We start from the raw sequence: 139,172 nt of genomic DNA on the forward strand, positions 1-139,172 counted from the left end.
GGGGAAGGTTCTGTACCATTGGAGGGACTGTGGAAAGTGAAGCAGCAGCTCCCAAAGCCTTGGCAGGAGAGCAGGAGAGCAGCTGCCTGCACACCACGCTGCTGGCTCCACTGGGGTGTCCTGGTGCCTCCAGTGAGCTCCAGGATTTCCCCAAGAAATGTCAAGGGACAGCTCAGAAAACGATGCTTTTCAATAACAAGGAAATATTCCATGAATGAAACCAGATCTGTTTATTTTGAGTTCACTGTTGCAGATCATTGCAAAGAGAACCCAGTCCTACAGAGTAGGTCCAGCATGGATGTGAACCACATGAGGTGCAGGTTTGATCCAGCACAGAAACTTTTTGAATTTGCTTTTTTTAAATCTAATTTCTTATTGAAACAATGTGGTTTGCATTAAGGTTTTGATGTTTTGTTTTAAAACCACACATCTAATTTTAAATGTTTAAGACTTATAAATAATACAGTAATTTTGATGCAGCCAAGGAAGATCTCATGCGAGAAACAGATAAATCAGTAAATCAGTACCTCATTTACATGTTTAACATGTGCCACATTTCATTCCCCATCCTCCTTGGATGAGACTCAAAGGGACTTTTCAAAGAATTTGCCCCCACATCCCTGCTTCATCCTGAGACAGAAACAAATTCCAGTTTGGGAAAAAAAAAAACAGCTTTTATCACAGATGTCAGCAATTAAATTGTCCATTAAATAAAACATTCACTCACCTTATTTTTCCCTTTTCTCATTTGCTAAGATGAGAACTATTTCCCTCTGTTGCTGCAATCCTCTGGGAAGGGTTTCCAGCACATCCATGGGGCAGCTCCTTAGGAGTTGAGCTGTCCTGAGGAGCCAGAGCTGCTCCATGGGGCCAGCCTGGGGGTCAATACCTCCTCCAGAGCCACCTTTGCCCACCCAGCTGCTCCTAGGACATCAGGCATGGCACACAGAAAGCTTTCAATGAGGTAAAGAACAAGCTGAGGTTGCTCAGAGTGCCCCATATCCCCAGCAGGGCCACCCACAGCAGGTTTGTTATCACCTAGGCCTGCGCCTGTCCTCAGCCAGGTGATAATCACACCAAACCCAGCTCATTTCCTCCTGCTTCCCCTCACCACAGAGCTTCTGCCTCCTGCAGAAGGATTAATTCCAGTAATTAATTCAGCCACTCTAGGCACGAAGAGAAAATGCCCCAATTACTGTCTCTCCTCCTGTGGTGTCACAGTGAAATCTCATTAGCACTTGTGTGCAGCCAGAGCTGCTCTGACGGGGTGTTGGATGTGTTAATGGAAAACACTTTCCATTTATCCTTTGGCAAATCCAGCTGTTTCCACCAAATCAGGGTGGAATTTGATCTGGCAGAGCCTGCACGGCCTGGCTTTGGGGTGGTGAAGTGTTAAAGGCAGCAGAGCTCTGTCAGTGCCCTGAGCTCACTCAGAGGTCACCCCAGCACCTCTGTGCTTCTCACCTGTGCTCTCAGATTTGTTCAAGATGCAAGGACCTGAATCTTGAGCCATTTTATCAGCTGATGTGCAGCAATGTGTGGCTCTCAGAGTTTCTGAGCAGCTGAAAGGGCTGGCTGGACCTGCAGGGCCATGGGACAGGGCTCCCAGCAGTGCCAGTGCCCTGTCCTTGGTCTGTCACAGTGCTGGAGAGCCCAGGCAGTCTCCTCCTGCCCATCCTGCTCTTGGCCATGCCTCCACCAGGCCTGCTGGAAAGGTTAAAAGCATTCTTGATCTGATCACAGAGCAGGTCTGAATTAGAAAGAAATGAAAAAGAAAGAGGACAAAACTATCATTTGATTTTTATTAAAGTTTCAGGAGGGATACAGGCCAATAATTCCTTTTTATTGATAAACCTACCATCAAACAATGCATTCCCCCATCCCTTTCCACTTTTGGCTGCAAGGTGTCTGGCACTGACAGGCTGAGGAATGTGCTGTCCTCTGGGAGCAGAGACATTTTGGGCCAGGGTGCCCCACATCTGCTGTTAAAATAGGTTAGAAACTGTTGTAAAATAGTTGATAATTGTTAAGCATGTACTGTTTGGTTGGTTGTTATATTGTAAAAAGGGTTTAAAGGGGAGTTATAAGAAATTACACCTCAGTAGAGTGCACCAGGAGCCAGCCTGGACAGAACTGTAATGGCCAATCAAGGCCTTAAACCTTCATGCAAATGGAGGATAGAAACAGAAACCAATCCAGAGGGACAAAAAACAGGATAAAAAGGGGGAGCTGACCCAGGGAAGGCATCGGGGACATCACTGCTCAAGGAGCTCAGTGCAAACTGCAGCATCCTCGATGGGAACGCTCCTGCTTGACCCAGGCCCCTGCTTTGGGCCTTTATTTTATTATAATAAATACTGAAATCACTTTAGTACTGGGAGTCTGATCCTGTTTTTAACATGTACTGTTAGTTTGGTTATGGTAAAAGGAATTAAAAGGGCAGTTATAAGAAATTACACCTCAGTAAAGTGCAGCACCCCCGAAGTGAAATGAGCCATCCTGGACAGAATTGTAATGGGCCAATCAAGGCCTTAAACCTTAATGCAAATGAAAGATCCAAACAGAAACCAATCCAAAGGGGCAAAGAACAGGATGAAAAGGGGCATCTGACTCAGGGAAGGCATCAGGACCATCACTGCTCAAGGACACTCAGTGCCAACTGCAGTATCCTTGACAGGAATGCTCCTGCTAGGCCCGGGCCCCTGCTTTAGGCCTTTATTTAATTATAATAAATGCTGAAATCACTTTAGCACTGGGAGTCTGGTCCTGTTTTTTATATGTACTGTTAGTTTGGTTACTGTAAAACGGGTTAAAAGGGGAGTTATAAGAAATTACACTTAAGTAAAGCACATCACTTCCCAGGCAAAATGGCGGGCTTGGACAGAGCTGTAATGGGCCAATCAAGCCCCTTCAACCTTCATGCAAATGAAAGATCTAAAAAGAAACCAATCCAGAGGGACAAAAGCCAGGATGAAAAGGGACATCTGACCCATGCTTTTCTTTTATTATAATAAATACTGAAATTGCTTTAGCACCAGGAGCCTGCTCTCGTTTTTAACACCTGCCAAGAGCTGCTGTCCATGGCTCTGGGGTCATTGGCAGAGCAGGAAATCCCAGTGCCCCTTGCCACTGGTTTCACAGGGGTGCTGCAGCCCTGACCAAGACGATCCTGTTTGTTTTGTTTGGCAGGAGAAGTGCTTCCCTTGTGCTGTTTATTGACACATGAATCAGCGCTGGCACAGCAGCCGGGGCTCGGCACTTGTGTACAAGCACGAGAGAGCGCGTGTCAGGCAGCGCAGTGAAAGCTGCACTAATGAGCCCATTCATCTTGTCACTCGCAGGCAGGGACAGCCCACAGGCCCTGGTGCGTGGGACACTTGCCACTGGCTGGGTGAGGAGAGCCCAACACACGGCCAGCATCACTGCCTGTGAGCTCCTGGCCAGCTCCAGACAACCAGATCTGAGTTCATCCCCATCTCTCACTTCCAGACACCCAGTTCACGCCCATCACCCACTTCCAGACACACAGATGTGAGTTCATGGCCATCACTCACTTCCAGACACCCAGATATGAGTTCATGCCCATCCCTCACTTCCAGACACCGTGTTGTAAGTTCATCCCCATCAGTCCCCAGTGCGTAGGACACTCACCACTCACACACAGCCACCATCACTGCCCACAGGCTCCTGGCCAGCTCCAGACACCCAGATGTCAGTTCATCCCCATCTTTCACTTCTAGACACCCAGCTGTGAGCTCATCCCCATCAGTCCCCAGTGCATGGGACACTTGCCACTGGCCCTGTGAGAGGAGCCCGTCCCATGGCCACCATCACTGCCCACAGGCTCCCAGACACTTCCAGACACTCAGATCTGAGTTCATGCCCACCACACACTTCCAGACACTGTGTTGTGAGTTCATCCCCATCAGTCCCTGGTGCGTTGGAGACTTGCCACTGGCTGGGCAAGAGGAGCCCAACACACAGCCACCGTCACTGCCCGTGGGCTCCTGGCCAGCTCCAGACGCCCAGATGTGACTGACTTCATCCCCATCTCTCACTTCCAGACACCCAGATGTGACATCATGCCCATCTCTCCTTTCCAGACACCCAGATGTGAGTTCGTCCCCATCAGTCCCTGGTGTGTGGGACACTCGCCATTGCCTCGGCGAGGAGAGCCCATCCCATGGCCACCATCACTGCCCACAGGCTCCCAGCCAGCTTCAGACCCCTAGATGTGGCTTCATCCCCATCATCCACTTCCAGACACGCAGATCTGAGTTCATCCCCATCTCTCACTTCCAGACACCCAGCTGTCAGTTCCTGCCCATCCTTGCCCTGCCGCAGCCATGGAGGTCCCAACATCCGCCCCAGCCTGGCGTGGGAGCTGCCTCAGCCCCAGCTCAGTGTGCTGCATCCTGCAGTGCTCCTCTGACCGTCCCCGAGGGTGCCCCTGATCTCCCTGGTGGGAATGGCAGCATCCTGGTGTCCCTCCATGCCCAGCTCCACCTCACCCAGCTCACTTTGTCCCCATGCACAGCTCTGCCCGTGCCAGTGGCCCTTTCTGCTTCCACATGCCCACAGCACACGTGCTCCTTTCTCTGCCTCCACCCCTGTTCTGCCTCTGCAGAGCTAGCAGGACAGCTAGTAAAAAAACCCAGCAATTTTTATTCAGCATTAATAGACACTTTTAGTCGTTATTTTTCACAACTTGAGAGGATTCATTTTGTTTGATCCTGGGATATAAAGTCTTCCCCTTCAGGGAAATTTCCACTGAAAGTACTAACCTAAATAAGAAGTTTTCTTGTAAAATCTCAGAAGGAGCTTTCTTTTGAAAATGATGACACTTCAGAGAGAGTTTGCAATGAGTTTTACTTTGAGTGCAACACAGCTTGACCTCAATTATGGAGCTGTCCCTGCTGCTTCGTTAAACAGATAAATAACAATAAGAGGCAGATTTGCTTAATGTCACTGCAGAGTTTGTGGGCCAAGTTCAGAATGTTAAGTGCTACACCAGGGTCTGTGCTGACACTTCAAGCAGAATAAATAACAACAGACATGACATGTGGGGGACATGGTGCTGGTGGAGCTTCCTCAAATCAGCAGCACCGGAAAGCCCAGCTCCTTGTGACACAGAGAAATCTCTTTTTGTGTCTGCCCTGTGCCAGCAGCAAGACTGACCTCTCCTCTGGGCAGCAGCTGCTCTGGTATCAATAAACTGCTGGAGGAGGTTGGTGAAATCAGGACAGCACCAGATCGTGAGCACTGCCCTGGTCACCCATCAGCAGCCTCTTGGCACAGGGAGCAGCCAGCCCAGCGTGGGCTCCATTTGTGAGAGCAGAGCCTTGGCAGGGCTGCCCTGATGTGCTCGGGGTGGATGCACTGAGCTCCTGCTCTGCTGAGCTCCAGGACAGGGCTGTGCTGAGTGCTGGCTCAGGGCTCAGCCCCACACAACCCCAGATCCTGTCCCTGTCTGCCTGCACCTGCTGGGGCTCCTGGAGCTCCTGTCCCTGCCTGCCTGCAGAGGGAGGGATGATGTGCACCAAGGATTGGATTCTGCAATGCTGCAGGTTCCCAGCAGTGCTAGGGTGTCACAATCTCTGCTGCTCACAGTGACTCTGAGATATGTACAAACTTCTTTTTCCCAGCCCAGCAGTCAAATATAGTCAGGATTCTTCTGTTCTCATTCTCAAGGTTATTTATTATTTCTTATCTCTAACATTCTTTCTCTGACCTGCTGATGTCTGTCTGGCAGGTCAGACAGAGGCACACTGGTGTTATCTTTTATACTAAAAACTATGTGTTCTTTATTTACAATACCTTTCCAATATCTATCACCTATGTTAGACTGTGAGCTTCTACCTTAAACCAATCTTTTTATACTAAAATCTACATGTACATTTTTTTACAATTACTTCCCAATACCTATCACCTATGTTAGACAGTGACCTTAAACCAATCTGTAAGTGCCAACATCACGGCAGAAGATGGAGGCCAAGAAGAAAAAGGAGAAAGACTGGACATGCCCAGATTCCTCCATCTTGCTCCCTGAACCCCCATTCTAAAAAACCCAAAAATCTATTTTTCACCCTGTGATAAATTCACTATCATTCTGCTTAATTTTTTATGGCTTGCAGGTCCTCATATAAAGTTGGTAATTTTTGGTTGGTCAAAATCTAAGTCACAGGGGTCTGGGGCTCTGTGCCAGGGTCTCTGAGCCCCCTGGGCAGGGGTTTGAGCCCTCCAGGGCAGCCAGAGGAATTTCCTCGGTTCTGACACTGGGGAGGGAGGATGTGCACCAAGGGTTGGCATCTGCAGCTCTGCAGGTTCCCAGCACCTGCCCTGCCATAGCCACAGCCAGTGCCAAGAGACAAACAGACAAATTCTGTCACTGCTGTTTGTGCTGTAGATATTCTGATTAAAGCAATGAATCTGATTAATGCAAACCAGAAATGCAATTCAGAGTGAAGAAGGGGAGGATAAAACCCATCACCCCAACCCTGCTTGGGGGATTCTGGGGAGCTGTCTGCAATAACCTGCTCCTGCTAGGCAGCCCTGAGTGCCAGGTGTGACATCCATGAGGGCAGTGCTGGTGCTGGGGGAGCTTTGAGCACAGACCATGCACAGCTTTGTGTGTTTGGTTTTACTGCAGCATGTGCTTCCATGAGGTCTGTGCTCTGAGGGAGTGCAGAATGCAGCAGAGATGCAGCCAAGAGCATGAAGTGAAGGAGATGTGAGGCAGGGAAAACCCACCCGTTCCTGATCTCACTCTCTTGGACTCAGTGCAAAATCTCTCCAATCTTAGCATGCGAATTAACTGGTAAATTAAACATGAATTTTAAGTTGATGACATCCCTTTAAATAAACAACAACACTGGTATCTTGCTTGCAATCAGCTCCTGATCAATTATCTGTGTTTTCACCAACGTGCTGTTGCACAGTGCCTGCAGTTCCTTCGTGCACTGCAGCATCCTGAATCAAAGGAACCTCTCACACGAACATCATGGGCTGGAAACAATGGAACTGAGCAGCACTTCTTCAATTTAAATTGCTAACAGACGACAAATAGATTTTTTTTTTCCATCAGAGCGCTCTCGGCAGCAGAGTCAATCATGGGGCACACAGAGTGCTCAGGAGGTGAATCTTCTCATGAAACTCCTGCTCAAGCTTTGGAGGGCTGCAGAAAATGAACCCCAGAGCTGCTGTGTGTCCTTCTGGGTCAGATGGACAGATGGATGGATGGACAGAGGCCATGGGGAGGTGGTGGGCTGAGGTGAAGTGTGGAACATCACCAGAAGCCCCAGGGGACCCTGCAGTGCTGGCAGCATCCACAGCTGGCCCAGCACTGGGTGTGGCTGGGTCCTGAGGACTGGGGGCTCTTCTCTTAATCTTTGGTCCTAAATCTCAAAATAAAAAAGAAGTTGAGCTAAAATTTATCCTTCCCCTCTGAATTACTTTTTTGGCAGAAGTATGAGCTGTGTGACAGCTGCTACTTCAGAGACTAAAAATGCTCATTCATCACAGAAAATACAAGCCCTCGTTGCTGTTCAGCTGAGAGCCCATGTAATCACCATGTAACTGAATTAGAAATGGGTGACTTTGCTCAGCTTCAGTTTCACACGATCCAGACAAGACCTGCTCGGCTGACTCCTCTGGGAACAGCACTTTATTACAGCTTCAAAAATTCAATAATGCCCAGAAAAAAAGCTAACTTTTATGACCTCAGCCAGTGCCCACCATGCCACATAACATTCATATTCTGAATTTCCAACATCAGCACGAGGCTCTTAGAGCTCAGGCTTTGCTGGTGTTCTCATTGCTGGGATTGGCTTTGCTGCTCTAATTGGAGGTGCAATGTCCAGGATCTGGGGTGCAACACCCAATATGTACCTAGGACCTGGTGTACAATCCCTGGGAGCTGTAAGAGCAGTGCCCAAGAGCAGGGGGCACAATGCCCAGGATCTGGGGTGCAACCTCCAGGATGGGGGTGCATCACCCAGGACCTGGTGTACGATGCTGTAAGAGTGGTGGCAGAGAACTGTGGGGACAATGCCCAGGATCCAGGGGTGTGTTTACAAGGATCTGGGGTGCAGCAGCAGCCATGGGGGGCTGCAGTTCCTGGGACCAAGGGGCTGAACTGATGGCCATGGGGCCATGAGGGGCTGCAGTGCCCAGGATTCAGGGCTGTACTGATGGCCCTGCAGTGCCCGAGATGCAGAACCATGGGGGGCTGCAGTGCCCAGGATTCAGAGCCTGAACTGATGGCCATGGGGGGCTGCAGTGCTTGGGATTCAGGGGCTGAAGTGATGGATGGTCATGGGGGGCCATGGGGGACTTCAGTTCCTGGGATCAAGAGGGTGAACCAATGGCCCTGGGAAGTTGCAGTGCCCAGCATACAGGGTTGAAGCAATGGCCATGGGGGCTGCAGTGCCCGGGATTCAGGGCTGGGGGGGCTGCAGTGCCTGGGATTGAGGGACTGAAGTGATGGATGGCCATAGGGCCCTGGGGGCTGCAGTGCCTGGGATTCAGGCCCATGGGGGGCTGCAGTGCCCAGGATTCAAGGCTGAACCAATGGCCATGGGGCCATGGGGGACTGCGGTTCCTGGGATTCAGGGTTGAAGCAATGGCCCTGGGAGCTGCAGTGCCTGTGATTCAGGGCCTGAACTGATGGCCATAGGGGGGTCTTCAGTTCCTGGGATCAAGAGGCTGAAATGATGGCCATGGAGGGGCCGCAGTGCCCAGGATTCAGAGCCTGAACTGATGGCCATGGGGCCATGGGGGGCTGCAGTGCCCGGGATGCAGGGCTGGGGGGGCTGCAGTGCCCAGGATTCAGAACCTGAACCAATGGCCATAGGGCCATGGGGAGCTGCGATTCCTGGGATTCAGGGCCTGAACTGATGGCCATGGGGCCATGGGGGGCTGCAGTGCCCGGAGTCAGGGTCATGGGGGGCTGCAGTGCCCAGGCTCAGGGAAGGACAGACTACCAGCAGCTGCAGTGCCCAGATCAGGGCCGGACAGACAGACTGCCAGCAGCTGCAGTGCCCGGATCAGGGCTGTACTGATGGCCTGCAGTGCCCGGCTCAGGGCCGGACAGACAGACAGACAGACTGCCAGCAGCTGCAGCGGCCCCAGCCCCGTGCCCGCCGTGGCTCCGCGCCCCGCAGGGAGCTTTGCGCAAGGCGAGCTGCTGCTGTCAGGATTTGCACATAAGTCACAGGGTTTAACCGAAATCCAATTTGCCGGAGAGAAGTGTTGGTTTAGATTATGGAAGAACAATTCTCTTGTGGGTGTGCTGGGAGGGGAGCGGGGAGGGCAGGGGATGGGGGGGCCGTTCCCTCCCTTCCCTGCCATCGCCAGGTTTGGTGGAGACTCGCTGAGCCTGAATGAAAACAAATGTAAAACTGATAGGTACATTTGTAACCCATTACCAGGCTGACTTCATGAAACTCTAAACTTGCTGGCAAGTGGAGGGAGGTGGCGGCTTCCAAAATGTTTTTTTTCCCCTAAATGAGAAAGTCGCTTCAGATTGCGCTGGTTCTCCTGGCTGAGGCCGAGCCCCCACACCTGGAGCCCGGCTGCACCTCACTCTAATCACCTGAGACAGCACTTCCAAGGCCTGCTGCACGTGTGGGTGTCACGCCCGAGTCCCCCAGCCTCTGATCCCCACCATAAGGAGGAACTGATCCACTGCATGGGTGGGAATTAGCCAGGGAATTTTGAGGCAGGCAAGCTGGAGGCTGTGGATCCCTGCCCAGGATTCCTTCACAGGAGGAGTACCACAGCCTTTTGGGGTGGCACGAGCATCAGTGTCCCATTGGGGACATCTGTGATAGCCCCAGAGCTCCTTCATGGGAGGAGAACCATGGCCTTGTGGGGTGGGAGGAGCATCATTGTCCCATTGGGGACGTCTGAGACTGCCTCAGAGCTCCTCATGGGAGGAGCACCATGGCCTTGAGGGGTGGCAGGAGCATCAGTGTCCTGTGAGGGACATCTGTGATATCCCCAGAGCTCCTTCACAGGAGGGGGACCACAACCTTGACATGGCAGGACCATCAGTGTCCCATTGGGGACATCTGTGATAGTCCAAGAGCTCCTTCATGGGAGGGGCACCACGGCCTTTTTGGGTGGCAGGAACATCAGTGTCCCATTGGGGACATCTGTGACAGCCTCAGAGCTCCTTCATGGGAGGAGCACCACGGCAGGAGCATCGTTGTCCCATTGGGGACATCTGTGACACCCCCAGAGCTCCCCAGGCCCCACCAGCCACCAGCTCAGCTGGGGAATGGAGAAATCAAAGGTGTCTCCTTTGTTTGTGAGTCATGTTCTGGTGACTCACTGTGCTCCAAGTACTTGTAGGGTTTCTGTAGCCATTCCTATAATGGATTTGTGCAAACAGCACCCAGCTGTTACATAACACAGCTCCCTGCTCTCCCAGGGACAGGGATGGTGTCACTGCAAGGGCACCACAGCCCAGAGCTCTCTCCATGGTGAGGGGTTAGCAGGGGTCAGTGAGTGTCCAATAAATCCCCATAGGATCATTTCCACCTTTTCCCATCAGGGTGATGGTGGCATGCTTGAAGGCTCTGGCAGCTCCATCCTGACCAGGGGATGGAGTGTGGGTTCCTGAGCACAGCCAGAGACCCAGCTGTGGTCCCACAGTTCTGTTTCCATATTTACAGCTCTCAGTGATGATCCTGGGATCCATATTAAACACTTGAGTGATTTTTGCCCCTTACACCTGTCTTTTCCTTGGTGGGGAGTCAGGAGGGGATTTCCCCTGGAGCACCAGGCCTCCTGCAAGGTTGCATCTCCCCACACTTGGCAGCACCAGCAGAGGGTCTCCTGTCAGGTTCCCATGTATAAAGGGAGTTATGGGCCCAGGCAGGAGCTGTTGTGGATGTGCTCACCCCTGAAAATCTGACCCTCAAATCCTGTGCAACCCACGTGAATTTTGAAGGAAGAAATACTGGGCTTCATTTCTTAAAGGAAAATAAGCGATTTCAGAATAAATCAATAGAACCCAACTTTGCTCAGTGGAACAAACCAAGTGGAGACACGGGAAAATAAACTCTTCCTGACAACTCCTGCTGAAAGATCCTCATCTCTGCAGGTCATGGGATCAGCTCTGGAATGGCAGCACTTGAACTCTGGCAGGCAGCCCGCAGGCTCTGGCAGACATTCCTGGCACTGAGGCACGAGGATGCTTTGCTGATTGCTCCTGGGCTGGGCAGGGCTGGCTCCTGGGCAGCCTCAGAGCCCCAGGTGCCACTCTGGGGTCAGCCTGAGCCTCCCCCTGCATCCCTCCTGCTGTGGAGCTGCTGGGCTGGGGCAGCACTGGTGGCCCTAGGGGCAATACAGGGGTCAGGGGTAGTGCTTGAAGAGATGGGGCCTCACCAGCAGCTTCTGGAGATGCTGAACCATCAGGAGAGGCACCAGGGATGCCTCTGCATCTGTCTGTCCTGCCCAATGTCCTGTGAGATGGCAGCTGCCCACCCTGTGCAGCAGCACCTGGCTCCTGCCCATGCAGCCAGGGCCGAGTTTGGGTGCCCTTTGGGGTCCCCACACCCTCTGGGGTGGCCCCACTTCTCCATCCTCCTGCACTCATGGGAGGTGACACTATGAGACCATGGAAGGGCAATTTGAGGAGGCTGGCAGGACAGAGCCCCACTGCCAGCTCAGGAGGTGATACCTGGAGTCCCAGCAAAGTCACTAAAATGGGGAGAAATTCTCATTTAATTTGGTTCATTTGTTATAATGATTCTTCACCACGGTCCATATTAAACACTTCAGTGATTTTTGCCTCTAAAACCCTCTTGCAGGGACCGTGATGAAAGGTATATTTATTGTACTTCGGCTTGGAAAGTTGTTTCAGATGTTTCCAATTCATCAACCAGTTCAGACATCTGTTCCTAGTTGGGGCAGAAAAGCTTAACTCACACACTCACACACACACACACACACACACACACAAACTGCTCATTTTGGAGGGTTTGATGATGAGCTTTCTAATCCTGACAAGTTGTCAGATAGTGCTAATAGCCACATCAGCCATGGCCCCAGCACCCCCAGCCCCAGGTAGGAGCCTGTGGTGACCTCGGGGAGCTCAGAGATGTCCCCAAGCCAGGGTTGCCCCTGGTGAGACCCCCAGTCCTGCCCCAGCCCCAGCAGGACGTGCCCAGCACTGCACAGACACACTCAGACTCTGCTCAGGATTGCAAAATCTGGCTCTAAGCTGGAACAAAATGATAATATTTAGAAATACTCTGGTACAGCAAATCAAACCCTCAAAGAAGGTTTTGGGGGGAGGAGGTTGAGATGTTTCAGTGAGGCAAAAATCAATGACTTTGTTTGGTTACAACTTGTCAATAAACACAATCCATTGCTGTACCAAAAACAGGCAGCGAGGTCATTCCAAACAAGAAAAAAAAAAAAAATTCAAAGTGATTCATTCAGAAAATGTCAAAACAGGATGTTTTGATACTGTCGGAGTCTATTTCCAGATTTCTTTCGAAAGATATTTGGGTTGAATGGAGCAGGTTGCAGGAAGTGCTGGGATTTTGGAAGAAGAACCACATGCTGTGACAGGACAGGGCAGACACATCACCCTCCCTGTGGCTGCTCCAGAATTCCCTGCCAGCCCTCGCTGATCCAGGCAGGCTGGGCTGGCCACAGTCACACAGTGCTGGCCCAGGGGCCAAGGGGACAGCACAGAAATGAACCCCTCCAGTCTGACAAGGTGTGCACACCTGGTACATGTGCACACGCACACCTCATGTGTGCACACACATGGACACAGGTACATGCCACATATACACAGAGATATACACACGGACACAGATACACACAGACACACACACAGATACAAACCACAGATACACAGAGATATACACACAGACACACACACAGATACACACACACAGACATACATACAGATGCACCCACATGGACACAGGTACATGCCACATATACACAGAGATATACACACGGACACAGATACACACAGATACACACACAGATACAAACCACAGATAGAGATATACACACAGACACACACAGAGATACAAACCACAGATACACAGAGATATACACACGGACACAGATACACACAGACACACACACAGATACAAACCACAGATACACAGAGATGTACACACGGACACAGATACACACAGATACACACACAGATACAAACCACAGATACACAGAGATATACACACAGACACACACACAGATACACACACAGATACAAACCACAGATACACAGAGATATACACACAGACACACACACAGATACACACACACAGACATACATACAGATGCACCCACATGGACACAGGTACATGCCACATATACACAGAGATATACACACGGACACAGATACACACAGATACACACACAGATACAAACCACAGATAGAGATATACACACAGACACACACAGAGATACAAACCACAGATAGAGATATACACACAGACACACACACAGATACACACACACAGACATACATACAGATGCACCCACATGGACACAGGTACACACACACAGATGCACACACAGATGCACAGAGATAGACAGATACACACCCTAGATACACAGAGATAGAGATACACAGATACACACCATAGATACACACCATAGATACACACCATAGATACACACGCCACAGATACACTCACAGATGCACAGAGATAGACAGAGATACACAGACACACACCATAGATACACATCCCAGATACACATCACAGATACACACAGATACACATGCCACAGATATGCATGCAGATACACACCAAAGATACACACACAGACATAGATACACACCATAGATACACACAGATACACACACCAGAGATACACATGCAGATACACACAAAAGATACACACAGGCATGGATACACACCACAGATACAGACTGATACAACAGATACACAGAGATGGACATGCAGATACACGCACAGACGTAGATGCACACAAATACAGACATACATACAGATACACACATATGGACACAGATACATGCACAGACACACCACAGACACACACAGACACACCTACACGGACGCACAGACACACACATGGACACAGATACAAACAGAGATACAGACAGACACTCACAGATATTCATAGATAAACACACATGGACACAGACACACACGTGGATGCAGATACATACCACAGATACAGAAACACACAGGTACACACCACAGATAGACACAGATACACACACAGACACACAGATACACACAGATGGACACAGATACACATAGATACACACACACAGATTCACACCACAGATACACATGGATGGACACACAGATACACATACAGATACACGCTACAGATACACACACAGACATAGATACACAGAGATACAGACACAGGTACACCCAAATGGACACATAGACACACACACAGACACACACAGACACACACACATACACTGAAAGACAGACACACACGCAGACACAGACAAACACATACGCACACACAGACAGACAGACACACACACACACACACACACAGTTTCTCCAGCCATGACAAGGGGTTTGCTGGTGGATGTGACTTTCCAGCACAACAACAGAGAGTGAGGAGTGAGATGTCACCCTCTGCTCCCTGCCCTGGGAGCTGGGGACACTCTGGGTCCCCTTCTGGCTGCACTGGCAGCTCTGGAAACTAGTGCCTTCCAGCACCAGGATGCTTTCCCAGGAAAGGCTGCAGCTTTCCTGGGAATGTCAGCTCCTTAATTAACCCTGAGCCTTGTTGCCTTCCTGGGGTGTGAACCCCCAGACACACTCTGCATCTGCCCCAGAGGGAGAGTGAGAAAAGTTAATGAACCACGTTCTTCAGCTCCACACAGAAGTTCCCCTGCTTCCCTGTGCCAGGCAACCTGAGGGATTCCCACAGCCTAATCTCTGCAGAGAGACAGGCTGTCTGTGACTCTGCAATGCCACAGATCCCAGGGGTGAATCTGCCCTCGGGTGCCACGCAGAGATTCTTTCATTAGAGCCAAGGTTGCCATGGTGGGGTCCAGAGAGCTCGTGACAGGCTCAGGCTGGGGAACAACAGCCAGCACACAATCTCATTAGCACCTGCAGCTCCAGCTCGTTATTGCATTGGGCTGCTGTGACCATGTTCACAGGGTTCTGAGGATGAGGGAAGAGACGAGGATCTGACTCCATGTTTCAGAAGGCTGATTTATTATTTTATGATATATATTACATTAAAACTATACTAAAAGAATAGAAGAAAAGGTTTCATCAGAAGGCTGGCTAAGAATAGAATAGCAAAGAATGATAACAAAAGTTTGTAGCCCAAGCTCTGTGTCCAAGCCAGCTGACTGTGATTGGCCATTAATTAGAAACAACCACATGAGACCAATCACAGATGCACCTGTTGCATTCCACAGCAGCAGATAACCATTGTTTACATTTTGTTCCTGAGGCCTCTCAGATTCTCAGGAGGAAAAATCCTAAAAAAAATTGTTTTCAATAAAAGATGTCTGTGACAGGCTGCTTTGAATTTTCATTGTGTGGCCTCCTGGTTCTCACCCCTCTGGGGGCATGGGGAGCAGGTTTGGGGCACATTGCAATCAGCCCTGCTCAGCCTGGCACAGGCACATCCCAGCCTGCCAGGAGCCTCTCTGTGGGTGTTGAAGGAGCAGCAGATTCTGCTCAAGCCTTGGGAATAAGGCAGGTTCTGGTGAGCTTTGCCAGGCAGGGATATCTGTTATCACAGCAGCTCTGTGGGGGGAGGAAGGAGCAGATTCTGCCCTCAGCCCAGGGGAGAGCTGCTGGCAGACAGCAGAGCATCTTACTCACCTCTGCAATGGGAGGGGACAGTTCTCTCACAGCTCCCAGGCCGTGCCTGCCCTCCAGGTGACCATCCCACCTGGCACCAGGCACACCTGGGGAGCTGCAGCAGGTCACACTGGTGCTGCAGGCCAGTGCATGCTGCAAGCAAAGAGACAGGATGGAGAGGTGCCACTCATGGCATTCCATCCCATCCCATCCCATCCCATCCCATCCCATCCCATCCCATCCCATCCCATCCCATCCCATCCCATCCCATCCCATCCCATCCCATCCCATCCCATCCCATCCCATCCCATCCCATCCCATGACATTCATGCTGGGGTTTTCCCTCTCCACCAGCACACAGCCCATCTGCTGAAGCACCCATGACATTTCTGGGTCTGCCCCTTCACCAAATTCCTGGCAGAATTCATCTTTCTGCAGTAATTCCCATATTTTCCAGCTTTATTTCTGAACTGAAAGAAAACCAGACTGCTCCAACCTCCAAGCCAAGCCAGGATGCCAGGAGCTCAGCCTGAACTCCAGCACCCACCGAAGGGCAGAGATTTGCTGTCCCACATCCTGCACCCTGCCATGGCCAGAGCAGTTTCCAGGGTGGGTGTGCTGAGCCTCAGAGGCACCCTGAGGACCAGGGCAGCACTTGCTGTGGCTGCTGTTGTGCTTCCAATTATCCCACATCTGCTGCTGCTCTCTGAGCGCCCACCCCACCTCGAGCGCCTGCAAGTGATTTGGTGCAGCAATAACAGAAATCACGAAACCTGAAATGAATCTAAACAAAAGAAATCTTTCCAATCACCCTTAACCCGTTGAAGGCCAGGCCCTTGTGTGCAACCAAAGGTTTTGATGTGCTCCATGACACAGAACAAAGTTCTTCACCCTGTTCTGGGTGTTCCATGGCAGCCCCCAAAGGCACAGCTGGGCCAGGCTCCCCAGAATGGTTTTTTTTAAATGTTGGATGTGTCTGACACAGATGTGGGGCAGTTCCCAAAAGCATCCAGCCCCTGCTGAGCACAGGAGAGTCCCACAGTGAACCCTGATTGCAGGTTCTAGAGTTTTCCATCAAAGGAAAGGAAGGAAGGAAGTGTCGGAAGGAAGTGTCGGAAGGAAGTGTCGGAAGGAAGTGTCGGAAGGAAGTGTCGGAAGGAAGGAAGGAAGGAAGGAAGGAAGGAAGGAAGGAAGGAAGGAAGGAAGGAAGGAAGGAAGGAAGGAAGGAAGGAAGGAAGGAAGGAAGGAAGGAAGGAAGGAAGGAAGGAAGGAAGGAAGTGTCAGAAGGAAGGAAGTGTCGGAAGGAAGGAAGGAAGGAAGGAAGGAAGGAAGGAAGGAAGGAAGGAAGGAAGGAAGGAAGGAAGGAAGGAAGGAAGGAAGGAAGGAAGGAAGGAAGGAAGGAAGGAAGGAAGGAAGGAAGGAAGGAAGGAAGTGTCGGAAGGAAGTGTCGGAAGGAAGGAAGGAAGGAAGGAAGGAAGGAAGGAAGGAAGGAAGGAAGGAAGGAAGGAAGGAAGGAAGTGTCGGAAGGAAGGAAGTGTCGGAAGGAAGTGTCGGAAGGAAGTGTCGGAAGGAAGTGTCGGAAGGAAGGAAGGAAGGAAGGAAGGAAGGAAGGAAGGAAGGAAGGAAGGAAGGAAGGAAGGAAGGAAGGAAGGAAGGAAGGAAGGAAGGAAGGAAGGAAGGAAAGAAGGAAGGAAGGAAGGAAGGAAGGAAGGAAGGAAGGAAGGAAGGAAGGAAGGAAGGAAGGAAGGAAGGAAGGAAGGAAGGAAGGAAGGAAGGAAGGAAGGAAGGAAGGAAGGAAGGAAGGAAGGAAGGAAGGAAGGAAGGAAGGAAGGAAGGAAGGAAGGAAGGAAGGAAGGAAGGAAGGAAGGAAGGAAGGAATAGATTTGCACTGGGAAATTGCTGTGCTATCCTGCTCTGCCCTTCCATCCATGCTATGTGATGCAAGATTTAATACTTTAGTTTACATGTGCTGCTCCAGGCTCCACCTTTCAGGTCAGGCTCCTCCTGGGATGGTGAGATAATTTCCGCACTGGATTCTGTGGTCCCCAGAGGATCATCTGGATGCACACAAGTGCTGAGATTGAGCAGCACAGAGCAGCAGCCGTGACCTCAGCCCATTAATGGAGCTGTCCCACTCCACAGCCACTCTGGGGTTCCTGCCCTGGAAGCTCCAGATGTCCACAGCAGTTTTATTACTCTACACCAGAATTCTCAAAGGCCCAAATACATAAATAATAAAGCTTTTTTTTTTTTTTTTTAATTATGTCAGGAACGCACCAGCTTCTTTCAATACAGCCCAGTTCCGAGGCATTTCTGTGGGTTGTTGCAAATGACCTCCAAGCAGGAGGTTAATGCTGGTGGTTGTGGTTAGCAGTCACCCACGAGCTGGAGGCTCCTGACACTGCTAACAAGGCACATGTGTGGGAGCAGGGGATGAGGCAGGCGTGTGGCAGCACCAGCGTTTCCTGTGCTTGGGGAGGGCTGGAGCTCTCTGGCAGCACCACATGCCAGGGCTCAGGTTTCCCTGAGCTGCTGCAGCACGATCCAGGCATGTGGCAACACCGGATGGAGCTGCCACACCTGCCCAGTGCTGCTCTTGTTGAGGTGGTTATGATATAAAGTAGAGATTATAAGTAGTTTTAGTTGGTAACTTTTTATTATTGAACGTGGCTGACTTTTATACACTTTCTAATTGCCTATGCTTCTTCTACTTTAACTATTAGCCACAATAAATCAATGTAACACTATTAGTGAAAAGGTATAGTGACTTCAACTAACTTTCTAAAACTACATCGTCCAGCTACAAAATTCTCTTATCTTTCTTCTCTCAATCTCCTTAGTCACAGCCTTAAAAAAAACTCCTTATCAACTTCTTACTTCTCAACTTCTTCTCACACTTTTAGCTAGCAAACCCACTATTAGCCCCTTCCACACAGTGCCAGTGCTGGATGGAGGAGCCTCCTGAGCCAAAACCTCTGGAAGGGTGGGCAGCACCTTTCTCCCTCTTCCCTCCATGTGCTCTCCTTTTCTGATGGTCTCCATCACTGAGGGTCACAGGGCTCAGATTTGGGCTGAAGATTCACCTTCAGCTAAGGCTGGTTGTGCTGTAATTTTGGTTATTCCATTGCACAACCCCATGTCCAGGGCCCTGCCTGGGTGAGCATCTCCTCACCCTGCCCCTGCAGCCTTTCTGTTCCAGCAGCAGAGAGGGCACAGTGACCCACCCTCTCTGTTCCCTGCTCATTCCCAGGCTCCTAAATCCCCAAATAAACTCAACCCCAACATGTGCTCTCCTTTTCTGATGGTCTCCATCACTGAGGGTCAGAGGGTTCAGATTTGGGCTGAAGATTCACGTTCAGCTAAGGCTGGTTGTGCTGTAATTTTGGTTATTCCATTGCACAACCCCATGTCCAGGGCCCTGCCTGGGTGAGCATCTCCTCACCCTGCCCCTGCAGCCTTTCTGTTCCAGCAGCAGAGAGGACACAGTGACCCACCCTCTCTGTTCCCTGCTCATTCCCAAATCCCCAAATAAACTCAGCCCCAACCTGTGTGGCCAACTGGGGGCACAACTGCAGAGCAGAGAACCAAGCATGGATTCCTCACGTGGGGAATGCCAGCAGTCCCACAACTCATATTTCTGCATCCCCCCCTATGAGTGTGGATGCCATAATATAATTTGAGGGGTAAAAGGAGCATTAAAGATGATTTATGCAATAAATTAATGCCCACCTTTCCAGAGAGGCATCAATGAGGAAAGGTTGGGGAAGGATGAGGGGCAGGAAGAAGGTGAGCTCCCCCACAGAAAGGTGCCTTGTCACCTCTAATCTGCATATTTATGAAGCCCATTCTCATCTGTCTCAGTCAGATCAATCACTCCAAGCCCAGAATTTGCAGGAATTCTCCTGGGCCCTGTTTTGACAAACTGCACTGCCAAAGCAAAGCCATTTTTACAGCAGCAGTGTCATTTTGCTATCACGCTGTAACAGCTACTTTTGCAGAGGGGAATCTGCATTCCTTTTCCTCTGCAGTCACAGTAAATGTGTTTTTCACTTTCTTACCATGCTTAAAAATAGCATTAAGTTTTTGCTGATCACATGATTCAAAAAAAAAAAAAAGAAAAAAAAAGACAAACTGAATGATGCAGGGAGTAAAACCATGTGGCACAGTAAAAACAAATTAGGCTCACATATGTTTTGTGTAACCCTCAAGACTTGTCTGTATTAGATATCGGTAATGAAAAGAATATTAAACTCTAACAGCACAGAATGCCATATGCTGAGGAATTCAAAGAGGAACAATGCATTTGCACAGGATGCTTCTGAATGGAAAATGCCCACAAATGAGCATTTTTGCCTTAGTTGTGGAAAAAAAAAAATCCCAAACTATCACTCTCTTACTTTTCCATGGATTTTTAGCAAGCTTTTAGGCAGTGCTGTCACGTCACTGGAAGGGCCCTGTGCAGTCATCCCATGATGCAGGAGGCTGGGACACAGGTTGGGAATGGCCACGTGCACAGCAGTGGGATCAGCGTGGCCCAGGGGCTCTCCTCTGACCCCCAGCTCAGTGATGGCCACAGGGAACAGCCTGGGGTTTGCCCTGCACACCAGGGAGAGGCATGGTCCCCATTCCCATTGCTAAACCCATCCCCATCCCCGTGTCTCCATCCCTATCCCTATCCCTATCCCTATCCCTATCCCTATCCCTATCCCCATCCCCATCTCCGTGTCTCCAGCCCCATTCCCATTGCTATCCCCATTCTCATCCCCACGTGTCCATCCCCATCCTCATTCCCATTCACCTCCACATCCCCATGTCCCCATCCCCATTCCCATGTCTCCATCCCCATGTCTTCATTTATATCCCTATCATGTCCCCGTCCCCTCCCCACCATCCTCAGCCCCATCCCTGTGTCTCCTTCCCCATTCCCATCATGTCTCCATCCCCACCTCCATCCCATCCCCATTCGCTCCTCATTCCCATGTCTCTATCTCCATCCCCATCATGTCTCCATCCCATCCCTATTTCTCCTTCTCCATCCCCATCATGTCTCCATTCCCATCCCATTCTCATCCCCATCCTCATGTCTCCATCCCCATCCCCATCCCCATGTCTCTGTCTTTATTCCCATTCCCTCCCCACCGTCTCCATCCCCATGCCCATCCCATTCCCATCCCCATCATGCCTACATTCCTGTTCCCGTCCCCATGTCTCCATCCCCATTCCCAACCCCATTCCTATCCCATCCCTTCCCATCCCCATTCTGTCCCCATCCCTATCCTCATGTCTCTATCTCCACCTCCATCATGCCTCCATCCCCATCCCCTCCCCACCATGCCCATCCCATGTCTCCTTCCCCATTCCCATCATGTCCCCATTCCCATTCCCATCCCCATCCCCATGTCCCCATCCCCACCATCCCCATCCCCATGTCTCCATACCTATTCCTATGCCCTCCGCATCCCCATTCATGTTCCCATTCCCATGCCCATCTCCATGTCCCCATCCCCACTCCCCTTCCCATCCCATCCCCACCATCCCCATGTCTCCTTCCCCATTCCCACCATGTCTCCATGCCCATCCCATTCCCATGTCTCCATCCCCATCCCCATGTCCCACTCCCCTCCATCCCCTTCCACATGTTTCTTTCCCCATTCCCATCATGTCCCCATTCCTACTCCCATCCCCATCCCCATGTCCCCACCATCCCCTCCTCGATGCCCACCCTGCTATGACCCCCATCCCATCCCATCCCATCCCATCCCATCCCATCCCAGCCCGGGCAGGAGCTCTCCTCTCATGTTTCCCCCGCTGTTTACGAGCTGTGAGTGGGGATCCTCCCGTGACTCACCGCCCGCAGCCACGGCTCAACCACAACTGAAACTTTCCAGTTCGCCTCAGAAATGGGGGGGAGGGTGGCCTGGAGGGGGAAGAGCTGGAAAATGTTAGGAAAAGGCAGCAAAGTCTCTAAAGAGGCCAGAGGCAGCTGAGAAAAACAACAAATGGCCTTAGTAGGATACTAACATTTTAACAAGAATTCCTTTAATTTAATCACAATAAGATTCACCAAGAGGAGGAAGAAGCAGAAGGCTTCATCTGAGCATTTAATGAAAAAATCTTCACAGTAAGGGCCAGTGCTGCTGCAATTAATTCCCTTGGTGGAGTTTCCATGTGCACCTCAGGAGTCAGAGCTTTCACGCCTTGGCATTTGCAGAGCAGCCAAAGGCTTGGCCCAGATTAATTTACTTTAATCTTCTGTGTCTCCCTCTGATGTTGGTGGCACTGCAGCCGTGCCACAGCCACACTCTGGATGTCCCAAACAGAAACACAGGAGGTGCAGGAGGATCTCTTGGTGAGAGCAGCATCCACAAGGGCTCTGTGTCCTGAGACCCCCAGTGTCCCCACATTTCACAGAGAAAAGCAAGGCACAATTCTTCCCAAGGATATTTCTGGGTTCCACATTCTCAGAACCTCAGAGAAAGAAAAAACAATTTTTATCTCATTTACTGCTCCTGTGTTGTTCACAAGGGGAATGCATCGTGGAAGGAAGATTGTTTACCTGAAGGGAATTGATAATTGGATTCTGGTGTGAGTGTTTTTATTCACTGACCAATTAAATCCAGGTCTGTGTGTGTTGGGACAGTCACGAGAGAAGTGCAGTGGGGTGCTTGGCAGATTCAGTTTAGATGCAATGTAATGTAGTGTAATATAATATAATATAATATAATATAATATAATATAATATAATATAATATAATATAATATAATATAATATAATATAATATAATATAATATAATATAATATAATATAATATAATATAATATAATATAATATAGTATTATTCTATATTAATATAGGAATTAATTACTATATTATTAATAATTACTAAAATAGAAGTAATTAATTACTACAATAGTAGTAATGGCAGATGCAGTTTAGATGTAATGTAACATAGTGTAATATAATATAGAATAATATAGTATTATTCTATAATAATATAGTAATTAATTACTATATTATTATTAATTACTATAATAGTAGTAATTAATTAGTAATTAATTACTAATACTATTAATTACTATATTATTATTAATTACTATAATAATGGACAGTTAATATAATTATATATAATTAATAGTTAATATATTAATTTATAATTAATATATTAATTACTATAATAAATCATTAATATAATATTAATTAATTAGCCTTCTGATAAGTGGAGTCCTCCTCATCATTCCTCTCCTTTGTCAGGGGCAAAAATATCTGATGGGGTCTCTTGCTCCCCCTGCTCAGGGAGCAGGGCACCTCTCCCCATCACACTGCAGGTGACAAGGTGCCCTGTTTTCAGGCTTGCTGCTTTGGGAACTATCTTATCCAAAACTTTACATTTAACCATTTTCCTTGAGGGGAAAAAAAAAAGCAGGACACAGGGATGCTGAGGGGCCAGGGAGGGCTGTCCTGAATCTCTTGTCCAGGACGAGCTGGAGCAGCCGCACCTTGCCCTGCTCTGAGCCTGGCTGTCCCCTCATCATGCCACACCCAGCTCCCCAGGCAGCTCCTGACCCCCCCAGCACAAAATCCAGCGCTGCCCTTTCCCAGACGTCCTTCCCAGGCTGATTTCACCAGCTAATCCCAGGCAACTGCTGAACCATTGTCTGCCCAGCGCTGAGCTAGGATATTATGGCTGGGAAAACTTCCTTCCGATCTGCAAGCTGTGTGAACAGAACTTGTTTAAAATAGCTGCTTTGACAAACAAACAGAGCCAGCTCCGTTTTCATCAGCATCTCCCCTCCTCAAACATCAACATTTGCGTTTGGGTAACGGGAGGTGGCCTTTGGAGCAGCCACAGCCGGGGCCATGCAGATCCTGGCCAGCACTGCTGGGCAAGGCAGGACTGAGGAGATGCTGAAGGGTGAATTTGGGCAGGGACATCTCTGGTGTCCCAGCAAGGCCCTGCCAGCAGCTATTGCCTGCCCAGATCATGGTGAGGGTGCCCAAGTGGTGAGAGGCACCTCAGTTTTGGGGAAGATGAAACAGGAAAGCTTTATAAATATGATTGCCTGGCAAAAGATTTTGAGAATATGGAAACTATAAGCAAGATTGAAATGAAAGCAAGCGTTGAGATCCCTCAGTTACTGAACAACTGGAAAACAATGGCATGGCCAGCTGAAGGTGATCCCCTTTGGATCAAACAATCCCCTCTGCTTGCAGACAGGCCCAAGGCTCAGAGCAGACCCTGCCAGCTTGGCAGAAGGGCCCAAAGAGGAGTTTTTAGGGTTTAAAATGTAACCCAGTGTGGGAATGTAATGATTCTTATAGGCTGTATGGAAATGCTGTAGGATTTGTATCTTGTACTGGATTGGTTAGTGAGAATGAGAATATTCAGTACAGAAGAAGATTTATGGTATTGTAACAGGGACCTCGGTCTCTTACTCCCTTACCCTCTCATCCTCTCTCACTCTCTCATCTTCTTTACCTCTTTGTGCCCTGCTCTGAGCTGTGGCTGGCAGCTCCCAGCAGGGCCCTGCACCCAGGCCCTTTGCAATAAACCACAAATTCCAGCCCTGACTCCAGAGATCTCTGGTCTCTGTCCATCCCAACCCTCCTACCCCCATCACTCCTACACCTCAGGAAGGGGCTGGTGCTGCTGGGTGCCTTCCTTGGGATGGAAAGGAGCACTGCAGGCAGAAATGAAAGCCTGTGAACCACAAAGCACCACAAAGGACAAACTTTGAAGCTCACGTTGTTTTCATTTGGATGTTGTTATTAAAAGCGTCACTTGCGTGTTTTCTGGTAAAACAGTTTTGCTGCAATGTTTGCTCTTCTCCTGCTCTGAGAGGAACCTGATGGGAGCACCCATGGGGATGGAGACATGATGGGAATGGGGATGGAGACATGGGGATGGGATGGGATGGGATGGGATGGGATGGGATGGGATGGGATGGGATGGGATGGGATGGGATGGGATGGGATGGGGGTAGCTGTCTCATCAAACACCTCTGCAAATGACCAGGGTGGAGATGGGGACAGCACCCTGGGCACCCTGATCTTGTCAGGCCTAGCTGATGCTGGGTGCCCTCCCTGCCATCTCCCAGAGCTGGGGCTGAAGCTGATAAAGGGCAGGAGCTCTCTGGGTGTAGCCTTGCTGCAGGCAGTGCAGAGGCAAAAGGAAGAAGTTCTGTGGAAGAAGAAGGCCAAGTGGGTGGATTGGTCTGCAGCCACTGCCACCGCTCAGCGCCAGCACACCCTGCACAGCTGGCACAGCTGTGCCCATGGAGAGCTGTGTGCCATGGTGCTGCAGAGAACCAGGCTGTGCCCAGAGGTGTCTGATAAAGCCAGACAGTCAGGCTTGTCCAAAAACAAAGCAGCATGGCATTGGGGCAGGCAGGAGTGCTGCTGCTGCCTCTCCAAGCCAGCTCTTGAGAGGAAAGGGTGTCCCGTGCTTTGGAAATCACTTTCACTGACTTTTAAACCCAGAGAATCCCTGCTTAGCTGGAAACTACCCTTCCAACAGAGACAATTAATTATGTCCCAGAGAAGCAGCGAGGAGGCCAGCTGGAAGCAGCCTGAGCCCTCTCTCACCCAGGGCCAAGTTCCATTGCACATGAATGACATCAGTGGGTGCTTGGGCTGCCGTGCCAGAGGAGCAAAGGTCTGTCCCGGGTGCAGACAGCTGCATTACAGGCAGGAGAAAACCCAGGCCCCTGATGGAGCTCCCAGTGCAAAGGGATCCCTCCCTGCTGCTCCTTTGTGGGGATTTGGAGGGCACTGCCTGTCGCAGACATCTTTTATGGAAAATCCTTTCCTTAGGATTGTTCCTTCTGAGAAGCTGAGAAGCCTCAGGAACAAAATGTAGACAATAGTTATCTGCTGCTGTGGAATGCAACAGGTGCATCTGTGATTGGTCTCATGTGGTTGTTTGTAATTAATGGCCAATCACAGTCAGCTGGCTCAGACCCTCTGTCTGAGACACAAACCTTTGTTATCATTCTTTGCTATTCTATTCTTAGCCAGCCTTCTGATAAAATCCTTTCTTCTATTCTTTTAGTATAGTTTTAATATAATATATATCATAAAATAATAAATCAGCCTTCTGAAACATGGAGTCAGATCCTCATCTCTTTCCTCATCCAAGAACCCCTGTGAACACGGTCACAACTGTCCCCAGCCACAGAGCAGTTGGGCTGTCCCCAAGCTGTGCGGGGATTTGGAGGGCACTGCCCCCAGCCACACACTGTGTGGGTGACACTTTGTGGGTGACACTGTGAGTGGGTGACACTGACACTGTGTGTGGGTGACACTGTGTGTGCAGCCCGTGTGGCACACAGCAGCCCAGGGGCGATGTGCACAGCCTGAGGTGGCAGCACCGTCCCTGCAGAGGCTGTGAAGGAGGTGAAGTGACTGAGCAGAGTGAAGGGAGGCCTGGGGACAACCTGGGGACACCTCCAGCCTCACCTGCAGCTGTGTGACACAGCAGAGTGAAGGGACACCTGGGGACAGCCTGGGGGACACCATAAGGGGAAAGAGCGACTGAGCCACGAAATCATGGAAGATGGACCTCAGGCTGGTGATGGGGAAACAAGCCCCAGCTTGCCAGGCTGGGAACACTGGACAAATGACTGTGACTGCTCCCTTCCCTCTCCTTTTGTCTCCTTTTTCCACTCTTGGGCAATGGGTGCTGGGCTATCTCCAGTTTGAAGTGCACATGTGGGGTTTGAGCGCACACCATGAACCTCCCCAGCTGGAAGGAAGATGTGCTGTCTCATTTGTCCCCTTCCCTGTCACCTGTGGGAATCACTGGCCCCAGAGTCCCATCTCCCCATGCCAATCTGGCAGGTTTCTGAGTCAGGAGGTGCAGGACAAGGCTGGAGGGACGAGGGAGCAGCAGTGCTGAGAGCATCAGCCACCAGCAGTAAAACCAGGAGTGCAGGACACATCACCAGCTGTGTGACACAGCAGAGTGAAGAGAGGCCTGGGGACAGCCTGGGGGACACCTCCAGCCCCATCTGCAGTGTGTGCCATGGCTGGTCCCTGCCCAGCTCTGTATCTCAGCTCCCTGTACCCTCCCCATGTCAGCACCAGCCCTTCCAGCCCCTCTCCATGAGGGCCATTCCTCTCCAAGAGGGGCTGAGCAGGGCAGAATGGGTCACAGGCAGAGGTTCAGCTCAGCTCCTGTGTGTCCCTCCTGTGTGTGTGTCCCTCCTGTGTGTCCCTTCTGTGTGTCCCTCCTGTGTGTGTGTCCCTCCTGTGTGTCCCCTCTCCCTGCCCAGCTCCAGGCTCCAGCCCAGCCTCACACCCTGCACTGATTCCCCCGCCAGCAGCGCTCAGGTTTACACTTGACAGAGCAAAGTGGCAGCAAAAATGAGTTTAATTTATTTACTTTTTAAATGCAATGGTGGGAAACAAAACATGTTGCAAAAGTTGTTTGTGTCGGAGCAGCTCTGCACAGAGCCGCTGCAGGAGGAGTGGCTGCTGGCAGCTCAGCTCCTCAGAGACCGGCCATGGCTGGGCTCACAGCCCGTGCCAGGGACCAGACGCCTGCTGGAGACACTTCCCTCCCTCCCTGGGGGCACAGAGCAGCCCAGAGCCCTGGCCAGGGTGCCCATGGCCACGTGGGACCACTGGGTAAAGCCAGTGCCAGGCTGAGCTGAGCAAATGCCAAAGCAGAGGTGCTGTCGGGGTGGGATGAGCTCCTGCCCACCATCCTGCAGTGCCCCGAGCTGCTCTGCCCCAAGCCTGCTGCCTCCAGAGCAGGCAGAGACAGCAGGGAGGGAGCCTGTCCTGCACATACCAGCACCCAGCAGTGGGGCTGGCAGCTCCCCAGGTGGGACAGGGCATGGGGATGAGGTGGGAGCCACGGGCAGGGGTCATCCATCCCACCAGGAATGCAGCCCCAGGTGGGACAGGATCCAGGGATGAGGTGGGAGCCATGGACAGGGATGCAGCTGGCAGCTGCCCAGGTGGGACAGGACATGGTGGGAGACACTGGCAGGGCTCATCCATCCCAGCAGCAGTGGGGCTGGCAGTTCCCCAGGTGGGACAGGATCCAGGGATGAGGTGGGATCCATGGGCAGGGTTCATCCATCCCACCACCAATGCAGCTGGCAGCTCCCCAGGTGGGACAGGACATGGGGACAAGGTGGGAGCCATGGGCAGGAATGCAGCTGGCACCTCCCCAGGTAGGACAGGACAACGTGGGAGCCATGGGCAGGTCTCAGCCATCCCACCAGGAATGCAGCTGGCAGCTCCCCAGGTGGGACAGAACATGGGGACAAGGTTGGAGCCATGGGCAGGACTCAGTAACCCCAGCAGCAATGGGGCTGGCAGCTCCCCAGGTGGGACAGGGCATGAGGACAAGGTGGGGGCCATGGGCAGGGCTCAGTAACCCCAGCAGGAATGGGGCTGAAAGCTCCCCAGGTGGGACAGGGCATGAGGATGAGGTGGCAGCCATGGGCAGGGCTCAGTAACCCCAGCAGGAATGGGGCTGAAAGCTCCCCAGGTGGGACAGGACAGGGCTGGCAGCTCTCCAGGTGGGACAGAACACAGGGACGAGGTGGGATCCATGGGCAAGGCTCATCCATCCCAGCAGGAATGGAGCTGAAAGCTCCCCAGGTGGGACAGGACACAGGGACAAGGTGGGGGCCACGGGCAGGGCTCAGTAACCCCAGCAGCAATGGGGCTGGCAGCTCTGGCAGGGGCTCAGCAGGGCTGGAGTGTCCAGAGAGCCCGGCCCCGTGATGCACCCCCAGGCACCACCTCCCCTTGGCCCCAACTCTCCCATGGCACCGTCAGCGCTCCAAATTTATGAGGGACCACCAAGCCTGGGCATTGTCAGGCACCTAATTGAAAACACTGTGGAGGCAACACGGCAACGCAGCCCGTGCTGGTGGCCACCCAGGTGCCCCGTGGGGGCCCAACAGGGCACAGCTGGCATGCAGGGGCACTGCCAGGCCAGGATCCCTCCTGGTGGGCACTGCTTGGCCCCGGGTCCGCCCCAGCCAGGGGATGAAAGGGGAGAGGTCCCAGGGAAAGGGGAGAGGCCCCAGGGAAACCTCCCACAGATGTGCTGCCTCCCACGCAGGAGGGTGCTCCTTCCCAGAACTTTGGTTAGGAGATACTCATGAGTTAATTAATCCTTGAGTTTTTAAGCAGAGACATATTTATGAGCCCTGCAAGAGGCTGGGGCCCAGAGAGACATTTCTTTATTCTTCCTCCAGCTCAGCTGAAGGAAACCATAAGGGGAAAGAGCGACTGAGCCACGAAATCATGGAAGATGGACCTCAGGCTGGTGATGGGGAAACAAGCCCCAGCTTGCCAGGCTGGGAACGCTGGACAAATGACTGTGACTGCTCCCTTCCCTCTCCTTTTGTCTCCTTTTTCCACTCTTGGGCAATGGGTGCTGGGCTATCTCCAGTTTGAAGTGCACATGTGGGGTTTGAGCGCACACCATGAACCTCCCCAGCTGGAAGGAAGATGTGCTGTCTCATTTGTCCCCTTCCCTGTCACCTGTGGGAATCACTGGCCCCAGAGTTCCATCTCCCCATGCCAAGGGGATCTGTCAGGTTTCTGTGTCACGAGGTGCAGGACAAGGCTGGAGGGATGTGGGAGCAGCAGTGCTGAGAGCATCAGCCAAGGCACCCATGTGAAACCAGGAGTGCAGGACACATCACTGCGCTGTCGTTGGGCTCTGTTTCATCCCAAACAGCCCAGAAAATGTGTCATGGGGACAACCAGCTGCCTTCCTGGGCAGGGCACATTTTTCCAGGCTGAGAGCTTGGACCAGAGGCTCTTTGGCTTCACCCATTTCCTCAGAGCGAGCTGCTCGTGGCATTCCCTGTCTCCCTGCAATCGCCAGTTTATCTCTGCACCTCAGATGATGCTTCCTCAGCTTTACTGCTCATCTTGGCCAATAGCAATGGAGAAATGTGGCCACCACATGTTGGCAGCAATTGAATCCTGGGCACATTTTTTCTCCGCGCAGCCTTTAAGCTGTGGGAACCATTTCAAAGGAAACCATTCCCCCTATAACATGCTTGTGATCTGAAGATGTCTATTTAGATGGCAGCCCGGCATTAATTTAGCAATTCACTACAGAGTTTGGCGTGATGTTTAAAGCACTAAAATAAATTGTGGCGAAGCCGTTTCCCTCAAACCAGATTGTGTGGTTTACATTATTTGTCAACCTTAAGTACAACTGGCATGTTTGTATCACTCATGCAAAGCCCCATTGTGCCTCTCTCGGAGGGGGAAGGATCCGCACAGAAATGCATCCAAGTTCCTGCCCCGGCAGTTGGGTGTCCCTGGGAGATCTGCCCCGGAGGCACGCAGCCCGAGCGGCTGGAACAGAGCCTGGGCTTTCCTCACCATGATGGGTGTTAAGTGCAGGCTCATATAGGTTGTATTACAAAGGGCCGGTTTAATCAGAGGCAGATTTGAGCTCGCAGCCCGCAGAGCCGCGATGGCTCCGGCACGGCCGCAGAGCGCGCACAGGCTCGGTGTGCCCCGAAAATGGGGCTGGGGGCACCTGGGGGGCACCGGGGAGGGGATCGGGGCTCGGCCCCACCTGCTGCGGGCACAGCGTGCCCTCCTGCCCTGCCCGGTGTGCCCGGGGGGCGGCAGGAACGGAGGGAGGGAAGGGACAGGTGAGGGACAGGTGAGGGAATGAAGGGACAGGTGAGGGAAAGGACAGGTGAGGGAAGGGATGGGTGAGGGAAGGAAGGAGCAGGTGAGGGAGGGAAAGGACAGTGAGGGTGGGAAGGGACAGGTGAGGGGAAGGACAGGTGAGGGAAGGGATGGGGGAGGGAGGGAGAGAGGGAAAGAGCAGGTGAGGGAGGGAAGGGACAGTGAGGGAGGGAAGGGACAGGTGAGGGCAGGGACAGTGAGGGAGGGAAGGGACAGGTGAGGGAAGGCAGGAGAAGGTGAGAGAGGGAAGGAGCAGGTGAGGAAAGGCAGCCCTAAGCTGCCCACGGCGATCTGGCTCTGCCTTTGGAAGCCCCCCTCTCTCTGAAGTGTTGGTTTGGTGACATCCCAGGTGTGGCCAGGAACAGGAGGGAGGGAAGGAACCGGTGAGGGAGGGCAGGGACAGCTGAGAAAGGGCAGGGACAGGTGAGTGAGGGCAGGGACAGCTGAGGAAAGGCTGCCCCGAGCTGCCCACAGGGATCTGGCTCTGCCTCTGGCATCTCCCCTCTCCCCCAGGGGTTTCTTTGGTGACATCCCAAGCAAGGACAGCCAGGACTCTCACACAGGGACACCTGGCGATGTGTCCCGGCTCAGGGGCTGCCCCAGGTCTCTGCGGGGTCCCTGCTGTCCCCGCTGCCCTGCGCTGCGGCGCTCGGCGGGGTCAGGCGGGGACAGCACGGCGACACTTTCGCCAGCGCCGCCGGCAGCAGGTTGGCGGGGCTGCTGCGCTGCCTCTGGGCGAGCAGGCGGGATCTCGGCTGTGATCTCAGCGCTTCATCCCTTCCTTCCCTCGCCCCGGCCGCCGCTGCAGCCGGAGGAATCCCGGCATGGCTGTCACAGCTCTGTGCGCGCCGGCAGCGCCGAGCGTGGCTCATTCCTGCACATCCCCGGGGCCAGAAGGAGCGGCCGAGGCTCTGCTGACACAATGGCACTCGCACAGCTCTCCCAGGCTCCGAGCCGAGGGCTCTGCCCACCCCCGGCACAGAGGGGCAGGTCTGGTCAGCTCTGCAGGACAGCGGCTCCCTGCCCTGCTCCGGGTGGTGCCATCACCAACCCTTGGGATCACTGTCCAAATCCACCGTTCCCTCTTCCCCAGCCCCTCCAAGCCCCTCTGCTCTCCCTCCTGGATGGTGCCATTACCAAACCTTGGGATCACTGTCCAAAATTCCACCGTTCCCTCTTCCCCAGCCCCTCCAAGACCCCCATCTCTCCCTCCTGGATGGTGCCATCACCAACCCTGTCCAATCACCAATATTCTGCTGTTCCCTTTCCCCCAGCCCCTCCAAGCCCCTCTGCTCTCCCTCCTGGATGGTGCCATTACCAAACCTTGGGATCACTGTCCCCAGTGACCAAAATTCTGCTGTTCCCTCTCCCCCAGCCTCTCCAAGCCCCCCATCTCCCCCTCCTGCCCCTCCTCTGGGCCCTGCTCGGAGCATGGCAGGCGTGTGCCCTCTCCACGTTCTCCTTCCCCAGCCGCATTTCTCCTGCAGCGTTTCTGAATTGTAAGAGACACCCGATTTTCTGGGAATTAAAGCTGAGACAACAAAAAGCTCTGTTGCTCCCCAGAGCCGCCTGTGCCGTGACCATGGACGCGTTTGTGCTTTCACTGGGCGGTGGCAGAAAATCCCTGGCTCGAATGGGAATTCCAAGGGACAATTCCAAGGGAATTCCAGGCACGGCAGCACAGGCTGATGTCCCCTCTTGTCGCAGGTACCCGGGCAAGCAGCGCCTGTCCATGGGACACTGCCCAGAAGGGCTGCACAAAAGCTCCCAGCCGCGGCATGAAGTAATTGTCACATTTTTCTTCGGTAAGGATTAACGTTCCTGCTAACCTTGCAAACGTCCATTGAGCCATTGTCACCCCCCGAGAGGCGGCACAATCGCGGGGGATTATGGTGTCTGCGGAGCAGCCTGTGCCCCTATTGTGCGCTCCCGGCGGGGGCAGGAAATCCGGCGACATCAGCCGATGTCCCAAATTCACTGCCGGCAGGGCACACGGCAGCCCCGGGGCCCGACAGCCTGCGGTGACACCTGGCACTGTCCCTGCACCTGGCACTGCAGTGGCACTTGGCACTGTCCCTGCAGTGGGACCTGGCACTGTCCCTGCAGTAGCACCTGGTACTGTCCCTGCGGTGGCACCTGTGAGCTGTCCCTGAAGTGACACCTGGCACTGTCCCCGAGGTGGCACCTGTCATTGTCTCTTCGGTGGCACCTGGCACTGTCCCTGACCCTGGCACTATCACCGTGGTGGCACCTGGCACTGTCCCCATGGGGATGGGTGGCCGGGAACCTGGCCGGGCTGATGGCACTCCAGCCCTGTCCCCTCCTGTAGGAAAGCCATTCTGTGCTGTTCTTGTGAGCCAGCAAAGCTTCCTGATGATAAGGAAAGCCCCTTATCTCTGCTGAGGAAGACACCGAGGTTGTCACCATGGGGACGTGATGAAGGAGAGAAAGTTGAGAGATACAGACTCCAGAAAGGCTCACAAAATGACTCCTTGATCACCTACAGGCTCCTTGATCACCCACTGAGAACTTTGTTCCTTTCCTATAACCACTGTGTATGTGAAGGGAATGGAAATATCTTGAAAATGCATAAAAGTAAAATGCTGCTGTAATAAATCTCTCTTGCACCCTTCTGATGGAGTCGTGGTACTTTGTGCTGTGTCGTGCTCTATAATGACACTCTCCTGGTGCCCCGTCCCCTCCTGGTGCCCTGTCCCCACCTGGCAGCAGGTTATGCCAGCTCTTGGGTGCTGGGGAAATCCCATAAAAATGTAGCAGGAAACACAGAGCCATAAAGGGAATTTCCCGGCGTTTTTGTCGGCTGTGCCCGCTGTGTGTGCTGTGCTCAGGCACCTGGCAGCTCCAGCAGGAAGGAGCATTAGCAGCTCGCTCCCAAGCCTCTCCCTTTGGAGCAGGAGCAGATGAGCATGGCAGAAGCACAGAGCACAGACCTTCTGGGGAACAGGGCTCCAAATCCTGCAAAAGGCTCGGGCTTGCAGACGGGCAGGACAGGCAGAAGCTGTGTTGCAAGGATGCAAGAGGAAAAAAGGAATGCTCAAGCAAACCCATGATTTATGTACGTGGGTCCCAGGAGGGTCCTACAGAGCTTATAAATGACAATACATATTGTGGTTCAACCCCCATGCTCAGTAGCAAAGGAAAAGGAGTGGGAAGTGTCTCCAGAGCTGGGGCCATTGCACAACAGCAGAGAATGGAAAACAAACTCATCTGCTTCTCCCCAGCATCAGCATCCCCACTCCCAGGGAGCTTTCCCAGGGGACAGAGCCGTCCCTTCCAGAGAGCCACGGGGACAGGAGAGCCCTGAGTGTGGTGCCCAGGGAGCAGAGCCTGGCATCCTTCTGTTGTGCCCACTTTGGACTGCTCAGCCAGAAAAAACCAAACTCCGTGCAGATAAGGACCGTTCTACCCAAGACAGAGTGAAATCCCCATGATGGATGTCTCTGAGTGCTGCAGGTGTTTATTTCTGGAAAAGAATTGGCTTCTGGGGAGTCTGGGGCTGGTCTCCTGCAGATCTGCACCAAGAGGAGCTGTGGTGGCAGATGTGGCATCTGGATGCCTCCTCCCAGCAGGATCTGCATTTGCCAGCCCTTTGGCAGGGCACTCAGTGTTTAGGAGCCAGGATTGTTCCTGCTGTGCACTGGGATTTCATGGCAGTTTTTCACAAGCTTTGCACGTGTTTGATAGTACAAATAGGAACTGAAGCTCCCCACAAGTGACAGCAGCCTGGCTGCCTGGGGCCTGCTGGGGCTTGAGAGGAAAGATGTCCATTCACAGTCAGAAACTCTCTGTATTCACTGAGCACATGGCACAATTTGGCTTCTCTGCTCTGGCATCATGGCAGGGGAAGGGCTTCCCACTCTGCCTTGAGGATGTACAGGTGGCTGTGCACAGAAAAAGAGCCAGACAGCAACCTGGTGCTCCTGTGCTAAATCCTGCACTGGGAGATTTCCCTGGACACATCTGCTGAAGGAAAAAATGGGTTTTGCATTTTGAGCTCTTTTGTCATCTGGAGTAACGTTGAGAAACAAGTCCTGCAGTCAGGCTGGCTCTCCTTGGTCACATCTCCCGAGGCTGAAATGAGCCCCCATGGACAAGGAAGGCACTCAGACTCTCCCTGTGCTTCTGTGGGACTTCTTCTCATTGGATCCTCCTCAGGCCACACCTTCTGTTCCATCAGGGTGCCCATTTCCAAAAGGCAGGTGGTGACTGTGGTGACCAGGATCCATCTCAAGACATTTGGAGGGAGGCTGATCTTCAGAAAGCAGCAGCAGATGGGCTTGGTGCCTGTTGAAAATTAAGATTTGACTGTATATAATGTCCTCAAAGCACAAGCAGCTGCAAAATCCCTGGTCTTCCAAAGGTAGGAGGTGGTGATGCCTCCACTCTGCTGGCCTGGCTGGTTCTGCCAGGCACGCACAGCAGCTGTAGAGAAACCAGGAATGTTTAAATTATTTAATTTTTCACCAGAAAAGGTCAGGAGGTCCAGGATGGGTGTCCCACCCTGGGAGCAAATTTGGCTGATGCCAGGGCAGCCACCATGGTGGCAGATGGAGCTCCCCTGGCTCAGTGTGACCCATGGCTATTGGCTATTCCGGAGATGGTTTCCATGAGAACTTTTTTATTTTTTTTTTTTTTTTTGTAAAAATGTTGAACAATTCTGGTTTCATCCCCATGTGGAGCGGGAAAAATTTTGAAATCTCGAACATTTTTGAGGGCTTAAAAACAATTTCCCACCCAGTTATAGCCACCAGTCTCATCAGGATGTGTTTGAAAAGCCTCCAGCAGGAGCTGAGCAGAGCTGGTCTCAGCTGGATATCACTCTCAACGAGAAATGCCGTGGCAAAGGGTCATGTTTCTTCAGAAAAAAAAGTATCTTCAATAGCTCAGGAAGTTATTAGTGTCTGCTAACAATAAGAGCTTTGGATTGATTCAATAGATGCTCATTTTAATTGTAAAATGCCAGTAATGAGAAATGTGCCATCCAATGACTCATTTTTCCCTTGTAAAAATTATTGGACATTTTTATTAGTTTTACAAATGACAGGACCTCGTATTTCTGAGAACACTTTATACAAGCCTTGCACAAGCCCACTCTCATAAAAGCGTGTCTGTGGTGACATCCAGAGCCACAAGAAGGGGAGCGGTAGAAAGGCCCAAAGTGGTGAGGACAGCCCACAAGTGGAACTGGCAGGAGCGAACCCCAAGAGGGTGGGAAGGGGTGGATACAGCACCGGAGACATGAGCCCCGGCACTCCTTCCCAGCAGTGCCTTTCTGGAGAGGCACGGGGCAGGCAGGGGGATGGCAGCCCGCCGGCGCCCGCAGCTCTGCCCGCCACGGAGCCCCGGCGGCTCGGGGCGCTGAGCGGAGCCCGGGCGGGCCATGAGCGGGGCGCAGGGAGGGCAGGAGGCAGCCCCGGCCGAGCGGAGCTGAGCCAGGTAAGCGCCGTGCCACGGCACCGGGCAGGGCGGCAGCGCCGAACCCGCCCCGGGCTGCCGCGGAGCCGCTCGCCCCGCGCCCACGGGCCGGTGATAGCGGCGTTATCGGTGCCGATCCGTGCCGGGATTATCTGCGCTCCCGGTGCGGTCATCCCGGTGTTATCGGTGCTACCGGTGCGATCATCCCGGGGTTATCTGTGCCGATCCGTGCCGGGATTATCTGCGCTCCCGGTGCGGTCATCCCGGTGTTATCGGTGCTCCCGGTGCGATCATCCCGGTGTTATCGGTGCCGATCCATGCCGGGATTATCTGCGCTCCCGGTGCGGTCATTCCGGTGTTATCTGTGCTCCCGGTGCGATGATCCCGGTGTTATCGGTGCTCCCGGTGCGGTCATCCCGGTGTTATCGGTGCTCCCGGTGCGATCATCCCGGGGTTATCTGTGCCGATCCATGCCGGGATTATCTGCGCTCCCGGTGCGATGATCCCGGTGTTATCTGCGCTCCCGGTGCGGTCATCCCGGGGTTATCTGTGCTCCCGGTGCGATGATCCCGGTGTTATCGGTGCTCCCGGTGCGGTCATCCCGGTGTTATCGGTGCTCCCGGTGCGATCATCCCGGGGTTATCTGTGCTCTCCGGTGCGATGATCCCGGTGTTATCGGTGCTCCCGGTGCGGTCATTCCCGGGATATCTGTGCCGATCCACCTCGGTATTATCTGTGTCCCCGGTGCGATCTATGCCGGGGTTATCGGTGCCGATCCATGCTGGTGTTATCTATCCCCGGTGAGATATATCCCGGCTTTATCGGTGCTCCCGGTGGGATCTATGCCGGTGTTATCTGCGCTCCCCGGTACGATCTATGCCGGGGTTATCGGTGCTCCCGGTGTTATCGGTGCTCCCGGTGCGATCTATCCCGGCGTTATCGGTGCTCCCAGTGAGATCTATCCCTGCCCCCCGGTGCGATCTATGCCAGGGTTATCGGTGCTCCCGGTGTGATCTATCCCGGTGTTATCTGCACTCCCGGTGGCATCATCCCGGCGTTATCGGTGCTCCCCGGTACGATCTATCCCGGCGTTATCTGTGCCACCGGTGCGATCTATTCGCTGTGCTCCCGGTGCGTTCATCCCGGGGTTATCTGTGCCCCCGGCGTTATCTGCGCTCCCGGTGCCATCTATCCCGGCGTTTTCTGTCCCCGGTGAGATCCATCCCGGGGCTATCGGTGCTCGGACAGCCGGGCCCCGAGCAGCGCCGGGCTCTCCTGCCCTGGGTTTGCGAGGAACACGATAAAGGGTCCAGCACGGCCCGGGAGCCGGGGGCAGGGACATCCCGGAGCAGCCCGGCTGAAGGAACCGCGGGACTGCGGCTGGACGGGCTGGAGGGGAGCGCCGGCACCGCGTTCCTCCTGCTCCGGAGAGCAGCGGAGCTGCTTTGGCCAGACTGTGCTCTTTTAAAAAAAAAAAAAAAATCCAAGCGATTTCCCACGGAGAATTAATTTGTACAAGGGGAGGAAAAGTAGTTTTAGAGAATTTGTCATTTCAGTGTTTCATTTTTCCTCCCTTGCTGACATTATTTGTATTTTTGTTTACGTCTCCTCGTGAGAAGTCATCTGTGACTCTGCACAGTTTACTGCAAGCTGGCATGATATGACATAATGCAAGAGCTGAGATAGCCCAACACTTCTATTTTAGTTCGGAGGATATTTTAAACTTTATGTTATCCAGGAAATTTCTGAAATATTTGTCCTCATTCCAAGCCAGAATGAAAACAAAATTTTTGAGATGTCGGAAGTTCCCGTGGAACGAGTAGCGAGAGCTCCCAGCTCTGCCACCGTGCGTGGCAGGGCAGCCAGAGGGGAGGCCCCAGCCCTTGGCATGGGCACTGCAGAGCAGGGAATGGCTTTGTGTGTCCCAGCACATCCCAGGAGGGAGCTCTGGTGGCTACAAACCTTCTCTGGTTTGTGGGGATCCAGCCTGGAGAGGGAGAGGCTCTGCAGGGCTGCACGCAGGAGCAGCCTCAAAGCTGAGCTTGGCAAGGCTGGGCCCATTGGGCTGCAGGCAGGAGCCACCGGCCCCAAAGCTGAGCTTGCTAAGGCTGGGCTCTGCAGGGCTGCAGGCAAGAGTAGCCCCAAAGCTGAGCTTGGCAAGGCCAAGCTGCTGTGGGATAAACTGGGCTCTGCAGGAGCCACAGCCCCAAAGCTGAGCTTGCTACGGCCGAGCTGCTGTGTGTTAGGCTGGGCTCTGCAGGGCTGCAGGCAGGAGCAGCCCCAAATCTGGGCTTGCTAAGGCTGGGCTGCTGTGGGATAAACTGGGCTCTGCAGGGCTGCAGGCAGGAGCAGCCCCAAAGCTGAGCTTGGCAAGGCTGAGCTGCTGTGGGATAAACTGGGCTCTGTGGGGCTGCAGGCAGGAGTCACCAGCCCCAAAGCTCATCTTGCCAAGGCTGGGCTCTGCTGGGCTGCTGTGGGATAAACTGAGCTTGGTGGGGCTGCAGGCAGGAGTAGCCCCAAAGCTGAGCTTGCTAAGGCTGGGATGCTGTGGGATGGGCTGGGCTCTGCAGGGCTGCAGGCAGGAGCCACCAGCCCCAAAGCTGAGCTTGCCAAGGCTGTGCTCTGCAGGGCTGCAGGAGGCCGGGTCCACACTCTCCATGTCTGGCTGGAAAGCGCTAGCCGGTTCCCAAAATCTCTGCCTCAGTGCTGAGACACTCAGTGCTCAGCACTTTATTTTGTGTACTCTGGGAGCTGACAATTTGTAAAGACACGCTGCTGGGCTAATCCCCCATCAGCTCCTGGAGCGGGGAGCAGCTGCAGCTGGCAGCTCTCTCCCTTCTCCCACCCCAGCCTGCTGCAGCAGGGAGAGCCTGCAGCCGGCAGCTCGCAGGTTTGGACTTAAACACAAAACAGAGCCAGGACCACACAGGCACCTTGTGCTCGGCCAGCCGGGCACCGCCAGGTGGCCACAGGTCCTGGCAGGGGTGCCAGCCCTGGTGCTGAGCTCAGCCTGGCTCCCCTGAGTGCCACACGGGTCTAGAGGGGATGCCGGCCCCAGAGCTGAGCTGTTGTTGATGTGCTGAGTGAGCTAATGGGTCAGGGAAGTGATAAAATTGAGATTCTGAAAAAGAATGCTCTTTGTATGCAGGAGATATCACAAACAGGCAAAGGGCCAAGGGTCCCTTGCCCATCACTCCATGCACAGAGCACCCCAGAACACAGTGGGGTTCTGTGTTTGAGGACTTGAGTGTGCATCAGACATCTCTGGACATGCCCATCATAAAGAGGCAAAGGGCCAAGGTGTTGGGGAAGATGAACCAGGAAAGCTTTATAAATATGATTGCCTGGCAAAAGATTTTGAGAATATGGAAACTATAAGCAAGATTGAAATGAAAGCAAGCGTTGAGATCCCTCACTTACTGAACAACAGGAAAACAATGGCATGGCCAGCTGAAGGTGATCCCCTTTGGATCAAACAATCCCCTCTGCTTGCAGACAGGCCCAAGGCTCAGAGCAGACCCTGCCAGCTTGGCAGAAGGGGCCCAAAGAGGAGTTTTTAGGGTTTAAAATGTAACCCAGTGTGGGAATGTAATGATTCTTATAGGCTGTATGGAAATGCTGTAGGATTTGTATCTTGTACTGGATTGGTTAGTGAGAATGAGAATATTCAGCACAGAAGGAGATTTATGGTATTGTAATGGGAACCTCACACTCTTACCCTTTTACTCTCTCCCCCTCTCTTCTCTCAGCCTGCTCTGAGCTGTGGCAGCTCCCAGCAGGGCCCTGCACCCAGGCCCTTTGCAATAAACCCCAAATTCCTGACCTGGCTGCAGAGATCTCTGATTTCTGTCCATCCCCACCATCCCACCCCTGTCTCCTACACCAAGGGTCCCTCATCACCCATGCTCAGAGCTCACCCACAGCCCAGTGGGGTTTTCTGAGTTTTGGGGGCCCTGGGACACTCTGGGAGCTGAGTGTCCATCAGGGAAGGCACCAGAGCCATTGCTTGGCATGTGCAAGACCTCACATCTCACCAAAACTCATTTTTAAGCTACTCGGGATCTGTCAGAGCAAATGAGCCGCAGTTTCAGCAGCATTTGATCCTGGTTTAACCCTGGGAAAGCAACTGTGTTTACAAATATTTATCTGATGAGGTAAAGCATCAATATCCTTGAATCTTACATTAAAAAATACTGGACCAGAGCATCTTGTGGGTTTTGCTTTTTTCCCCTGCTGATTTGTTTCACGATATGCCAGAAGCATGGCTTGAGTTAGGGCTTTGGCAGGGGCTTTTATCATGATTGATATAGTGGAGGATAGAAAAGAAATTTGGTTATCAGAGGATGCCAGGACTCAACTTCCTAGCACATACATTCAATAATGCAAAAATTCTCCTTTAAAGGTCTCCTTAGAACAAATCCCAGTCATCACAAAACCCACGGAGATAAATTAAATTACATTTTAATAGTGGAGAATTCATTCCTGGGCCAGGCGCAGCGGTGAAAGTATGTTCTCTCTTAGGCAAAAGCAGCCTCATCTCCCATCAAAACTCTGAATGTTACCAGATGAAAAACTTAATTGGAAATGAAAGCCAGGGCAGAGGCACCATGAGAGACTGCCCCACAGCTGCCCTGGCTCTGGTCTTGCTTGTCCTGCCCTGTTCTGGGATTGCTGAGCCTCCTGAAAAAGCCAGGCTTGACCTGTCTCTCCTTCATGTTGTTGTCTTGTAGGTATTTAAAATACATTTCTCCTTCATGTTGTCCTGTAAGTATTTCAAATACATCTCTCCCTTGTCCTGTAGATATTGAAAATACATCTCTCCCTCATGCTGTCGTCCTGTAGGTATTTAAAATACATTTCTCCTTCATGTCCTGTAGATATTTAAAATACATCTCTCCCTCGTGCTGTTGTCCTGTAGATATTTAAAATACATCTCTCCTTCATGTTGTTGTCCTGTAGGTATTTAAAATACATAATAGTTGTCCTGTAGGTATTTAAAATACATCTCTCCCTCATGTTGTCGTCCTGTAGATATTTAAAATACATTTGTCCCTCATGGTGGTGTCCTGTAGGAATTTACAATACATCTCTCCTTCATGCTGTTGTCCTGTAGGTATTTAAAATCCCTGCAGATGCAGGCAGGGGTGGCTGAAGTGTGTGCTGTGTGCCCCTGGTGCCTGGTGTGGGGATTTTGGGGAGGGTTGGTGGCACAGGGGGATTGGGGTGGAGGGGATTCAGGGGCTCCTGGGGGGGAAATGGATTTGTAGAAAGTTCTTGGGGTCTGGCAGAAGGCCCACACAGTAGCTGTGTGCAAACTTTGGCATGAGAAAAGGGCATTGTCTGGCACTGCTGTGGGGGGCAGCCTCACCTCCAGGTCCCACATAATGATTGCATCCAAAACTGGAAGGGGAAAAAGGCAGAAAGAGACAGGGCAGAGCTGTGCCATGGTCCCCTCCACCAAGGGAGCCTTTCCCTCCTCATCCTCTGGGAGCCTGAGCCTTGCTCCTGCCCAGCCTCCTCCACCCCAGCCTCATCCTGCAGTGCCTTTCCCTCCTCATCCTCCACATCCCGGCCTCCCCTTGGCCAGCTGTGGCTCTCAGCAGCAGCCTGGGATGAGGATGGGGACAATCCTCATGGAGAGGACAGGGATGAGGATGGGGACAATCCCATGGAGAGGACAGGGATGAGGATGGGGACAATCCTCGTGGAAAATACAGGAATGAGGATGGGGACAATCCCTGATGGAGAGGACAGGGATGAGGATGGGGACAATCTCCATGGAGATGCTCCCACACAAGGGATGAGGATGAGGATGAGGATGAGGATGAGGATGAGGATGGGGACAATCCCCATGGAGAGGACAGGGATCAGGATGGGGACAATCCCTGATGGAGAGGACAGGGATGAGGATGGGGACAATCCCCATGGAGAGGACAGGGATGAGGATGGGGTCAATCCCCGTGGAAAATACAGGGATGAGGATGGGGACAATCCCAATGGAGAGGACAGGGATGAGGATGAGGATGGGGACAATCTCCATCCTGGCCTCTCCTCTGGCAGCCTGAGCCTTGCTGCCTGCCCAGCCTCCTCCACCCCAGCCCCATCCTGCAGTGCCTCTCTCCCCTCCATGTCTGCACAATGACAAAACCCCCAGGCAGAATCAGCTCCTTGCTCAGTGCTGCATCCAATTAATTCTATGGTTTAAGACACAACATGTGGACATTTCCCATCCACACCAGCAAAGCTCTGCTGGGCAGTTCTGCAGGACTGCTGCATGGCAGAAGGTGGCTGGGCACGGCAGATGTGCATCTTTGGGAGAGTGCCAAGCTGTAATTAGAATAATTACATGTAATTAACAGGTTCTGGAAGTGGCTCAGATACAGCAGAGTGAGCACATCACTAACAGCTTGTGCTGCACAGGTACCCCTCCAGGTGTTTTCTGCACAGGGTTCCCCTGCAGGTGTTTGCTGCTGGTCTGTTCAGCTGCTCGCAGCACAGTGATGCCCCTGGGCCAGCCTGGAGGGGTCCCTGCCCAGGGAACACACGTCCACAGCTGGTGAGGACACACAGACAGGCATTTCCACCCATTGCTGCTGTGTCAGGACAACCCAGAGCACCAACACCTATTCTGTGGGTGAGCAGCAACCTCCAGCTCATGCCTGGGGCATTCCCAAAGTGCCCCAGCATCCCAAAATCACCCCAGGGTCCCAAAACTGCCTCAGGGCCCTTCTGTTGCATCCTGCTCTCTGTGGGCACAGCTGGGCCAGCAAGGAGGTCTGTGCCAGTGTCACTGCCAGTCCAGGATGTGTTGGGGTCTCTGCTGCTCAGAGTGACCCCAAGATATTTTAAAAAGTCTCTTTTCCCAGCCTGGTGGTCGAAGAAGGAGTCAGAGATCTTCAGTTCTTGGTCTCAAGGTTGTTTATTGTATTTTATCTATGAAATTCTTTCTCCTGTCCTGCCAAGATCTGCTCAACAGGACAGACAGAGGCACACTGGTGTTATCTTTTTATACTAAAAAGTACATGTACAATATTTACAATTACATCCCAATACCCATCACCTATGTTAGACACTGAGCTCCTACTCTAAACCAATCTGTAAGTGCCACCATCACAGCAGAAGATGGAGGCCAAGAAGAAGAAGGAGAAAGGCTGGACACGCCCAGATTCCTCCATCTTGCCCCCTGAACCCCCATTCTAAAAACCCCAAAATTCTACATTTTTCACCCCATGATAAATTCACTATCATTCTACTTAATTTGTCGTGGCTTGTAATTCTTCATATAAGGCTGGTAATTTGCTCCAGGGGTCATAATCAAACCCACAGACATTTTGGGCTCGGTGCCAGGGTCTCTGAGCCCCCTGGCAGGGGTCCTGGCAATCCAGGACAGCCAGAGGGATGTCCTGGGTTCTGACAAGGATTCAGAGCTCTGCCCTGGCTGTGCAGGTGACCCCCAGGACTCCCCAGGTTGTCCCCACACGGTGAAGGGAGCCCCCAACAATCCCAGGCTTCCTGCATGTCCTGCCCGTGGGGTTTTGTCCCTCATGATGTGCCACATCTGGGACTCACCAGTTGGACATGGCAGTGCTATTTCCATGTTGAACTGTAACTTTTTTACCCCCAGCCGTTCCAGGGCTTACAACTATTGTGTGGGGTTTTTAATGTTGCAAGAATTTATATTGGGAAAAAAGTGCCTTTTTTTTTTTTTTTTTTTTTTCTTTGCTTTATTTTTTCTCTATGCCTTGGGAAATGTCATCCAGCAGGAATGTTCCCAAGAGCTGCTGATGGCTGAGAGAAGGATGGGCTCGAGGCAGGGGCTGCATGCCCAGCTTTGCTCCCAGGCCTGTCCCAGTGTCCCAGGAGTGGCTGTGGCTCTCTTGGGTGCCCCATTTGTGCTCCTCAGGCTCTGTCCCCGCTCCTCAGGGACATCTGCAGCAGGGAGCAGATGCCTGCAGAGGGACAGGCTGCTCACAGAGCCACTCCTGCTGCAGATCCTCTTGGTTCCATGCCCTCCTGGCTGTGCCAGTGGCCTCTTCCCCTTCCAGCTCTGCGTGGAGTTTACAAGAAATGCTGCAAGTCCCATCCCTGTGATGTGTCATCATTCAAATTTCTCTTTAATAGGACCCCAAAGTGATTTATTTTTCCCCAAACATCAAAGCCCCCTGAGCAATGCTGGTAGAGGCAGGGCTTCCCCCCAAGCCTGTGATGGTGTTCACAGGGGTTCTTGGATGAGGGAAGAGAGGAGGATCTGACTCCATGTTTCAGAAGGCTGATTTATTATTTTATGATATATATTACATTAAATCTATACTAAAAGAATAGAAGCAAAGGTTTCATCAGAAGGCTAGCTAAGAATAGAAAGGAATGATAATAAAAGCTTCTGTCTCAGACAGAGAGTTAAAGCCAGCTGACTGTGATTGGCCATTAATTACAAACATCCAACATGAACCAATCACAGATGCACCTGTTGCATTCCACAGCAGCAGATAACCATTGTTTACATTTTGTTCCTGAGGCCTCTCAGCTTCTCAGGAGGAAAAGTCTTAAGGAAAGGACTTTTCATGAAAAGATGTCTGTGACACAAGCCCTCTGCCCTGCCTGGGGGCTGGACACCCTCCCTGGGACTGAGGTGGCTTCAGGTGGGGCCAGGGGAGGCAGAGCTGGGACAGGATGAGAGTGCAGATCTTCCCCTGCAAATACAAGTGAGGTGGGTGTGGATTGCCCGGCTGCGAGGGCACTGAGACCTTTTTCCAGGCTCAGCATCACTTTCAGGAGCAGGTACCAAAGCCTTGGGTTGCTGTTGTTAATTGCTGCCCCAAGATGTGCAGGATGTCTCTGTTTCAGCCCAGGCAACTGAAGAATGAGTCTGGACTCTTCACTTTTCACTCTTGAGGTTGTTTATTAATTCTTATCTATAAAATTTTCTTTCTGCCCAGCCGAGATCTGCTCAGCAGGGCAGCCACAGGCACTCTGTGTTGTCCTTTTATACTACAAACTACGTATAACATATTTACACTTAATTCCCAATCACCTATGTTAGACAGTGCACTTCTACTCTAAACCAATCCCAAAGTGCCAACATCACTGCAGGAAATGGAGAACAAGAAGAAGAAGGAGAAAGGCTGGACACGCCCAAGTTCCTCCATCTTGTCCCCAAAACCCCACACCAAAAATCCTAGAATCTACATTTTCACCCTGTGATAATTTTATTATTATACTATTCAAACTTCATTGATTTTCAGGTCCTCATACAAAGCTGGTAACTTGCTCCAGGGGTCACAATCAAATCCCCAGGTGCTCTGGGCTGTGTGCCAGGCTCTCTGAGCCCTCCAACTCTGGACACCCAGAGGGATGCACTGAGTTCTGACACCAAAGAATAATAATGAGAAAGAAACAGCAAGGAGATGTGAGTCTGCATCTCCCTCACTTCTGCCAGGATTCAGAGCCACTCTTCACCCCCTGGCATGGGGATGCAGGCACAGCATCTCCTCACTGCTCAGGGGATCCCCAGTGCTGCTCTCCTCCCCAGCTTTGCAGAGGGAATTTAACAGGAAACTGCAGCAGCTCCTGCCTCTCCTGTCGGGATCTTTAGCTGTCGCTGTCTCGGCTGTTTTAATGACCTGGAAAGGCTCGGGATGGCCTTGGGCAGCCCGCACTCCAAAGGACAAAAAGAGGCTTCAGGTGTTTTCTCGGTCTTCAGTGTTTATTAGTTTTTTATCTAAAAGATTTTCTCTCGGCCCGACAGAGGTCTGCACAGCAGCCAGCCATGAGCACACTGAGAGCCCCCGGGGCGGTCACTTATCTTTATACCCAAAACTACGTATACAATATTTACCTATTTTCCCCCAATACCTTTCACCCTTATTGACCAGTGCACTTTTAGTAATAACCAATCCCAAAGTGCCACCACCACCACAGAAGATGGAGGCTAAGAAGAAGAAGAAGAAGGACAGGACACGCCCCAATTCCTCCATCTTACTTCTCTAGACCCCCCTGTACAGAAATTCCAAACCCTGTGTTTCACACTCTAATTAACTTATCCCTTCACCATTCACCCAGTGAAATCCTCCCATCCTCATACAGGTGTCGTCTCCCGTGCAGGATCAAAGTCCAGCCACCAGACACTTCTGGCAACATTCCAGGACCTCCGAGCCCCCCAAGGGTGGTCTTGGTCACTCGGCACATCAGTCCTGAGGTGCTGAGATCCCACATTTAGCTGCTCAGAGTGACTCTGAGGAAAGTTCTAAACTCTCTTAGCTCAGCGTTTGAAGGAGTTAGGGCTATTTATTTTTTGTTTTTAAGGTTGTTTATTTTATCTTATCTATAAAAAATTTTCTTTTGCCTTGCTGAGGCCAGTTCAGCAAGACAGTTTAAGGCGTTTTTCACAATAGAAGATTTCTATCTACATCGTATTTGGAATAATTGTGCTGGTTTAATAATTGCATTTGGAATAATTGCACTGGAATAATTGCATTGGAATAATTGCATTTGGAATTGATTTGCACTGGTTTCTTCTTTTTTCTGTATCTTGGGCAAAACCCTGGTGCTTTCTCACTTTACACTGATTTTGCACAGCTTTTTTACATGTCTATCTTTTGCATCTGAAGCTTGATCATCAGGTAAATGCTGTTTCTGTCACTTTTGAGGGACTGGACTGTTGAGGAGCTCAGTGAGCTGCCACAAACCCAGAGTGCTGCTGTCCCTGCCAGCCCTCAGTGCTGCTCTGCCCCAAGGAATCTGTGACAATATTGGGATTAAATTAGCTTCCCTGAGCTGCAGAGGGGTCACTGTGCCAGGCCCCTGGTTAATCCAGCAGGGCAGAGGGAACAGAAGCCTCTCTGCACTGGGAAAGGAAAACAAGGGGCTCTGTTTGCAATTCCTGCAGCTAATTCAAACAGCATTCCTCACCCAATGGGGGAAAGGGCCCTGGGAGCAGATGGGGAAGGAGCATTTCCCAACATGCACAGAATGCTGCTCCTTGGGGACAGGGAAATGTCCAGGCTGCAGGGATGGGGTGCCAGGAGATGTGCCAGGGTCTGGAGAGGGGTCTGAACAGTGAGATGGGCACACAGGGGCTGCTCTGGGCACACAGGAGATACCCTGGGCACAGAGGAGCTGCCCTGGGCACACAGGAGATGCTCTGGGCACAGAGGAGCTGCCCTGGGCGCACAGGAGATACCCTGGGCGCACAGGAGATACCCTGGGCACAGAGGAGCTGCCGTGCTGATGTTCAGGTGTTGTTACAAACTGCCTGGGTTGTCACTCACCCTGCAGCAGAGAAACCTCAGAGCAGCAGAACCATCAGAGAACCCTCAGAACCCTCAGAACACTCAGAACCCTCAGAGAACCCTCAGAGAACTATCAGAGAACCCTCAGAACCCTCAGAAAACCCTCAGATAGCCCTCAGAACCCTCAGAGAACCCTTAGAACCCTCAGAACCCTCGGAGGAGACTCAGAGAACCCTCAGAACCCTCAGAATACTCAGAGAACTATCAGAGAACCCTCAGAACCCTCGGAGAACCCTCAGAATCCTCAGAGAACCCTCAGAAAACCATCAGAACCCTCAGAGAACGCTCAGAGCAGCAGCCAGAAAAGAGCTCATGTCCAGTCTAGGAGTGTCACAGTACTCACTTTCCTTCTGCTTTCTCTGTGAGTGCCTTTTCTGCTTTTTTGCTTGTGCTGAGATATGATCAGAGGCTGCTGAGGCACCAGGGTGAGTAAAGCACCTTCTGTGCCAGCTGGGAGTTTGTGGGCACTTTGGTGGGGTCAATGTGGGTCTGAAAGGAGCTGTGGGGCAGAGCTGGGTACAGCCACAGCCCCCCTGTCCTCAGCTGCATCAGGGCAGGGACAGGGCTCCTGCAGCCCCTGGGCAGGGCCACCTTCCATGGAGACACCTTCCAGAGAGGCAGAGGGGTTTGCAAAGCAGGAACTGTAAAGGGATGAAATTAGACCAAAATATTGCAGGTTTTTAATGTCCTGACACCCAGAACATCCCTCTGGCTGTCCTGGATTGCCCAAACCCCTGCCAGGGGGCTCAGAGACCCAAAATGCCTCTGTGGTTTTGATTATGACCCATGGAGAAAATTACCAACCTTACATGAGGATCTGCAAGCCACGACAAATGAAGCTGAATGACAGTGAATTTATCACAGGGTGAAAAACAGATTTTTAGGGTTTTTAGAATGGGGGTTCAGGGGGCAAGATGGAGGAATCTGGGCATATCCAGGCTTTCTCCTTCTTCTTCTTCCTGGCCTCCATCTTCTGCTGTGATGTTGGCACTGATAGATTGGTTTAGAGTAGAAGCTCAGGGTCTAACATAGGTGATGGATATTGGGAAGTTATTGTAAATATTGTACAGGTAGTTTTTAGTGTAAAAGATAACACCAGAGTGCCTGGAACTGTCCTGCTGAATGGACCTCAGCTGGACAGGTGAAAGAATTTGCTGGATAAGAAACAATAAACAACCTTGAGAATGAGAAATGAAGAGCTCTGACTTCTTCTTCAAGCACCAGGCTGGGAAAAGAGACTTTTTAAAATATCTGGGGGTCACTGTGAGCAGCAGAGACCCCAACAGTAGAGGAGAAGCATGTCCTTTAAGGTGGGCTGGGGGATGTGGGGGCATTGGCACTCCCTGTGCAGAAGCAGAGTGGGGCTGTCCCCTCAGAGCCACTGTGCCACGTCCCAGCCAGAGGAGCCTGGAGAATCTGCTGTGAGTGTCAAGGAACCCTCTGCTTTCCATCTGGAGCAGTTTGGCATCTTATCCGGCTAAAACAGGGGATTTCATGTCCTTTTGTACTGGAGAGAAACAACCTGTTTGGGATTAATTTAGGATCAGCCTCAAGAGCCATTAGCTAAATAAAACCAAAGCTGCAAATGAGCTCCTGTCAGAGGGGGAGGAAATGCAGGACTTGGTGCTGGGTTTATTGAGCAGGTTTTGGTGTGATTTACACTAAAATTGCAGATTTGTCTGCAATGACACCTCTGGAGCTGTGAGTGTGTCCCTTTGCCTCCAGCCAGCCCCACTGCTGTGCTCTAGCCCTGCTGCTGCATCTGGGGCTGTCAGCACTGCCAGGTTTATTTTATTTTTATATCATAAAATTTGGGTTTATTTCTCACTTGGAAACTTGATCTACAGCTGTCAGCTAAGCCTGCACCACTCCAGTATCAGAAAGGAGGTTTGGCTGCTCAATGTGCATGAAATACACATTGGGTTCATCAGATTTTTTACTCATCATACAGATTTTGGGTTCTGTACTCATCATACAGATTTTGGGTTCTGTACTCATCATACAGATTTTGGGTTCATCAAATTTTTTTTAATACAAAATACAGATTTTGGGTTCATCAGATTTTTCACTCATCCAGTCAATGGAGTGACGTTGTCCCTGACAACATTTGATGGCACTTGAGAATTTCCTACAATAGAAAGTTTAAAAAAAAAGTTCTAAATATAAATAAAAAAAGGTCTTGGATGTGGAGACTTGCAGCAGTGACTGCTCAGCAGCTGCCAACAAGCAGCGCAAATTCACCACTCTCCTGTGGGACAGCAGAGGTCTCAGGGACATAATTTACAAATAAAAAACCATTTAATGAAGTGCCAAGGAGAGTTCAGGATGAATAAAACATCTCTGTGCATGAGCACTAACACGCACAGGACAAAGAGAAAGCTGCAGGAAGGGTGAGTGTCCCCTCCTGCCTGAGTTTGGGTTGTTTTGGACCTTTGTGCTCACAAAGCTCTGTGTGAGGAATTGATGAGGATCTCTGGGTCTTGGTGCCCTGTTCTGTGCCCACACCTCTGCCCTCCTCTGCCTCAGGGCTGCCAGGTCCATCCTGAGGCACTGAGCACTCCAGGGCTGATGCCAGCAGCTCTCAGGGACCTCCTGCAGTGGGGGCTCCTGGCCAGCAGAGCATTGAAGGGGAACTGCCCTGGCCAAGCAGGGCACCCAGGAGGGCTCCAGGAGCCTCCCCAGGGCTCCTCACACCCTTTGGAAGAGCCTGTGCCCTGTGGCTGCCAGCTCAGAGCCCTGCCAGCTTGGGGAGCCTCCCCAGGACACTGCCAGGGTCCCAGGGGCTGCTGGGCAGCTGGGCACACAGCCCTGGCACGGCTCTGCAGGGCACCAGGGCTCTGAGCAGCACAGAACCAGGGATGAGGGTCACCCATGGCCCTCGGGGGGCTGGTGGCCCCCAGCTCCTCTGTGTGGCTTGTACAGGAGCACTGGGGCTTGTACAGGAGCACTGGCCAGGGCTCCTGGGGACACCTGAGCCCCTGAGCAGGATCTGCTCACCCCAGCAGGTGTGGTGGGGCTCAGGGAAGGTTCCTGAGCCTCTGAGCAGGATCTGCTCACCCCAGCAGCCATGGTGGAGCTCAGGGAAGGCACCTGAGAATGTCCCTGAGAAGGATCTGTCACCCCAGCAGCTATGGTGGGGCTCAAGGAACACCTGAGCAGGATCTGCCCACCCCAGCAGGTGTGGTGGGGCTCAGGGAAGGTTCCTGAGTTCCTGTGCTGATCTGCTCACCCCAGCAGCCATGGTGGGGCTCAGGTGCCGGATCTGCTCACCCCATCAGGCATGATGGGGCTCAGGGAAGGTTCCTGAGTCCCTGTGCTGATCTGCTCACCCCAGCAGCCATGGTGAAGCTCAAGGAAGGTGCCTGAGAACCCTGAGCAGGATCTGCTCACCCCAGCAGGCATGGTGGGGCTCAGACACCTTCCTTGAGCCCCTGTGCAGGATCTGCTAACCCCAACAGCCATGGTGGGGCTCAGGGAAGGTGCCTGAACCCCTGAGCAGGATCTGCTTACCCCAGTAGGCACAGTGGGGTTCCAGGGAACATCTGAGCAGGATCTGCTCACCCCAGCAGGCACAGTGGGGCTCAGACACCTTCCCTGAGCTCCTAAGCAGGATCTGCTCACCCCAGCAGCCATGGTGGGGCTCAGGTGCAGGATCTACTCACCCCAGCAGGCACAGTGGGGCTCAGACACCTTCCCTGAGCGCCTGTGCAGGATCTGCCCATCCCAGCAGGCATGGTGGGGCTCAGGGAAGGTCTCTGAGCCCCTGTGCAGGATCTGCTCACCTCTGTGCTGATCTGCTCACCCCAGCAGCCATGGTGGGGCTCAGGTGTTCCCTGTGCAGGATCTGCTCACCCCAGTAGGTATGGTGGGGCTCAGGGAAGGTGCCTGAGCTCCTGAGCAGGATCTGCTCACCCCAGCAGGGATGATGGGGCTCAGACACCTTCTCTGAGCCCCTGTGCAGGATTTGCTCACCCCAGCAGCCATGGTGGGGCTCAGGGAAAGTGCCCGAGCACTGACATCCCTGTCCCCTGGCCAGAGCAGGCTCTGCCTTGTGCTCACCCTGCTGGAGGAGGCACAGGGAGCTGAGAGCACTGGAGCAGAGCTCCCAGGCTGCTCAGGGGTGTTGAGGGCAGATATCCCAGGCAGTCCCATGCTGCTCCCCTGAGCAGGAGTGTTTCCTCAGCAGTGGAAAGACAACCAAGCTCTGAGCTCTTTGCCTTCATGCCTTCCCCCCCTCCAGAGGATAATAAGCTGCTTTTAATATCTGACATGTTTATTAACAGATGCAGTTGTGACAGCTGATGACTTCATACACCACTTACCACTGAAATGTTAGTAATAACTCGGAATTAGCTGTCATAAATAAAAAAAAAAAAAAAAAAAGACTACAAAGACAACTGGATGGTGTGTCACTCTGCAGTAATTCACTGAGACCCTGCTGGCTCTGGAAGCTCCTTTGTGGAGCTCCAGTCCGGGTTTTGCAACAGCCACACAATATTTTGGCTGGATATTGTCTGAGGAGGTGGTACCAGTGGGGTGGAATTCCCTCATGCAGGAGTTTGCACTGGATGCCTTTACAAAGCTGCATACTCTGGTAATAGTAATAATAATAAGAATAGTAATAATAATAATAATAAAAAAGCCTCCTGGCTGGTGGATGGGATGGAGTCTGCGGATTGAGAGCAGCATTTTTGGACGTGCAAATTGCTCTGAGGTGATCACGAACTTTCTGCTTTGCAGCGTGGGCTGAGGGAGCAGGAGGCAGCCCGAGCTGGGATCCCGCACATCGCAGGAGGGTTTTGTTCCTCTGTGCCAAACCCGGGACCCCCTCAGGAACCTGCCTCAAAAACCGAGCCACCAAAACTTCCACACGCACCCGGCTTCTCCATGGACTCGCCATGAATCTATTTTTCGTTTATTTTTGACAGAAACGTGCGCGTAACTTTCTCTGGAGGAACTGAGGAATTTTGTAGTTGTTCTTGTAGCGTTTTAAAGCTGAGAACGCAGTAGAGTCTTTCCCGCAGGGATGAGGGAGTGACAAGCTGAAGGTAAGGGCTTCAAGCATGCATGTTTGTGCGGATGGAGCTTTTGCAACGCGGGGCTGCTAATGAAGAGCCCGAGAGCCGTGTCAGCATCTGCCCGCGGGCTCGCCTTGTGCAACGTGGATAATGAGCGCAGACAATGAGAGCGGAGCGGGATCACAGCACCATCTGTGGGATCCCCTTCCTCCCTCCCTCCCTCCCTCCCTCCTTCCCTCCTCTCCCTTCCCCCGAGCGGCTGCGGCTTGCAGGGGAGCTGGGCTGAGCTCTGTGTGTGCCCTGGCACCGTCCGGGCTGGGGACAGAGGGACACAGGGACACAGGGACAGAGGGACAGAGCTGGGCTGAGCTCTGTGTGTGCCCTGGCACCGTCCGGGCTGGGGACAGAGGGACACAGGGACACAGGGACAGAGCTGGGCTGAGCTCTGTGTGTGCCCTGGTACCCTCTGGGCTGGAGACAGGGACAGAGGGACAGAGCTGGCTGATCTCTGTGTGCCCTGGTACTGTGTTAGCATCTGGGCTGGGGACAGGGACACAGGAACAGAGGGACAGAGCTGTGCTGCTCTCTGTGTCCCCTAGCACTGAGGACAGGGTCAGGGGGACAGAGCTGGGCTGCTCTCTGTGTCCCCTAGCACTGAGGACAGGGTCAGGGGGACAGAGCTGGGCTGCTCTCTGTGTCCCCTAGCTGCTCTCTGTGTCCCCTGGCACTGTATTACCATCCCAAACTGGGGACAGGGACAGAGCTGGGGTGTTGATCAGCTGCCTGGAGCTCCAGGCTGGTTCTGTTCCAGCTGTGGGTCCAGCTGTGCCCTCTGCCCTCCCCCTGGTGCCAGGCACGGGGGCAATGGGAGGATGAGCAGGAATTTGCTGCTGGCTCAGCCCTAAGGCAAGGCTGCTGCCAGGCACCCATGGGGGCATGGGGTAAGTACAGCTCTGTGCAGCTGGAATGGGGGATCCAGGGGGAGATAATTAATAATGGGGATGATGGCAGTAATTAGAGTGGTGTGAGCTGGTGCTGACGTGCAGGGAAGTGCTGCTGGATTCAGTGAGGGTTCCTGCAGCCTGGCTGGGACTCAGCTCCCCAAGGGTCAGGGTGGCTTCAGCCTCGGTGCTGATGGAGCCAGGAGCTGTGAGATGTGGCTGGGGGTCACTGGATTGGAGTATTTTACAGTCTCAGGCATGTGTGGTCCCCTGAACGGTGGGGTTTGGGTTTAATGAGGCACTTACAGTGAAAGGCATTAAAATAGGGTAATACAGGAAATAATCCAGGCAGACAAAGGGGATGACATGACTCTGGAAACATAAATTATCTTCTTCTGAGCTCCCTTGTCACTCTGATGTCTGCCAAAATCCCCCAGATTTCATTTGACTTCCTTTTTCCAGTTTTTCTAGTCTTTCTTTCCTAGTCCATGTGTGCATGAGTGGAGCCTCCACTCTGCTGCGCAGGGGTCAGCAATACCCACACAAAAAAATCCACCACCTGAAGGTCTGTGAGCTTGGGACAGTGCTGACAGTGCTGGGGTGGCCAGGGCTGTGCTGAGATCTGCCAGGGAGTGAATGCAGTGAAACCTCTGCCTCGAGGGTTCTCTATTTGGAGTGATTTTGCCTCTTTCTGGAGGATTCTCCATGCACAGTGATTTTTGTCTGAGCTCTGTTGGTGACCCCAGAGTGGGTGAACCCCTCCTGACTCCATCCCTCACCCCGCTGTGGGGCCAGGGCTGTGCAGAATGGGTGGGAGGATGGCAGCAATGCCAGTGCTGCAACACGCCTGGAAACCACCCTGGAATAAAGGATCGAGCTGGATCAGCTCCCCCGGCCCTGCGCGGCTGCTGCGAGAGCAGCAGCACCACCCTGAGGGACGCGGCAGGGAGGAGCCGGGACCCGCTCGGGAATGCAGGGCAGGGATGCCATGAGCACGGCCAAGACCTCTGGAAAAGCAGGGCAGTAATGCCAAAAGCTCTGGAAATGCAGGGCAGGGATGCCCTGAGCACAGCCTAAAGCTCTGCAGATTCAGGGATACCCTGGACACTGCCAAAAGCTCTGCAGATGCAGGGCAGTGATGCCAAAAGCTCTGGAAATGCAGGGCAATGATGCTCTGAGCACAACCAAAAACTCTGCAGATGCCCTGAGCATGGCCAAAAGCATGGCCAAAAGCTTTGGAAATGCAGGGCAGGGATGCCCTGAGCACTGCCAAAAGCTCTGCAGATTCAGGGATACCCTAGACACTGCCAAAAGCTCTGGAAATGCAGGGCAGGAATGCCCTGAGCACAGCCAAGAGCTCTGGGAATACAGGGATGCCCTGGGCATAGCAAAAGCTGTGGAGATGCAGGGCAGGGATGCCCTGAGCACAGCCAAAAACTCTGCAGATGCCCTGAGCATGGCCAAGAGCTCTGCAAATTCAGGGACACCCTGGACACTGCCAAAAGCTCTGGAAATGCAGGGCAGGGATGCCCTGAGCTCAGCCAAGAGCTCTGCAGATGCAGGGATGCCCTGAGCACAGCCAAAAGCTCTGGAAATGCAGGGCAGTGATCCAAAGGCTCTGGAAATGCAGGGCAGTGATGCCAAGAACTCTGCAGATGCAGGGCAGGGATGCCCTGAGCACTGCCAAGCCCAGCTGGCTGTGCCACCGTGTGCAGGCTTGCTGCTCCCACAGCTGCAGCCAGACCCCAAACACAGAGCTGTGCCTGCTGGACCCAACACACACAAGTTTGCTGATCCTATCACTGCAATCAGACCCCAAACACAGAGCTGTGCCCGCCAGGGTGATCCCAGTACAGCTCCAGCTGCTGCTCTGGTTCTGTGGAGGAGCAGCAGGCACAGATCCTGCAGCCTGCCTGCCTCAGGGCTCTCCTTGTGCAGAGCAGCCTGTGTGCTGGCATGAGGGCCACGGGAATCCCCCTGTAAAACATTTCCTGATGTTTTACAGGGCTGGAGCTCTCTGCTCCTGGAGGGAGGCCTGTGGCACTGGGGTTGTTTTGGAGCAGCTACTGTGGGGCAGCCCAAAGCTGCCAGATTGGGCTTTTAATTTTTTTTTTTTTCAGTGAAGTTTATGGGTTTTTTGTATGATAGTCTTGTTCATCATCTGTTGCACACACTGAAGTATGCAAGGTATTACTACTAATATAATTACTAAAACAACACACATAGACTTATCTTGCAAAGTTTTTTTAAAGTTCTATTTTTGGAACAAATCATTGGGATGGGTTTTTTTGGAGCAGCTACTGTGTGGCACTTATTGGGCTTTTATTTTTGGAGCTTGGGGCACTTATTGGGGCACTTATTGGGCTTTTATTTTACTGTGGGGCACCTATTGGGCACTTGGGCTTTTATTCTTTTTTTTTTCAGTGAAGTTTATGGGTTTTTTGTATGATAGTTTTGTTCATCATCTGTTGCACACACTGAAGTATGCAAGGTGTTACTACTAATATAATTACTAAAACACTTAACACACATAGAGTTATCTTGCAAAGGTTTTTTAAAGTTCTATTTTTGGAACAAATCATTGGGATGGGTTTTTTTTGAGCAGCTATTGTGTGGCACTTATTGGGCTTTTATTTTTGGAGCTTGGGGAGATGCAGGGCAGGGATGCCCTGAGCACGGCCAAGAGCTCTGCAGATGCCCTGAGCATGGCCAAGAGCTCTGCAGATTCAGGGACACCCTGGACACTGCCAAAAGCTCTGGAAATGCAGGGCAGGGGCAATGCAATTGGGGCACTTATTGGGCTTTTATTTTACTGTGGGGCACTTATTGGGCACTTGGGCTTTTATTCTTTTTTTTTTTTCAGTGAAGTTTATGGGTTTTTTGTATGATAGTTTAGTTCATCATCTGTTGCACACACTGAAGTATGCAAGGTATTACTACTAATATAATCACTAAAACACTTAACACACATAGAGTTATCTTGCAAAGTTTTTTAAAGTTCTATTTTTTGGAACAAATCATTGGGATGGGTTTTTTTGGAGCAGCTACTGTGTGGCACTTATTGGGCTTTTATTTTTGCAGCTTGGGGCACTTATTGGGGCACTTTGGGGCACTTATTGGGCTTTTATTTTACTGTGGGGCACTTATTGGGCACTTGGGCTTTTATTATTTTTATTTTTTTCAGTGAAGTTTATGGGGTTTTTTGTATGATAAAAACTTTTTTGATAGTTTTGTTCATCATTTGTCGCACACACTGAATGATGCAAGGTATTACTACTAATATAATTATATAATTATATCTATATAATTATAACACATATAGACTTATCTTGCAAAGTTTTTTTAGCTAAGGTGTAAAGTTTTATTTTTGGAACAAATCATTGGGGTGGGCTTTTTTGGAGCACAAGCAGCAGCCCCTCCTCAGTGTCACAGCACAGGGAATGCAGTGTAGGAGCTGCTGGAGGAAGTCAGACCTCAGCAATGCTGTGGATATCTCTGCTGCCAGATCAGGCTTCTATTATTTTTATTTTTATTTTTTCAGTGAAGTTTATGGGTTGGGGATTTTGCAGGACTTGGCGCTGGGATCTGATATCAAATGAGGACCTTCTGGTTCGGAAATTGGACTTAATGCAGCCCTCTTTTATTGCTTCAAAGACTAAATAGAACAAAGTGGCTCTGCCTGTGCCTGTGCATGCGCTGTTTGCCAGAGGCACGCGAGACACCCTGTGGCAGCTGGGATGGCTGAGCCAGGCCTGGTGGGACCTTGCACTGCACAGGGACTCACAGAGCTGCTCCTGGAGCATCAGCCCTGCTGGTGGACTTTCCCTGAGGGACTCACAGAGCTGCTCCTGGAGCATCAGCCCTGCTGATGGACAAAGAGAATGAGGCCCCAAAGCTGCTCCTTCAGCCCTTCCCTGCCATGGTGGGGCTGGTGGAGCAGGCAGGGAGCTCTGCCATGGGGGCACCAGTGCAGGGAACAGGGCACCGGGCACAGGCAGAGCAGGGAGAGGACTCAGGGAGCACCAGGGCACATCCCTGGGTGCTGTGGAACGGGGATAACCAGGGATAACCAGGGATAACCAGCTGCCATCTCTGGTGGTTGAGGGGCCTGTTGAAAGCTCCACAAAGGCAGGCTGGGGAGTGAGCAGCATGGAGCTGCTGCTGCCACCCACAACCTTCCAGAGCTGGAGTCTGCCCTGGGGCTAGAAGGCTTTGGGGAGGTGTGTCCTGGGGCTAGGAGGCTTTGGGATGGTGTGTGCTGGGTGTTGAAGGCCTTGGGGTGGTGTGTCCTAGGCTGGGAGGATTTGGGGTGGTGTGTCCTGGGTGTTGGAGGTTTTGGAATGGTGTGTGCCTGGTGTTGGAGGCCTCACAGTGGTGTGTCCTGGGTGTTGGAGGCTTTGGGATGGTGTGTCCTGGTGCTGGGAGGATTTGGGGTGGTGTGTGCTGGGTGTTGAAGGTTTTGGGGTGATGTGTGGGGCTGGGAGCCCTCAGGGTGGTGTATCCTGGGGCTGAGAGGCCTCAGGGTGGTGTGTCCTGGGTGTTGGAGGCCTCAGGGTGCTGTGTCTTGGGGCTGGAGGCTTTGGGGTGGTGTCTCCTGGGCTGGGAGCCCTCAGGATGGTGTGTCCTGAGCGTTGGAGGCTTTGGGGTGATGTGTCCTGGATGTTAGAGGCCTCAGAGTGGTGTGTCCTAGGTGTTGGAGGTTTTGTGATGGTGTGTCCTGGGCCTAGGAGGCCTCAGGGTGGGGAGTCCTGTCCCCTGGTGTAGGACTGGGAGATGTGGGACCAAACAACCCCTGCAAAACCCTGACTCCTTCTGCATGAAGCCACTCTGAGCACATTCACACAGAGGAAATTCAAATTCTCCATGCAGCTCCTGCAAACCCAAATTCCCCAGCTCACAGCTGGGCTGTTGGCAGCTCCGAGGGGTTCATTCCTGCTCTAACCAGGTCTGTCCTGCCTCCAGCATCTGGTCCTTCTCTGCAAGGCTCAGTAAACCTTTGGAGAGCCTGTTTACATTTGGGATCCCTGGTGGGATATAATGTTGGTCTTTCTCACCTTGTGTGGAGGAGGACTAATGGCAAATTATCTGCATGGTTTACATTTTCTGGTTTGTATTGCAGCTCCCAAGGACCAATTTATCCTGATTGAATTGCAAACAAGGCTTAGTGCCATCTCACATCCAGGGGCCAGGTCTCTCCATAAATGAACTCAGAACAATTCAGGTTACCCCAAATTCTTCCTGTAGATTGGATAATGGCATAAATCCTGCGAATGTTTAGACTGGAAATTGCTTGTAGCAACCTGAGCTTGACTGATGGCTGCAGTAACAGAAGGAACCATAACTCGTGTCCTGCAGGGAGGGTGGGGAAGGCAGCCCAGCCAGCCAGCTCCCCACAGACCCCCAGTGCTCGTGGGGGGATTGGGACACCTGTGGGTTCTGTGTGACCTGCAAAGACAGCACCTACAGTGCCCTTCAGCGCTGAGGCAGCAGCTCTGGCCAAGCCCAGGCTCCTTTTGGGCTAGAAAATGAGGAAACCAGGAGGGAGAAGTGTGTGATGGTGTTCACAGGGGTCTTATGATGAGGGAAGAGACAAGGATCTGACTCCATGTCTCAGAAGGCTGATTTATTATTTTATGATATATATTATATTAAAACTATACTAAAAGACTAGAAGAAAGGATTTAATCAGAAGGCCAGCTAAGAATAGAAAAAGAAAGAATGATAACAAAGGTTTGTGGCTCAGACTCTCTGTCCGAGCCAGCTCACTTTGATTTGCCATTAATTACAAACATCCAACATGGGCCAATCAAAGATCCACCTGTTCCATTCTACAGCAGCAGATAATCATTGTTTACATTTTGTTCCTGAGGCCTCTCAACTTCTCGGGAGAAAAAAATCCTAAAGAAAGGATTTTTCATAAAAGATGTCTGCAACAGAAGTGTGTGCTCGCTTGGTTTGTGCTGCAATCTCAAGGTTTCTGTGGCACTTCCTGCCCTGGCTGCCCTCAGCAATGGGGTCCACGAGTTTCACGCTGGCTCTTGGCACATGGGGCTGTGTTGGCTCACTCAGCACATCCATCCCTGCTGCTGTCCCCACGCTGGGGGCTGTCCCCACGCTGGGAGTGTTGTGTAAACACGGCGGAATTAAACATCAGGAGCAGCACCGTTGTCCCTCCGCAGCTCCTTGGGGACACTCTGGGCTGTGCTGCACTGATGCCATCCCCACAGGTGGCTGTGCTGGGCATGGGGACTGTCCCACAGCACCTGTCCAAGGGACCTCACTGCCCCTGCTGCCCCCTAAGTGCAGAGGAGCTGCGGGGATCCCCTGTGCTCAGCTCCCTGAACGCTGCACCAGCCCAGCTGGAGCACTTGACAGTGTTTATAAAGCAGCTTGCAGCAAACAGGCTTGGAAGTGCAGAACAAGTCGGTGTTTACACAAGTGACTAATTATTTATTTGAAAATCCTGTGGAGGAGCCGTGGGCTGTAATGACAAGCACATGGTGAGAGCTGGGCTCCTGCCCTGGCAGAGACACGGGGACACAGGAAAAATTCAGAGCCACCAGGACAGGGGGACAGTGAAAAGCTCAGAGCCACCAGGGTGAGGGGACAGGGAAATTTCAGAGCCACTAGGACAGGGGGACAGTGAAAGGTTCAGAGCCACCAGGGTGGGGGGACAAGGAAAAGTTCAGAGCCACCAAGATGGGGGGACAGTGAAAAGTTCAGAGTCATCAGGAGAGGGGGACAGGGAAAAGTTCAGAGACACCAGGGCCAGGGGAGAGTGAAAAGTTCACAGCCATCAGGATGGAGGGACAGGAAAGGTTCAGCGCCACTGGGGTGAGGGGACAGGAAATATTCAGAGCCATCAGGGTGGGGGGACAGTGGCGATGGCACAGGTGAGTGCCAGGAGTGTTTGTGCCACCAGCAGCCACAAGGCTCAGCAAAACCTGGGTCACACAGTGAAAACTTCAGAGCCACCAGGGCCAGAGGACAGGGAAAAGTTCAGAGCCACCAGGACAGGGGGACAGTGAAAAGTTCAGAGCCACCACGGTAGGGGGACAGTGGTGATGGCACAGGTGAGTGCCAAGAGTGTTTGTGCCATGGGCTGCCACAAGGCTCAGTAATACCTGGGTCACATGGTGAAAAGTTCAGAGCTACCAGGGCAGGGGAACAGGGAAAAGTTCAGAGCCACCAAGACAGGGGACAGGGAAGGGTTCAGAGCCATCAGGCTGAGGGGACAGGGAAAAGTTCAGAGCCACCAGGACAGGAGAGAATGAAAAGTTCAGAGCCATCAGAGTGAGGGGACAGGGAAAGGTTCAGAGCCACCAGGATGGGGGGAAAGTGAAAAGGTCAGAGCCATCAGGACAGGGCAGAATGAAAAGTTCAGAGCCATCAGGGAAGGGGACAGGGAAAGGTTCAGAGCCACCACAGTGGGGGGACAGTGGTGATGGCACAGGTGAGTGCCAGGAGTGTTTGTGCCACCAGCTGCCACAAGGCTCAGCAATACCCAGGTCACACAATGAAAAGGTCAGAGCCACCAGGGTAGGGGGACAGGGAAAAGTTCAGAGCCACCAGGGTGGGGAGACAGTGGCCCAGGTGAGAGCCAGGAGTGTTTGTGCCACAAGGCTCAGCAATACCCAGGTCACAGCAGCCCAATGCTGCTGGGGCAGCCCCTCCCTCCAGGTGCTCTGCTCCAGAGGGGTTATGGCCACACCTGGAGGCCATAATCCCCCTCAGGTGAGCTGGGGCAGGGGGTGCTGTGCCAGTGGCCCTCAGCAGGTCCCCCAGGCAGGGTGGGCAGGGAGGGGACAGCCCCATGGGGACCATCCCAGGCAGGGTCCAGGCTCACTTCCAGCGCTGTCGCCAGCTGTTGTTTGGGGCATCGGTGATTGCGCAGTTATTAGAGAGGGATTAAAACAATTTTCTGTTCCATTTGACTTCACAGAGCAGATGTTGTCGCCTCCATTCCAGCACAATGTCTGCCGTTGGCAGGGCTTTGCCAGCTGCAGAGAGGAGTGGGGCTGGCTTGGCAGTGCCAGAGCTCTTGGTGCAACGTGGAACTTGCCCTGCCTTCATACCAGGCATAGGGAAAAACACTTGGAAAGTACAGGGAAAATGTCAGGAGCCAGCTGAGCAAGGCTTTGGGCACTCTCAGGAAAGGATGCGGAGTCTTGGCTGGCAGCTGGGCTTTCCTTCTCTCTCCTGAATTTCACTCAGAGCTGTTGGTTTGGTGCCAGCCTGTGCTGCTGGTGCTGCCATCCCATCACTCTGTGCTGCCAGCACATTGGGCCACTCTGTGCCATGGCTTGGGGAGGGCGGTGTGGCACTCACACCTGGGCTCACTGCCCTGCACTGGGTTCTATGCCCCACGTTGGGTTCTCTGCCCTATGCTGGGCTTGCTGCCCCATGATGGGTTCTCTGCCCCACCTTGGATTCTCTGCTCCATGCCAGGCTTTCTGCCCTGTGCCAGGCTCTCTGCCCCACACCAGGCTCTCTCTTTGCCCCACACCAGGCTGTCCCTGCCCCACACCAGTCTCTCTGCCCCACAGCAAGCTGTCCCTGCCCCACACCAGGCTCTCTCTGCCCCACACCAGTCTCTCTGCCCTGTGCCAGTCTCTCTGCCCCACACCAGGCTGTCTGTGCCAGTGAGCCCAGGACAGAGCAGCTCCCGCTCCCAGCCCTGCGCAGGCAGCGCTGACCCTGCCCTGCGCCTCGGGGAATGAACGGGAGATGGGAGGTTTGGAAATTCCCTGCGAGCAGAAAGGCAGCAGTTCTGGGCAGAGGATCCCACCCCGTCCCCAGACACACCAGGCTGGCTGGGGACTGCAGGCTGGCTTGACTACCAGCCCCAGAGGTGCCCCCTTGATGGGAAACATCTTGTGTGCCTGGCACCCACTGCAGCCATCTGCCTCTCGGGGAGGGCAGCCCAGGGCTCTGGCTCTGTTTTAAACAAGTTCCAGCCATAACTACTGTTTGCAGCACTGGCAGATGGCAAAGATGCACTGAGCTTTCAAACTGGTTACTAGTCTCAGGATATGTCAGGGAAGAGATAGGTTGGATATTAGGAATAAGTTTTTCACTGGAAGGATAATAAAGCACTGGGATGCTCTTCCCAGGGAGAATCATCATCTCTGGATGTGTTTAAAAAAGGACTGGACATGGCACTGGGTGCTATAGTCTGGTTGAGGTGTTAGGGCATAGGTTGGACTCAATCATCTTAGAGGTCTCTTCCAACCTCATTATTCTGTGATACTGTGACTCTGTGATTCTGTGATTCAGAGGTTCTGGGATTCAGTGATTCTGTGATTCAGAGGTTCTGGGATTCAGTGATTCTGGAATTCAGTGATTCTGTGATTCTGGTATTCTGTGATACTGGGATTCTGGGATTCTGGGATTCTGGGATTCTGATTCAGTGATTGAGTGATCCTGGGATTCAGTGATCCTGTGATTCAGTGATCCTGTGACTGGGATTCTGTGACTCTGGGATTCTGATTCAGTGATTCAGTGATCCTGGGATTCAGTGATCCTGGGATTCAGTGATTCTGTGATTCTGTGACTCTGTGATTCAGTGATTCAGTGATCCTGGGATTCTGGGATTCAGTGATCCTGTGATTCTGGGATTCTGTGATTCTGCGATTCTGGGATTCTGTGATCCTGTGATTCAGTGATTCTGCAATTCTGGGATTCTGTATCAGGGACTCATGGATGAGTCTGGAGCACACTTCTCCCCACACCACTCCCTGCCAGCACTCCCAGTGCACCCCACACCCTTGTGCTCACCCCCAGCCATTGTGGGAGTGCTGCTGTCTGTCAAATTAACCCATTTCTCCTCTTCTTTTTGCAGTTCTTGCCAGCACCCCTGGACACTGTGAGCCCCTAACACCCACAGCTGAGCCCTGGACAGCGCTGGGGCCGAGCTCCTGCCCTGCTGACAGGGATGAAGGCAGAGCCATGTTCCCTGCTACCTGAGCTGCCTGCTGCTGCTGCAGCTCGTGGATATGGTGCCAGCCCTGGCTCTGTGCACAGACTCTCAGCTCTGAGGATTTAGGGGCAGCAGAGCCCCCAGCTGAGGAGCACGCTCCCCCAGCCACCCCAGCACGGAGGGGCTGCAGCTCTGGAGAGTTACTATGCAGCTTGGACTGCTTGTGGTGGTGTTTTTTCTGAGCTCCATGGATCCAACAGGCAGCAGCAAGGTGGTGAAGGGCAAGAGGCAAAGACGAAGTATGTATGAAATGCTTTTCTTCTCTACTTCTTCTCATGGTGTGAGTGTGTTTACAGCACACAGGGCTGGGCAGGGCCTGTGGTGCCCCAAGAGCCTGCAGAGATCCCCAAATCCCTCTCACCATGTGCCCTGACCTGTCCCCTGATGTAAGAGCTGAAATGAGAGATGTGGGACTCCAGGCTGCTCTCCAAAATGCAGTTTATTGTATTCAAGAGATTACAGCAGTCCAGGGTTGTGGGTGACAGAGCCTGTGCCCACAGCTGTCAGCTCCAGCTGCAGGCAGGCCTGGAGACCCTTTGGTTTTGGCTACAGTGCATTCTATAATTTTCTTTAGTTTACAATGCATTATACACTTTTCTCTTGGTCACAATTCTATACTTTTCTTTGCTGAGCATCTCAATACAGCAGAACCAATCGATACCTTAACTTTTATCTATAGCCTATCATAACTACTGTAATTACCATATTCATGTTACTGTTCTCCAATCACTAAAAGTCAGTACATTACAGTTTAAGCTAGAAGTTGGTTTTCAGTTTTCTTGCAGTAGAAAATTCTGAGACCATTTTTCTACTTGCAACATTGGCAATTTTGTCTGCCTGTGCTTTCTGCTTGGTAAAAACATCTTCTTGTTTGGGGTGGGTTTATCCTTTGCTCTAAGGCATAAAACCCCTTCTAACTAACACACCCTTTGCCTCCTTGGTTATCCAGTAAGACTGGCTCAGCAATTCTTTTCTTCTATATCAAAACTTGCTTCCATCTCTATTCCTTCTTCAGATTCCACATTTAAAAATCTTTTTGCCAAGCACACATATCTGTGAGACTTTCTTGTCAAACTTTCATCCTTCCCAACATCCCTGAGGCCATGGGGGGGTCAGTTCTGCCTCCAGCCCAGAGGGTCCCTGGAGGGGCTCGTGCAGGGCAGAATTGGCACCAGAGCAGCCAACTGCCCTCCTTTATGTAAGCTCATGCTAGAGCTGTTTTACATTAAAACTGGTTTAAATTAAATTATAGAAAATTGATTTTATATTAAAACTGGGACTGCCGAGCCCTGGGAGAACAAGGAAAACCTGACATCATGGCTAATTCTATAAAGGGCAATTCCCAGAGGGAGCCCAGTTTATACCTTTGCCATGGAGACAGAGCTTGGCACCAGAGCCCAGCGCTGCAGGAGGGATGGGGCTGATCCCTGGGGGTCCCAATCCAGACCAGGGGACCCTCCTGGCAGCTGGGGGCTGGGGGCTCCCTGCCTTTGGTGGCTTTTCCCAAGGCTGAAGCAGCCACAGGCCTGGAAAAGGGGCTGGGACAGGCAGGGGGGGCTGCCAGGTCATGGCAGGGGGACAGAGCAGTTCTTGGGTCAGGACAGAGGGACAGGGCAGCTCTTGGGTCATGGTGAGGGGACAGAGCAGCTCTTGGACCATGGCAGGGGGACAGAGCAGCTCTTGGGTCATGGCAGGGGGACAGAGCAGCTCTCTCACCTCTAGTCCTGGCACTTGAGCACTGTGCTGCTCTGTGCTTGCTTTTGAAGTGTAGTAAACATGGTATTTAAAAGAATACATCTTTTAAATACACAGCTTTTCTATAAACAAGGACATGGCTTGCATAATAAACTAATAAAAATAACCTGCATTCTAGTCTGCAAAGAATGCGATTGGTTTCAAAACAAGCAGCATTTTATATGATAATTGAAAGCAGAAAACTCTCAAGACATGGGATTGAGTATTTTTCTTGGACTGAATGTAGGAGCTGAGAACACATCTCTATTTTGGGGGCAGTGACACCTCCTGACTGCCAGAGAGAATGTAACATAGGCAGGGTCAGGGTGAGATCCAGCCCGGGACAGAATTAATGGAACAGTTTTGCTCCAGAGCCATGAACTCTGCTCCTGGGCATGGAGGCACTGCAGGGCAGGCAGCAGAAGGGGCTGGACCCCTTGGGCCATGCCCATGTTAGTGTGTGCCCCAATGGGCCCCAGGGAAGGGAGGCAGAGGGCTGGGGTGGACAGTGCTGGGTCCTGGGCACAGCTGGGGCTGTTTCAGGGCTGACGTGGGCAGTGCTGGGTCCTGGGCAGAGTTGGTGGGTGTTTCAGGGCTGGGGTGGCTCCCTGGGCACAGCTGGAGCTGTTTCAGAGCTGGGATGGGCAGTGCTGGGTCCCTGGGCACAACTGTGGGTGTTTCAGGGTAGTGCTGGGTCTCTGGGCACAACTGTGGGTGTTTCAGGGTAGTGCTGGGTCTCTAGGCACAGCTCTGGCTGTTCCAGGGCTGGAATGGACAGTGCCAGGCCCTAGGCACCACTGGTGGCTGTTTCAGGGTCCTGCTCCTCAGCACAGCCATGTTGTGACTCTTGTGCCTGTCCTTAGCACATCTCTGACTCTGTGGCATCCCTTACCAGTGCACCAGTGCTGCAGGACCCTTGCTGTGCCCCCATTCCTGCCCTCCCTGCCACTGGTGCCAGTGGTTTGTGGGCACAGTTGCAGAGCCCAGCACTAACCAGGGCCCCTCTGCTGCTCTTGCAGTCAGCACGGAGCTGAGCCAGGGCTGTGCCAGGGGCTGTGACCTGTGCTCCGAGTTCAACGGGTGCCTGAGGTGCTCCCCCAAACTCTTCATCCTCCTGGAGCGCAACGACATCCGGCAGATCGGGATTTGCCTGCCCTCCTGTCCCCTGGGCTACTTCGGCCTTCGCAACACGGACATGAACAAGTGCATCAGTGAGTGTGGGGCTGGGGGAGGCTGTGGGCAGGGCAGGGGCTGCTGTGGTATTGGAATATTTACCAATATTGCTGGACAGGACGTGCCTGAGCTTGTCTGGCCTTGCTGCTGAACCAAACAGTGGCACTATTTGGTTCAGAGGCCTGTGGGCCTGTGTGGTGTTTCACCCAGAGACACTTTGGGCTGGCTGGGTGTGTGGTGTTTCACCCCACAGACACTTTGGGCTGGCTGGGTGTGTGGTGTTTCACCCCACAGACACTTTGGGCTGCCTGGGTGCTGCAGCTGGGCCCGTGGGGACAAGTCCAGGCCTGCAGGAGCTCTGGTGGTGCTGGGATGGAGCTTCCCCCATAACAGGGGCTGCTCCTCAGGTTTCCCTCTGGCAGAGAAGCTTTAAGGCGATGGTGAAGGAAAGGAGTCGGCTCTGATGGAGGGTTTGGATGCAGGCCTCTGAATGCAGCACCAGCTCCAACAGAACTCCCTGAGCCCGTGGTTGCTGCTCCTTTGAACCCGGGGAGAGGGGCAGGGAAGGGGCAGGGAGCCACCAAGCAGGGACAGGAGGGGAGGGACAAAGGGACAAAGGACACCTGGATGGCCCAATGCCCCCAGGGGTAGAGGGCATCCTTTGAATCTGCCAATCACTCGAGGCCTTCTGGAATTCCAGGAGTGACAGACAGTGCTGGGAGGGGAAAGGAGAGGTGACTGACACACCTGGGAGGGAATCATCAGGGGAGGGACCCGAGGTTCTGGGGTAAACCCTGAAATCACAGCACAACACTGTGGCTCTGGGGAAGGGGTGAGCAGGGCTGAGCATGACAGCCTAAGAACAGCCCAGCTCAGCACTGCACAGCCATGCTGTGGATGTGGGATCTTGCAGGACCTTTGGGCAGTTTTGTTACGTGGGTTGCCAGACTGGCAGCCTTTGTGAGGAGGGAGATCCTTTCAGGCACTCAGTGCCTCTTTTCCTGCCCTACTGTTCGCCAGACTCAGGCAGCTCTGAGTGAAATCCCTGACTTGAGTCCTGTAGCCAGAGCATCAGAAAGAGCTGGACATGAGACCTGGGATCAGTGCCCTGGCAGGTCCATGCACAGCACCTTCACAGCCAGCTTTCCATGCAGCCTGTCCTGCAGCTGCAGCTGGAGCCAGGGCTGTGTCCTTTGCACACTCCCCTTTGGCTGGCCATGCTCAGCTGAACCCCAGCCCAAAACCTTCCCACCCTGCCTGATCCTGGCCTGGCAGTGGCTGTGAGAGCTGCAGCACACGGCTGTCCTGCACAGGGAATGGGGCAAAGAAAACTCACTCCTGAGTGGCACAGGATGTTCAGAGCCTTGGCTGCTGTGAGCCCCCTGGCTTGGCAGTGTGGAGCTTCTTGACCCTTCTGCTCACATCAAACTACATGATGGCTTTGGTGATTTTTTTTTTTTTATTATTTTTTTCCTCCTCCAGAATGCAAAATTGAGAACTGTGAGTCGTGTTTCAGTCGAAACTTTTGCACAAAATGTAAGGAAGGTTTGTATTTGCACAAAGGGAGATGTTACGTGACGTGCCCCGAAGGCTACGCTGCTGCCAACGGCACCATGGAGTGCAGCAGTCCTGGTAAGCAGCCAGGGGTGCTCAGGGGATTTAGGAACCTGCTGGGGAAACGCAGACTCAAAGGGGTGCTCTGGGACTTAGGAACCTGCTGGGGAAACACAGACTCCCTTGCAGCCTAAGATGGGGGAGAGGTGGTCTCCGGGATGGCCTGGAGCAGGAGTTACAGCTGGGCTCTCTCGTTCTCTGCAGCACAATGTGAAATGAGTGAGTGGGGTCCGTGGGGCCCTTGCTCCAAGAAAAGGAAGCTCTGTGGCTTCAAGAAGGGCAATGAGGACCGGACCCGGCGGATCCTGCAGGCGCCCTCTGGGGACGTGTCCCTGTGCCCGGCCACCACGGAGGTGCGGCGCTGCACGGTGCAGAAGAGCCAGTGCCCCGAAGGTGAGCAGAGCTGGGGGCTCCCATCCCTGCCCTCACCCCAGGGAGCTCAGGGATAGGCAGTCAGCCAATTGAACAGTGTCACAATGTGCTGTGCAGCTCCTGGCTCCTCTGAAGGGCAGGGGATGGGGATGGGATGGCACCTGGAGGAGCTGCAGGTGGAGGGGGCTCAGCTCCCAGCTTGGCACAGCTTGTTGTGTGCCACAGGTTTCACCTATTTTACAGAATTCACAGAATGGCAAGAATGGAAGAGACTTTCAAGATCCAGTCCAACCCATGCCAAACCCCCCCCCCCCCATTTTAGTTTCTTCCCTGGCCAGAGAGCAGCCAGGGGTGCATGCCTGTGTGCTGTCGTGATAGGAGTTGTCTTCTCTACCAGAATTGATCTGTTTTTGCCAGGAATTAGAGTCTTCAGGATGAATGGTGGTTTGGTTATCTTGCTACAGAATGGACAAGGATTGCAGCTGTGCTGAGTTTTCTGAGGGGAAAGGGCTCTGAGCAGGGATTAAATGCACAGGAATTAACCAGGGGGACAGGGTGAAGGGGACAGCACCGATCTGTTCCCCCCACTCCACCTCACGCTGCCCCTTTGCTTTACTGCAGGGAAAAGGAAGAAAAAGGAAGAGCAAGGAAAGCAAGATAATGGGAACAGAAATAGGAAAGACACCAAAGACACAAAGTCTGGCACCAAGAAGAGGAAGAACAAACAGAGAGGGGCCACGGTGCCCGCGACGGCCGCCAGCCCTGCCCAGTAGCTGGCAGCGTGTCATGGATGGCAAGACTCCATTGCTGCTATGTATATGAAAGCTTTATTGAACAGAGCACTGCTACACCATGTAACGTGTCCAGAGACAGACATATACTCCAGACTGACCCACGGACTGACAGAGGCCACACACACACCCTGAAGGAGGCTGCAGACACACACCCTGCCCAGGGCAGTGGGAGAATGCTGCTGAGGAGTGGGAGCAAAGCCACAGCGTCCCCAGGGCTCTGTGGGGACACTGCAGGGAGGAGAGGTGGAGCATGAGCCACTGAAGGACCCAGACACGGGATTGATTTCATAATCAAGGCCTCAAATGGAGCCCAAGCACACAGCCCCACTCAGCCAGGGGATGAGACTGAACCCCCCAGACACACACAGCAGGGGCCTCTTTCTCTTCCCTCACCCCTTATTTTGTGTTTTAAGCTGTATGACTTTATCATTGCAAATACATGTTTGTGGTAAGAGGTCAGTGGCATCTGCCCTGAATCTGCTTCAAAGAATTATTTCAAATTAAAAAAAAACAAAACCCAAAATCAAAATGACAACCAGCTTCCTGAGTGTGTGGTTCATACCTTGGCCCCTATGGAGGCTGGTGTCCCACAGGACAGAGACTCACTTGTGGAAGGGAAACTCACCAAAGCTTTAAGAAAATCCCAGGAAATGCTGCCAGCACAAATCAGCCATCCTGCAAGAGGGATCTGAGCCCCGAGGAGCTCCCCACTGAAGGATCCACTTAACACACAGCAGATTGAGAAAATGAGAGGTTCCAACAAACCACAGGTTGCTGAAACATTTTTTTTGAATGCATACAGACTGTGACTGGGGTCTGCTCCAGCACCCATGGGCAGTGGATCCATACACATGCATTTTTTACCTCCTTTTTATCTCCACTGCAGCTTTCCATTACACATTCTGCACTTGTTCCATACACACACAATTCCTGTAGAAATCAATGGAAGTCCTATGTGCAGAAAAGCACATTGTGCAGAAAAGCACACTGGGACTCTGCTCAGCCAGTCCCAGCTGTGGGACAATCCGGGGCTGGGGACAGCTGGTGCCACCCCAGTGTGTGGCAGGAGGGAGGCAGGAGGGAGGGGAAGGCACAGCTCAGGTCCTGCAGGAGAGAAAAAAAAAATTTTGAATTGGGTAGAAACTACCTGTGTGCTGGAATTCCCTGGATTCTCCTGCTCTGCCAGAGCTGCCACCTGAGCAGAGGAACTGGGACAAGGACTGGTGAGCCCTGCGTGGCTTTGCTGCCTGCTCTGCTCAGGGCAGGGTCACAGAGGGGCTCCTCTTCACTGCCCTGGGGTTTTAAAATGTGATTTCTCTGTGTATAAATACATAGAGACACATTTCGTTTCTCTAGAGTTCAGCAGAAGCTCTCTGCTCCCAAGGATGTGCCATGGCTCTCAGGGTGGATCAGGGACATGCTGCTGGAGCTCCACTCCCCTGGTAGGGCAAGGGGTAGGGGAAACTCACCCAGACTAACCCTGGTGAATCCAATCTTGGCCCTACTGCTTCCATAGCACCAGAGGGGCAGGGGAAACTCACCCAGATTAACCCTGGTGAATCCAATCTTGGCCCTACTGCTTCCATAGCACCAGAGGGGCAGGGGAAACTCACCCAGATTAACCCTGGTGAATCCAATCTTGGCTGTACTGCTTCCATCCCATCTCTGCTCTGTGGTTTGGAGCCAACAGGTGTGCAGGAGAGAGCTCCTGTCCCTCTGAGGGTCACCTGCCCACACCCCCAGCCCTGGTTCTCTTCTGGTGCTCACTGGGGACTCAGCTCTGGCCAGAACACCCCAATTCCCTCCAGCCAGGCACCCCAGGGCTGGCTTGGCTAGGGGCAGGACATGGAGGCTGCACATTGTTTGGGCTCCAGAGCTGTACCAAGCTCTCCCTGACTGCTCTGCTGGCAGAAAAACCTTTCAGCCTCTCGTCCACTTTGTGTTTAAGTAAACAAGAAGCTGTTCCATCTTTGAAAGGGGATTCCATTTCAGCACAATGATAAACGACCAGCATACCAAGCAGGGGGGAGAAAGAGGTTCTTAAAAGTCATCCTTTAAGTTGTTTATGGATCATGTTCATATGATTTCTGAAAGCTTCCCAGCTCAATGATCCAACCTTGCTCTATTTTCTAGCCTGTGAGAGAAGTATTTTTACTTGTCAGCAGAACCATTTTCCCTTCCAGTTTTAGCAGCACCCACTGGTGAAGCTCAGCTCCCTCCTGGAGCCACGTCCCCAGCGAGCTCTCAGTGAGGATTAAGGAAAAGAAAATGCATTAGGAAAGTTTCCTACATGAGGCTCTGGTAATGACTTGATTCCCTACAGTAACTCCTGGCACTATTAGCACAACTATTTCAAAACTAAACTGCATGTAATAAATCAACAGAACCTATTTTAGAGAACTCTAGGGATTATTAGAAAATCTGACAAACTTCTTTCTGTTGTAGCCTTTCCCCTACTTTCTTCCTTTTTTCAGAGCAAAATGGGAAGAAAAAGGGACAAAGGCAACAGGAAGTTTAAGATGAATATTAAGAATATCCAAGATTTTTCAGTAGGGGTGATTTTAAAATTAAATTGTTTTAGAACAATTAGGAGAAAAAATATTAAAAAATAAATCCAATTTATTTTCTTTTTTTTTTTTTTTGAGTCAGCTCAAGAATTGTGCTTATTCCCACTTCCAGAGAGCTGGTTCAGTTATGAATTTAGGAACATTTTGCCTTTGACCAGCATGAACTGCACACTGAGCTCCCCAGTCCAAGCTGAGATATCCTCAGCTGGGTGATGTCACCTCAACTCACACACATGTGAACGCTCTCTTTCCATGCACTAAATGACCCTGTTGTGGTGTTGTCTCCTTGGCATCACTGTAAAATACATGTCTTTAAACAAATAAATCAATAAATGGGTTTGCTGAACCAGCTTCATTTGTTTATTCACCAAAACTGGAGTCAAACCCAACTGATCAAAAATGTCCACAGATACAGGAGCCTCTCCTGGGAGCCAAAGGACCACATGGATCATGGATCATGGATGGGAATGTCACTGCTCCAGCTCCTGCACCTATTCCCACCCTTTGCTTTGACCAGCTTGGTGCTGGACTGGAGCAGCAGCTGCTGGATGCACAGAGAGACAGACAGACAGACATGGTTTGTCAGGAGCTCCACTGCACAGGGAACAACTTCATTTTCCCTGGTGTTATTTGCTGGACAGAATTCCATTAACTCAGAATCTGCAGGATGGTTTCCAGTCTGTCTCCTCAGATTTTGAGCAATGCATCCAATGCCATGGGGGGAACAATAATGGGCAGCTTGCAGTTGTGGGTCTGGAATTGTTTCATTTCTCTCTTATTTGCTGAGATTTGGAACCTAAAGAAGATGAATGTCACCAAGGAAATGTTGGTTCTATCACATTCTTAACCCTCTCTGGGTAATACAAATCTGTATTTTTCATCATCTACAGTCAATGAACTGTGTGCACACACACTCCTCACATAGTAATTCACTGACTTTCCACCCTCAGAGAGGTGAAGGTAATGTATATATACTCCTTAGCCCATGTTTATGTTTAAATGATTTCTCACTCAGGAGAAATCTTAGCTTTGATTAAAGGAAACAAAGTAGGATAGTGAGAAAAAGGTTATCTCTAAAACTATGGTTTGGATTACATTGTCTGAGAACACTAAAAGGGATAATTCAGATATATATTTACAAATTTTATGAAGTCAATAGACTTCACAGACAGACATGATAGGCATCACATTTTAAAAATCTATATTAAAAGTACAGAAATACCAGAGTATTTAATTAGGCACCATCAATAAATCACCCTGATGGCATTTATGTACTCAGTAATACATCACACCCAACTGAATGCCAAACCAAAGTTTGGCTGGAGCTGCTTGCTGGAATTTCCAGGATTTTTGAAGAACAGGAAGAGAGAGGCAGCCAGGTAGGTGGTATATTGTAATTTCCTGCCTGAGGTGAAATGCTGGTTTCGAGCACTGACAGGGCCACAGAGGAGCCCAGAAGTTACTTTTCCTGGCTTTCAAAGCTCTCTTACACCTCTCTGCCTTTTTCTTGACTTCAGCTTTTCCTCCTTCAGTCACCATTTTGGGAACTCCATATTCAAAGCAACAATCCAGGATCACTTTGTCTTTGCTGTCACATCTGGAACCTTTTGCCCAGGAGCCCTCCTGCTCCTGCTGCTGTATCCCTGGGAAGCCAAGCCTGAGGAACTGAGCTGGGAAAAAGCTGCTGTGGTGATAAACTTCTGATTCTGATCTTCTGTGTGATTTTGAAGAGGAGCTACAAAATCCACTTGTGCTCTGCAAGGAACTGCTGCTGTAAGGGAGATGGCTGAGGCTGTTTTGTCCTGTTAATGAAACAGAGGAGCTCAATACCACACTGAAAAAGGGCTCTGAGAGCAAGTCTGGTCTTGTTCTGAACTCTTGGAAATCTACTTTTCCTTCAGTTAATTGACAAAATCTGTAGATCATACGAGGAATACAAGCCCTGCCAAAAATCCAACATCACTAGCTTTTAATAATACAATGGGAATAACCCCTCAGAACATATGTAATTATGGGAATGAGTCATTCTGATGGCATCATGTAACCACATTCACTGGGATTTGACAAAGATGAGGCCACATAAAACTCAAAATTCTTTCATTTCAGCCCTGGTCAGGCAGAGGAGCTGAGGCCACATAGCAGAGGAGAGAGACATGGATCTGTGACCTTGTTGTCCTGGGCAGGACAGAATGAGAAGAAGCCAAAGATTGAAATAGGGGGAAATCATCAACAGCAAAGGAAAAGCTGTGAGTCATGGAACAACAAAACATCAGTTTAGTGGAGCAAAATATCTGACTTGCACGTTATCAGATACACAAGCAGCTGCAGCCTCAGGGATGCTGCAAGTTCAACACCAACTGCTGGCCCCTTGCTGGAATTTGGGTCAGGGGATCTGTGAGGGTGAGGAAAGAGCCACGGCAAGGTGCCAGTTTAAAAGCAGGTCCCACACATTATCAGCGGGATTTTATGACACAAAATCCAGGCTTGCAGCCCACCCCAATGGCTGGTAAAGGGTCCCACCAACACTTCCAGCCTGGGAATTCAGCAGCCAACTCCAGGGCATCCCCAAGCCAAGCTCTCCCTGCCACAACCTCCTGCCCAAAGCTGGCTGGGTCTGTTCCCTCACAGAAAGAGACGGCGACTTTCTGGCTGCTCCCCAAGATGTCTTGCTAACAATAAAGAGGGAGTTTTCTTAAGGGAAAGGAAGAAAGAGTTGGGGAGAGCAGAGCAAAAGTATTACTCAACTATTTAGTCTAAAATGTTGAAAATCAAAAGGCTCTTCTGACAGATTGATATCAACTCTAATAGAAAACACACTTGTCCCGGGAAAACTCTTCTCCATGAGCCTCGAGTCTGATAGCTTAAACAATTATCTACAATTTGGAATTGATTTTTTTTTATAGCCACATCAATGTGTACTTTTTCAATGCCCAAGGCACAGATAATTCTATTAAAGAGAAAAACCAGAACATGGAGGCTTAAGCCAAACAGCCTCCAAGTCCAGACTCAGTCTTACAAAACATGTCCCAAGGCCTGACTCATCGTGGCTCCCTTGTGCAGCAGGGACTCTGCACCTCACAGCAAAACGCTGAAAATCATTAGGAGAACAAAATCCCAGCAGCTCTGTTATTGTTCTGGGCTTAAAGGAGCATTAGCAGCACCAGAAGGACATTGCTGTGCTGCTAATAAGTGTTTGGGAAGGATGGGCCAGAGCTGTGTTTTGGGCAAGTATTCCCCCAGGTGCTGAGCTTGGCCCCAGCCCAAGCTCTGCTATCAATTAACACAGTTTCAGCTCAGCTTTGTTCATTTCCCCTAGGTGAGGGGATTTCAAATTGCTGTTACAGTCTGGCAGTGACAGGGATGTGGGCTCTGGACACAGACCTTGCACAGATTTGCTCTGTTAATGCACCATCCACGCAGTTCTTTACTCGCACATGAAAACACGCAGTGTTGTTATTGCTGATTTCTGAAATTCTTTGCCAGTAACCCAGAAAGAGCAGCCCTGTGTGCCTGTAAACACCCAGCAGCATGGCGTGGTGCTCGAGTCCCTGCTGCAGCAGTGTCCCTCTGACTGTCCTGGTGTCCCTCTGGCTGTCCCAGTGTCACACCAGCAGTCCCAGTGCCCCTCTGGCTGCTTCAATGCCCCTCTGGCAGCCCCACTGTCCCCCTGGTTGTCCCAGTGCCCCTTTAGCAGCCCCAGTGCCCCACCAGCCACTCCAGTGTCACACCAGCAGTCTGAGTGCCCCTCTGGCAGCCCTAGTGTCCTATCAGCATCCCCAGCGTCACATCAGCCACCCCAGTGTCCCTGTGGCTGTCCAAGTGCCCCTCTGGCAGACCCAGGGCCCCTCTGGATGTCCCAGTGTCCCTCTGGCAGCCCCAGTGTCGCACCAGCAGCCCCAGTGCCCCTTTAGTAGCCCCAATGTCCTTCTGACTGGCCCAGGGCACCTCTGGCTGTACCAGTGTCACACCAGTAGCCCCAGTGCCCCTCTGGCTGCTCCTATGCCCCTCTGGCAGTCCCACTGGTTGTCCCAGTGCCCCTCTGGCAGCCCCAATGTCCTTCTGACTGTCCCACTGCCCCTCTGGCTGTCCCAATGTCCCTTTAGTAGAGTCAGTGTCCCACCAGCAGCCCCAGTGTCACATCAGCCACCCCAGTGTCCCTCTGGCTGTACAAGTGCCCCTCTGGCAGCCCCAGGGTCCCTCTGGCTGTCCCAGTGTCACACAAGCAGTCCCAGTGCCCCTTTAGGAGCCCCAGTGTCCTCCTGACTGCCCCAGTGTCCCTCTGGCTGCTCCAGTGTCCCATCAGCAGCCCCAGTGTCACATCAGCCACCCCATTGTCCCTGTGGCTGTCCAAGTGTCCCTCTGGCAGCGCTAGGGCCCCTCTGGCTGTCCCAGTGTCCCATGAGTAGCCCCAGTGTCCCTATGGCTGTCCCAGTGTCCTCTGGCAACCCCAGTGTCCCACCAGCGCCCCCAGTATCCCACCAACCACCCCAGTGCCCCTTTATCAGCCCCAGTATCCCACCAGCCACCCCAGTGTCACACCAGCCACCCCAGTGTCACACCAGCCACCCCAGTGTCACATCAGCAGCCCCAGTGTCACGCCAGCCACCCCTATCCCAGCGATAGGCAGGGAGCGCTCCCGCCGCTCTCCCGAACCATTTCCATGATGTGACACTGCACAAACTCCATTCCCGAACAATGGGGGCTCCCGTGCCAGCGGGACTCCCAACCACCCCGCGGGCCCGGGCCGGACCGGCCACACTGCGGCGCTCCGGGCGGGCACCGCCACTCCAGAGACGGGCACTGACACGGGACACAGTGACACAGAGCACGGGGGCACAGGGGCACGGAGGGGACACGGGTGACACAGGGTGACACAAAGGGACCCGGGCCCGGGCAGGCCGAGCCGAGGTTGCCGTGGCAACCGGGCCCGGAGGTGCCACTGCGCCTGCGCCGCCGCGCGGTGCTCCCGGAATTGCGTCAGGCGCTGCTGAGCGCCGGAAGTGCCGCGCGCGTGTCCGCGGCCCGGCCTGAGCGCTCCGGGCCTGTCCCGGCACCGGAACCGATACCGGCAGCGGAACCCGAACCGACAGTGATACCGGCACCGGAACCCGCATCCACACCGATACCGGCGCCGGAACCCGAACCGACAGTGATACCGGCACCGGAACCCGCATCCACACCGATACCGGCGCCGGAACCCGCATCCACACCGATACCGGCGCCGGAACCCGAACCGACAGTGATACCGGCACCGGAACCCGCATCCACACCGATACCGACACCGTCACCTGCATCCACACCGATACCGGCGCCGGAACCCTCACACACACCGATACCGACACCGGCACCATGGTGAAGCCGCGCTACAAGGGCCGCTGCTCCATCAACCCCTCCCGCGCCAGCACCAACCCCGGTACGGGCAGGGCCGCGGGCCGGGCGGGCTGAACCGGAGCGAACCGAAGCGAAGCGGGGCTGATGTTCTCTTGTCTCCGCAGATCGCATCGGGGGCGAGGGAGGGAACAACATGCGGGACCGAGCGACCATCCGGCGGCTCAACATGTACCGGCAGAAGGAGCGCAGGTGAGGGCCCGGCCTGGCCTGGCCGCGATCCCGGGACAGGCCCCAGAACGCCTCGGGACTGGAACTGGGAAGGAAAGATACATTATTTAATAAATATTCTTGTTTTTCAATAGGAAATTACCACAAAAATCGTTCCCTGTGAGGGTGGGCAGGCCCTGGCAGAGCGTGCCCAGAGCAGCTGTGGCTGTCCCTGGATCCCTGGCTGGGACTGGCACTGGGAAGGAAGGATACATTGTTTAATAAAAATTCTCGTTTTCCAATAGGAAATTACCATAAAAATTGTTCCCTGTGAGGGTCAGGCCTTGGCACAGGTGCCCAGAGCAGCTGTGGCTGTCCCTGGCAGTGCCCAAGGCCAGGCTGGACAGGGCAGTGGGACAGTGGATGGGCTTTAAGGTCCCTTCCAACCCAAAGCCTTCTTTGATTCTGTGATAGATTATGATACTGTCATATTATGATTGATTTGTGATACATTAATGTGCCAGCTGATGTTCTAATCCTTCTAACAGCTTCTGTGCCTTTCCTGAGGCTGCTGCACCCTGCAGGCACTCACATGATGAGTTTGTAGTCCAACATGTGTTTTATCCTGCACAAGAAATTCTTGTTCATTCAGCCTTCATTTCTAGTGCATCAAGTTTTAATTACTGCCATTTTTTCATGGTGTCTAAACCATTATCTTGGACTATTGGTAGCTGTTTTGTCATATGGAAACTTTGAGAGTTGCTCTGTGGTGGGCTCTGTAACCCTTTGAGCTGGGGAGCCTGATCCTGATCCTAGGCCTGATCAGAGGCCTGAGCCTGATTCCAAGCCTGATCCTGAGCCTGATCCTGATCCTGAGCCTGATCCCAGGCCTGATCCTGATCCTGATCCCAGCCTGATCCTGATCCTGATCCCAGCCTGATCCTGAGCCTGAGCCTGATCCTGATCCTGATCCCAGCCTGATCCTGAGCCTGATCCTGAGCCTGAGCCTGATCCCAGCCTGATCCTGAGCCTGATCCCAGGCCTGATCCTGAGCCTGATCCTGATCCCAGCCTGATCCTGATCCCAGCCTGATCCTGATCCCAGCCTGATCCTGAGCCTGATCCTGAGCCTGATCCTGATCCCAGCCTGATCCTGAGCCTGATCCCAGGCCTGATCCTGATCCTGATCCTGATCCCAGCCTGATCCTGAGCCTGATCCTGAGCTCTCAGCAGCCCAGCAATGTACCCAGGATACAGGTGTAAAACACTTGATGCATCTGCCTGGAGAGACCCAAACCACACAGAATTCCTGAATTTCCCACAGCAGCAAAGCTCAAAATCTCCCCCCAAACACCTGAAGAGCCTCAGCTCCCTCAGCATCTCCACAGAGGGTGCCCCTGTCCCACACACAGACATCCATGGCAGGGGAGCAGCACCCACCTGGCTGTGCCATGGCAGTTCTGTTTCACATCACCTTCTTTGGTTTCTTGTGCCAAATTTCCCCCTGTTTGGGGAGGAGATGGGAAGGAGGGATTTTGAGATATTGCTGAGTTCAAACCAGGTCTCCTCTTGTACATCCTGTATGGGTGAGTCCTGCAGAGCTGGTTAAAGGGCTTTGTGAGAGAGCTCAGTGGGGTTTGCCAGAAAACAGCACTGGTGCCTTTTGCAGCCCCAGGAGCCCTTCCTGGCTGCCACAAGCAGCTGCAGGGAGGGTCTGGCCTGGCTGGAGTGACACCAAGGGCTGTGACTGCCATCAGTGCCACTCGGGTTGGGTAACTCACCTCAGGGATGCACAGCAGCATTCACCACTGCAGGGCAGGGTCCCTCTGTCACAGACATCTTTTATGAAAAGTCCTTTCCTTAGGATTTTTTCCTCCTGAGAAGCTGAGAGGCCTCAGGAACAAAATGTAAACAATGATTATCTGCTGCTGTGGAATGCAACAGGTGCATCTGTGATTGGTCTCATGTGGTTGTTTCTAATTAATGGCCAATCACAGTCAGCTGGCTCAGACAGAGAGCCAAGCCACAAACCTTTATCATTCCTATTCTATTCTTAGCCAGCCTTCTGATGAAATCCTTTCTTCTATCCTTTTAGTATAGTTTTAATGTAATATATATCATAAAATAATAAATCAGCCTTCTGAAACATGGAGTCAGATCCTCATCCCTCATCCAAGAACCCTGTGAACACCATCACAGTCCCTCTGCATTTTGTGCTTCTGCTTCTGGCCTGGCACACACAGGGCCTGAGGGGTCAGTGCTGCCCTTTGTGCACTGACATTTCTTCATTTGTCCCTCAGGAACAAACGTGGCAAAATCATCAAACCTCTGCAGTATCAGTCAACTGTGGCACCAGGCACTGTTGCAAGAGTGGAACCAAATATCAAATGGTTTGGTGAGTTTTGTCCAAATTCCAGACTCAGCAAGCTTCAAAGCTGTTGAATTTAGTGTGATGGAAGGGGTTTGTTTCAGAATGGTGATCTGAGAGCTGTGTGGGAACGAGAGGGACCCCTGCTGTTGTTGATGCCTTGTGGGGCTACCAAAAAACAGAGGGCAGACAAAATTAAGGGAATAAAAAGCAATTATACTTATTGAAGGACCTCCAGGTACATTTAGGGCAGACAAAGCCCCCCAAGGGCCACCCAAAATGGATGACAGGTCATGAGTTTTCACACTTTTTTTATAAGTTTGGTTCATTTGCATATTGGGGGTTCATCTTCCAATTACAGCTTCAGCTAATGAAGTCATTTACCCCAAGTTTGCTGCCCCCAACTCACTTTTGTTTCCATCTCTGGGGCCTGAGGCAGTGAGGTGTCCTTGATTGCCAGGCCTGGAGAGGAATTGTTGTGTCTGCCCCAAATGGGAAAGCAGCAGCTCCCACTGTGTGTGGAATTTGGAGTTATACACTAAAGAATTGCAGGATTACAAATATATGAAAATAGAAAAGCTGAAATCCTGAGGCATCATTGTCACCCCTTGCCTGTACCTGTGCTTTGGGGCTTTGCTCTCCCTCAGGGGGGTTATTTTGGCTCCTGTTTTGTTCCCCAAGGTTTGCCCATGTGTATGGCTAGTAAATATCCTAAAGATACTTTTAAAATTTCCTATAAATGGTGGCAAAGAAAGGGATTGGCTGCTTCTTTGGGCTTGGTCTCAAGTAAAACCCTTTTTGTTTTCACTGATATTTTTGTTTCTAGATGCAAAGCTCATGTTTTATTAGTGTCCCCAGTTGGAGCAGTTGAGATCAGGAATGGCCAGGTGTGATGTTTGTTTTTTTACAGGAAATACTCGTGTGATCAAGCAATCATCCCTGCAGAAATTCCAGGAGGAGATGGAGACTGTAATGAAGGATCCTTACAGGGTGATCATGAAGCAGAAGAAGCTGCCCATGTCCCTGTTCCACGACAGGATCAAACCACACGTGGGTATCCCTGTGTGCACAGCTGTGAGCAGCTCTGCTGTCCTGATCAGTCTGGGAAATACTGGGAAATGCTGCCTTCTACAAGGGGCAGCTGGAGTGGATTCCTTGGGGAAGGATGGTTCTGTCCTGTCACTGTGGCCATCAAGTGTTAGAGCAAAGACAGATATATTATTTAATAAAAATTCTCATTTTCCAATAGGAAATTACCCCAAAAATTCTTTTCTGTGAGGGTGGGCAGGCCTGGCACAGGGTACTCAGAGCAGCTGTGGCTGCCCCATCCCTGGCAGTGCCCAAGGCCAGGTTTGGAGCCACCTGGGACAGTGGAAAGCGTCCCTGCCATGGCAGGGATGGCACTGGATGGGCTTTAAGGTCCCTTCCAGCCCAAAGCCTTCTGTGATTCTGTGACAGGTTATGATATTGTCATATTATGATCTGATTTCTGATAGGTTAATGGGGGTTTGAGGGGTTACTGTGTGTGGTCTTTTGAAGTTCTAATGCCTCTAACAGCTTCTGTGCCTTTCCTGAGGCTGCTGCACCCTGCAGACACTCACATGATGAATTTCAACTCAAACACGTGTTTTATCCTGTACCAGAAATTCTTCTTCATTCACCCTTCATTTCTAGTACATCCAATTTTAGTTACTGCCATTTTTTCACTGTGTCCAAACCATTATTTTGGACTATTGGTAGCTGTTTTGTCATATGGAAACTTTGCAAGTTCATGTCATAAGAACATTATTTAAATTAGGGAAAAGGTTGTGTTAAAACATGCATTACAAAAACAAATTGCTCCTTTCAGCCATGCACTGTTTGCTGTTCCAAGACAAGCTGGCTTTCATTGCAAGCTTTAAAATCTAGTTTTGATTGTAATTATCCCTGACAAAAATCTGAGAATTTGGCGAGATTTGTGCTCTTGTTAGAAAAACAAGCAGTGATCAAAGATAGCAGCTGAATTTTCATCACGGTGCCTGTAATTGCATTTGACACCATTTATGGTGGAAGAACTGAAGCATGGCTCGTTGGCAAGTGCAGAATGTTTTGTTGCTTATTAAGTATCCACTCTTGTGTTTCTCAAAGCTTGAAGTGGAAAACTCAAACATTATTAAGGAAGTGCCTGTCACTTACAGGCTGCCAGGGCTGTGTTGAACTTGGGGCTCTTTTCCTGTGTGTCACGAGAGATTGGAAAAAAATGGTGTTTGGGGTTTGTTTTTTTTAACCAACCTGTTTTTCCTCAGACCTCCAGAGTTCACATTCTTGACACAGAAACATTTGAAACAACGTTTGGCCCCAAAGCACAGAGGAAAAGACCAAATCTGTCTGCAAGTGATGTGCAGTCTCTGGTGGAGAATGCTGAGGCTTCGTCAGAGTCTTATGACCAAGGCAAGGACCGAGACCTGGTGACAGAGGACACTGGTGTAAGGTGACTGGAAAGGAAAAATTATTCATTGTGTACATATAGGAAAAGCCAGCCTTGTTTTTAAATATGGATCTGGTACCTCCATCAATGTTGTTACTGTGTGAGGAGGAAGGAAAAGGAGATTAGCTGAATGTGGGGTTTTGGCTAAATACCAATTGTTACTTGGGCTTTGTCCCCTCTTTTGTCTGTAAATGGATTAAGAGAAGATGATCCTGACTCTATCTGTGGTGCTGATGTTTCTGGTCATGTCTTCTAGGGATGAAGCACAAGAGGAAATCTTTAAGAAAGGACAGTCCAAAAGAATCTGGGGTGAGCTCTACAAGGTAAATGGCACTTGGATTTTACAGCAATCACATCTGTCAGCCTTTACACAGTTAGGGGCTTCAGCACAGCACTGAAATCCTGTACAGCAACAATGAGAAAAACTCAAAAAGAGTAGATTTTAAGTTCTAAATCTCTGCCTGACTGAGCTTGATTCTTGAGCTCTTGTCCTGCAGGAACAAACATTCTTAAAATACATGATCTAGAAGAGGACTGGCAGAGTGAAGGTATCAGTTTCTCTTGGACTCCTGGGTCTTCACCACAAGTAAAAGAGTCATGTTCCCTTTAGTTTCTTTAGGCTAAAAACATCTGGCATGTTGATGGGGTCATCTTGGGAGAGCTCTGACCCTCAATTCTCCATGAGCCACCATGGCTGCCAGAGAAATGGAGACTGAGTGAATCGGGGTGGTATGAGCAGTTTGTGTGCTCTCTGTGACTCTCTAGGTGTGAAATTGTTTGACTTTTCGCTCTGAATTTCTGAATGTAGCTAAAAACCTTTTCATTTGGATCTAAAAGCACTGGGAATGGTTCAGCAAAACAGATTTCAGTAAGAGGCTGCCAAAACTGCAGGAAAAAGCTGTGAAACAAATTCACTTGGCTTGAAACAAGTCATAAATGACAGCTCCCTGCTGTAGCTGCTTCGTGGACTAACAGCAGGTTCCTGCTTGGTTGTGTGTTTCATATTGGTCCAGAAAACATCCTTTATACCCTGATGCATTATGAAATGGGAGAAGGGAGTTGTTGCTGAATGGAGGATGAACACTGGGGGTTTGTGTGCTGCAGCACTTTAGTTTTCCCATTTGGGTGTAGTGGTTTCTTCACTGGTGCGTAAGAGCAGGTAAAAGTTGTTCAGCTCTCCAGGCTGAATTTGGAGGGGATTTAGGAGAGGAGAGAGTAGAGCATCAATGGATGTTAGTCTGAACTTCACTTGTCTGTGGGGAACTAGCAGTTTGTGAAGGATACAAGGTTTTTAAATTAATGATATAGTTTCAAATATCACTACTTTTCATTTGGGAGGTACAGATATCTTGCTTTCTGCAAAATCCATTATTTCTGTGTGTTTTTTTTTTTTTATATTTTTCAGGTGATTGACTCATCAGATGTTGTTGTTCAAGTTCTGGATGCCCGAGATCCCATGGGCACTCGCTCCCCTCACGTGGAATCCTACCTTAAAAAGGAGAAGCCTTGGAAACATCTCATTTTTGTCCTGAACAAATGTGATCTCATTCCTACCTGGGCCACTGTAAGCACAGTCCTGCCTGTTATTCTGTGGACCTTCTTTGTTCCTGTTGTGGCTGTAGCTCTGTGCCAGTCCCCATGCTGGTCTGGAAGGGCGTACTGCAACTGGGGCACTGGGAGTTCTCTGCTTGCCTGCAGTAAAAGTAACAATTACCATGTAAATCTGTCCAAGTTTGGCCAAGTTGAGCAACACACGCCAGCCACAAATTCCCTACTTCCTCTGTCTGGATTTAACAGTTCAGCTGTTGTCTCCAGAGTGTGCTAAATGTTAGTCTGCCTAGGATCCATATCCACCCCAGCTGGTTTGCTTTATGTCATTAAACTAATGAGTTTTAGCTAGCAGTGAAGGCATTTTTGGGAAATTGTTTGTCTTTAATACAAACAATACTGTTGGGCTGGGGAAGTGCTTCAAAGGTTCTTCCTTAGCAATGTTCATGTTGCAGTTGTGAGCCCAGTGCAGAGGCTGTGTCCTCCTCTCTGAGCTCAGAGTGTCACTGTCCAGCCCCAGTCTCTAACCCAGCCCTCTTTGCCTCTGCAGAAGCGTTGGGTCACTGTCCTTTCCCAGGAGTATCCAACACTTGCTTTCCATGCCAGCCTCACAAACCCATTCGGCAAAGGTGCCTTCATCCAGCTCCTCAGGCAGTTTGGAAAGGTACAAAACGATTTTGGGGATCTGTGGTTGGCTTGGGGAGGTTACTGTGTGTGGTCTTTTGCTTTGTTAGCAATTGGGGTTCAGGACTGCAGTGGTAATTCTGTCCCTCACTCCAAGATGTAAAAGGATCTGTTATTTCTCACCAGTTACACTCTGACAAGAAGCAGATCAGTGTGGGATTCATTGGTTACCCCAACGTTGGCAAGAGCTCAGTGATCAATACCCTGAGGTCCAAGAAGGTCTGCAGTGTGGCCCCCATTGCAGGGGAAACAAAGGTAGGAACATCCCAGTGCTAAAGACACAAATGTGCTCGTGTGAAACAGCCTAGTGACCTTGTCAGGTTCTGCACTGACCTGCACAGGTTGTGGGACCCTGAGGAGGAGCTCATGGACAGTCCCTGATCTGAGGCCCTGCTCTGGCAGCATTCCCCAATTCCCACCCTGCTTTACTGCAGGGCTGTAATGGGAATTCTCAGCTGCCCTCACTCCCTGATCCAAACGCTGGGTCAGTGTCTTGGTTTGGAAAGACAGGAGGCTGCTAAGGAAGGCAGGAGCCTCCCCTGAAACAGAGAATGTAAACCCTCCCCACCCCTCCATATTGCTATAAATTTTAAATTAAGGGACTCTCAGGCAACAAATATAGGAGCAGGAAATAACAGTTCTTTAATAGGGAAAAGGAAAAAAAAAGGATAAAATAAACAAAGCAGTGAACTAAACCAACAGTGCCAGAGTCAGAACCCAACCTGACACCCTGTGGGTCAGGCTGTTGGCAGCAGTGCCACTGGAATTGTGGCTCAGCCCTCCTGCAGTGTCAGGGCTGGTTCTGCTGGAGCAGGGATCCTGCAGAAAGGTGCAGTCTCTGCCTCTGAAGATCCAGGGGCAGAGGCAGCTGCTGTTCCTCTGGACAATGCAGTGCAGAAGCCGTGCTGGTGTTGCAGAATCTCCAGATTCTATCCGGGTAGGAATGCTTGGCTCCTCCCTCTGGGCTCCCATCTCCCAATGGGATGCTGTAGTTCTTATCAGCCATGCAGGGACATTCAGTAGCTGTTATCAGCAGGTGTCCTCCCAGAGGGAGGTGTGATTGATCACTCAGAGAGAGATAAGGCTAAATGCCCACATGACAAAGATAATCTGCCATACAGATGGTAATGGAACACATCTTGCCTTGCAATCTGGAGCACTCAGGCTCTGTTTCTCTGGCTCTGGGCTGCCAGAATGAAGCAAGGCCTGTGTGGAGGTGCTGATGGGAGCTGCTGCTCTCTTGCAGGTGTGGCAGTACATCACCTTGATGCGGCGGATCTTCCTCATCGACTGCCCCGGGGTGGTTTATCCATCAGGAGACTCAGAGACAGACATTGTGCTCAAGGGAGTGGTATGTGCCTGCACTGGGGGCTGGGAGGCTTTGCTTGTTCCCACTGTGATGGTCTCAGAGGGTTGATCCTCTGCTGATGCTCTGCTGTGCTTTTTCAGGTTCAAGTTGAAAAGATTAAGAGCCCTGAAGATCATATTTGTGCTGTGCTGGAAAGAGCCAAAGAGGAGTACATCAGGAAGACATACAAAATTGAGTGCTGGACGGATACAGTGGACTTCCTTGAGAAACTTGCTGCTAGGACTGGAAAACTGCTAAAGGTGTGCCAGCTTCCTGCATTTGTGGGCTGGAAGATCCTGTTCTGAACATGGGAAATGGCAATGGTTCTGTTGTTCATGGTGCATGGGAGGGCTGTGTGCCCCACAAACATGGACATAAACTCTTCTGTTTCTCTCAGGGTGGTGAGCCTGACTTGCAGACTGTGAGCAAGATGGTTCTCAATGACTGGCAGAGGGGCAGAATCCCTTTCTTTGTGATGCCACCAATGGCAGAACCAGTGGCAGGTCAGCCAGCTCCCCAGGTAAGAATGTGATGCTTGTGTCTCCTCTTCCCTCATATTTGATTTTCCTAATGGTATTCACTGCTGCTTCTCCCAGAGTGCCATGGATCTTTGGCAGTGCATGTCCTGGGCTCTGCCCAAGCATGGTCCTTCATGTGACACCTGAATTTTGTGAGGACCAGGTAGCAGTGCTCTTTACAGAGATGTCTGAGTCATTATTACTATGAGAAATGTCAGTAATCATGTTGTCATCTTAGGCTTTTTCTGATGAGAGAAAATGAAAATTGTTCCTGGAGATGGTGGGACAGACTTTGGGGATAATACACCCTGCTCTTCCTTGCAGCCTCCTGTGCTGGAAGCAGCTGTGACATCCAGCCAAGATATCACTGAGGAGAAAGTCTCTGAGTTGGTGGCACCAGCTGTGGAGGCAGCAGAGGAGGGGAACAACACAAACAATGAAATCAGGCAGCTCATGTCCCACGTGCGGCAGAACTTCGGCAGGATTAACGTGGCACCTCAGTTCTCAGAAGAAGACCTGGTTCCTGTGGATGTGCCAGGCTTTGATGACACTGACCATGAATCCACTGGAGAGGAGGAAGAGGAGGAGGAAGAGGAGGAAGAGAAGAATGAGGAACATCCAGGAGAGGAGGAATTGCAGATGGCACCAGGTGTGCAGGAGAGCTCTAAAGCAGTTCTTAAGGCTTTGGAGGACAAGATTGCAAAATACAGAAAATTTTTGGATAAAGCCAAGGCCAAGAGATTCTCAGCAATAAGGTACCTGAATCTGTCCAATGTATTGCAGGGGGGGAAAGGGTTGATGAGGCTCTGCTGTAGATTGACTCCATTTCTGACTTGCTTGACACACATAAGTTGCCACAGCTTATCGGGCTTAGCTATAAGGGTTGGGAATTGGGCAAAATAGCAGTTTGTTTTTGAAAGATTACTCCAGGAGCTGCTATTTACCAGCAAATTAAAAATGTTCTCACTTTTGGAAAGCTGCCTCTTAAACTATGGATTGGAGTTAGCATTATCTTGGTTATCTGGGCAGCAATACTGCATCCTTGGATCCCTCCTTGATGTTGGATAATCCCAAGGTTGGATATCTCTGGGTGTTCATGCATGTGCAGTGAGTCCTGGCACATACAGCAGGCCCAGTTTTAGCAAAGCTCACCCACCAGCTTTATGATGAGGGAGATTTCAAGGTTTAAGTGCTACATTTTCTCTCTCATACAGCACACAAGCACAACAACTCCAGCAACAAGGGTATTGCAATATTCTGGTGCAAAGACTGGCTTTGATGCTGTCAGGGGACTGGGATCTGCTGGAGTCTGATGGCTTCTCAGAGGTGGTCACTGTTTGTGTAACAACAATCTTTTATTGCTGGTTTTATCTTCCATAGAATCCCCAAGCGACTGAGTGACCAAGTGTTTGCAAAATCCGTGGAGAAGGCTGAAGAACCCAAAGAAACTGGAGACAGAGGTAAAATAAGATTAGTAGAGAAAAAAATGGCATTAAGGGGAGAAGCATCCACTGGATCCTGTGTGCAAGATCTTTTCCCCTAAAACTACTTAAATCTCCCTTTAGCTGTCTCAAGGGCTGCTGCTGACCTGGTGTAGCCTTCCTGTGGAACAGCTGTGTGTGATGGGAGGTGTCCCTCTCAGTGAGGGAGGATACAGTGAAGGCAATTTTTGAGTTCCAGCAGCCTGGGCTCCCAGCAGGCTGCAGCCAGAGCAGCCCTGGGTGTTAGAGGAAGGAGTGGATGGGATTTGGGATGTTATAAAAGCAGAGATACTTCAAGCTATAGGTTTTTATTGAGTTGTTGTCAGTTTTAGTAAAGGCACAATCCAGTGTGAGAGCCCTGTTCTGACAGGATTGTGGAATTCTCCTGGACTTGGCTGAGGCTGGAGCAACCTGCTGTTCAAGAGCAGTTTTCACAGTAATAGCTGTGATTCTCTTGTGAGGAACATTCATGTTGTTTTGGTAGAAGCTCTTAAATACAGCCAAGGGAATATGTTGCTCAAGGAGTTGAAATGGTGACCTCAGCCTGCAGTTCTTCAAACAAATGAATGTTCTGGAAGATACCAAGGGCATGATCTCTGCTGTTTGCAGGCACAGAGAAGAAAAGAAAGATGAAAGAAGAGGAAAGTGATGATGATGACCAGTTGGGTAAACAGCCTTGTAAGAAACTCACATCCAAAGAAGTAAGTGTTCTTTCCTGTAGTACAACTGAGCAGGGAAATCAGCTGGCTTTTCTATCCTTGGCCATATCACTAAAGAGCTTTGAGACTTTGGGCATGAACAGAAGGGGAATGAAATCTGAATTCTGTTATGAATGTGACAACTTCTGTCACCTCCCTCTTACCTGACTATGCACACCAGACTGAATTTTGTGTCTTGCTGCAAAGACTGAAATGGAGTTTTCTCCCATAAGAGCAGGGCGGGTGGGTTCTGTGCAGAGTCACATCAGTAACATTTTGTTTGAAATTATTTATTTTACTTAACGTGTGTGGAATGCAAAGTGAACACCATTGGAGAGTTGCAGACACTGAGGCTCTGGATGCTGGGGATTTGCTAATGTGTTTTGTGTTTGCAGAGGAGACGAGCCGAGAGGCAGCAGCGCTCCAAGAAAGTCGGAGTTCGCTATTATGAAACTCACAACGTGAAAAATAAGAATAAGAACAAGAAAAAAACTGGCTTGGAGGGACAAAGATCAAAGCACAAAAAATACAACCATAAGCAATAGCTGCTTATTCTATTAAATTTTACATAAAACAGCTCTAGTATGCGGTGGCTTTTTTTACTATAAAACTTGCGGTTCCTGTTCAAAGCCCAGTGTGACCGGTCTGTCCTGGCCCCAGGAGCAGCATCTCTGTCTTTGTTTCTGCATCATCTGAAAGTTCTTTGTGCAGTTGGAGCTGGTGGTATTTCCACATCGCTGTCCCAGGCCAGCAAACACTGCAGTAGCCAAGCAGCTATTCCAGTGTTGCTCAGTGGTGGGGTTTGGGTGGGTTTTGTTCTGGAAACCCAGTTTTTCCAGTTCTGGAAACTGGCTTTGTGGGGTTTTTCACATGACTACAGGGAATTCTCTTTGCCTTGTTCACCTTCAGTGTAACCGGCTGCTCACAGAGGTACCTCAAGCAGGGATTTCATTTGCTTCCAGTGAGAAGTGAATCTGTGAGTGCCATTGTGCCCCTTCATTTCACCAGAAACAGTCACACCCAGAGCTCTGCTGTTGCCTGTGCTGTCACTGCTGATGGTTCTGGCAAGGGATGTCCATGAACAGTTGACACCAGCAGATACTCAAGGAAATGCCCCCAAGACACCTGTCCAAGAGTGAGCTGCCATTTCTTGGTGCATGTGACTTACTTTGCTTGTAGGCACTTCTATATTTCTGAATCTTCTACAACATTTTCAAATTAATAATGTCAGAGAGATGTTTGCATTTAAAAATATTTATTAGTTATTGCTTTGAAGGTCATTAGCACATTACCAACAGGCAAGTTCCAGACAAGTTCACTGTTCAAAGAGCTGACTGCTGAGATGGCTCTGAAGGAGGGAGCAGTAATTAATAAAAGCTCTTGAATTTCAACTCTTCAAGAGAGAAAGAAAGAACACAGTTACACTGCCTGCTGTTACTGGTAAGTGAAAACTCAAGATCATTTTAGGAAGACAAATCTTTGTCACTAATTGCAAGCTTCTTGCTCTGACAGCTCTTCTGAGCCTGCCTTGAGGACAACAAAACAATTAATTCTTTGCTGCAATGATGCATTCAAGTTGGGCCTGAAAAACAAATGAGACAGTGAGACAAATTAGATTTCCTAACCAAAAAATAAACCTTCAGTGCTGTGGAGGGCTAAATTTTCTGTTGGATGTTCACAGCAAGGAGCTGAGGGATGTTGTGCTGCTGCCAGGAGAGCCAGGCCAGGTTTGTTCCCCAGCAATTCCGTTCCTACATGTTTTATAAATTAGTTTGTCGTTCCTGGCATGAAATTTGTTACATTCTGAGGAGAAGAGAGCTGGCCTTGGCTCTGTACGATGAGAGATTCTGTTTAGAATGTGAAGCATTGAGGAGGAAATTAAATAAAAGCTGTTGAAACAGTGGTCTGAATTCTCAGATTTGAAGCTGGACTATGTGAGCTAAATTAAGTATTTGGCTCTCTAGCATTTGGAACATGAACTGACTCCAGGACAAGAGTAGCTGGGAACAGCAAATTTTGTGATTAGTGAGAAAATTTGATGCCAGTTAGTGGATGGATGGGAGCAGCCACAATAACCCTCAGCAGTGGCACACACAGCTGGTCAAGTACAGGTACTTCAAGGAAGAATCTGATTCAGGGGCAACATACATCTGATCTAAGATTTTGTGTCCTAAAACATTCCAAGGCAGCCTGAAAATCTGAGTTAAAAAGTAAAATCTGCAGGAAAAGCAGCTTGCTGTAAGGGAAATGTTTGTAGTTGTAGCCAGAAACATTTGATGCTGTTCAGGGTGACATTCTTTCCTTACTTAAAAGATGTGGGGTTTTGTTTTCCTTTTAAAAACAAAGTACAGAGCAGCAGCTCTGTTCTCCCCAAAGCCACAAGCACAAATAATTATCCAGTCCCTGCACAGTTGTTCTTGGGTAATATTTAATGTTAAATGGTGTGTTGTGTTACTAGGGCTTTAATGGTTTTAATGAGAATTTTACCACTAGTATTTGGAATTCTGGATTTGTACTGACCTTCAGCTGCTGGTTTGTCCGTTTGAGGAACAGAACCTCCTCACTGTGTTTCTTCTCTTCTATTTCTCTCCGTTCTGTTTCTTGCCTTTCAATGGCCTCACATTTCGCTTTCTCTTCGCTCACTTGCTTTTCCAGCTCCTCCTTCTCCTCTTCCAGCTCTGCAATCTTGGGAAAGAGTTCAGATGTCTCAGGTTTTGTTGGAAAATAGTCAATTTTTAGTTCAGATGGGACTGATGCCTCGAGAGGCTACCTAGAACAGAGGCTAGCCAGAATTAAAGGAATGAAGGAAGTTTTATTAAAAGGCTTTCAAAGGATACACCTTTGGCAGTGCATGAGCCTGGTTGTGGCTACACCCAAAATGCACCATGGGTCAAGAGTTTTCACAGTTTTATAAGTATTGGCCCATTTACATATTGGAGTTAATTGCTGAATTACAGCTTCAGGTTATGAAGTCCCATCCTCCCAGTTTGCTCTCCTCAATTTACTGCTCATACTTTTTGAGCCTGAAGCTATAATGGTGTTCTCAGGAAAAGAAAAAAGATTGTTTTGGCTAACTAAACTGTGAAGAGAACTTGCTAACACTCTATATGAAGAAGTTCAGAGTTATTTACTAATGCAGTGCAGAATCTGAAAAATACAAGAGAAAAAATTTATGGCATCAGGAGAGAGTGGAGTGTGGTGCAGTCTTTAAAGCTGTACAACAAGCTTCAGAAGAGCAGCTAAGCCCGATGAGAGTGAGCTGAGTATTTTGATGGTCTTTGCTGCCATCCTGTGGAAACAGAAACAATAAATATAGGGATATAAAATCTGCTATGTTCATGTGCAGAAAGCTCCATCACGGGGCCCCAAGGCGTCATTCACCTTGTCACACTTTAATTTACAGTCAAAACTTGAAAAAAGATAACAGGTTTCAGTAAAATAATTGTATTACATTAATTGGGATACTAGCACTAATTAAACTCTGCTTTTGCATTGTTTTCAACAGTAAAAGAGAAAGAAATTCAGTATCAGAGTTCATACATGGCAAGCAGAGACAGCGGACTATGTTTTTAAAGTAATTTTTTAGAATCTCTTGTACAATGGGAAGCTGTAAAGATTTAAAGAGCAGAAATTCTCTAAACACTATCAAAGAGGATCTTCCTATAAAATAACCCACCACAACAGAAACTTGACATAAGAAATTCTCTAAACACTATCAAAGAAGGTTCTTCCCATAAAATAACCCACCACAACAGAAACTTGATATAAACACTAAGGCAAACAGGAAGGGGTCAAGGTGGAGGTTTGGAATTAGCATAGCAGACAAAAATTCCACTGTGCAGACTTTGGGAAAGGAAACAGCTTTCCCACAGTCTGCATAGTGCCTGCAGAGCGCCTTGTGGGAACCTGTCAAGGACATATTTTATGAAAAATCCTTTAGTTGGATCTTTTCTCCTAAGAAGCTGAGAGACCTCAGAAACTAAATGTAAACAATAACTATCTGCTGCTGTGAAATGCAACAGGTGCATCTGTGATTGGTCTCATGTGGTTGTTTTTAATTAATGGCCAATCAAAGTCCAGTCTCTGGTCAGTCACAAGATTTTATTACCATTCCATTCCTTTCTAGCCTTCTGATGAAATCCTTTCTTCTATTCTTTTAGTATGGTTCTAATATATCTAATATATTTTCTTTTAATGTAATATATATCTTAATATAATATATTAATATAAAATAATAAATCAGCCTTCTGCAACATAGAGTCAAGATTCTCATCTCTTCCCTCATCCTGGGACCCCTGTGAACACCACCACAGGAACCCAAGTAGTTTGGCAAGGTGTTGGGAAGGATGAAAGTTTGACAAGAAAGTCTCACAGATGTGTATGTTTAGCAGAAAGATTTTTAAATGTAGAGTCTGATGAAGGAATAGAGATGGAAGCAAGTTTTGATATAGAAGAAAAGAATTGCTGAGCCAGTCTTACTGGATAACCAAGGAGGCAAAGGGTGTGTTAGTTAGAAGGGGTTTTCGTGGCTTAGAGCAAAGAATAAACTCACTTTAAACAGAAGATGTTTTTACCAAACAGAAAGATAACACAGGCAAACAAGCCTGCCAATGTTGCAAGTAGAAAAAAGGTCTCAGAACTTTCCACTGCAAGAAAAACCAACTTCTAGCTTAAACTGTAATGTACTGACTTTTAGGGATTGGAGAACAGTAACATGAATATGGTAATTACAGTAGTTATGACAGGCTATAGATAAAAGTTAAGGTATAGATTGGTTCTGCTGTATTAAGATACTCAGCAAAGAAAAGCACAGAATGCATTGTAACCAAAAGAAAAGTATAGAATGCATTGTAACCAAAATTAAAGGGCCTCCAGGTCTGCCTGCAGCTGGAGCTGACAGAGCTGTAGGCACAGGCTCTGTTGCCTATGACCCTGGACTGCTGTAACATCTTGCATGGAATAAACTGCATTTTGGAGAGCTGCATGGAGTCCCCATCTCTCTTTAAGCTCTTATAGTGGTGCCCAACGTGAGGCGCCATCAGTAAGAGCCTGAATGAGGGATGCAGGACTCCAGGCCTGCCTGCAGCTGGAGCTGACAGCTGTCGGCACAGGCTTTGTCACTCATGACCCTGGACTGCTGTAACCTCTTGGATGTAACAAACTGCATTTTGTAGAGCTGCCTGGAGTCCCACATGTCTCATTTAGGCTCTTACAGTGGCGCCCAAGTGCGGCGCCATCAGTAAGAGCCTGAATGAGGGATGCAGGACTCCAGCTGTAGGCACAGGCTCTGTCACCCACAATGCTGGACTGCTGAAAATCTTGGATACAATAAACTGCACTTTGGAGAGCAGCCTGGAGTCCCACATGTCTCATTTAAGCTCTCAGAGTGGCGCCCAACGTGGGGCACCATTAGTAAGAGCCTGAATGAGGGATGCAGGACTCCAGGCCTGCCTGCAGCTGGAGCTGACAGCTCCACATCTCTCATTCAGGCTCTTACAGCAAGGAAACCTGCTTCCACCCCCTGTCCTTCAGACCATTCAGTGCAGGTGTCTCACCCTTTTCTCCAGGTGGGCCTTGCCCTGCTCGGCCTGCAGCGCCTTGCGCACGCCGAAGGCCACGCTGCTCTCGTAGAGCGCCTGGTACGCCGACAGCGTCAGCTGCAGCTCGTCCCGCACGCGCAGCAGCAGCAGCCCCCGCTCCGCACAGCTCACCGTGGTCTGCCGGATCAGCTCGTCTGCAAGGGAGGAGGGACAGAGCCTGCAGTGCCTCTGCCAGGGACACGGCTGCTCATCTCGCTGTCACGCTGATCATTCAAGATTTTCTAAGCATTCTCATGTTAATATTCATGTAACAATCTTTCTCACACGGTTTGTGTAAATAACTTGTTGTTTTGCAGTGTTTTATGGAGGAGGAGGAATTTGATGGGTTGTTGGTTTGTGCAGTGTTTTGTTACATTGAGCACAGCAGGTAAAAGCAGAGTGGTGGTGCAGCCCTCCAGGTAATGCCAGTAATTAGCTGATCCCCTAATCTGCAACAGCAAACACTTAAAAACGTGTAATGATTGTTGCAGTCATGGGGGAGCCCTCAGAGGACCCTGCTCTCCAACCCATGGCTAACCCTCAGCTTTGGGAGCCCAGCACTGTGTCATTAGAGTGTGTAACACACACAGAGCTGTAAGTAACTTTAAATAAACTTAGTTGAAGTGCAGCTAAGAGGAAATCTATGAGGATTTAAAGCTGTTTTTCACGTGCAGGCATCCCCTCACCTTTGGGAGCCCACACCATAGAGTGTGTAACACACACAGCTGTAAGTTACTTTAGATAAAACTTAGTTAAAGTGCAGCTAAGAGGGTAACTTCAAGGATTTAAAGCTGTTTTTCACAGGCAACCCCTCGCCTTTGGGAGCCCATACTGTAGAGTGTGTAACACACACACAGCTTTAAGTAACTTTAAATAAACTCGGTTGAAGTGCAGTTAAGAGGATAACTATGAGGATTTAAGGCTGTTTTTCATGTGCAGGCAACCCCTCACACTGTAGAGTGTGTAACACACACAGAGCTATAAGTAACTTTAAATAAACTTAGTTGAAGTGAAACTAAGAGGATAACTACAAGGATTTAAGGCTGTTTTTCATGTGCAGGCAACCCCTTACCTTAAGGAGCCCAGCACTGTGCGATTAGAGTGTGTAACACACATACAGCTATAAGTTACTTCAGATAAACGTAGTTCAAGTGAAACTTAGAGGACAACTAGGAGGATTTAAAGCTGTTTTTCACATGCAGGCATCCCCTCGCCTTTGGGAGCTCAGCACTGTGTCACTGGAGTGTAACATAAAAATGGCTATAAGTAACTTTAACTAAACTTGGTTGAAGTGCAGCTAAGAGGGTAGCTACGAGTATTTCATGCTGTTTTTCATGTGAAGGCAACCCCTCACCTTTGGGAGCCTAGCACTGTCATTAGGGTGTGTAACATATAAACGGCTATAAGTTACTTTAACTAAACTCGGTCGAAGCGCAGCTAAGAGGGTAACTACAAGGATTTAAGGCTGTTTTTCATGTGCAGGCTGTCCCCGGGGTGGGAGCTGTGTCGGGCACTGACCGAAGCACTGCGTGTAGAGCTCCCTGCGCACGGGGCACAGCCCGGTCTCCCGCGCCTGCCGCTGCTGCAGCTGCCGGTCCAGCTGTTCCTGCAGCTGCACGACGTCGCGGCGGGTGCTGGGCGCGGTGCTCACCTCCTGCACCCAGAGCTTCTGCGCCTCCTCCCACTCCCTGCCAGACAAGCACCGGCCGTTACCGGAGGCACCGGGCGCCCCCCGGGCACCGCCGGCCCCGGCCCGGTCCCGCTCACCGCGGCGGCAGGATGAGGTTCAGGAGCTCCTGCGGCTGCTGCGTGGCGAAGCCGGCGGGGGTGCGCGGAGCCTGACCCTGCGGGAACACGACAGCGCTGTAGCAGCGGGCAGGGCACCGCGTCCCCGGCCCGCTCAGCCCCGGCGGAGCGCGGTGCCCCCCCGCGTGCCCCGTGGGCGCTCACCGCCGCGGAGGGCCTGTCTTCTCGGTGGGACACCACCACGGGCGGGCAGTACCGCAGCAGCGACTCCGGCGGCGCCGCCATGGCGGCCGCGGCACTGTCACCATGGCGACCGCGCCGCGCACCAACGCCCGGGCGGAAGCGCCGGCGGGCCGGAAGTACCGGCGGGGCGGAAGTGGCGGCACTTCCGTCGGGACGGGCGCCATGGAGGCCGCGGCGGAGGAGCGGCGGAGAGAGCGGCGGCGGCGGCGGGAGGTGGCGGTGAAGGCCGAGCGGCGCAGCCCCCGGCGCAGCCCGAGCGAGGAGCGGCGGGGCCCGGCAGGGCCGCGCGCGGGCAGCAGGTGAGGAGGCCCAGCCGCTCGGCCCCGCCACGCTCGGCCCGGCCCCGCCGCTCAACCCCTCCCGTTGTTCCGCAGGTCGCCCCGGCGGAGGAGCAGGTCCGGGAGGAGGAGCCGCTCGCCGCGAGGCAGGAGGAGCCGCAGCCACAGCCCGCACCACGGCGCCGTGAGGGTGAAGCAGGTGAGCGGGGCTGTCGGTGCAGCGGGGCCCGGTTCCCGGGACTCGGCCTGGCGGGCACAGAAGGTCGGTTCAGACAGGGCCCTGCCCGGTGTGCCGTGTCTGGCGAGTCAGGAGCTCCCGCTGCCCGGCTCAGCTGTGCCACCCGTGCCTGGAGCTCCTCTCAGAGCCCTGCCGGTGCCGCAGCCCAGGGAGCTGCATCCTTTCCCCAGAGCAGGCTGCGCTGCCTGTTTGTGGCGCTTTATTCCATGCAAATTGCGGGAAGCCAAGTGGTTTGGCAGGGAAATCTGTTCCAGGTGGTGTCAGAGCTGCACCCCAGCAAGATGGCAAAACCCTTTCTGCATCCTGTGTAAATACTCCCTGTGTGTCTGCGTCAGTGCCATTTGCAGGGTCACCAATGGTGGGTTCAGCACTGCACCCTCATTTATTTCCCGTGTGTGCACAACCACAGATGCGCCTCAAATCAGAGGGAGGGACATCCCAGTATCCCAGTGTGTGGGATTGGGATTTTCTAAAAGGCCGAGGTAGATGAGCTGCTGTTCAGTTCGTGTTTTTACAGTTTAAAAGTTCATGTTTTTACAGGTTAAAAAGTTACAAGACTCTTAGTTTATGTTTTTACAAGTTGGTGTTTTTACAGGTTAAAAAGTTACAGGGCTCTTTTGTTATAAGCCATCTTCCAGTACCAGTGAGACTCAGCAGTGGGAGGGGTTTTGTAGGAATTGAAGATGATTTCTCAATTGGTTTTGATAATGCAGAGGTTTTTTTTTGTTGTCTTACATAGGTAAATGAGTTTAGTTCAGGTTTTTACAGTTTAGGTTAAAAAGTTTCAAGTTATAAGTCATCTTTCAGTACCAGTGAGAACTCGGGGACTGGCAGGAGCTTGGAAGGAATTTAAGATGATTTTTGAATTAGTTTTTGATAATGCAGTTGGGTTTTTTACATAAGTAAGAAAAGTGAGTTTAATTTGTGTTTGTAAGTATAGGTTAAAAAGTTACAAGACTCGTAGTTATAAGCTGTCTTCCAGTACCAGTGAGAGTTTGGGACTGGGAGGAGTTTGGAAGGAATTTAAGGGTTTTTAATTGGTTTTGACAATGCAGTTTGTTGTTTGTTTGGGTTGTTTTTTTTTTGTTTTTTTTTTGTTTTTTTTTACATAGATAAGAACATCTAGTTCATGTTTTTACAGTTTAGATTAAAAAGTTACAAGGCTCTTAGTTATAAGCCATCTTCCAGTACCAGTGAGAGCTTGGGGACTGGCAGGAGTTTGGAAGGAATTTAAAATGATTTTTTAATTGGTTTTGATAATGCAGTTGGTTTTTTTACATAAGTAAGGAAAGTGAGTTTAGTTTGTGTTTGTAAGTATAGGTTAAAAAGTTACAAGACTGTCTTCCAGTACCAGTGAGAGTTTGGGACTGGGAGGAGTTTGGAAGAAATTTAAGGGTTTTTAATTGATTTTGATAATGTAGTTTGTTTTTTGGTTTTTTTATACATAGGTAAGACCGTTTAGTTCATGTTTTTACAGTACAGGTTAAAAAGTTACAAGGCTCTTAGTTATAAGCTATCCTCAAGTACTAGTGAGAGCTCAGGGACTGGCAGGAGTTTGGAAGGATTTGAAAATTATTTTTGAATTGGTTTTGATAATGCAGTTGGTTTTTTTACATAAGTAAGAAAAGTGAGTTTAGTTTGTGTTTGTAAGTATAGGTTAAAAAGTTATAAGGCTCTTAGTTAAAAGCTGTCCTCAAGTACCAGTGAGAGCTCAGCGAGTGGGCAAGGTTTGGAGGGAATTTAAGGGTTTTGATAATGCAGTTTAGTTTTTGGGGGGTTTTTGCATAGGTAAATGAGTTTAGTTCCTATTTTTCCAGCATAGGTTAAAAAGTTACAAGTTCTACTTAGCTATAAGCTGCTGATTTTCCAAAAGGCTGAGTGGCTGAGCTGCTGTTTGACTCTGGCTGTCCCTGCAGGAGCGGGAGGATCACTGTGGCAGGGTGAAGGAGGAGAGGAAGCAGAGGCACCCAGCAGAGCAGGAGCAGCGGCGGGACCGCGACAGGAGCGGGGACAGGGACAGGCACAAGGAGCACTCAGACAGGAAGAAGAACCCTGGAGCTCGCAGCCACGAGCGGGACGCACAGAACCTGCGGGAGCAGCAGGCGGAGAGGGAGCTGCACAACGAGAGGAGGCGAGAGCACCGGCAGGGCGAGCCCGACGCTGAGCCCTGGCAGTCAGACAGCAAGCAGAAAGAAAAACCCGCCGCCAACAAGGAGAAACCGAGCTTCGAGCTGTCGGGGGCGCTGCTGGAGGACAGCAACACCTTCCGGGGCGTGGTGATCAAGTACAGCGAGCCGCCCGAGGCGCGCATCCCCAAGACGCGCTGGCGCCTGTATCCCTTCAAGAACGACGAGTTCCTGCCCGTGATGTACATCCACAGGCAGAGCGCCTACCTGCTGGGCCGGCACCGCCGCATCGCCGACATCCCCATCGACCACCCCTCCTGCTCCAAGCAGCACGCCGTCTTCCAGTACCGGTGAGGCTCGGCAGGAGGGTTTGGGAGGAATTTCAGGGGTTTGAATTGGTTTTGATAGTGCAGTTGGTTTTTTACATAGGTAAGAGAGTTTAGTTCACATTTTTACTGTGTAGGTTAAAAGGTTACTAGGCACTCAGTTATAAGGCTTTTTAAAGATTTATTGATTAATAACACCCATCCCCATCGACCACCCCTCCTGCTCCAAGCAGCACGCCGTCTTCCAGTACCGGTGAGGCTCGGCGGGGGGAGGAGCTTGGAAGGAATTTAAGATCAGATTTTTTAATTGGTTTTTATAATGCAGTTGGTTTTGGGTTTTTTTTTTTACATAGGTAAGAGAGTTTAGTTCACATTTTTACAGTATAGGTTAAAAAGTTGCAAGTTATACTTAGTTGTAAGCTGTCTTCCAGTACCAGTGAGAGCTTGGGGATGGGAGGAGCTTGGAAGGAATTTAAGGGGTTTGAATTGGTTTTGGTAATGCCATTTTTTGGTTTGTTTTTTTTTTTTTACATAAGAAAGAAAAGTGAGTTTCGTTCGTGTTTGTAAGTATAGGTTAAAAAGTTAAAAGACTCTTAGTTATAAGCTGTCTTCCAGTACCGGTGAGAGCTCAGGGACTGGGAGGAGCTTTGATGAGATTTTTGATAATGCAGTTTTTTGGGGGTTTTATTTACATAAGAAAGAAAGCTGACTTTAGTTCATGTTTTTATGGTATAGGTTAAAAGGTTACTAGGCACTCAGTTATAAGGCTTTTTAAAGATTTATTGATTAATAACACCCATCCCCATCGACCACCCCTCCTGCTCCAAGCAGCACGCCGTCTTCCAGTACCGGTGAGGCTCGGCGGGGGGAGGAGCTTGGAAGGAATTTAAGATCAGATTTTTTAATTGGTTTTTATAATGCAGTTGGTTTTGGGTTTTTTTTTTTACATAGGTAAGAGAGTTTAGTTCACATTTTTACAGTATAGGTTAAAAAGTTGCAAGTTATACTTAGTTGTAAGCTGTCTTCCAGTACCAGTGAGAGCTTGGGGATGGGAGGAGCTTGGAAGGAATTTAAGGGGTTTGAATTGGTTTTGGTAATGCCATTTTTTGGTTTTTTTTTTTTTTTTTACATAAGAAAGAAAAGTGAGTTTCGTTCGTGTTTGTAAGTATAGGTTAAAAAGTTAAAAGACTCTTAGTTATAAGCTGTCTTCCAGTACCGGTGAGAGCTCAGGGACTGGGAGGAGCTTTGATGAGATTTTTGATAATGCAGTTTTTTGGGGGTTTTATTTACATAAGAAAGAAAGCTGACTTTAGTTCATGTTTTTGCAGTATAGGTTAAAAGGTTACTAGGCACTCAGTTATAAGGCTTTTTAAAGGTTTATTGATTAATAAAACCCATCCCCATCGACCACCCCTCCTGCTCCAAGCAGCACGCTGTCTTCCAGTACCGGTGAGGCTCGGCGGGGGGAGGAGCTTGGAAGGAATTTAAGATCAGATTTTTTAATTGGTTTTTATAATGCAGTTGGTTTTGGGGTTTTTTTTTTTACATAGGTAAGAGAGTTTAGTTCACATTTTTACAGTATAGGTTAAAAAGTTGCAAGTTATACTTAGTTGTAAGCCGTCTTCCAGTACCGGTGAGAGCTTGGGGATGGGAGGAGCTTGGAAGGAATTTAAGATGATTTTTGAATTGGTTTTGATAATGCAGTTTGGTTTTTGGTTTTGTTTTTTTTTTTTTTACACAAGTAAGAAAAGTGCCTTTAGTTCATGGTTTTACAGTATAGGTTAAAAAGTTGCAAGTTATACTTAGTTATAAGCTGTCTTCCAGTACCCGTGAGAGCTCAGGGAGTGGGAGGAGTTTGGAAGGAATTTAAGATTATTTTTGAATTGGTTTTGATAATGCAGTTTGGTTTTTTTTTTAGGAAAGTGACTTTAGTTCATGTTTTTATGGTATAGGTTAAAAGGTTACTAGGCACTCAGTTATAAGGCTTTTTAAAGATCTATTAATTAATAAAACCCATCTCCATTGACCACTCCTCCTGCTCCAAGCAGCACGCTGTCTTCCAGTACCAGTGAGGCTCAGGAGTGGGAGCAGCTTGGAACAAATTTAAGGGTTTTTAATTGTTTTTGATAATGCAGTTGTTTGTGGTTTTTTCTACATAATTAAGAAAAGTGAGTTTAGTTCATGGTTTTACAGTTAAAAAGTTACATGACTCTTAGTTGTAAGCTGTCTTCCAGTACCAGTGGGAGCTCAGGCAGCTTCGGGACTGAGAGGAGTTTTGAAGGAATTTAAGATGAGATTTTTGAATTGGTTTTGATAATTCAGTTGGTTATTTTTTTCTACATAAGTAAGAAAAGTGTGTTTAGTTCATGGTTTTACAGTATAGGTTAAAATGTTACAAGGCTCTTAGTTATAAGCTATCCTCAAGTACCAGTGAGAGCTCGAGGGAGTGGGAGGAGTTTGGAAGGAATTTAAGAATTTTGAATTGGTTTTGATAATGCAGTTGTTTGGTTTTTTTCTTTACGTAAATAAGAAATCTGAGTTTAGTTCATGTTTTTAAGTATAGATTAAAGCGTTTCAAGACTCTTAGTTATAAGCAGTCTTCCAGTTCTGGTGAGAGCTCAGGAGTGGGAGGGGCTTTGAAGGAATTTAGGATGATATTTTTGAATTGGTTTTAATAATTCAGTTGGGTTTTTTTCCTACACAAGTAAGAAAAGTGAGTTTAGTTGGTGTTTGTAAGTATAGGTTAACAAGTTACAAGGCTCTTAGTTATAAGCCGTCTTCCAGTACCAGTTGGAGCTTGGGGAGTGGGAGGAATTTGGAAGGAATTTAAGGTTTTTAAATTGTTTTTCACAACGCAGGGTTCTTTTTGTTTTGTTTTCTTACATAGGTAAGTGAGTTTAGTTCACGTTTTTACAGTTTAGGTCAAAAAGTTACAAGACCCTTCGGTATAAGCCATCTTCCCACCACCCCGCAGAGCACAATTTCTGCCCCTGCTGCTTTGTGAACACGTTTGCAGTGTCTCAGGTGGCTGAGCAGTGGTTTTGTTGCAGGCTGGTGGAGTACACCCGGGCTGATGGCACCGTGGGCCGCAGGGTGAGGCCCTACATCATCGACCTGGGCTCGGGGAACGGCACCTTCCTCAACAACCAGCGCATCGAGCCCCAGCGCTACTACGAACTCAAGGAGAAGGACGTGCTCAAGTTCGGCTTCAGCAGCAGGGAGTACGTGCTGCTCCACGAGTCCTCTGACAAATCTGAGGCCAACACCAAGGACGATGATGAGGATGAGGAGAAGGAGGAGGAGTCTGACAGTTAACGGAGGAGGGAGAAGCTGGGGAGAGGCAGAGGAGGGAAACTCCTTGTGGTTGAACAGGACTGGGATGTGAACGTGGAGCATTGCAGCACTGATGCCTCTTGTTGCCTTAAAGTCCTTTCTCTGTTGCTGGTCTGTTCCCATAGTTTGTTTTGAGGAGCTTTGCTCGTTATTTGTGTTTGATAGTTTTGCATATCAGGAAATACAGCTTTATTTTTTATTTTATTTTTCTCCCAAGAAGCCGAAGAGCACCTGGATGTGAAAACTCTTGGTGCTGGAAACCCTCCACAGATGTTGCCAGACTCTTCCAGCAAACCATGTCAAACACAGACAGCATCTGGAAAATTATTTTTATGACTTGTTTTGTTGTAGCCCTTTGAAAATGCTACAGACTGAAAGGTTAGTTAGAGAGTACCTGATGCACGTCCTGTTCAGTAGTTTGCCAAATTCCTCTGCCTGTTGAGAGTTCTGACAGGAGAATTTACCTGGATCACTGCTAAAATGGCAGAAATGTGGCAAAGATTCTCATGTATTTGTATGTTTTTAGTATTTAATTTGTCTCATTGGTGACTGAGGGACGGGCATTTCACTGGAATTCCGTCTGGAAATCACAAGAGAATGTGAAACAGAAGTTAAACAGTTCTTGGAATTTCAGGTGATGAGACTGTGACCCAAGTTCCCTGTTCCCACACATGATGCTGAAGCTGCCCTGGATGTGGAGTGTCTGGGTTGTAAGCTAGAACCCTTTTTCCTGACCCCACCCCAGGGTTTGTTTGTGTCAGGAAGAAACACCTTTGATAGGGTGACATGTTTTAACCAGTTTGCACTATTTAAGTTCTCTTTTTATAAAAACTTGGGTACCCAAGTCCTTTGTTTAACAGTGAAGAAGTCAGTGTTTAGGGAGAGAAGCACCAGTCCCACTCACTGGGAGTTGCAGAGTTTTTGGTGTCTCTCCAACGTTGCTTTATGTTCAATGTGTGTGTCCCACACTTCACTGACTCACCTGGGTGTTTGTGGTCTCACCTCTTTGTCCCTGCTGTGTACAGACTGTACACAAAGGTGCTTGTTGTACACATGGATAGTGTAAATATGGGGCATTGCTCTGGGGTTTCAGATGGGTAGGATGGGGTTTGAGCAGGAGGAGCTCCTTTATATCTACTCCAAGGGTTTTTAAATAAACAATTTGTAAATTTAGCCTTGATTGCTTTCAGTTGTAATATTTTTCTAGCGTCCTTTTTTCTTTTTTCCTCAGAAGACTTGAAGTTTCAGTAGTTGTTTCTGTAGTAAAGAAACCAAATAAGTTCAAAACTGCACAATTTGTATCCTGGAGAAGCTGTGAGCACAGGAGGTTTGTATTGCTCCCCTTTCTCACCCCAGGGTGGATCATTCTGTGTGCCCTGACAGGGTTCTCACACGAATGGGAGGTGACAGAATTGCTGTACTGCAAAAGGGCAAACTGGCCCCCAGTGTCACTGCAGAGGATCAGAGTGACTCAGTTTAATAGGATCACAGAAGGGTTTGGGTTGGAGGTGTCAGGAAAATTAATCCACTAACACCTGAGGTTTGTGTCCAAACAGGAGACAGAGGAGTCCTGGAACTTCATCCTAATAAAGGGAGAGGCCATGGGGCATTTCCCATGGGGTCTCTCAAGTTGTTAGAGGACACAGCCTCCTTTTTATCCCAGTTTCCCAGCTGCATTTCCCTCTCTTCCCCACTGACTGAGGTACTTGAGAGGTACAAACTTCCTAGAACACCTATTAGAGACCCCCTTCTAATTTATACCCCCCTTTTTATTTTCCTTGTGCCAATCAGTGGAAGTCCTATGGAATCTATGGTTTTGCCCATTGTTTCCTTCATCTCTCAGTATCCAGTTTTATTTATCAGCAGACCTACAGTTTGTCTGTAAAGACAAATCCCTCTCATTCCATTTATCAATCAGTGGAATCCTTCCCATTGTTTCCTTCATCCCTCAGTATCCAATTTTATTTATCAGCAGACCTACAGTAGATGTGTAAATCCCTCTCATTCCATTTATCAATCAGTAGAATCATTCCCATTATTTCTTTCACCTCTCAGTGCTGGTTTTATCTACTAGCAGACCCACAGGTTGTTTGTAAAGACAAACCCCCCCTTCCTTTCAGAGTGACCCTAAAGACCACAGACTCGGGGAAATTCTGAATTTTTAGCAGAATTTTTAGCAGCAGAACCACAGAACTCTCCAACCCTTGGGAGTATTGCGTTTAGTGATGGAATTTTGGTCCATGCAGTTATTAGGGCAGAAAGCTTTAGGACTTTGATTGCATTTAGGGTGAGGAAAATGGTTGCAGTTATTATAGCGTATAGGTAGAAGGTTGAGGAGGGGAAGTTTAGGGTTGTAGATGATCATGAGGTGGGAGATGGAAGAAAAAGCTAGGATTTTTCGGATTTGTGTTTGGTTGAGTCCCACTCATCCTCCAAGGGCTGCTGAGAGGATAATCAGGATAATTAATTAGGAGTGTAGGGTTTAATGAGGGTGAGGTTATCACCCCATCCCTCCCGCCTCACCAGCACCCTCAATGGACCAAGCTACCCCAGGGTATTGATTTAGTGACGGAATTTTGGTCCATGCAGTTATTAGGGCACAAAGCTTTAGGACTTTTGATTGCATTTAGGATGAGGAAAACGGTTGCAGTTATTATAGTGTATAGGTAGAAGGTTGAGGAGGGTAAGTTTAGGGTTGTAGATGATAATGAGGTGGGAGATGGAAGAAAAAGGTAGGATTTTTCGGATTTGTGTTTGGTTGAGCCCCATTTATCCTCCCAGGGCTGCTGAGGGAATAGCCAGGTAGAAGCTGAGGAGGGTAAATTTAGGGTTGTAGATGATAATGATTGCTATTCAGCCTAGGTGAGAGATGGAAGAAAAAGCTAGGATTTTTCGGATTCGTGTTTGGTTGAGCCCCATTCATCCTCCCAGGATAGTCGGGATAATTAATTAGGAGTGCAGGGTGTAATGAGGGTGAGGTTGTCGCCCCGCCCCTCCCGCCTCTGCAGCGCCCCTGGCGGCGGCTGCCGGCACCGCCCCGCCCCTCCCGCGCAGGCCGCGCCGCCATGGCCGCGCTGCACGCCAAGGCCGGCGGGCCCCCTCAGATCCCCGACACCCGCCGGGAGCTCGCCGAGCTGGTGAAACGCAAGCAGGAGCTGGCGGTGAGCACCGGGGAAGGGCTCGGTGCGGTGCGGGTGGCGGCGGAGCGGCCGGGGGAGCGGCGGGGCCGCAGCGGCGCGGCCCGGCCTGCTCCATGCGCGGCGGTGTTTCCCGGCAGGAGACGCTGGCAAACCTGGAGCGGCAGATCTACGCCTTCGAGGGCAGCTACCTGGAGGACACGCAGATGTACGGCAACATCATCCGCGGCTGGGATCGCTATCTCACCAACCAGAAGTGAGTGAGGGGCGGAGGAGGCGCTGCCCGCCCGCCCGGGCCCCTCCGCCCGCCCAGCCCCGCCATCGCGCCTGTCTCTGTTTCAGGAACTCCAACAGCAAAAACGACCGCAGGAACCGCAAGTTCAAGGAGGCCGAGAGGCTCTTCAGCAAGTCCTCGGTCACCTCAGCAGCGGTGAGTGCTGGGGTGAGCCCTGACCCCATCACCGTCCCTGTGGCCACCCCTCTCCTCATCTCTGTCCTCATCCCTGTCTGCATTCCCATCCCTTTCCTTGTCCCCAGTCCTGTTCCTGTTTTATCCCCATCCCATCCCTTTCCTTGTTCCCATTTGTGTTCCTATTTTATCCCCATCCCTCTCCTTGTCCCTATTGCTGTTCCTGTTTTATTCCCATCCCATCCCATCCCATCCCATCCCATCCCATCCCATCCCATCCCATCCCATCCCATCCCATCCCATCCTGTCCCTTAGTACCTCAGTCCTGCTGGGATCACCTGCAGAATGACTTCCCCATTTGAAATCCCATACCTGCCCTGACTCCCTGCCCTAAGCATCCCTATCCCACCCTGCAGCCTCTTCCAGAGTGTTAAGGGGTGGGAGGGTGCCCGTCCGTGGTGTCACTGCTGTCCCCTGGCTTTGTCTCTGCCCCAGAGCCCCGGTGCCACATCGGGCACTTCAGAGGGATGTGTCTGTGTGACCTGGGCTCTGTGCTTTGAGCCCTGGGAAGTGAATCCCTGCTTGCCTTGACATCCTGTTTGTTTTGCAGGCTGTCAGTGCATTAGCTGGAGTGCAGGACCAGCTCATTGAGAAGCGTAAGTCCCTTTGTCATTTTGCTCTGAATTTGAGAAGAATTACACTCTCCCCACCATTCTGCCCTGTCTGGGGTCTGGCTCCCCTGCCCAGCCCCTCTGTCTGCTGCCCTCAGGCTGCTCCTGGCTTCCCAAGTTCCTTCCAGGCTCAGAGGGCTGTGTTGTGTGTGAAAAGGATTGAATTTGCTTTGGTGCTCTGTGGAGGAAGAGGCTGGAGGAGCTGAAGCCCTGCATCTGTAAATGTGTCAGTCACAGGAGGCCTGGGGAGGGACCACTCACCTCCAGGACACTGAGAAACCTTTTTGTGACCAGCACCAAATCAGATGTGGTTCCTCAGTGCTGGGGAGCAGCCTCGTGTCCATCCTGCAGAGGCTCTGTGATTCACCTGGTGCTGCTCAGGTGCCTCTGCTGCTGTTCTGGGGCTGTTTCCCCCCCTCAGGGCTGTGCCAGGAGCTCACCCTGGTGCTCACCTGGCTTTGTCCTGCTCTAGGGGAGCCGGGCAGTGGCACAGAGAGTGACACTTCTCCAGACTTCCACAACCAGGAGAATGAGCCCAACCAGGAGGATGCTGAAGAGCTGGATGGCTCCGTGCAGGGTGTGAAGCCTCAGAAAGCTGCTTCCTCCACTTCCTCTGGGAGCCACCACAGCAGCCACAAAAAGAGAAAGAACAAAAACAGACACAGGTCAGTGGGACCAGCAGCCTGCTCACCACACCTGGACAGTTGGCTGGGGCTGGATTGAATTTATCGCCTGAGGGGAACATGTTGGAATAACCAACAGGCAGCTGGGGTTAGTTTTTTGGGGGTTTTCCTGCTTTTGGAAGAGGAGGGGAGAGTGCTGAGGAGGTTAAATAAGCAGCACAGGGTGCTCACTCCTGCTGTGGCACAGCTGGGCAGCTTCTCCAGCTCTCCCATCTCTGCAGGATAAAGCTTGTTCCTTCCAGCAGGTCCTGACCTCCTGAGATTGCTGCTTGGTTTCTGCAGAGCCCAGGAGGACAGGAATGTTAGTGCTTGCTTTGAGGGAGAGTGGAATGCAAATAGGAATGTTTTTGGGGTTTTGGACACTCCCTGTGTCTGGATTTCCACTCCAGCCCCTTCTAGCTCTCACATCCCAACCGAGTCTCAGTGCTGGCATAGAGGAGTTGCTGTGTCACCTTCACCTCAGAGTGTTTGTTATTAAACTGACCTGAAATTCACGTGGAACAGATTCCTTGACCTCTTTTCTGGTTGGATTTACCTGTCCAGCTCTGCCCCTGAGGCATAATGAGGGCAGTGAGCTGGTCCCTGTGCCCTCAGCCAGGCTCTGGCTGTGACAGTGCCTGAGTCAGGTCCTGAGGGAGGAAAACCCTGGAGAGGAGACCCTGCAGAGCTGTCTGGAAGGTTGCTGAAGCTGGGGCTTAAGGATTTCATAGAAGTAATGGAGCTTTTAAAACTTTCTAGTTTTAAAAGCTTTCTCAGAGCCAGTCTGTGCTGGCTCTGAGCTGTTGGCTCTGCCTGGCTCTCCTCTTTAAGGGATCTGCCATGCAATTAGAGAAAGGGTTTAAAGTGGTAAAATTTACAAGGGGGGCTGGGGACAGGTGGGGTGGGGACATGAGGTAGGTACAATGCTTGAAAAATGCTTAACTCCTTTTTTGCCTTCATTAAGTGTTGAGTCATTAGCATGTCTTTAATTCTTAGGTCAGAATTTCCTTCCTGCAGCAGCCTGAATTGGGCAAATATCCAAAAGGACTGGATGTCCCTTTGGTTCCCCATGAACTGGGAATCCAAAGAAGTTCAAATCTCTTTTTTTGCCTGTAGATATTTGGAAGAAGTTCAGGAATAACACAAGGAAACCACATCCGTGAACAAGTCCAGAGAAACAACCTGTAAAACTGAAGTACAGCTTAAGGAAACTGCCATTTCAAACAAATTATAAAATATTCTCCCTGCACAAACCATGGCCAACAACATGGTGGGGTGCAGGGCAGGTGCTGGAACTGACACAAATCTCTTTGCTCTGGTCCTTGACCTGGACTTTAGGGACAGGAGCTGGAGGGAAGCTGTCTCCCAACAGGTTGTGTGGCTCTGGGTTCCTTCACATCCCCCTGTGCAGCTTTGGCTGGACAGAGCAGCCCTGCCCTGCTCACCTGTGGCAGCTTCTGTGTTCCCAGGCCCCTTCAGACACTCCGAGGGGCTCAGCAAGGCAGGAACTGACTGTTTGTAATGCTTAGCAGGGCCAGATAGAGAATTAAAAAACATAAAAAGATCATTAAATTTGTCTGTAATAAAAGCTCTGTTCAAATTGTGATTGCTGTTACTGAGTATCCCCTAAATTTTGGCAGACAAGACCAAACAATTCTCGAATATGTTTAGGTTAAAAACCCCCCAGCAACAACATGCAGCGAGGGCATTCCAGGCCCTACAACCCCACAGGTGCTCCAGCCAGACCTGTGGGTCTGTCCCCTGAGGGGTCAAAAGAGAAAAATAAAAGAAATGTTGGCTTTTCTCTTTATTCAGAAGCTTTTCCTCTTGCCAGCACGACTCTGGCTTGTGCTGCCCCGTTCTGGGAGGTGCTGGGGAAGGGCCCTGCAGGAGCCTCGCTGCCTCCCCCTGTGGGACCTTTGGCTTCAGGTGCACCCAGGGCCTCAGGTGTGGCTGCAGGGGCTGTGCTGTCCCTCTGCTCCCTGCCACACCACAGCAAGGCCAGGCTGGAGATTTTCTGTGTGCTTGGCTGGGTTTGAGCAAACCCAGTGCTGTTTGCTCTTAGTGCAGTGCTGGAATGGGATTCCCTGATCAGTCCTGCCAGCTGTGGGCACAGCTGTGTCTGGAGGCCACTTGTCTGGGGGGTGGGACAGTCCCCAAAGTGCACAGCTCTGGCCCAATGTCCCTGGGTAACCCAGCTGGGGACAGCAGCCTTGTTGGGGTGTGGGAGGAGCAGCCCAGTGCAGGCTGGGCACCAAGTTCTGTGTCACCTCTGCCTGAAGCAGCTTTGCCTTGCCCTGGCAGCCCAGCCCCCTCCCCAGCTTCCTGACCCCTCACTTTGGTTTCCCAAGCCCTCCTGGGTTCCTGTCCTGCCCTGGGTCTGGCAGCTGCCCTTCCTTCAGCTCCTGAAATCCCCTGTGTGACCAAACCCAGCTCTCTGCTAACACCTCTTGTTCCCAAAATCCAGTGGGGAGGGGGACTCTGCATTGCCAAGCCAGAGAGCTTTTTGTGTCCAGTCTGGTTAAGATATCTGAAGAACTTGATGGTGTTTGAACACTGGCTTTATTATTTATTTCATTTTATTTTTTTTAGCAAACTCGCTAGGGTGGCTAATCAATTAATTGATTTAATTCATTAGTATATTAATTTCTATTGCTTTCTTCCTTTCAAATGCTGCCCCTCAGCCCGTCTGGCATGTTTGATTATGACTTTGAGTAAGTTTGACTTGAATTAGTACTCGTGCTGTGTTGTTAGTGTGTAGACACGATGTGCCTTTTGAGACCTCGCTAACCCCTAGTTTATCTGTTTAATTGTAGGTATGTATATTAGGTTAGGCTGGGAAGTATTTTTTAAAAACAGAAAAGCGTGATGGAGGTAACATTTTATTTAATAACTTCAGCAAATTATAAATTAACTTCACTCTTCTTTACCTTTCTGTTTCATATTTGAATAGATAAAACTTTTTAACTTTAAAACTTAGTATAAAAACTGATTCTTTTGGCTTTGCTGCTTAAGGAGATAAGTATAGACTTGGATATTTCCTTTTGGAAAAAAGTACTTAACTCAGTAATTTTGGCTCATATAATCCCTGTCATCCTAACTCCTCTCTCTATCCAAGTAAATAACTCTCACGCTGTGTCTGGCTAATTACCTGTGGCATAGTTACACCTCTGGCAGATTAAATTAACATAAAGCATGCCTAGTTCCCCTTGTTCACTGCCTAAGTGCCCTGTGATTGATTGTGCCCCTTGATTAACTCTGTCTGGGAGTGGATGGAATCTGCTTTTTGGCAAATAATAACTCGGCTCTCCTGTGCTGCTCTGGTGCCCAGTAACCCTGGGCACAGCCCCTGGCTCAGCCAGCTGGGAGTGATGGATTAACCATAGTCTCTGTCTAGCTGTGCCCTGTGCAGTAACTCTGGTGTTGGGTCAGGTATTGACATGGACGTTTCTCTTGTCTTTCCAACCACAGGATTGATCTCAAGTTAAACAAAAAGCCAAGAGCCGTAAGTATCCGTGCTCTGTCTGTGTTTTCATTGCTCACTGGAAGGGCTGGCTGACTCGCAAGCTTTAAAAACCCTCCTGCTGCTGCTGCTGCTGCTGTCATTTGAGTTCTTATTGTCATGGTTGAGGAGTCGCAGTGTGAGGTCAGCATTGTCCCCTGGCTGTGGCAGCAGCTGAGCCCAGGTCACAGATAACTCCTGTGTGCTTCTCATGGAAAAAGCTGCTTTGCATCCTCTTGTCATGATCTGGAGCATCAAAAGCATCTGGTTTGAGTTGATACTCAAGGTTGGAAGGGTCCTGCTTTTCAATGTTTAGCTACAAGAGAAAGATCTGTTCTGCCTGCAGCTAGTGGTGTGTGAGATGAGAGAGGACTGAGACCCCCAGCTCCAAAAGCAGAATGGACGTGGGAAGGTGTTAATGTGCATGTGCTGTCCTTTCTCTGCAGGACTACTAGAGCCATCAGTGCTGATGCTCCTGGGATTTAGGTCTGTGACTCCCCACTGAGAAGCCCTGAAGCAGGATGGCAGCTGCAGCAGGAGTGACTCATTCTAAGGGACTTGGATGGGGGGAGGAAATCCTGGACCATGTACTTTGCATCATTTTAAAATCACCTGAGTTGCAGGAGGACAAAGGTGGTGCAGTAGTTGTAGTAGTTCTGAGTTCCTGACTGTTCTGTGCTTCCACCTTGGTCGGGATCTTGCTGGAAAGGCTGACACTGCTGCCCCCTGTCACCTGCAGACCCACACAGAGGCATTTCCTTTTCCACTGGAACTGGGCTAGGATTCAGTGTGTCCCATCCATGTTGTGAGACTTAAATAACTTTTGTTGCTGATATTTAGCTTTGCAGGTTTGGTTTCTTTTGGTTTTGTTTTATTTTGTTGGTTTTGTTGTGCCTTTTTTAAAGCTGAAGTGTACAGTTACAAGTTGACTTTGGGTTTCTTTGTTTAGTCCGTGTAGTGGAAGGTTCTTCATTTTGTGGAGCAGCTTTTGATTCTTACTCAAGCAGAGAAGAAGGCAGTTTAACCCTTTTCTCTTTCATTTTAAACACCATCTCCCAATATTCCTCAGTGCATTAGGTGCAGGAAGGGCCAGAGCTCAGAGCCAGCTCTTCACTGTCGCTGACTTTGGGTGGGTTCTCTTTTAAATACAAACCTCTGTCATTTGTACATAAACAATAAAAGTTCCATGTTTGTCTCTTCTCATGGTTTATTCAGTCCAGACTTTGACTCCTGCTGCTTTTTAGTGTCCACCTGCTCTATGGGGACTTGCTGGGATTCTTCCCCTTTGGCACTGGAGCTGTTCCTTGTCCCTGGGTGTTCTCTTGGTGCTTTCTCTCCTGGGGCAGCTGTTCCTAAATTCTGCAGGGAGTGCCAGGCTCTGATCTCCAGCTTGGCTGATCCTGCTGCAAGGCATGACTGGAATGTCCATGGTTGTGCTGGTGAGGGAATATTGCTGACAGATCAGGATGAGGCAGCTGGATTGTCCCTGGAGAGGGACAGGAATCATGGCTGGATGCTTCTCGCAGCAACCACGCCAGAATCTTATTGCTGCTGTTGAACTGAGCTGTGGGGAATTGCTTTATCAGTGCTGGGATGTGTTTGTGTAACCCCTGCATGGGACAGGGATGTCACTGAGTCCCCAGAGTGTGCAGACTGTGGAACATCTGAGGGTTCAGATGTTCTGCTGCCCCTTTGCTCCCCTAGGTTTTGGGTCTGGGATTGTGAGGGAGCAGAATTCTGCTTTGGGCTGTGTCTGATCTGGGGATCAAGGCAGCTCTGTGTTTGTTCCTGGAGGGAGCTGGCTTATCCTGCAGGGAGCTGGGACTGGTGGCTGCTCCTCCTCAGGGGGATCAGGATAGAGCAGCTTAAAGGCCAAGCTGCAAAGCTGGCCTACTTGTGTGTTTTAAGCTACAGTTTAAGTACAGGGGGGTGGAAGATCTAGGAAACAGCATAAACTACAAGGCCTTGCTCCTACTTAGTTCTGGAAAAAAGAATTCCCAGCTGATGGTTTTGGTTCCCTGGCCTCGGTATGAAAACAGTTCTGCTGCTGCTCTGAGCAGGGATGGCTGGAGCACCTGGATTTCAGAGGCTGAAGTCTCTGCTGCACCTCTGCCCTCGAGGAAAGCTGTCAGACTTTTTTGGGTGGAACATTTTGAAGAAGCAGCAAAGCACTGGTGCAGCTCAGAGCCTTTGTGCAGGCAGGGCCAGCTCTGCATTCCCTGTGACACATTTGGGTGCTGCAGGGACAACGTGAAGTGCAGGCATTCCTGCCCTGGCTGTGTTTGTCACCGAAGGAGGCACAGCCTGTTCTGCACATTGATGGGGCAGAAAGAGAAATGGCACACACCCGATTCAGTCAAAGGATCAGCTGTTCCCCGCTGGGTCCTGACTCCAGCAGTTGTGCCTAAAACTCCCATTTGACTTCTGAACGCTTCTGTTTTACTTCCTAAAGAGCCTGAGTGACTAAAGATCCCCAGGATGGGCACAGGAGTCAGAGAGAGCTGCACAGCCTTTACCTGAAAGCTAATTAAAGCTAAAAGTAGTGCTTAGAAATACGTCCTGAGTCCTTTGCTTGTGAAAGATGAATCCTGAGCAAAGGAAAGCGCAGAAGAGCAACCCCTGTCCTTATGGACCCTAAAGGTGGAGCGTTAGGGAAGAGCTAATCCCTGCCCAGCCTCGTCACCAAGAGGATTAGGCAGGAGGAGTTCATCTGGGGGCCGAGGGGCAGGAGGGGCGCGGTGCACGGCTGGGTAAGGGGGCAGCGGGAAGGGAACGGGGAGGGAGTGGGGATTGCGGCGGGGGTCCCGCGTGTCCGCTCCCCTCTCGCTGTGCTGATCACGGCCAGCCGGGACAGAGCCTGACCACCCTCGGTATCGCTGCTGGGCAGCCCCGGCCGAGGCTGAGCCCCGTGTCCGGCACCGAGCCATGGCTGGGCCTGATCAGGTCCATGTCCGGCCCACAGGTGCCCACCATGGGCCGGCACCGAGCCCCGGCCGGGCCCTGCTGGACGCGGCTGCTGCGCGCCGGGGGCCGCTGGCTCCTGGAGCTCTGCGGGACGGCGCTGCGGGGGCTGCGGCGGCTCTGGAGCCTGGCCTGGGTCGGTACCGCACGGACCCTTCCCCGGGGGGCTCCCCGAACCTCGGCCGGCTCCAAATGGGGCGTGCTGGGGTGCGATCCCTGCACCGCTGCTGCTATGGGGGGCTGGAGGGGGGATGCAGTACCTGCGCTGCTGCTGTGGGTGTTGCACTGGGGGCTGGACGCGGGGTGCAATACCTGCACCGCTGCTGCTCTGGGGGGCTGGCGGGTGTTGCAGTTGCAGGCGGGGTGCAATCCCTGCACTGCTGCTGCTGTGGGTGTTGCAGCTGGGGTCAGGATGCAATCGCTGCACTGCTGCTGTGGTGTTGCAGCTGCCTCACCGCAGCACCCCGTGCGGGAGCGGCACCCCCGTTCCTTGGGGCTGCGCGGCTCAAGGCGCTGGGCGGGTGCGGTTGTGCCCAGCGAGAGCGCTGTGGATGCAGGGACACCGCTCAGGGCAGGTGTGAGCCGTCCTCTTGCCCAGGTGCTGCTGATGTGCTACAAGAGCTGCTGGGATGGCGCCTTCCAGGTGACCGAGGAGGTAAAGCCCGGCTGGGAGAGCCCCGGGACAGCCGGGCCCGGTGACAGCGCCTGCTGGGTGGCACCGGGGGGCTCTGGTGCCCATGCACCTGCCCATGCCCACTGTCCGTGTTGGCTTCCAGCTCGGCACAGCCCTGCAGCTGAGACTGGAGGGGAGCGAGGAGGAGGAGGATGCGGACTCGGATTCTGCGTGGCAGCCTGCGCAGACAGGTGGGTGCCTGGCCCGGGGTGCCCCTGGGGCTGGCAGTGCCCCGCGGGGTGGCAGGAGCCGAGCTGAGCTGTGCTGCCAGGGCAGTGGCGTGGCCAGGGCAGCGAGGCCGTGCTGGCCAGGCTGGAGGCGCTGGAGGCCGATGTCCGATTCCTGTGCACCGAGCTGGGGGCTGAGAAGCTGCTGTGGAGCTCCAGGTTCCTGGAGCTGCTGCGGGAACAGCAGAGCCTGCGCCAGCGGGTGAGTGCTGGGGGGAATAGGGGGTGCGAGCCCCCACATCCCCTGTGACGCCCCGGACCCTCACACCCTGCTCCAGCTGCAGGAGCTGCCCTGGAACAGCAGGGACAGCCCCGAACTGCTGGGGGAAGCAGAGGACCCAAGTGCCAGTGGGAGTGAGGGAGAGAGCCCAGAAGGTAGGGAATGGGGATGGTGGAGGGAATGGGAATGGTGGAGGGGCTCGGGGAGGCAGTGGTGGGGAGGGGGCAATGTGCTGAGCTCTGCTATGGGCAGTGTGGGTGATCCCCCAGCTGCCACCTGTGTGACAGTGTTCACAGGGGTCTGAGGATGAGGGAAGAGATGAGGATCTGACTCCATGTTTCAGAATATTTATGATATATATTATATTAAAACTATACTAAAAGAATAGAAGAAAGGACTTCATCAGAAGGCTAGCTAATAACAGAAAAAAAAGAAAGAATGAATAACAAAAGCTTCTGTCTCAGACAGAGTCCAAACCAGCTGACTGTGATTGACCATTAATTACAAACATCCAACATGGGCCAATCCCAGATCCACCTGTTGCATTCCACAGCAGCAGATAATCAATGTTTACATTTTGTTCCTGAGGCCTCCCAGCTTCTCAGGAGGAAAAATCCTAAGGAAAGGATTTTTCATAAAAGATGTCTGTGACACGCCTGGGCACTGGGTGGCACTGGGCAGCCCAGGGAGGGCGGTTCTCAGTTCTGTTCCCAGCAGGAGCCTGGCTGGGGGCTCCCACTGCTGTCCCCTCTCTCCTTTGCTCTTTTCCAGGTCGCCCATGGATGGAGGCACCTCAGCAATCACGTGGCTCCATCCAGCATGACAGGCAGAAAATGTGAGTGAAGGTGTGAGCAGGACTCAGCAAACCAGGCAGGATCCACACATCCCTCCCTGCCCAGGCTGCTGCAGTCCCAGCTGCACCCCTGTATGTGCCTCCATCCATCCCTTGGTGCTGGCTGGGCCTGGCCCCATCCAGCAGAGCTGCAGCCATTCCCCAGGAGCAGGAGCCGGCTGGAGGCAGCTCAGGACAAGCCACTGGCCCTGGACACGGCACAGCCCTTCCTGCCCTGGGCTGACTGTGCCTGGGTGAAGCCCACTGAGGAGCATCCTCCTGCTCTGCTGTATCCTCCTGCTCTGCTGCTTTTGGGGTTCCAGGAACAAGAGTCTGGTCAGCAGCAGCTTCAGTCACCTTGCGCTGGGGTGAGGGATTGCAGAACTTACCCACTGGCTTCCTGATAGGGCAGATCCATCCTCTCCAGCTGCTCCTGTGCATGTCACAACCCTGGGCTGGCTCCTTGAGACAGCAGCCAAGGACAGCCAGCTCCCCAGGCATGGCTGAGGGCTCTGTGCTGGCCACAACACCTGGCCCAGGAGCCTGCAGGGCTGAGGGGCTGCACCCTGCCCCAGGCTCCCCCTGCTCAATACAGGCAGCTGCTCTCCATTGTTTGCGTGTGCTTGGTCTTTCCCCAGCAGGGTTGGGACACTGTTCTCTTATAGATCAAGAGTTCTGTTATCATTATAGTGCAAGGATTCCATATCACCTGAGTCTCACATCTCCTCGATGTTTCTTTCAGGCAGCTCCTCTAAGCACTGACTGTTCCTGGTCCTTGCAGCAGCCATCTGACTCCAGATCCCACCAATCCACTCTTTTACACCACTGTTCTTATTGGCTACAGCTGTGGCCTGTTAAGATCAGGCCTGCTCCTAATCTTTAGTAACTGGTTCAGCTGCAACTCTTTAGGGGATAAGATTGCATTCTATACCAGCTTCATTTACCCATACTGCGTCCCCCTACAGGACAGCTCCTGCAGGCTCTTTGGGAGGGGGTCAGGATGAGCTGTGGCTGGAGCAGAGCAGGGGCTGGGCTCCAGCAGCAGCAGGACAGGCAGGGATCTGTGCTCCCAACGTGCCCGTGCAGCTCCCACACGCAGGGAACTGATGCAACGCCAACAGCAGCAGCCTGACTCACCCTGCACACAGGGACTGCCCCGTGCTGCTCAGAAATGGCACAGAAAACCAGGTCCTGGCAGGTGCCACGGGAGCCCCAAGCTGGCCCCCCACTTGTTGCAGACATCTTTTATGGAAAATCCTTTCCGTAGGATTTTTCCTCCTGAGAAGCTGGGAGGCCTCAGGAACAAAATGTAAACATTGATTATCTGCTGCTGTGGAATGCAACAGGTGCATCTGTGATTGGCCCATGTTGGATGTTTGTAATTAATGGCCAATCACAGTCAGCTGGCTTGGACAAAGAGTCTGAGCCACAAACCTTTGTTATCATTCTTTTTCTATTCTTAGCTGGCCTTCTGAGGAAATCCTTTCTTCTATTCTTTTAGTATAGTTTTAATATAATATATATATAATAAAATAATAAATCAAGCCTTCTGAAACATGGAGTCAGATCCTCATCTCTTCCCTCATCCTGAGACCCCTGTGAACACTGTGACACCCAGTTCTGCAGGAATCACCTCCATGCTGGGACCACAGGAACACCAGACAGTGACCAGGTCCTGCTCCTGCTGCAGCCTCCATTCAGCTCTCCATGGCAATCCTGGGGCTGGAAATCCCCAGGCAGCCCACAGGGAGCAGGAGGAGGAGGGTGACACCGAGCAGGATTAGCTGCAGCCCCCAGCTCTGCACCTCCATGGAGCACCTGCACCTCCCCACAGCAACTGCAGCACGGCAGGAGCCACAGAAACCTTCCCCAGCCAAAGCTCCTGACCTATTGCTTAACCCGAGGCTGCATTTCCTCCAACACTTGTGCAACCCTGCTCCCCAGCCCTGGCAGGGCCCTCGGTGGCTTTGGCAGGAGGGCTGAGCAGGCTGCTGCTGCCCCAGACAGGGCTTTGGCTCCCAGGGGCAGCCCCCAGCCTTGGGGGGCTCTGGGGTATTCAGGGCTCTTAGGAAAATATGTGAGAGCTGGAAAGCTTGTGGCTGGAAGGCAATTGCTGACAGCATCCTGACAGCACACACAGATATAATGTTTGTGCATCAACAAATCAACTGCTTCTGGCCTGCAAGTGGGAACATTTCTGCATCCCTTGCACAGCAAAATTCCAGGAGCAGAAGAAATTATTACAGCAATTGGTTTTGCTGCAGTAATTTAATTTAGGTATTTAAAATCTCTTATAGTATCTACAATAGAAAATATCTTAGAGAGTAAGAGGAAATGAAACAGGCAACACCAACAATGTGGTGGTGTTCACAGGGATCCCAGGACGAGGGAAGAGATGAGAATCTTGACCCAATGTTTCAGAAGGCTGATTTATTATTTTATGATATATATTATATGAAAAGAAAATGATATATTAAAAGTCTACTAAGAGAATAGAAGAAAGGATTTCATCAGAAGGCTAGCAAGGAATAGAAAGGAATGATAATAAAATCTTGTGACTGACCAGAGGGTCCGAGCCAGCTCATGGTGATTGGCCATTAATTAGAAACAACCTCATGAGACCAATCACAGATGCACCTGTTGCATTCCACAGCAGCAGATAGTCATTGTTTACATTTTGTTCCTGAGGCCTTTCAGCTTCTCAGGAGGAAAAATCCTAAGGAAAGGATTTGCCATAAAAGATGTCTGTGACAAGCAAGCCCTGGAGAGCAGACTGGCCTGCCTGGAGGAAGCAGCCCCTCCTGAAGCTCAGCACGAGGCTGCAGTGGCACACAGCTGACAGGATGAGGGCTGGGAAGCCCCTGAGCACAGGAAACCTTCAGCAGGCCCATGTGTGACCTCCTTCCCTCTAACAGCCCAGAGAGCTGACACAGATCTGACCCAATTTGGCAAAACACCCAAAAGCAAACACCCAGCATCACAGCAGGCTCTACCCCCCAGCCCCAGGAAGTGCTAAACCAGAGGATGCACCCCAAAAACCCCACCTGAACAGCCCCAGCAGGGCTCCAAGGTGTGCAGGCAGGCAGCCCCACCACCCCTGGCACTGAGGAGTGTGTAGGGGAAAAAATGTGCAGCAGCAACAGTTCCAGTCAGCATTCCCATGTCCCAAATCTATGGCACCACAGTGAGCTTGGGGAATGGGGCACAGAACTTTGTGTGAATGAAGGAGAAACTCAGAGCACAGCAGTTTGGGGAAGAAACCCAGATGATCTGTGCTAGGGCCTGACCCTCCCAAACTACTCCATGTGCCCCAGGACTGTCACTGCAGCAAAACATCACAACCAGAGTCAGTCAGCTCCAGCTCTTCTTCTCCTGGCTGCAATAATGAACCCCTGCACTGATGTGACGGTGTTCACAGGGGTTTTTGGATGAGGGAAGAGACTGAGATCTGACTCTATGTTACAGAAGGCTTGATTTATTATTTTATGATATATATTACATTAAAACTATACTAAAAGAATAGAAAAAAGCTAGCCTTCTGATGAAATCCTAAGAATAGAATAGAAAGGAATGATAACAAAGGCAGCTGTCTCAGACTCTCTCTCCGAGCCAGCTGGGCATTAATTGGCCATGAATTATAAACATCCAAGATGGGCCAATCACATATCCACCTGTTGCATTCCACAGCAGCAGATAATCAATGTTTACATTTTGTTCCTGAGGCCTCTCAGCTTCTCAGGAGGAAAAATCCTAAGGAAAGGGTTTTTTATGAAAAGATGTCTGCGACACACTGATTCCTTTAATTGTCTGTCAGTGCAGCTTTGAGACACAAAACCCAAACCCCTCTACCCATCCTGTAAAACTAGAATCACTTATTGTCTTTCACAGGAACACCAGCCTTAAAATCCTGCAGCGTTTTTCAACCACAAATCCCACTAAGGACAGCAGCAAAGTCCTCACCTGGCTAAAGGTGAGCTCAGATCCCTGACACACCTCTCCATCCCCACATGAGCTGTGTCACTGCAGTGACAGCCCCAGAGGCTTCCTCTCCCACAGTCAATAAAGACCTCAGAGTGAGAGCTGCAGGTTTGTTTTGAAATGCAGCTGGTCCCTGGAAATGCACCTGCCTGCCGGGTTTCTCATTAACTACAGAGTCACTGCCCTGTGGTAAATGAAGAGCACAAGTTTCAATACAGACCATAAAGTTATTTAAACAGTGAGATAAGAACGTGCTGTGCTGCAGTGGAGCAGGTGGGAGGGGAAAAGCTTTACTCCACAAGGTGAGCACTGATATTCCTGCTGCACTTCAGTCCATAACAAATCTTCAGAGCAAAACCTGGACATGTTACCATTCATGTATCCCACACTCAATATCTGACACAGATGTACTGTAACTGGATAAAATACATATTTATTTCCAGGCTGTACTGTGGAATTGCCCCTTAAAGCCAAACACAGTCCATGCTGATTCCCAAATTGCCAGGAGTGTGGCATTTCTGCTGCTTTAAATGGCAATAAATGCTGCTTTAGCACCCAGGGCACCCACACTGTGGTGCTGAGAGCCAGTGCTGCTGCCCATGCCACCTGCCCTGGGCACTGAGCAAGCCCAAATCGGCAGCAGACACTGCTCATGCCCTTATCTGCCACAGCACATGGATGTTTTGGTGTCACTGCATCAATTGCCAGCCTGTCAATAACAGCCTCAGGCTGCACACAGAGATCAAAGCCAGTCAGAGGAACCCCGGGGAGGAAAGATCATTTCTCTGGCTTCCCTGAATGTTGAATGTTCCTCCACAAAGCCACCAGAGACCAAATATGTCAACTCAGCAGTTTTTATTTATATAACACAGTTTTTCTTTGCCAGGGCTGTCACATGGCTATTCAGTACATGGCTATACTGCATAGTGATACAGAAAGTTCAGCAAGTGTCAGCTGAGGAGTACAAAATGTTAAATCTTCTCATTGCAAGAGAGGCAGCAGATACCAGCATTCCACCAGAAACCCAAACCCACCTTGCCAAGTAACACATGGCTGAGGTGAGGACAGCATTGATTAAAAACTGCAAGCAGCAAGGTGCTGAACAGTAACATTAAAAACCATTTTATCTGTAATTTACAAATATGCAAAGTATCAGGTTACTTTAAAATTAAGAAGCATTTTGCTTACTAACATGAAACATTACTCATTTGTAATGTATCATTATTAACCAGGTATACAGGTTCCTGTGTCCCTGTGGTCTCATGGCACATGGTGCCAGTCTGGGCAGGTCATTCCTTGGGCAGCAGAGGGAAGAGCAGAACAGACAACCCTGCTCCCAGGAGGGCTTCAGGACCAGCTGCCTTCCACTCTCCCCTTCCTATTTTGCCACTCAATAACCTTGGTTTAACCACAGAAGGGCGTATTGTATTTAGAAAACAACAACACACACAGATACAATGTGTATCAACAAATCAACTGCTTCTGGCCTGCAAGTGCCAGGAGCATTTCTGCATCCCCTGGCACAGCAAAATTCCAGGACCAGAAACAATTACTACAGCAATTGGTTTTGCATATTTAAAATCTCTTACAGTACCTACAATAGAAAACATCTTACAGAGTAAGAGGAAATTAAACAAAAACAGTCTTGCCAAATAATTCTTATTCTACAATTCTGGATGCTGCTCTAGTTGGGCACAGCCAAAGGGGACAGGGGAATATTGGTGAGGAAGAAGAGAAAGCAACAGCTTTACAACACAAAATGTTAAAGACTCCTCGGGAAGGCCCCTGGCAGCAGTCCAGATGTGACTGCAGCTGTTCTATTGCTGTCTGAAGGCAAAAGGCACATAATAAATCCTTGTCAGGGCTGCACAGAGCCAGCCTGGGACAGAGACAGTTCCAGAGCAGCACTCACAGCATGCTCAGCTCACCCACCTGCTCTGACACTGCAGCTGTCAGCACACAACTCACACCCAGCTCTGGAGCAGTGTCCAGCCACTCCTCAGAGCCAGGACTGCGCTCCTGGGAGCTCAGAGCTCACCCAGCACTTGTGGTCCATGGGGCACAACTACCTCAGGAAAGTCAGCTGAGGTGGGAGAGGTGTGGAAAACATCGTTCAAGAAGTACACCAGTAAAACCAGTCAGATAAATCCAGCTCCAGATTACAGTTAGAACCCAATATTTGCCATAGATCTAAATGGTGGGATTTAGTAAAGAGGCTTAGTCAGGACCTAACAACAGCACTGACAAGGCATTTGGGTCCTCAGAAACTAGTCTTAGGCCACTACAAAGACAGCACCCACTTCTCTCACATCCAGTTATGGACAACTGCAGGAGCTCAGGGTGTGCCAGACTCCCATGAACCCCAAAGGAACAGCCCTGCTCCAGAGCTGCAGCCTCCCTTCCTGCTTAGCCCCTGGGGAAGGTGGGATGCTGGAATGTTCTCACCTCTCCCACACACACACCGTCATAGCTGGAGCAGAATTTGCTGTGAGCACAATTTGCTCTGGCACCCAGCCTCCAGCTGGAACCCAGTACTTCCAAAGGAATAAGTAGCACTCAAAGGCATCTGTGGCAGCTGCAGAGGCAATCCCAGCCCCTCCAGCTCTCCCCACACCTGCCTGCCCTCAGCACCTGCCTCACACCCCCGGGTTATGGGCCTTGTAGATGAGGATCTCAGCTGCCAGCCTCTGGGGGTCCAGCAGCCGCGGGAAGCGGCTCATGACAGCGTTCACCAGGTGCGGGTGGAAGATGCCGCACAGCTTGACGTGCACGCTGGCCCTCTCCTCAGCAAACTTCTCCGGGTCAGCCCAGGGCCCTGAGTCCCCGTAGGGCGGCCCTGGGGCCCCGTGCATGGGGTGTGGGCCGGGCACACCGGGGGATCTCACCTGGGGCAGGGGGTAGGGCTCGGACCAGAACTCCCGTGAGCGCGGCAGGGCGGCGCCGAACTCACCGGGCAGGCTGTACTGCCCTGCTGCACCCACGGGCACCCCAAAGCCTGAGAAAGAGTGGGGTGCCCCCGAGCGAGGCATCTCAGGGCTGTACTGCAAGAAGCTAGCACCAGAGGAAGAGGATTTGTGGGAGCTGTGGTTGTAAGAGAGCAGCCCGTTCTGCTCCAAGCTGGGGGAATGGGGGTAGATGGGTCTCTGCCTGCCACAGGTGCACACGGGCACCTGCTCCCCGTGGGAATGGTCACAGTGACTGGTACATCTGTGAGGCCACATGTCAGACAGCTGGTTCTCCAGAGAGCCAATGCCTGAGTCGAGATGCTCCTGAGAGATGTAAGACAGAGAATCCATGGGAGGCTGCTGATACCTGTCAGGGGAGACAGTGCCTGACACGCAGCCTTTGGCCTGCAGCACAACGTCACTGGGCTTGGCTTTGTGGGCCAAGCTCTTCCTCTCTGCAGAGACCTTCTGTACAGAGCTCTTGTCACTCTCTATGGGCACAGAGCACAAGAGCTCTGCCTGGGAACCCCGTTTCCCCTTTTTCTCCTCCTTGGCACTGGTACTTCTGGTTGGGGACAGCCTTGCATTGGCACGGAGCTCATCAGCTAAGGAGCGCTGCGGCTGGTTGATCCTTTCAGGGTGGTAGAACTTACACTTAATTCCATAAGTGCATTTTTTCCCTGTAAGGAAAGCCAGAGCATGGAATGACCAGCTGGATTTGACTAGATTATGAGTGATACTTGCACAGGCACCTTGTTCTCCTCATTAAGAAGGGCAGGTCTTACCATAAGGGCACTGCTGTTTCTTGTGTTCTGGAACTACAGGTTTCTTCCTGAGGAAGTTATCCAGGCTGGGGCCATGCCGCCCTAAGGGATCATCTGGAGGCATAAACCTAAAGAAAAACAAATTTCAGTCAGCAGCAGTTCACTTTCCTGAGTTGAAGTTTTTTTTCTTCTCAAAGCCTCCCATATAATTGAAGATCAAAAGCTCTCTGAGCCCTACAAAGCTCTCCCATTTCCTGCAGAGATAATCCTCCTGCCACCCAGTCCACACCAGCACAAAATGCTTCCCTTCAGGCACAGAGGAGGCTCAATGCCTGATTGTCAACCAGAATTACTACCTGCTGCTAACAATTGTCCTGTGAGGAAATCACAGCCTGGAGCTCTCCTTGGAGCTCCTAGCTCCAAATTAGGAGCAGCTACTGAGATACCACCAACTTCTTTTGGCTTTGTAGAAGCCAAAGGAGCTGGTGGCATCTCAGTAGCTGCTGAGATGATGCTTTGTAGAAGAGCAAAATGCTAGTGAAGAAATAATGAAAAGCTTTTATTATTTCTTTTCATTATTTCTTCACTAGCATTTTGCTCTTCTCATGCAGAACTTGCTATTGCTTCATTAGAAGAAGCCAGTGTGTTCACACAAACCTTTATTAAAAGCCCAGGAAAATGTGATCATGATGCTCTGGATTGGCTCCCTAAAACAGAGGCTAGCCAGAGTTAGAAGAATAAAGTGGGGATTTATTAAAGGCCTTCAACAGGTATACTTTGGGCAGTGCAAAAGCCTTGCACAAGCTACACCCAAGATGGACCATGGTCATGAGTTTTTTAGATTAAGTTTGGTCTATTTGCACATCAGGGGTTAATTATCCAATTACAGCTTCAGGTAATGAAGTCATATTCCCCAATTTGCTCCTCTCTCTCCAATTCAATTTTGTTTATACTTTTCAGAGCCTGAGGCAGAGGGTGCCCTTGGTTCTCAGACCCAGAATGATTGGATTGTCTGCCTGTCACAGTCATATTTTCTGGAAAAATCCCTTTGCCCAGGATTTCTCTCCTGGGAAGCTGAGAAGCCTCAGAGAAAAAGGAAAACAGTATTGTCTCATTCGCTTCTCCTGGGTTTTGCTGCTTTGAAAGGTAGTTGGAGATTGTTTCATTGGTTTCATGTGAATTGTTTTGACTTATTGGCCAACTATGGCCAAGCTGTGTCAGACTTGAGAGAGTCATGAGTATCTTTTAGCCTTCTGTCTGTAACCTTTCTGTATTCTTTAATACAGTTTAGTATAGTACTCTTTAATATAATATAGATCATAAAATAAATTAGTCTTCTAAGAACATGGAGTCAGATTCATCATTCCTCCCTTTCATTAGGGAACTCCACAAATACAAGACATTATAAATAAACAAAACCATTTATTCTGTCTCTCCACAACTCCGACTGTATTCAGCCATGCTCATCGCTGTTCTGAGTTATACAAATCTCAGGTCCTTGCAAGATCTCTTCAATGTGAAAAATTGAAAAAAATTCTGGCTAAGTAGGATTAAAGTATTATATTAAAAGATATAAAAAATTTAAAAATTATATTAAAATATATTAAAAAATTCTGGCTAAATATGCTTCAATTAAATACAAAGCTCTCTAAGAACACAGAGTCTGACGCATCATTCCTCCCTTTGTCTGGGAACCCTGCAAATACAAGATCTGACCAACACGTGATGAGTTTACCAACACTCCATATGGAGTTTAGAGTCACGCACTGATTCTGTACAAGAAATAAAACAACACAAGCTAAAACCAAGGCAGGGGCCCTACTTGTCATTGACAAAGGAGTACATCAGCAGGCGCTCCTCGATGAACTTCTTCCACTCGGGCCGCTCGCTCTGCAGGTCGCGGTAGGTGTCGTTGGACACCACGATGCCGTCGGAATCGTGCGCCAGCTTGACGATGAAGCGATCGTCGTAGCACACCACGCGCTTGCCGCCCACGCGCCGCGACGGCGTGAACACCAGGATCTTCTTCTTCTCCAGGTCCCGCAGGATGTACTGGTCTGGGGCAAACACAGCGGTCAGCACACCTGGGGGGGACTCATGGGGGCCCCAGGATGAGGGAAGAGAGGAGTGAATCTGACTCCATTGATGTCAGAATCACAGAAATTCAAGGCTGGAAGAGATCTATAAGATCATCAAGTCCAACCCATGCTCTAACTATTCAACTAGATCATGGCAGCAAGTGCCACATCCAGTCTTTTTTTGAACTCTTTGAGGGATGATGACTCCACCACCTCACTGGGTAGATGATTCCAGTCTCTGACCACTCTTTATGTAAAATACTTCCTTCTTAATTCTAACTTGCATCTTCCTTGACGCAGCTTGAGACTGTGTCCTCTTGTTCTATCTGTTGTCAGCCAGAGAAAGAGACTGACCCCCAACTCACCACAGCCACCCTTCAGGAAGTTGTAGAGAAGGTTAATTTATTTTAATATTATGTTTTTATATTATAATTCTATATTGTATTTTAAATATTTTTATTTCCTATAATTTATGTTTATACTATCATTTATCCTACTTTTGTATTTCCATGTTATTTTAATATTATTTAATATTTTTCTATTTCTATATTACTTTTATATTATTTTAATTTTTTATACTTTTATATTATATTCTTTATTTTTATTTCTATATTTTATTATTTATTTTTATTTTTCATTATTTTTATTGCATTTTTATTTAAATATAAAGTATATATTATATATAAATGTTTAATTTTTTTATTTTTCTAATGTTTGTATTCTATTTTCATTCTATTTTCATTCTATACTATGCATTATTAAATAATTATATACTAAAACAATATTAAAGAATAGAGAAAAGATACAGACAGAAGGCTTAACAAGAGTGATAATGAAAAACTCATGACTGACTCTTCAGAGTCCAACACAGCTGATGGTGATTGGTCATTAAGTAAAAAATTCACATGAAAACAATCAATCAAACATGCACCTGTTGGTAAACAATGTCCAGACCACATTCCAAAGCAGCAAGACAGGAAAAGCTGAGGCTTCTCAGCTTCCCAGGAGAAAATCCTGGTGAAGAGATTTTTCCAGAAAATATGACAGTGACACACCTGCACAGCCCTTCACACAGATGAAATAGTGTTATTGTGGCAGTCATATTTTCTGGAAAAATCTCTTTGCCCAGGATTCTTCTCCTGGGAAGCTGAGAAGCCTCAGAGAAAAAGGAAAACAATGTTATCTCATTTACTTCTCCTGTGCTTTACTGCTTTGGAATGTGGTTGGAGATTGTTTATCCAACAGGTAATTGTTTCATTGTTTCTGCTGTGAATTATTTTAACTTATTGGCCAACAGGGGCCAAGCTGTGCCAGACTCTGGAGAGAGAGTCACCAGATTCATTAGTATCTTTCTAGCCTTCTGTCTGTATCCTTTCTCTATTCTTTCATATAGTAGTCTTTAATACAATACAGTATCATAAAATAATAAATTAGCCTCTAAGAACATGGAGTCAGAGTCATCATTCCTCCTGTTCATCGTTGTTTTGAGTTATTAAAATCTCAGCTCTCTGCAAGCTCCCCTCAATTTGAATAATTCTGGCTAAATATGCTTCAGTTAAATACAAAACATGTACCTGCAAGAGGAAAAATATCAAGAAATAAAAGACAAGAAGTTAGGAAGCAGAGCAGTATTACATTCCTTGTTTTCTGAATTATTGCAACTGATCCAGGCAAAAGCTGGCTTAGGGGAGAAGTTAATGACTAATATCCCTGGTCAGTTCAGCTCATTGCAGCTCCTACTACTCAGACTTTCCATTCTGAAGTTAATTACTGACTTAGCCAGAACTCTGCAAACTCACTAAGTGACAGAGCAGTCAGCCTGAAAAGCTGCTTTTGGTTTCCATATTTTCATACCTGTTATGAGTACATCTGGTCGGGGCTGCTCCTTCCTCCACGATGGCACAAACACTGTAATGTCCTTGTGTCCCCTGTCCCAGAACCACTGCACAGCCAGAAGGATACCTCGGCAGGAGAACACTTCTTTATTCCCATGGCTGCAAAGGAGAAAATTAAGACTTTATTCCCTTCATGATTCAGTGCACAGAGCAAAGGGAACTGGCAATTAGGACAAGCTTCAGTGAAGTGTTGAGGAGCACAGGCAGCAAACACAGATGCTTTTCTTGTGTAACAACACCCTCACTCAGACCTGCCCAGCACCCCTGTTCGTGTCAGCACCTCAGGACACCAGTAAACACCCAAATACTCACTGGGAGGGAGGCAGCAGCTGGAACTGTTGCAGCTGCTCTGAAACAGTCTCTGCTTCAAGCCTTCTGATGTTATTTTTAGCCCAGAGCACAATGTGACCTAAAAGCCCTTTGTGCTACTCTGACAGCCAATGCCAGTGACTGTTTCCTGCCACTGTACCCTCACTGGGCCTTTGCTTGCAAAGTTGTTCTGATCACTTCAGCAAAACAAGGTATTTTATGTGCACTCTCATCCCAAGGAAAGATGATTCATTCCATGATGGCTCCAAACCTCATCTACAAATGCACTATTTGCACAAAATGGCATCATCTCCTGTCATCAGTGCTGGATGAGAGAACAGCTCACAGCAGCCAGAGAACAAAGTTTGACAACCTTGTCAGAAGCCATGTACTGATGCAAAAAGCTCCTTAATTATTCATTAAGTCACATCAATAAGTTTCCAGAACTTCTAGGAGGAAACTACCCCTCCTGTTTTACAAGCAGTAGTATTTACAGTGCAATCAGCTCTTCTGCTGATAGTGGTTTTGGCAAACTTCCAACACTTCTATTCCTGCCTGATATGTCACTGTGGGGATCCATGTTCTGTGACAATGCACTACACCAAAAGGGGAGCTGCTCTCACAATCCAGGAAGGTTCTCCTCACCTGGGCATTACCTGTCCCAAATTTTCCTCCTTCCATCAGCACCTGAACAGCATTTCAGCCCCCATCAGCCCCGTTCCTGCAGTGGCACTGTTGCAGCACCACTACAGAGAAGTTTCAGTTCCCCTCCCAGCCTCACCCTTTCTTTGAAACTACAAAGGAAGTTGAAGAGCTGTACAAAAGTACTTATTCTAGAAGAACTAAACACTTGGCAACAGAACTAACACCTAAAGAGACACCTAACACACCTTCAATGAGAATCCTAAATTACAAAAGACCGAAAATCACCATCAGAAGATGCTCTAAAAGTTTTCTCCAATATCAGATGGATTTAGCTATAAATAGCCAAGCACAGGTTACTACAATTTTTTAGAGACAAGTGTGGAAAAAAAAATCCCTTTTGGTGGATTTTTTTGGTTTGTCTTGGTTTTGGGTTGTTGGTTGTTTTTATTTTTTGAGTCTCTGCTACCAACCTCAAACCTCCAGAAGGCAGCTAATTGGGCTGATCTGATTTGGCAGCAGCCAAGGAAAAATTCCCTTAGAAGGAAGTAAAAGCTAATTTCCACTATGATTTGCATAAGTTTGTCAAGAGCTGTTGAGGGAGGCCGCTGTACATACTGCAAATGAATCAGCAGGGTACATCACACCATCAATACAGGAAGTTTCAGAATGGAATTCCCCTTCTAGAGAATTGCTTACAAAAGCCAGACTGCTTCTCTCATGTCAGACCCTGGGCTCTGGCCTGCCCTGACTCACAGCTGCTGTGATTTCCCCTCTGCAGTTTGGGGTAACTTTCACCACTAAGAGGCTCCTCACTAACAAACACGGCCAATCCTGCTGTTAAAGCCCAAGCACTTATCCAAGGTAAACTTTGTTGCCAGAGTCACTTATCAGCCTGGGCTCACAATAGGCAATTTCCCACAGTGTTCCCAGAGCTGTAGAGAAGGTAGGAACTGGAAAAGGTTCTCTTCAGGAGTGCCAGGCACGGCTTTCACTCTCCTGCCCTGTTCCACTGCCACCACCATTCCTCATTCACCCTGGGGCTCACCTGTGCCCCATCTTTTCTGTTCTGTTCTCAGAACTGTCAGCCAGGGCTTGGCAAAAACCACACCTACAAACAAACCTCCACGCAGCACTTTCACCCCAGACAAACCTACTGCAACCGACACGGCAGCTCCACCCGCACCCAGGGTTATTTTTTATAAAATCTGCATACACAAACATAAACAATAAAGGAGGCGGCTTCTGAGCTGCAACAGAGAAAAGCTTTCAGGGCCCAGTTCAGAAGCTGGTGTGTTAAATTTCAAGTGTGTGCTATGCAGAGGTGGGGAACACATACTGCTGGGGGTGGGATGAGGGCAAGCAATGTTCACCAAAGTGGGAGCAAAGCCAGGGTGAAAATGAGAACATCACAACCATAAATATCTAGCCCTGAGATTCTGAATGCTTCATGCATACTGGGGGTTCTGGTGAGTGTCCATGAGAACCTGCTCCAGCAACACTGAGACACGTGAAACGGCGAGGATGAGTCACAGCCCTGCCTTGGCGACACCTCTGACATCTCATCTTGCTCTGCCTTGTACAGAATTTCACCAATATACAAGAGGCACAATTCGGAGACAAGCCTCCAACGGAGCTCCATATTACAAACCCTTCTCTAATTAACCCTGTAATTATTTATTGAGCAACTTCCTGCTACGGAAACTTACACAAAGCCACTAGCTGAGAGGACAACGTCTCCTCAGTTATCCCCTGATCGCCAGAGCCCAGGAGGAAGTGTTGGTTTCAGAGGAAGCACTGCTGCCCTCACCATTGCCCCGTGACTGGCGGCGCTGGGCAGGCAGAGCAGTGCAAGCCGGGCCCGCAAACGCAAACGTGATGCTCGTCCTCGTGTGTCGGAGAGGAACTTTGGAAAATATTACCAGCCCCGTTCGCAGCACCCAGAAGCGGCTGCTTTGAGCGTGGCACTCACAGCTTTTCACCTCCGAGCCCTGGCAGAGCTCATATCCGACAGCCCCGCGCCCACCCCGGACGCACCTCATGGCCACGTTGCTGCCATCGATGACGATGGGCTTCAGGTTGTCGCTCTCCGTCTCCTCGGGGCCGGGCGCGGGGGATTTGTTACCGGCACCGCCCCGAGGGACCAGCGGGGCCTCGCCGGGCTCGGGCGGGGCCTCGGGGCCGTCCCGCTCGGCCGGGCCGTGCTTCACCAGCTCCCCCAGCACCGTGTTGGTGTCGGCGCCCAGGCCCAGCTTCTGCAGCACGACGCGGATCTCCTCCGAGGAGTAGCCGAGCTTGCGGAAAAAATCCACCTTCAGCTGCAGCTCGGGGCCGTCTCCAAGCCCCTCGGGGCTCTCGCTGCCGCTCATCCCCGCTGCGGGCCGGGCCACGGCCGGCAGCGCCTCAGGCCAGCCCGGGGCGACGCTGCCCGCGCTCATGGCTCCCGGCGGGGGACTCGCGGCCTCCGCTCGCCGCCGGGACCTGCGGGGCGACAGCGGCGTTAGCAGCGGCCCGGCCGATCCCCGGCTCCACTCCCGGCCAAACCCCGGCTCTGCTCCCGGCCGAACCTCGGCCTCGGCTACACTCCGCTCCCGGCCCAACCCCGGCTCCACTCCCGGCCCGGCCCCGGCCCCCGCCCCGAGCCCCCCGCGCTCACCGCGCCGCTGCCACCGCCGGGCTGCCGCTGCCTCTCCATGGGGCCAGAGCAGGGCGGGCGGCGGCCGTATTTATACCGACAACCGCAGGGCGGAAGGGCAGAGCGAGGGGTGGAGCGGCAGGCTCGGCCCGGCCCGGCCCGCCCAGCTCAGCTCCGTGCTGCCGGGCTGTGGCTCCGTGACGCGCGGCCCTTGCACCGCCTGGGTCCCAGCGATGCAGGCGGCCGTGATTCAGCCGCTGGTGGTTTATCAACGCGGCCGTGCGGGGATAGGAGCTGGCAGGAAACATCTGTCACCCACCGGTGCCTGTGCCTTGCCAAACCGCACCTGTATGGAAATGCAGGGGTTAAATCTATATTGTGAAACGCGCAAAAACTTCACATCTCTGACTTCTGATTAATCATGCCTAAACAATTTAATGAAGGTAGTTGCAAATTTGCTTCCCCCAGGCCATGTACCGGAGCCCAGCTCAGGAGCGAGGAACTCTCCCAGTTACAGGAATGCATTTGCATTCATCTTCCTTGTGGTTACCCCGAAACAATCATTTTTCCTTGTCTCTGGCTGTGTCTGAAACCGCACTGTGTGCTCAACAGTAACACACACACACAGCGAGATTCAGATCAGAGATAATCCTTACTCAGTTCTTAAGTAGGTGCTTTCCCAACACTTCTTTCCCTTGGAATCTACTCCAGTCAGCATGAATTTAGTATTGTTTGTGTGCTTTTGCTTCCAGGCTAAAGACTATTGCACCAGAAAGTATGGCCACAGACGTACTTCCTATAGGCCATACCCCAAGGAAGAGGAACAAAGCTGAATCTCCAGATTTATGCAAAGCAGTGGCAGCAGCCACATGGCTCCAATTTGGTGAAAGAGAAGCCAGGAGAGAGGGAGGCTGTTGGCTTCTCCACCCAAAAAGTCAGAGGGAGTCACATGCTGGGCACACCTCAGAGCTCCTCATGGGTGATTTTGACTATTTTTTTTTCCTTTTCCACAGCTGCAAACTGCTTTGAACAGTACTTCTCTTTTTTTGGTAGTGCAAGGGCTATGGTGGAAGCTGCAGTTTCTGAGGATGTGAAGATTCACAGAACTTTGCTGGGATTGCAGATGCACTGAGGCTCTCCAGCTTCAGGCAATGATGATGATGATGGTGCAGTGCCAACAGGAGGACAGCTGCATCGTGCCCTTTCTGTGGTGGGACAGGCTGCCACCTGGCACTGCTGAACCTCTGTCCTCTGTGACATGTCTGTGGCCACAGGAAAGAGGTGGAAGTCCCCATCAGAGCACAAGAAAGCACTGGGCTGTTCCAAGGAGGAACCTGTGACGCCAAGGGGAGGACAGGGCCAGATGCTCTCAGGATGGTCATTAAGAGCAGCCACCAGCATCTCCTCCTGCTGAGCTGGGAATTCTGGTGTGCAAAAAAGGAACCAAAACATCCAGAGACAGCAGGGACCCCAAAGTGCTCTGTGACAGCAGGAGCCCATGGATGGGGTCAGTCCCTGCCTGTCCTCCCCCTCCATCCCCTTCTCTGCTGACTTTCCTCCAGCCTGGTTCCTTGTTCATTGAACAAGTCCTCAAAATCTTGATGTCACATTTTCCTAGGGATTGCCAGCCCCATGTCCCACATTTTAAAGGAAGAGCTCATCCTCTGGCAGAGCCTTTCATCTCCCACTCATGCATTTAACACAGCCAAAATAGTTGATATTCAAGGCTCCCATTATCTGCTGGTGGGGTAGAAACTGGCCTTGTGCCAGTTCCTTGCTAACCAGCCACAACCAGGAGCTCTGTAAGCACAGTGGCCCTGGACCTGGCTGCTTTCCTATGGAAGCTCAAGCCAGCTAACTCACTTCTAAAAAAGGTCTAATTAAATCTCATTTATAAAGCCTATGTGGGACCATTATGTTAATTAAAGACAACTTAAATGGCCTTATTTAGCAGCATTTGGGAGTAAATTAAACTGAATTAAGGCTGCTTTAATTCTGAATGAGAATTTTATGCAGAATTTTAATGTTCTACTTTAGAATTAGTTAATTCAATTTAATTTTTTTAAGAATCCTGTATAGACAAACCCTGAGAAATGAGGGATCTACTAAGGCACCTGCTTCAAGCTGAGCTCATTCCTCAGCTTTTGAGGGAGCTGCCTTAGGATTTGTGTGTTTCCAGCAGCTTTGGTGTCCTCAATGCCTTGCTCATCCATGGTGACCTGATGGTTCATCTCACTGCACTCACCCACAGGTGCTTCTGGTGATGAACTGAATTCTCCCATCACCTGCAACTCAAGACGCTCACAGAGCTGCCTCTGGGTTTTCTTTCACAGCGAGCAGTATAATTTATTACAGAGGACTCAGCACATCCTGGAATGAAAGGGAAAACAAATGATGATTTAATCCCTTTCTTTGGAAGAGGGTCATCACGCCTCACGAGGAAAGCTGAGCAGTAATGCTGGAAGCAAACCTGAGCAACATCATCCCTTTATGGCTGTTTTTACAGTGCAGCCACTCAGGTTCATGGAGATGGCACTTGAGGGATCTGCTGCTCTGACTGGCTTTGATGAACAAGGGTCTGGTGGCAGAACCATCACGGGTTGCTGCAGGGAAAGCTGCCAGCTGAGCAAAGCCAGGCTGGACGCGTGCCCAGTGCCATGAGGCACTGAGTGAAGATTCCTCCCACTCGTGTGTTGGGCAAGAGCTCCTGGCCTCCAGACCGTGGTGCTGTGTGCTGTAGTGATTCCAGAGGAGAAACAAAGCTCAGCTCTGCTCAGAAAAAAGGAAAATGTAGGAAGGAAGGAGTAGAGGAGGAGCTTATCAAGAGTGTGCAGAACTCATGTTTGGAGCCTGTATACATGCAGTCCTTGTCACACTGCTTGTGGTCCTCCCAGTGCTGCCTTCACCCATGAGTATGGGATTCCTATGCAGCTGCAGACAAGTAGATGGATTTTTCTCTGAAACATTCTATTTTAAACTTGTTCCATGGGCTTTGAGGAGATCCTTGTAAGTACTCTGCAGAGTAACTTCTCCCTGAGTAGCCCAAGGGCTCCTTGCAGAGCAGGCATGTTTCTGAGCTCTGGAGGAGAGTGCAGGCTCCCCAGGGACCATACCAAGGAAATTTATTTGGCTGTCACTGTGTGCCTGACTAGACACGGCCTTAGGTACTCCTCGGAGTAAGCAGCCTTGATCTCTGCCTTTGCTCTTAGTGATTGATGGCATTAAGTTATAGGATAAGCCTATCTCCTCAATGACAGATGGATTGGGCACACCCTGACAATTATTTCTCATGTGCTTTTGTCAAGGAAAAGAGCTGTCCTTTGACAGCCTTTTGGGCTATAAATCTGTCACTGGGGAGGGCTGAAGTGACAGAGGCAGCAGAAGCCTCACCATCACCTGGACTTTCAGCTGAAAGCAGTTCCTTGACACCCCTGGGGGGAACAGTTCCAGTGTCCCTGCGCAGGCTGCATCAGGGGTTCGATATCTGGTGATACTTTCCCTTTGTGATCACCTCATCCCACAGCATCGTGTCCAGCAGCAGCACCCTCTCCATTCTGAAGCAGCGCTCCTGGCTCACCAGGCAACCTCAGCTTCCCAGCAGCCTGATCAAGAGCAGAGAGAAGCAACAAATTCAAGTAATAAATAATTGGGGAAAACCGAGTGATTGCGCAAGGGGCCGTGACAGCAGCATTTACTGTTCTGCTCAGCTCTTCCCAGCCGTGGCCTCTCTGCCGGAAAATGTCAGTGCTCCCCTTGTCCAGAAATATCCTGCCTGCTGAACCCCAGGTTAGTTTGGATGCAGTGTCTGCAGCTCTGGGTTTGCTGTACTCTGACATGCCTGGGAGCATTTGCGACTTCAGAACGAAAAGAATAATAAAACTTGAACAAACACTTCATGGTATTAACATAAGATGTTTAAATAGACAGTCACAGAATATTTTATCTCACCCAGACCAATGTGAAGAGCAGAAGATTTATTCCTATTGCTAAGCAAATACCTCCTAAGAAGTCACATCCGTCTGGGAAGTGTTTTCTCTAAGGAATGGAAAAGAAGAGCAGCAGGGTCTGCCCTGGGCACCCAAGAATTCAGGGAAGGACGTGTCAGCCCCTCCGAAATCCTAAACCCAAAGTAACTCCTGGACAACTTTGGGGCCTTCTTGGCACAGTTGGCTGGTGAATCACTTGGGGGACAGGCTGGACTTCCCCAATGCTTTTCTTAGGAATGCAAGGTCCTGGTTCTCACCACACATTGCCGTCAGAAAATTTATTTCCTCCTTCTGTGGGCCAGCGGGGTCAGTGGGGACTCCAGCCATGGGGCCATGGGGTCATGGGGGCTGTGGGGTCATGGAGGCTATGTGTTTATGGGGTCTGTGTGGTCATGGGGACCAGGGATCATGGGGACCGTGTGGTTATGGGGTCTGTGTGGTCGTGGGGGTCATGTGGTCATGGGGACCGTGTGGTTATAGGGGCCATGTGGTTATGGGGGCCATGTGGTCATGGGGACCGTGTGGTTTTGGGATCTGTGTGGTCATGGGGGCCGTGGGATCATAGGGTTCATGTGGTTATGGGTTCCGTATGGTTATGGCAACCGTGTGATTATGGGATCCGTGTGGTCATGGAGGCCGTGTGGTTATGGGGTCTGTGTGGTCATGGGGGCCATGGGATCATAGGGTCCGGGTGGCCATGGAAACCATGTGGTTATGGGATCCGTGTGGTCCTTGGGTCCGTGTGGTCGTGGGGTCCGTGTGGTTATGGGATCTGTGTGGTCATGGAGGCCGTAGGGTCATGGGGGCCATGGGATCATAGGGTCTGTGTGGTTATGGGGTCCGTGTGGTTATGGGATCTGTGTGGTCATGGGAGCTATGGGATCACAGGGTCTGTGTGGTTATGGGGTCCGTGTGGTTATGGGGTCTGTGTGGTCATGGGGGCCATGGGATCATAGGGTCTGGGTGGCCATGGAGACCATGTGGTTATGGGGTCCGTGTGGTTTTGGGATCTGTGTGGTCATGGGGGCTGTGGGATCATAGGGACCGTGTGGTCATGGGAGCCATGGGGTCATGGGGTCCGTGTGGTCGTGGGGGCCGTGCCGCTGCCCGCCGGCCTGCGCAATGTGGGGCAGCGGCGGGTGTCCCGCGGGTCGGGACGGATGTGTGTCAGCGGGACAGACAGACAAACAGCCGCAGCCCTCTCGCCGCTGCCGTGATGTCAGCGCCAGCGGCCGCTGCGCTGTGACTCAGGGGAGGCAGGCAGGGGTCGGGAGGTGCTTCCCACCTGCTCCGGCTCCACCTGTGAGGGTGTTAGCCTGCCCACGGAGGGCTGAGCAGTGCCGGACAGCGGGGCCGAGCCGTGCCAGCAGCAGGACTGAGCCGTGCCGGGCAGCAGAGATGAGCCGTGCCGGGATGAGCCGTGCCGGGCAGCGGGGCCGAGCTGCGCAGGGCTGAGCCATGCCGGGCACCAGAGCCGAGCCGTGCTGGACAGCGGGGCTGAGCAGTGCCGGAGCGGACGGAGCAGCCCTCGCCGCAGTTGTGCAACGCTCCCCGCTCAGCCCAGCGAGCAGCCCCGGCCTCCCGTCCTGCTCCGGGAACACCCAGCGGAGTGAGGCAACACCGTGCTTTCGCTCCCTTGGCTGGGGATTTCCCCGCTGCGAGGCGTGTGGGGTTCCTGTGGGGCTGCAGCAGAGCCGGAGCTGTGGGTTTGGTGTTTGTTTGTGCGCTGGCCGGGCCGCGGGAGCTGCCCTGGCACAGCACGGAACTCAGGATGCTGTTGCTGGAGCCTTGGGACACTGCCACCCCCAGCCCAAATCCCGGTCCCCCTGCTGTGCCACGGAGAGCCCAGCCCGGCCCCAGCCTGTCTTTCCACTTTTACACAACCGTGTGCAGGAGTGATGCATTTATTGCAAAACAGCTTCTGGAGCGGAGGCTCAGGAGACACAATATTCAGTGTGTGGGATCTGAGGTCTGTTTGTCAGAGAGTTTCTGTTAAGACCTTGCCAGTCTTAACATCCTCCCAAGCCCACACACCTGATTCACAGCTGACATCAAGAAAAGGGGCAAAGGGATTGCAAGTTGGTTTTCCTCTTTGGGACAACTACCCTTTTTCCCAAGAATCAGATTTGCTTTCTCAGCCTTCCACCTAGAGGCCTAAGCGAGGCTTTACAGCTTAGTCTAAATGTTCGGATTTAACGTCTCAGCTTTGTGGAACGAGCATTTGGGATGAGAAGGACGATGAGATGCAGAAAGCAGTTGAAAGCAGAAATTAATGATTGACCAAGGCAGGTTAATGTCTCTTCCAGTTCTGCTGACAAACCAATGCTCTTTGCTGGGCTTTTCTGTCCATTCTGATGTGCAGAAATGGAAATTTAGGTTTATAATCTTAAATTCTCTCTACAGCAACTACCACCAAATTCTGATTGCTCAGAGCAGGAGGTGGACCTGGTGTGCCTCACCCCTGTCCCTGTTTGCAATCCTGCCTCTTTGCAAACCAGGATGAGCAGCACCTCCTTCTCTTCCTCCCTGCTCCATGCAGTGTTTCTGTGAGGGTGGAAAGTTGCTCATTTTGGTAGAAAACAATTGAATTTTGGTAGAAAACGTTTTCATGAAAACAGGAGGCTGGCTTTTGCTTCCCATTTCAGTTTGCTTTAACAGACACAATTATGTACTGATGAAATTAGTCTTTCCAATGAAAGACTCCTGAGCAGTAAATACTGATCCATTTAACATGACTATAAAAAAATCCATGCCAATAACCTGTTGTAGCTTAAGGTATTTAAACAATTCTCTATCTTTTTGTAGTTCTCTGTAATAATAATTAAATGACCTTTAAAATGGCAGTGGGTGGAAAAATTGTGCAAAGCTGAATAGCAATTCAGCAACTGCTGAAGAAGATTGAAAATCGAGTAGAAAAAACACACTTTGATGTAAAGGGAAGTGAAGCAATCAAGTCTGAAGCTGGAACTTTGTTCTTCATTTGTGCTGATTTACAAATCCCACTGGGCAGAATAAATATGGGAACACTGAGCACCCAAGGGATCAGTGAACACCTCCCTGTGCACAGGAGCTTCCAGTGGCCTCGGCTCCCTTTGTGTTCACATCTCACATCTCCCTCAGTGGTCACATCTGCCCCAGAGCAGGGGACAGCAGAGTGGTGACAACAAATTTGCTTTGCCATGACCAGCAGGTGTTGAAGGTGCTGAGGGTGATGCCTGGTGAAGGCTGACCTAGAACAGAGGCTAGATTAAGTTAAAGAATAAATAGGGATTTATTAAAAGGCCTCAATGGATCCACTTTGGCAGTACAAGAACCCAGCCAGGGCTACACCCAAGATGGACCAAAATGGTCACAAAATGGACACCCGGTCATGGGGTCTCTCATTTTATAAGTTTTGGTCCATTTGCATATTGTAGTTAATTGTCTAATTACAGCTTTAGGTTATGCAGTCCCATCCTTCTTGTTTTTCTCTCTTCTCTCAGCCCACGTTGTTTGCGCTCTTGAGCCTGAGATTTGGATCATTTGGCCTTGTCCCCAGCTGGAGAAGGAATTGTTTTGTCTCCCTGCTCTGTGCAGGGAGCTCACCATCCCTTAATAGCTCAGAAGTACACACTAAAGCAGCACAGAATGTGAAAAATATAAAACCTAAAACTTAAAGCATCAAGGGCTTTGGTTCTGCTGAGGATCCCTCACGAGGAGCTGGTTAAATCCCCAGTGTGTGCTCACACAGCCGGTCTGAAACACGAGGCTGGTGGGAAAGGAGCTGCTCCCTCTTCCCCATACCCACCTGCCAGGCAGAAAAGGGCCCCTCTTTTGGTGGTTTTACCATGCCAGCCATCAGCAGGGCTGGGGACACACAGGGTTGGGGACACACAGCTGGGGGGCTCCCGCGTGTCTCACTGCAGATACCTTGGGGCAAACAGAGGGGACAGAAGCACTGGTGGGTGACAGAGAGGGCAGAAACACTGGCAGGTGACAGAGGCCAGGCCAGGCAGAGCCTGCAGCATCCTGGGAGAGGAGCTATTGCTGCACTGCTGCCTGGCACAGCCTCCTCCGTGGTATCGCCACTTCGCAGCCTCGCGCTGCATTTGATCCCTACAATACATGGGATTTATCTCTCTCACTTTCATGTGCCTTTAAGGAAACACCACTCTTTATCTCATTTCTGCTGCTTTTTTATCATCACAAAGAGTTTTTAATGAAATGAGAAAGCGTCTGTTTCTGTGGGCCGACGTGGCGTGGGTAATTTCAATATAAAACAAACAAGGCGGCTTTCAAAATTAAAATTTTATGTGTGGCATTTTCTCATTTAACGGAATGCACAAAGACGGGCAAAACCAATTAACGGGAGGTTGAGACTCAGCAACTGGCAAAATTAAACAACAGGACTCTGCAAATGGAATGATTTGTTCAAAGAAAGCTGGAGAAGGGGATGGAGAGGAGGGTGGAAGCAAGGCTGTGATCAAAAATCCACCACCTCTTAAAAATAAATGCAGCCAACCTGCTTGTTAACTCCAGAGCTGCACAGGCCAGGTGGGAACATTGGGGGATTGCATAGTCTGGGAATGCCAGCTTTTGGGGAGAGTTGAGCATGTCCCAAGCCAAGGCTTGGATGCTGTGAGTGCCAGGAGAAGTTGATTCCCAAAGTGTACCTGCCCCAGAGCAGCAGCTTGTGTCGGGTGCAGGGCTGCTCTAACACCTTCAGGAGAGGGCTGCTTCCATCCCCAGATTTCCC

General features: G+C 50.7%; 6 protein-coding genes across 15 annotated transcripts; 4 read left to right on the top strand and 2 right to left on the bottom strand.

The window, feature by feature from the left end:
* The first annotated feature begins 35,736 nt into the window (after positions 1–35,736).
* On the top strand, positions 35,737–69,890 carry RSPO1 (R-spondin 1). Its single transcript, XM_058819816.1, is given in 7 exon segments — positions 35,737–35,866; positions 35,869–35,934; positions 63,002–63,100; positions 65,893–66,084; positions 67,529–67,678; positions 67,865–68,053; positions 68,654–69,890. Coding segments are annotated over 7 exon segments (978 nt in total). The 3' UTR covers positions 68,806–69,890.
* A 6,623-nt stretch (positions 69,891–76,513) lies between these two features.
* GNL2 (G protein nucleolar 2) lies at positions 76,514–88,618 on the top strand. The gene is made up of 16 exons (XM_058819712.1): positions 76,514–76,806; positions 76,889–76,973; positions 79,231–79,325; positions 80,209–80,348; positions 81,584–81,768; positions 82,022–82,088; positions 83,171–83,329; positions 83,864–83,977; positions 84,124–84,252; positions 85,244–85,348; positions 85,447–85,605; positions 85,743–85,865; positions 86,188–86,618; positions 87,244–87,323; positions 87,954–88,045; positions 88,438–88,618. Exons 1-16 carry the CDS (start codon positions 76,743–76,745, stop codon positions 88,585–88,587), a joined length of 2,178 nt encoding a protein of 725 aa, XP_058675695.1. The 5' UTR covers positions 76,514–76,742; the 3' UTR covers positions 88,588–88,618.
* Positions 88,619–89,280: 662 nt separating this feature from the next.
* DNALI1 (dynein axonemal light intermediate chain 1) lies at positions 89,281–95,652 on the bottom strand. Of its 4 annotated transcripts, none has more exons than XR_009275678.1 (6): positions 95,572–95,652; positions 95,389–95,465; positions 95,140–95,309; positions 93,598–93,776; positions 90,563–91,331; positions 89,281–89,624 (listed from the first exon to the last, which is right to left on the bottom strand). XR_009275678.1 is itself a non-coding variant. In XM_058819713.1 (6 exons), the coding sequence occupies exons 1-6, from the start codon at positions 95,650–95,652 to the stop codon at positions 89,589–89,591; spliced, it is 708 nt and encodes a 235-aa protein (XP_058675696.1). In that variant the 3' UTR covers positions 89,281–89,588. The 4 variants fall into 4 exon arrangements, 1 of the variants encoding a protein (XP_058675696.1); XM_058819713.1 differs by having other exon boundaries at positions 90,563–90,727; XR_009275677.1 differs by having other exon boundaries at positions 90,563–90,727; positions 95,273–95,652.
* Positions 95,653–95,767: 115 nt separating this feature from the next.
* On the top strand, positions 95,768–103,050 carry SNIP1 (Smad nuclear interacting protein 1). Of its 4 annotated transcripts, none has more exons than XR_009275683.1 (5): positions 95,768–95,909; positions 95,985–96,087; positions 98,043–98,602; positions 101,629–102,022; positions 102,129–103,050. XR_009275683.1 is itself a non-coding variant. In XM_058819761.1 (5 exons), the coding sequence occupies exons 1-5, from the start codon at positions 95,773–95,775 to the stop codon at positions 102,268–102,270; spliced, it is 1,113 nt and encodes a 370-aa protein (XP_058675744.1). In that variant the 5' UTR covers positions 95,768–95,772; the 3' UTR covers positions 102,271–103,050. The 4 variants fall into 4 exon arrangements, 3 of the variants coding, with proteins under 3 accessions (XP_058675744.1, XP_058675745.1, XP_058675746.1); XM_058819761.1 differs by having other exon boundaries at positions 101,629–101,799; XM_058819762.1 differs by having other exon boundaries at positions 101,629–103,050.
* Positions 103,051–104,939: 1,889 nt separating this feature from the next.
* On the top strand, positions 104,940–111,491 carry MEAF6 (MYST/Esa1 associated factor 6). Of its 4 annotated transcripts, none has more exons than XR_009275680.1 (8): positions 104,940–105,072; positions 105,189–105,304; positions 105,391–105,478; positions 106,068–106,113; positions 106,601–106,793; positions 109,607–109,664; positions 110,262–110,295; positions 110,739–111,491. XR_009275680.1 is itself a non-coding variant. In XM_058819717.1 (8 exons), exons 1-8 carry the CDS (start codon positions 104,977–104,979, stop codon positions 110,745–110,747), a joined length of 612 nt encoding a protein of 203 aa, XP_058675700.1. In that variant the 5' UTR covers positions 104,940–104,976; the 3' UTR covers positions 110,748–111,491. The 4 variants fall into 4 exon arrangements, 3 of the variants coding, with proteins under 3 accessions (XP_058675700.1, XP_058675701.1, XP_058675702.1); XM_058819717.1 differs by lacking the exon at positions 109,607–109,664 and adding an exon at positions 109,475–109,504; XM_058819718.1 differs by lacking the exon at positions 109,607–109,664.
* Positions 111,492–120,023: 8,532 nt separating this feature from the next.
* Positions 120,024–130,549, bottom strand: ZC3H12A (zinc finger CCCH-type containing 12A). Its single transcript, XM_058819839.1, has 6 exons — positions 130,473–130,549; positions 129,854–130,297; positions 126,825–126,964; positions 124,715–124,949; positions 122,914–123,020; positions 120,024–122,808 (listed from the first exon to the last, which is right to left on the bottom strand). Exons 2-6 carry the CDS (start codon positions 130,252–130,254, stop codon positions 121,820–121,822), a joined length of 1,872 nt encoding a protein of 623 aa, XP_058675822.1. The 5' UTR covers positions 130,255–130,297; positions 130,473–130,549; the 3' UTR covers positions 120,024–121,819.
* Positions 130,550–139,172: the final 8,623 nt, after the last annotated feature.

This window comes from Ammospiza caudacuta, chromosome 25, assembly GCF_027887145.1.
Source record: "Ammospiza caudacuta isolate bAmmCau1 chromosome 25, bAmmCau1.pri, whole genome shotgun sequence".
Lineage (NCBI taxonomy): Eukaryota > Metazoa > Chordata > Aves > Passeriformes > Passerellidae > Ammospiza > Ammospiza caudacuta.

What these genes read in the sequence shown, in the direction of transcription:
- SNIP1 (XM_058819761.1), top strand. Translation starts at nt 95,773, where the DNA reads ATGGAGGCCGCGGCGGAGGAGCGGCGGAGAGAGCGGCGGCGGCGGCGG. An exon ending in GGGCCGCGCGCGGGCAGCAG is followed by an intron (nt 95,910 to 95,984) that starts GTGAGGAGGCCC and finishes GTTGTTCCGCAG; the next exon opens with GTCGCCCCGGCGGAGGAGCA. An exon ending in GCGCCGTGAGGGTGAAGCAG is followed by an intron (nt 96,088 to 98,042) that starts GTGAGCGGGGCT and finishes CTGTCCCTGCAG; the next exon opens with GAGCGGGAGGATCACTGTGG.
- MEAF6 (XM_058819717.1), top strand. Translation starts at nt 104,977, where the DNA reads ATGGCCGCGCTGCACGCCAAGGCCGGCGGGCCCCCTCAGATCCCCGAC. An exon ending in AACGCAAGCAGGAGCTGGCG is followed by an intron (nt 105,073 to 105,188) that starts GTGAGCACCGGG and finishes GTTTCCCGGCAG; the next exon opens with GAGACGCTGGCAAACCTGGA. An exon ending in ATGTTTGATTATGACTTTGA is followed by an intron (nt 109,505 to 110,261) that starts GTAAGTTTGACT and finishes TTCCAACCACAG; the next exon opens with GATTGATCTCAAGTTAAACA.
- DNALI1 (XM_058819713.1), bottom strand. Translation starts at nt 95,652, where the DNA reads ATGGCGGCGCCGCCGGAGTCGCTGCTGCGGTACTGCCCGCCCGTGGTG. An exon ending in AAGACAGGCCCTCCGCGGCG is followed by an intron (nt 95,466 to 95,571) that starts GTGAGCGCCCAC and finishes GTGTTCCCGCAG; the next exon opens with GGTCAGGCTCCGCGCACCCC. An exon ending in AACCTCATCCTGCCGCCGCG is followed by an intron (nt 95,310 to 95,388) that starts GTGAGCGGGACC and finishes CTTGTCTGGCAG; the next exon opens with GGAGTGGGAGGAGGCGCAGA.
- ZC3H12A (XM_058819839.1), bottom strand. Translation starts at nt 130,254, where the DNA reads ATGAGCGCGGGCAGCGTCGCCCCGGGCTGGCCTGAGGCGCTGCCGGCC. An exon ending in GGCAGCAACGTGGCCATGAG is followed by an intron (nt 126,965 to 129,853) that starts GTGCGTCCGGGG and finishes TCTCCTTTGCAG; the next exon opens with CCATGGGAATAAAGAAGTGT. An exon ending in TACTCCTTTGTCAATGACAA is followed by an intron (nt 123,021 to 124,714) that starts GTAGGGCCCCTG and finishes GTTTTTCTTTAG; the next exon opens with GTTTATGCCTCCAGATGATC.
- GNL2 (XM_058819712.1), top strand. Translation starts at nt 76,743, where the DNA reads ATGGTGAAGCCGCGCTACAAGGGCCGCTGCTCCATCAACCCCTCCCGC. An exon ending in CCGCGCCAGCACCAACCCCG is followed by an intron (nt 76,807 to 76,888) that starts GTACGGGCAGGG and finishes TTGTCTCCGCAG; the next exon opens with ATCGCATCGGGGGCGAGGGA. An exon ending in AAGAGATTCTCAGCAATAAG is followed by an intron (nt 86,619 to 87,243) that starts GTACCTGAATCT and finishes TATCTTCCATAG; the next exon opens with AATCCCCAAGCGACTGAGTG.